The sequence below is a fragment of the Urocitellus parryii genome, chromosome 7 (assembly GCF_045843805.1).
Source record: "Urocitellus parryii isolate mUroPar1 chromosome 7, mUroPar1.hap1, whole genome shotgun sequence".
NCBI lineage: Eukaryota > Metazoa > Chordata > Mammalia > Rodentia > Sciuridae > Urocitellus > Urocitellus parryii.
Genome location: NC_135537.1, coordinates 59,249,114 through 59,393,292, shown reverse-complemented (window position 1 = coordinate 59,393,292; position 144,179 = coordinate 59,249,114). Strand labels below are relative to the sequence as shown.

Genomic DNA, 144,179 nt, shown 5'->3' with positions numbered 1-144,179 from the left:
TGTATTAATGTTACAAATATAAGAAACTGCAATAGTATGTACCTAATTAGCCACTTTAAACCCCAGAATGATCCCTGTTTTACTCTTTTGGTCATAAACACTCTTCAGACTCAAACTATCTTAAGTTTCTTTGTCTGGCGAAGTGATTCCCCAAATGGAAGCCAACATTTTCTCTAGCTAATGGTACACATTTATGGTAGCTAGAGACAAAAAAAATGTTTTCGCTGGGAGAAGAAACAAAGGTTATGTTTTAATGTAATGGAAAATTAGGAATTCTAAACAATTTGCTCATCAATCAAAACACTGGAAATTTTGAAAAAAAAGAGGCCTTCTAGTTAACAGCATTTTCACCTGGGGCTCATTAGTGGTCCTAAAACTGGTTCTTTCTCCAGTTTCTCACTAATGCGCTGCTGGGAGTCACACCAGGTGTTCCTTACAGATTTCCACTCAGAGCAACTTTATCTGACACCCGGTTCAATGGTGTCATTAAATTAGCTCAGTGTCTACTACTGTGCATGGACCAAGAAGAGTGGCTCACTTTGGTTTCAAGGACTAAGTGCAAAGAACCCCGAATTCTTTCTCCTGTTTGACTTTTTTGTTAATGGGAATTCAGGCTGCTAAAGTTCAGAAGTATTTTTTTTTTTAAGTTGTCTTGCCATCTTGAAGAAATTAAGTAAGAGTTCTCATAGTCATGTTCATATTGCTGAGCAATGAAAGCTGTAGGACAGTCTTTTTAGGTAAAAAGTTTATATCAATTTCAGGTCCACAGACAATACCCATTTGTCTTCGGCAATGTCTTCATGAGAGAAACTGCCACTGTGCATGGGGGAGGAATTTGCTCCAAATGCATCTGGCATTTCCTATCAGACTTTCCCCATCGTTTTCCACAGCTAAAGCAAACTTCCATTCCTCTTGTACGACACCTTGGTGAGAAATCCCTAGACACATTCTTTCCTTTAATTTTAATGTAAGACCTGGCCTTGCAATCTTTCTGTGTTATAGACTTCCGTTTCAGATCTTGGGCAGCTCTGGCAACTGAGAGTATTAAACTATACCAGACTATACCATTACCTGTTCCAAGGGCAATTCAGTGGAATTTTATTGCTTGCCAAATATATATATAAATACTCCAGGCTGAAGAGCTTCGGTGAGCCATTAAGAAAGTAGTATGATTTTAATGGTTTGGAGAAATGGGCCACAAGTAATAAACTATCATCAGGGGACGACAACCTATGACTCCACTGTAAAGAGAAGTCAGAGAAAGGTAGAATGAACAGGTCTGGGAGAAGTAATAGCAGAATGATACAATTCCAAAAATGTACCAAACATGTAGGGGGTGATAGATTCCACTGGTGTTTTCTAAATTTGATCTCAATTAATTACTTTGAAATTAATTAATAGGACAAAATTGTGTCCTATGTACTTAGCAGAGGACCTGGGCTTCCCTCTTCTCTGAGAAAGTATATAAGTCATTTTTAGGGTCACTGATTACATAAGGGTCCTGATGCACGTGCGGAGGAAATGCACTTGGCATGTGCAATAATCTTAAGTATCCTCCAGCTAGGAAGGATTTGTATGTTTTCCTGATTCTCTTTCAGAGGGAAATAAATTTTTTTTTTTCAGTTGGAAGTTGCACGCAACACATTCTGGGAATAGCCCCTGGTCATTGAACATTGAATAACTCATTGATGGTAGCAAGAAAAATCGATTCTCCAATTTTTTCATTTCTATCCACTGTAGTGTCCAGAGAGAAATGTAGATGGAGGTTTTCCCCCGCCTGGCCCTTTTTTTTTTTTTGGAGCACTGATTTATGTGGCTGCTTTGGTGGGGAAGACAGGAAGATTGAGAAAGCCTCCCTCCCTGGCTGAGCCAAGCTCTACCATCAGAGCAAATAATTTGTCTAAATCCCATCCCAGTTCTCCCATGTCCAGGGAGTCTATGTTTCAGAGAGCCTCAAGTGCTTGCTATTCTGTGATGCAGTTGGGGGTAGACCTCTTGCCAACTCCTTAAGCTGCCGAAACCCTGGATCTGTCTGCCCCTCTCAGCCTGCTTCAAGAAAGGGGGGCAATGGGAAAAATCTCCCTCCTAACTTCCAAAGAGAAAGAAGGTAGTTGTTTGTATCTAGAATTTTAGGTCACTCCAGGGGCAATGTTTGAAGTCATTTACTAGGACCACCCAGGATGTGGTCTATACAGTCACAAATAACCATCATCAAAAGAAGATCCTGTTTAATTGGGATGGCCTTTTTTTTGCCACATATTTTTAAAGGATTCAAATAGTCCTTTAAGGGTAAACAGCTACCACCTAAGTGCTTTTTGAGAAGAGTTGTATGAGGGAGGTAGAAATCACTTATATAAATGTATTTTAAAATATTATAAAATTGCTTTTACTCCATATTTCTGGTCTGGAAAAAAATCCTATTCACTGAACACTACAAACAAACATTAACCCTTTCTAGCCATCAGGAAGGTATAATAATTATGGTAGATGTAGGGGCCATACAATTTGGAGATAGAAATCAATCAAGTATAGCTCATAAATTCTGCTGATATTTTGATCTGAGGTGCAATCTACAATACAGTAAGGACATAAACTCTGGATTTAATTGTTTGTTTCAGAATCTCCTTGATCTCAGTGTTTTTTTTAATTTTTTTTTTTTTTTTTTTTTTTTTTTTTTACCAAACACATGCTCTATCAAACTAAAATACGGGTTATTTATGGTTCCCAGCAGGTATTTGCTTGAAAAGTGAATCACAGCAGGTCCCAGTTCAAACTTGCATGTGACCCTCAAAAAATTAGCCTATAGATTGGCTTTGAAGAAATTATACCTAGGTAGTTCCAGTCCTTGATTTTGCTTTTAACAATACCAATATCACTAGGACCTTCCGTTTACCTGGTTTAGTAACCACAACTAGTACCATAGGTTCAGGTTCAGGAAGCCAAAATCTCGAATGAAAACTGGAACAATGAACTCCTTATTTGTGAATTTGCAGCAGGTAGAGGCTAGTACTCGTTTGGGGACTAGACTTTGAAGCTGAACCCCTACCTTAGAACACTAACGTAAGTAAAGGAGAAGTAGTCTTTGCTATGTAGGAGGTTGTGCATGTCCCTGACAAACCAATGTCCAAATTAAAAAAGAAAAGAAGGAAAAGGGAATGACAAATGAGCCCAGGTCCTATCAGGGACTTATGCTGCTTAGAGTTTCTTATTATTATTTCTTATGGTTCAGATGTGAGGTGTTTCCCAAAAGCTCATGTATGAGACAAGGCAAGATGGTTAAGAGCTGAAATTATTGGGTTTGATAGCCTTAACCCAGTTAGTGAATTAATTCTCCTCATAGGGATTGACTTCATGGTGTCCCTGTAAGCAGGTAGGGTGTGACAGGAGGGGGTAGGTCCCTGGGAGTGTGATTTGGAGTTTATATTTTGTCCTTGTTGAGCAGAGTTCTCACTCTGCTTCTTGGTGGCCATGTTCTGACCTGCTTTCCTCCACCACATCCTTCTGCCATGTGTTCAGCCTCACCTGGAGCCCCAAGGAATGAAGATGATTATCTATGGACTAAGACCTCTGAAACTGTGAGCCCCCAAATAAACTTTTCCTCCTCTGATTATTCTTGTCAGGTCTTTTTGTCACAGCAGTGAAAAAGTTCACTTTGAACAATATCACTTAGGTATTAAATAACATTCTCTACCAACTCAGCTTCATGTGTTACTATTTTCGTACTTCCTGTCTTGGGGCTTCTTCCATCTCCAAGACATTAATTATTCCACTTCATCCCTCACTTACTCTTGTTATTCTGCTCTTACAACTTTTTCAATGTTTCTTTTCTTCTTCATTCTCTAAACAATGTCCAGATGAGTTTCAAATGTATCCAAATTCTTGAGTCTTGAATGCATTTTTATTGTTGATTTTGATAAACTAGTTTTATACCAGTTTTGTATGTTAGTTTGCAGAAGCAGTATGGCCAGCATCTCAAGGGGCAACATACAGGAAAGAAGATTTCTATGGACTTGTTCTAGTCTGCTGTGTGCATAGGAGAAAGTCAGTGTTCTATGTATTTGGACTATCCAACCCAGACTTGCTCTTGTTCCCTTAACTTGGCTAGGTTTGGGGGAACAGAGAGGGGGCATTCAGGGACATGATATTTTACTGTCCCCCTTTTCATTAAAGATAATATGACTTATAATTTTATTAATTTTCTGTGTGATCACATATTTATAATAGCCCTTAGTGACTATTACTTAATGAGAAAAGACATATCTGATCAAGTTAATGAAACATACAGAGAGCCTTTGCTTTAGACAGAACATAAACATGACTGAGCTGAAATCAAACCAATCCGTCATAGGTGGGAGGGGAATAGAGGGGGCAGGGGGTTAGCAATGGTGGTGGAATGTGATGGATATCATTATCCAAAGTACATGTATGAAGACATGAATTGGTGTGAACATACTTTATATACAGAGATATGAAAAATTGTGCTCTATATGTGTAATAAGAATTGTGATGCATTCTGCTGTCATGTATTTAAAAAATAAAATCAATTAAAAAATAAAATAAAGGTGTCGTACACACAAAAAAGAAAAAACAAAAGAATCAATGGGGGAAATTATGCTTTTTCTGTGACCTTTATACTTTTTCTCAAAACATGGAAAATGCTCTTGCTATGAGTTATAAATATTTAAGAAACTTGAAAAGTGTGGAAAAATAATATTTCTTCGGGATGCTGTAATTTAGAGCATTACAAACATTGAGAATTAGAAACATTGAGAAATAGTGAGAGTTTTTACAATTGTCAAAAACTTATCAAGGGTAAGTAGTTTGAGCAATGATTGCCTTCTTCTCATTGCACAGCTCACAATACTGAGCAAGCACTTTTTCCCCCTCATTTTGGTGAATCATCATGACCCTTTTTAAGTTTGGATCAGCTTCCAATGTTTTGTCCTTTCTGCTTTCAATGTTGTGAAATATTTCTGAGAGTCTATTTACGATAAAGACTTTTTTTTTAAATTAAAAAATCATTTAAATAATTAAACCATTATGGTGCTTTTTCTTCTTTTTAATTGGTGCATGATAATTATACACAACGGTGGGATTTTTGTTAACAATAGAACAATTATGTTGCTAACAATATTGTTAATAATATTGGCCAATATTATTTCCCAGAATTCCCCCTCTCTCTGTGCCTCCCTTCTCCAGTCCCTTTTCTTTACTGATCTCCCCTTGATTCTCATGAAATAAAGATTGTTAACATTTTTGGTGGGACTGTAAATTGGTGCAACCACTTTGGAAAGCAGTATGGAAATTCCTCGGAAAACTTGGAATGGAACCACCACTTGACCCAGTTATCTTACTTCTCAGTATATATGTTTTATACTAAAGACAGTCATTTGACAGCTGAATGAGTGCAGTAGATATAAAAATGAGCCTTTCACATCTCTGCCAGGGAAGTATTTGATGGATGGCATCAGGTGCTAAGCTCTAAACCCACTACTGTTTCCTACCAGGACTATACTTCCCATGGGCTGTTCCTAATCAATGATTGAGTATGGTACACATTGAAAAGTGGCCCATTTCTGTCACATTGGTGATTATCTATCACAAGGAGTCCTCATGGTCCAATATGAAATCTCTGTAAGAATTCAGTGGTTTTTCCTACCAAATCATTCTTCCTTCTCTCCTTTATAAGCTTCATACTTGCATCATGGTCCAAAGACTCTCCTCAACTCCTCCAGCTCTTTCCTTCAGAGGTATTTCCTTCAATCTTTGGCATATATTTTATTATTTTGGCATTTGCTTCTCAAAGTTCCTAAACGAATACAGGTAATTCTGAAAGTGATCAAAGAAAACAGGGTAAGTGAAACATCATGAGTGGTATAGAAGGGTACAGATAGTCTTTTGCTTCATATTTCACACATGGAGACTGGGAAGATGTTCGGATGAAATAAGTATTATAGATGTGATGATTTACACATTTAGATGAAGTCTCCAAAGAGAGTCGGCTAGTTATTGCTAAGTTGTATTGTGCCTGGCCGAAGGATGGGAAATTGAGGACGATGAATAAGCAGTTGTAGGCTGATAGAGAGGTCTTTCTCTCTAGCACTGAAGGAGCAGAGATCATTTAGCAGCAGACAGATGATTCAGTGGAGTCATGCAGCTCCAGAAACAGTCAGGTGTTTGGTCATGGCAGGCTGCTAGGTAAGGTCAGAGCCCTGGTTAAGAAAGCCTGGGGTCCTGAAACAGGGGCTGAGTTCAGGACATCCAGAAGTTGACTCTGAGGATCTTGGCTCTGCAGAACCCCTGAACCCACACAGCTTGTGTCAGAGGCCCACCTTCTTCCAACACCCTCTTCTAACACAAGTTGGCATTCCCCATTCTGGCAGACATTGCAGAGGCCAAGGTCCCCAGGTAGTGGTGCCCTTAAGAGCTGCCCTACCTGCTCTGCTGGCTGCCAGGTGATAACCAGCCAGTACTTTATCTCATTGTTGTTGTTGTTGTTGTTGTTTTCCTAACTGGTTGGAAAGACAAAAAATAATATCACAAGAAAACGTGGGAAGAGAGAACCATAAATCTCAACCAGAGGAAGGGCAAAGAGAGAGACTTCAGGGGGCTGGGAATGTGGTTCAAGTGGTAGCGTGCTCGCCTGGCATGCGTGCGGCCCGGGTTCGATCCTCAGCACCACATACAAACAAAGATGTTGTGTCTGCCGAAAACTAAAAAAAAAAAAAAAAAAAAAAATTAAAAAAAAAAAAAAGAGAGAGACTTCAGAAAAGTTCAGGCATAAGGTGGGCCCATGAAGCCTGGTGGAAGAGAAGGATTCTCAAGGGAGAGAAGAGGAGGAAAAAGGGAAATTCTGCATAGAATACCAATGCATACAGAGGCATGGAAGCCTGAGAAAACACCACACTTTAAGAGCTGAAAACGGTTCAGTGTACCTAAAGCAAAAGAAATGTCCAGGAATATTCAAAGGGATACCAGTTTCTTTCATGTTATGATAAAAGCTTTAGCTTCGTGAGAAGGTCATGAGTAACCCCAGGAAGATTCTTAGCTGTGGAGTATTGGAGAGAAAATTATGTGGCTATGTTTGCATTTATCAATGACTTCTCAATGTCATAAAATTTTATATGTATCAAAGTAGTTATCCTTGCTTTATTTTAGTTGGCAGAGGAAATGAATTTTCAATCAATATGTTCACACCATGAACTTTCTTTCTGTGATTAGGTGGAGTTAGAGTTGAAAATAGACATAGGATTTGCCCCCTAAAAATGTTCCTGGAGGTTGTAAGGGTCACTTAGAAAATTCAGTCAAATTGAATTCATTCCTGTTCTAAATTCTTATTTTTAGGAAGGCATTTTTTTTTAAATTAGGAACTAAATTTGTAGTTCCTGTTGTTTGCAGATCTTTTTCATTTGATATTTATTGTAATAATTGGAAAACAATGAAGATAGGACACTATTTGTGGAGGCTCAAAAGTCAAAGGGAAATATAAAGTGGCCAAAAGATGTGTTATTGGTCATAAAAATTTAGCGCTGAGAAGGAAGGACTTCTTTGCAATACTAGCTTTATAAATAACCAACTGGCTTATAAGTTTCCTGTGATACATATATCTCTTCTTGGAAATTTGACTTTAAGGGAACCTGGGATGACTGAAGATAATGCCACTGATGTCACCTTGGTATGATGTCTTTTCCTTATATATTATTGAATACCTGTTTGGTTTTGCTTTGCTTAGAGAGAAAGCAAATAGTTGGAAAGTTGGTCCCATTATATTAAGTAGCTACATAAAAGATTGAGATTTAGTTTAAATAACATTATAACCATTATTTGATGTTTTGAATTTGGAGGGCCAAAGCAACACAACAAAAGAAAAAAAAATGTTTTTGCTTTTGTTTTTCTGGAAAACATGGATTTTGGTTTATCTGGAGTATAAAGAAATAGGTCCAGTTCCTTCCTGGATTTTTCTCCTAGGTTTCTCTTAAATGCAGAATTAAATATTAATTTTATTCCTTTCTTTTTATTTGTTATTGGGACATTGATAATGGATTTGATGAGAACTACAAATGCCAATTCATGCCTGGGTAAGATTTGATGGATAATGGAAAACAGTTTTGTCATGGTTCCAAATGCATTCCCCACGAATCCAGTGCCCAATTCCAGATGCTTCATAAAAGCCATAAGTATAATGAATTAATAGAAATATGAATCCTTCAGATGGTGTATTTTGACCTCAACTGGTAATATGATTGTGACCTGAGGCAAGAATTTCCAGAAGTACTAAGAGCAATTGGAATAGCAGCAACAGATATTAGTCTCAGCTCTCATGATATCAGATTTTCACCTCCTCCAGCCTGGTGCAACAGGGAGAACATAAGCAGTCCTGCGAGAGATACTTCTCAAGTCTGAAGCTTTCATGTCTGCATCCCCAGAATCCAAATCCCTACTTGCATAACAAAAGGAGAACCTAGAAAATATGTTGGGAAATGAGAATCAGAATGACAAACTTCAAGTTTGTTAGGAAATTTATCCAACGTGACAATAAAGCCAGGCCAGCCCCTTGGGTCTCAAGGAAGGGTTAAAAGACAACCAGCAGCTGTTCTCCTTTCTCCTGAGGCTGCGGAGGAAATGGGGCTACCCTGGAGCAGGAGGGATTTAGAGGGGTACATAAGAGGATTTCTGCTCCAAGGTAATGCTTTCTCACGAATAACAAAATGGCATCACCTGCTTCTTTTATTTAAAATCATAGAATCTAGTGTCTTCCCTTTGTGGGTTTGAGACCAGCAATCCCCAGAGTCCAAGAAACCCACAGAATGGCTCATTGAACCATTCTTATCCTGTTAGATCAAGAAACTAATAAGAAGATCTTTTTGAAAACTGTTTAAGTGAAATTATACTGGCTTGGTATTCTCTCACATTGATCCCATGCTCTTATTTTAATAAAGGAGTTTTGTGAATAAAAATGGGGAAATTCAATGTGACTTCATTTTCATCATTTGTTTGCTGGTCAAAATTCCATCAAAACTTGGATCCAAAGGTAGAAAGATGAAAAATTTTAAAAATCTCTTGGTGAAAGGCACGATTTCCTCACAAGAGGAAAACAACATATTACACTAGACATGGGGTTCAGATACCTCCAGTTTCAAGTCTTATCTTCATATATTGCCCTCCGCACTTTTCCTAGCCTCTTTAAGCCTTTACTTTGCTCATTTAAAAATAACGAGAATATTCAACTTGTAGACTGTGAAAATTACATGAGAAATTATATGCAAAACTATAATTATTTTTTAGTTTCTGGTTCTAAGGGAGATGGAAGGAAAGAAAGTTCCAGGAAAGAAATTAACAAATACCTGGCGTCATGCAACTACAAAGGGGAAACTTTGTCAAGTAGATTTGAAAACGAAAGTGATGTCACCATTGCCTCTTAAACAGACGTGCTTCCCTGTTTGTCTTTATTATATAAATATAAAGACCCATTTGCAAAAGCTTAAGCAATAAGAATGAAGAGATTTACTAAGTGACAGCGATTTTATTTTTTGCTTTTGCTTTCTCTGCCTTCTTGTTTATTGCTCATTTTACTAAATCAGTTTTAACATACTTATGTCTCCAGCTTATTTAATATTTATAAGATCTATATGTTATTATTTACTCATGAATGTCTCCAGGCATAGAAATTTTTTAACCCCATTGGAAAATAAATGCAATGTAGTTCTTAAGGGCTGCACTCCACATTTCCTGTTTTCTTTTTTGTCATTTTACTAACAGCTCACTCTTATAAAGGAGATAGCATGAAATCCAAGTATGCATTAGACCAAATCCTTTGATCACCCCAGGGTTGAATGTGCTTGTCCCGTTTCCCTTATTCAGGAAGAGGTGATATTTTGCTGTCCTCTCTGAAAGTTATGCAGGTGTTTTGGGAGCAGAGCTCAATAAGAGCAGAGGCCCTGGTTCCTACTGAAAAGGCCTAATGGAACTGCCTTCTAAATGGTGGCAATACGGGAGATAGAAAATAATTCAGGATAGACACCAAAGTGGCTTTTCTATAGATGGTGTCAGCCTGGTTTCCTAAGAGCGTCTTACTAGCAACTTCACTTTCTACTTTCCTGGAGGCAATCCACCACCAAAGCCACCAGCCATATATTTAACTTCTGAATATAGATAATTACAAACTAGATCCAGAAGGCTTAGGTAAGAGATACATTGCTATGATGATATCAGGCCATGGCAAGATTGGTTTATATACTTTTTTCTTTATTTAACAAGAAAGTATCTCTAAATTTTTGAAGTTACAAGAAGGAAATCTCTCACCTGATCAGTTAAATGCTTTTGTTTTTTTTTTTATTTCGTTCAAAGTAAATCAGAAAGTAATAATGCAGCTGCATATAGGACAATCTTTGGTGGCATAATTAAATCAAAGGTTAGAGCATTTCTTTTCAAGGAAAGAGTTGTGTAGAAACTTCTGAACTATATCACACCCTTGTTTTAGAAAAGAATTCCTGAAAGTCTAAAAGGTTCATCTTCAGAAGTTTGCACTTGAAAGATAAACTCAAGCTGTGTGTGTCCCCTAGGGGCTCTCCCAGCCATTAGAAGGCCAAGACTATCAGCTTGTCCAGAGCTCATCTTCCTGGTGGGACTTGCCTCAGAATGCAATTAGTAGGATGCTTGCAGAATTCTTTTCAATGTATAATTACAGAGAGCCTAGGGTTGCCTCAGCTTGGCAAATGACAGCTAGAAGACTCTTTGCAATTCCTTTCTGAAAAGAGCAAAGATAGTTTGTTTGGATCACTTCACATTTAGCATTTAAATGCACTTAACCAAAGAACACCTAAATTCCCACAATCATTCATGGAGATGCCACCACCAGTGGCATGAACTGCATCCCAGTCCCCTCTAACATGATTTGGAGAGCCTCCGTCATATTTTTGCTCTTTTTTTTTGTCACTTCTGATGTGGATTAAAGTCTGTACTCAGAGCTCTCTCCAATAGTTTAGGGATATTTGATCCTGCAGTATTTATCCATTATTGGCTCTGTTTACCCAAGGGAAAATTAAGTGCAGGGCCTTAGAACAGTGAGCGCTTTAATATGCGGATGCATATGCTGATCTCTGACAGATGTTGGTCTTTGGGAACAACAGAAAGGGGAGCTACGTCATTCTCTTGGGAAGCTGCTTTTGCAAACTGACTGATCCTGCAGGTGCCCGGGCAGCGTGGCCACCAGCAGCAAGCAATGCTGAGAAAAATGTCTGGTACAGGAACAATGTCCAAAATATTCTGATTTTTCACACACACACCCAGCCAGCTGGCAAGGCATTCTGAGCAGTGCCTTGTTGAGAAAAGTAGTGGTTCTAAGAGGTTTTAATACAAGCAAATAATTATTTGATTGAATGTCAGGTTCTGGTGCCCACAAATTTTCTAAGGGGCTGTAATGTAGCCACTACAAGGATTTATATCTAAGGAATGTTTAGCCTTGTGGAGAGAAGCTGTTAACTGTCCTCCATTTCTGCCCATACCAGCTATGTGGAGCCTCCTATCCTAGAAGAATCTGGAACTGGCACAGCTATTTCAGAGCTCCTTCAAGCAAGCAAAAGTCATTGCAGTGGGGTGTGGTCTTCTTTCCAGGGACATGTCTGCTGAGTTCCAAGGTTGAGTTGGGGTGTAGAAGGCCAATCCCCTACTCCTAGGAGGAGAGCTGCTTCTTAGACTCAGCTTCATAACATTCTGGAAATCACTGGACCATAGGAAAGGTAGACTCAGGTTTGGAGTCAGACAGGACTGCTTCAACTTTCAGGTTCACCAACACTTATCAACAGAACAATCATGGATAAGTTACTTAATCTCCCTTAGTGTGTTGCTGGTGTAACAAAATACCTTAGACTGGGTGACTTAAAACAACAGACATTTATTTCTTGATGTTCTGAAGGCTAAGAAGACTGAGATGAGGGTGCCAGCATGGTTGGTTCTAGTGAGGGCTGTCTTTCTGGTGTAGACAACTGTGCTCTAGTTGTGTATTTACATGAGGGAGAAAAGGAATCCCACCATGAGTTGCCCACCCTCACAATCTCATCAGACCCTGCAAAGCTCCCCACCTCCAGATCGCATCACATTGGAAGTTAAGACTTCCACATTTAAAGTTGGTGGGGGACACAAAAATGTAATCGATAATACTCTCTGAGCTTCAATTTTTCTCATCTTATAATGGGACATGCACATATTTAGGACATACAGTTTTGTGAAGATTAAATGAGATTATTCACACAAAATTTGACACATTACCAAAAAAAAAACCAAAAAAACCTATAGCTAATATTTAAAGCCAGAGAGCCAGTGAGCTAGCTGACTCGGAGTTGGAGAAAATTGCCATGTGACAAAAATCAGGAAGAAGACTTTTAGAGACCTCAAAAGGAATTTGACAGTAAATATATATATATATATATATATATATATATATATATATATATATATTATAAAATTGAACTCTTGTGGAAGGATTGCATGATGAGAAAACTGTGTCAACTCTTGGGCTCTTCTCACACATAGTGGTAGTGATATCTACCATAGCATCATAGTGATTAGCATTCTAGAAACATTGCCTATAAACACAGAGATGGCATAGTAGGTGGACCTCTGTTGCTGCACCAGTAGTGTTCACCAATGCAGCACAGCTAGGTGGTGGTCTTTGCAGGAATGTTACAAACTGCCATACCTTTAGCATTTTTCCTTGTGCTTCTTGTGAGCACAGACTTTCCTGTCCAGCCCATGCCTCCACACAAGTTCTACCACAATAGTTATACTCCTCCCCTATTTCATGCATGCAAGCATCCCAAAGTATAGGTGAAAATCATCTTACTGTAAGAATAAACTGGAAGGTTCTCAGATTAATTACAAATTTTTTTCTAATCTCCAGATCGATATTATTACCAACATATCACATCAACACAATTCATACATGATTATGACTTATCGGTGGTTATACTCTTCTATGCCTGTCAACTTCACTGGAATCATACACTTGGATAGAGCAAAAACATTCATCTGTAGTAAGAAAAATTAGGATTTGAAATTTTGGATACCCAATTACAAGTTGGCACCTTTCTCCATAAACTTTAATTTAAATGAATTTGAATTAAACTACAGTCTTTAATTAGTATTTACCTTTCGGGCTGGGGATGTGGCTCAAGCGGTAGCGCGCTCGCCTGGCATGCGTGCGGCCCGGGTTCGATCCTCAGCACCACATACCAACAAAGATGTTGTGTCCGCCGAGAACTAAAAAATAAATATTAAAAATTCTCTCTCTCTCTCTCTCTCTCTCTCTCTCTCACTCTCTCTTTAAAAAAAAAAAAGTATTTACCTTTCAATTGAGCTGTCCAAGCTAGGGTTTCCTTGAGAAAAATAACCAATCATATATGTAGATGTATGAGAAGGGATTATTATAGGAATTGGCTCATGTGGTAAGGGATACCAAAAACTCCTACAATATACTGACTACCGACTGAAGAGCAAGGAACACTGATGGTAATTCAGTCTGAGGCCCAAAACCTGAAGACAGGAGGGGCAGAACTGCTGACTGGTGTAAGGCCCAGAGTCTGCAGGCCTGAGAACCAGAATCACCAATGTCTGAGGACAGGAGAAGACAGATGTGAGACAGATGTGAGCTCCAACAGAGAGGAAACTTGCCTTCCTTTGCCTTTTTGTTCTACTGGGACCTCAATAGACAGACTGGACAAAGCCCACTCACACTGTTGAGGGCAATCTTCTTTACTCAGTCCACTGATACAAATTCTAATCTCTTCCAGAAACACCCTCCAACACACACCCTTAGCCTAGTCAAGTTGACATATAAAATTGACCTTGACAGTTATCCCAACTGTCATGGCAGGCCCAATAGTACACTTAGCAGGAATAGGTTGGGAAGAGATGGTCCTGTGGTTAACCCAAAGTTTATTTGGGCTCTGGAAAGTCAGTAAACCTATTTAGAGTATTCAGGGGGGCACAACTAATTTTAGTCTTATCCAGGCTGTCACTGGCTGGGGTGGGGACTTTCCAGGAAGCAGAAGTATTTTGCATCCTCTTGGCTGTCTGGGAAAACTAAATATCTTAGCTATCATCTGTGAGTATGGGGAGCCAGGTCCGTCCTCAGGGGAAGACACCCTTAGCAATAGGTAGCGAGCTCAGCTGGGTGGTTCAAAGCAGTTTTTTAGTGTTGATGAGGAGCAAGCATGAAAAGGAATTCTGGTTGACCCCAAAGCTGGGAGACCCAGGAAAATGCTGAATGTTATGGACAGACAGATGGCCAAGTAGTTCACCCAGGGAATACAGGGCCACAGGATTGTGTTAGTAGATAAACACCAGGGATGAGCACCAGGGCTGGTAAAGTACTTCAGGGCTTGGATTCATTGGCTCAGAGGCCATGTTCTTAGGTGCACAGGATTGCAGATTTACCCACCTCATGCTCTCCTGTACAATGAAATGATACTTTTCTCAGTTGATCTGATCTTCCTGGGCCATATCCACTAAAATGTGGAGTGATGAGGGATTTTAAATTAAAATTTAATTTAAACTTCCACTGTAAGTTTCTTTGGAATAACTCAGTCAGTAGCAGGTAAATACTTAGCAAGAGAACTGTGTTTGTCCTCTGAATGTGAGAAAGGGCCTTGGTGAAGGGTTTGTATTCCCTTGCATATGTGGTAATGAACAGAACATTTAATTAGAATACCTATAAAAGCAGATCTCTCATGATTTCATTGTTTCCTTTCTGCCTTCTACTTCCCTCCCAGAGCTCACGTTCTACTCTCCCCTTATCAAGCTCCAGCATTTGCATTTTCTATAAAAGAACATTGTCTGGGGTACAAATTCTCTATACATAGTAGAGAATGTTCCAAGGAAGACATGCAAAAGAGGGCAATCTAAACAAATGTATATTTTTTAGGGTAGAATTTTAGGTTTCAAAGATCAAAACTAAGGAAGATATTTCCTCTTCATTCTTCAAATGTCACTACGGACTAGTTTCATAGACCCAAACAAAGTTTTGGTACCAGCTATACTTCTCCTTGTATAGATAAACCATAGTTAAGTACTGAGAATGTTGTTTAAAATATATATTCTTATATAATGACCCCATTCTTTCTGTCAGTCAACATTGTTTACTATAGCTTCTCTATAGCTACCTATGCTAAGATAAAGGTGGTTTGAAATATTGATCCCCTGAAAATGTTTCAGATGGAAATACTTTGGTTTTCACAAAGTTCAAAAATATAGACAATTATGTCACAAACTTTAACTGTAAAGACAGCAACATGTCAACCATTGTACAGGAAAAAGAAGTATAGAGGCTAAATGAATGGCTTAAGGTATTGTGTTGTCCAAGTCAAAATTAAATTACTGTTTAATTTTATAAAAGGACTGTTATTTTGAGAGCAAGTGAGTTAAATATGGAAGGAAAACTGCTTGTTTAAAAAAATAGAAAACATTGCCCAACATTAGTAACAGAGTTCATATAAATTAAGGGCTCTGGTTTAAAGTAATTAAGGAAAATTAATTGGTTACTTGGTTAATGAGTCCAGAGCTTTTTAAATTAATTTATTTTTTAATTTAGCATAAGTTGTCTGATTAGAGTATATGTACATTGTTTACCTGCCCCAGAGGGCTAAGGAGAATTAACCTTGAAGGATTTCTGTTGCAGAGGTCAGATCATCCCATCTGAGCCCCACCAGGTTATACCCATGCCTTCAAACCTCCATTTGAGTATTTCTCCATAGAGCATAGCATTGCCTTTCAATGAAGAGCCAACTTGATCTAACTCCTTCCTGGATTAATTCATGTAAGTGTCTCAGAGTCCTTCCTTTCTTACTCTACTACTTTGCTACTCTTAGTCTGTTTGTGCTGCTATAACATAATACCATAAACTGGTGAATTCACAAAGAATATCATTTTATTTCTCACAGTTCTGGAGGCTGGGAAATTTACAGTGAAGGCACCAGCACGTTCAATTGTCCAGTGAAGGCTGTGTGCTCCAGAGAAGGGTAACAAGGTATCCTCACATGGTGCAAGGAGGAAGGACAGTGTGTGACACCTTGCTGATGGGGGCTTTCTTAATGTGGATCAGGGAAAAGCCCTCATGCCCTATTCACATCTAAAAGGCTTCTCCTCTTAACATTACCATATTGTTTTAACACCTGAATTTTGGAGGGGATATCTTCAAACCATAGCATTGCCTAGTACAAACAAACATCAAAGAAACTCCCTCTTTAGAACTCTTTATCCATAAAACAAACAAACAAAAAAAAGAACTCTTTATCCATTACCAGAATCCTAGAAATTGAGACTTCCATGCATGCCAGGGGCCCATCTGTGCTTGATCCAAAAACCTGAGCCCTCTATGATTTAACTTAATGTTGGAACAAAATATAAGGGTGTCTATTATTTCAATCTAACTTCGGAATTACTATGCCTCAGAAGTAATTGATAGTAGAAATACATAGAATGTTCTAGGATATACTAGTAATAAAGATACACAAGAAATCATACCTAACATTTCTCTTAGACCTATACATATGGTCACACACCAATTCTACAAAGGGGAGTGGGGTCTTTCTTTTTGGTGAGATGACTTGGTCCTGCAAAGCACATTCCACCCATAGTGGTCCCACCAACTCCCTTCCTGCTGAGACGACTGCAATGGGATGACTTCAGATAACACTTGAAGCATTCATCAACCTTCAGATAGTAGGTTTTCAAAGAACATATTAAATGTCACATATCTTAAAGCCTTTCAATGGAATAGTATTACCCACATTATAAAGTTCAGGAGATATATATATATATATATATATATATATATATATATATATATATAGTTGTAGTTGGACACAATACCTTTGTTTAACTTACTTATTTATTAATTTTTATATGGTGCTGAGGATTGTACCCAGGGCCTCCCATGTACTAGGTGAGCACTCTACGGCTGAGCCACAACCCCAGCCCAAGTTCAGGCTTTTGAAAGCATCAAGACCCTTCACTCTCTTTCACTTACTTCTCCAAAATTACTTCCTGTTGGACTGGGAATATAGTTCAGTGGCTGAGCACTTGTCTAGCATGTGTGAGACTCTGGGTTCAATACCCAGTACAGAGAAAAAGAATTTCCTGCCATCTCCCATGAATCTATTTCCAATTCTGAGAATTCCTATCCTTGTATTGTGCTGTGCTTCACCCCCTCCACGCCTCATGCCTACACAGTCCTGGAGTCCTTCCTTCAATTAATGGACAGTTTCTCTTGGCCTTCTTCCAATCTACCTGGGTTTTATCTTCACATCTAGACGGATATGAGTTATATTCTTCCCTCTCTCTGTTCCCATATCAGCCTGTGGGTTATTGAAGCATTAATCATTCCCTTCTGAATCTATTGATAATGTGCCCATTTCCTCATCAGCCTTGGCAACCTAAGAAGTACTTTTACTCTCTCCCTCTCATTTTCATATGCTCCCGGAAGCAGAATAGAAGGAGTGTTAAATATGTGCTGAATTAATCATTGAAAAGTCTCATAGCCCTCAGTTTTTTAACCCTTACTCAGTCCAACTCTGTGAAATGATAAAAAGTTTATGAAATATAAACGATCTTAAGTGGACTTGGATATCTGTCATTCAACAGAGTTATTTTCTGAAATACTCAAAGGCACAAGATTTTTAATCAGGGAAAGCAGAGTCATAGATCTATTTGATGGTCAGTTCAGAAGAACACTAGACAGAATATTGGCAAGAAAGGGGAAAAAAAGAAAAGTCCCTAATAACTATCCTATTATACAACCTATATATGATGGTATATATACGTATATACAAATATAATGTATTCATTAGCATCCTTGAAGTCTTTTTATGTTTTTTGTTTGTTTGTTTTGGTTGTCCTGGGATCTTTAGATAGTAAATTTAACTTCTGAAATGATTTTTGAGGAAAGAATTGGAATCAGTTGAGTGGATGGAGGGAAAATTCCCTTTAGGGAAATAATTTACCAGAAATGGAGGCTAAAGGCCCGGGGACTCTAGGGAAGTGTGAATGGGTCATGTCAGCAGGAGAGGCAGGAGGGTGAGTCAGTGTAGATCAGGAGGCGAAGTCCAAAGACAACCTAAAGTCTTAGAAAGCATTTCCAGGAGAGGGATGTTATCAGAGTTGCAAGAAAACAGACTTAAAAATAATTCTAGCAAGATACTGTAAGAGTCACGGGAAGCATTGACACTTAACAGAGTCCTTATTCGGTGTCGGGTACTATTGTAGGCAATTTTCACTTCCACAGCAACCTAAGGGGTAAAAGATAAAATTTTTCTTTCACTAACTTACATAAACTGAAAGTAGCAAAGCTGAGATTTGAACCAAAGCATGGAGGAGTTTCTGAACACATAACCCTGCTCTACTCTCTCCCCAAAGGCAGTAGGAATTGGAAACTAGAGGTAGAAATCTTAGTTACAACACAAAAGCAATAGCATAGGTAAGAAAAAATATAGGGCAGGGGTAAGGCAAATATTTAAAGGGTCCAATTATTTAGGTTTGGTAATCCCTTGGGAATCAGGTAGAAGGTAATACTTAATATTAGCTTTGAGCAGATGGAGGTACTATCTGAAAGAATAAGGATTAGGGAATATTAGGTTTTAGGGAGACATGGAACTTTCCACATGGAGGTGGGTTCAACATATAAAGGTATTGTGTTAGTCAACTTTTCATCACCGTGACCAAAATACCTGACAAGGACAACTTTGGCGGACACAGTATCACACACCTGTAATCCCAGTGACGTGGAAGGCTGAGGCAGCAGGATCACAAGTTGAAAGCCAGCCTCAGCAAAAGCAAGATGCTAAGCAACTCAGTGAGACCTTGTCTCTAAATAAAATACAAAATGGGGCTTGGAATATGGCTCAGTCCTTGGTAATCCCCTAAAAAAGAAACCAACTTAGACAAGGAAAAGTTTATTTTACCTCCCTTCCACTATTTCAGAGATCTCAGTCCATGATCAGCTGACTCCACTCCTCTGGGCCTGGGGGTGAGGCCTCACTGAAAGCATTTCCAAGAGAGGGATGCTATCAGAGTTGCAAGGAAACAGATTTGAACATAATTCTAGCAAAATACTAGAAGAGTCATGGTAAACATTGACAGTTAAGAGGGTCCTTATTCTGTGTACTATTGTAGGCAATTTACACTTCCACAGCAACCTAAAGGGTCAATGCTAACATTTTTTTCTTTCACAAATTTACATAAACTGAAAGGTATTGTGTTAGTCAATTTTGCTAGAACATCATGGTGGAAGGGAACATCAGGGAGGGAAGCTTCTCAGCTCATGGCAGCCAGGAAGCAGAAGAGAGTAGGAAAGGAGGCAGGGACAGACATAGTTCAAGACCACACCCCAGTGACCTATCTCCTCTACCCATTCCCCAACTGCCTACAGTTATCATTCAGTAGTCCATTCAAATGATCAATCCATTAAATGGATTAATCAATTAATACCATTACAGCTCATCATCATTGCCTAAAAGCCCCACCTCTGAACTTCACTGCACTGGGGATTGTGCTTTCAAAATGTAAACTTTTCAGGGGACATTTCTGGATCCGAACCACAACAGATAGACATGTAAAACAGTGGCAAAGTGATGCCTTCTGAGTTATGAGTACAGCTTTCACAGAGGAGGAAGTGATTCATTCTGCTTGAAGAAGGCTCAAATAAGTCTGCTGAAAGAGAAAGGAAAGAAAGGGTATTACTGGCATAGAGGACACACTATGAAAATTAAGGCATCATAAGTGAGCAGGGTGATTCCCAGGACACTGAGGTTTGGGCAGGGTGCATCGTATATAGCAGGGAGGGGGAGGAAATGAAGCTGGAGGTGAACCAGGAGGGATTGGGGAGGGCATTCACATGATTAGGAGCCACTCACTTTTGCACACATGCCAAAAAATACCTCATGAATTCCTAGATCCATTATAGGGACCTACGTATCATTGTACCTTTGGAAGTTCACAGCCAGGCGACTATGAAAATTGCTGGCCAGCTTTAAGGAATCATGAAGGAATGGAAAAATCTGAGCTCACAAGCCAGCCAGCTCCAGAAGAGCCTCTTTTCTCATCTGAAGATTCTGCTTTGCACTCTAGCTCTAGAAGGTACCATGGTTGCAGCTGTCAACAGGATATCATCTTGTCTTACAGTATGCTTCCCGGCCAGGGAGATATTACTTCAGAAGAGTAGTGGACAATGACAAACCCTATTTCTGAGCCCCTTTCAGGTTCCCGTGTCTGCCTCTAAGATCTGCCACTGAAGATAAGTCTAGTTTATTGAGCAGCTTATTATGCCCTGCTAATCACTTTGTGCATTAAAGGGCACATTCTCCTCTTTCCTGCCTTTGCCCTACTGCCTCTTGGTTCAGTTCAGAACCTTTCCTTTATGCTTTCAAATGTCACAGCCAAAGCCCTGCCCTGCTAGTATCCTGGCATGCAGCACACCTGCTCTAATTATCTACTTAATTCTTTGGCTCCTCTCCTGGGCTGTGATTTTTCTTGTCCCTGCACCTAGACTCCTATTTCTGTATCAGTTTCTAGAATAGCAGCCAGCACATAGCAGGTACTCACTAAAATTTCTTGTTGCAAGATATTGAGTAGGATATACAAAACAGGGAGGTTTATTTGCTAGATTTCTCTCAGTGTGATTATTAATCAAAACCTCCCACCCATAGTCCGAGCCCCTCCATGCAGGCTTTGGAAATGCAATCCTTATGGAGCTCTATGCTTGGCTACTTTCACAGTGGATCAAGACTACCCCTATTCCCAAATTTCAAATGATAATTTTTCTTAATCGTGTGTGAAATGTGCTTATCTGTGGAGGAATCCATCAGTTCTGATTGTTTACGCAGTTTGCATCCACAGGAGGAAACTTTTACCCAAATAAGATACAGCAAGTCAAGAATCTGTGAAATCCTTTTAGCCCAATGAGTCCTTGTGCCCTTTGTTCATGGAGATTGTATGAAACAAAGCACACAATATTTCACTAGCCCCACTAAGAAAAGGGGCTTTCAAGTTGTGTTTTTAAAAATCATTCTTGCATATGGGAGAAAACAGAGAGAAAAATGTAGGACATGGTGCAGACCCTTAGTGGAGAAGGTAGCAAAACTCAGTTCTCTTGAAACAGGGAGTGCATCCATTTGGCTTTTGGGTGCCTCAAATTTGACCATAAAAGGGGAGGAGATAGATGAACTGGTACCTAGAAGGGGTATAAATTTATGGTTGGTAATTGTTACTTTTAAGGGAAACAATGATATTCTCTAAAACAGGAAAAATGTGTAATAAAACGGAGAGCTTGAAGATATTGGTGAGAGAAGAGATTACTGATAGAGCTCTGGCCAGTAGAACAGGAACCACCTGTTAGATACAACCACTATGCAGAGATAAAACACCTGCAACATTTTCCTTTCTCCAACTAAGGCCATCGTATATAACTTATGGCTCATGGATGAGCATGCTAAGCACAGCGGTAAGTATCTATTTCTATTCATTCAGCCAATAATGACTGGGAACATGTTTAAATGAATAAGTAAATAGTTACAGAGGAAATAATTATCTATTCTGCTCACCAGGAGCTTCCAGCCAAATAAGGGAAACCAGACATTATAGGCTCAATGAAACTCACACCCCAGTACTCAAGGTATAACACAACTCATTAAAAAGTAAGAATCAAACTCATTAAACAGCAGCATTTGTAGTATGCATTGCTGTGGAACTGTATAGCTGGCAGAGATCATAGGTGTTAGAGAATAAGGAAGCCTTTTCTGAGGAAGTGTTATTTGAACCTTTAAGGATGGGTATGTTTGGACATGGAGAACTGATGGAAAATGGGCATCAGCTGCAGCTACCCTCTGAAGCACATGGAGAAGAGTGGCTGAAGATGTGGAGACTATGAAAGACCAGGGGACCTGCCCTTTAACCAGGAAACAGAAGTGAGATCTTTACCCTTTATTTTGCAGAATGATGCCCAGAGACTTTCTGTTTCATAAGTTTTATCTTTCCAAACAAAATGGAGTGTAAATTTCCCTTCCTTATTTCCCATTATTGGTTAGGAGACAAATAGGAAATATGCCAATGATTTTATGACACTCTGTTTGGGACAGAGGTCAGGTGAATCCTAGTGTGTAGTAAAGTGGTAAAGATTTGCTCATGGTGACCTGGTGTCTGCAGGTGAGAGCAGTGTTCACCCCATCCCCACCCTGTTCACATTCTGACCTCTCCATTATACTTAACACTTTGTAAATAACCAAGAATTCCTTCATTGAGCAGCTTAATTGCTGCAGATCTGACTAACCGTATCATCTTATTGGCTATTGCTTTTGATTTTCACTCACCAAGCCCTCCCATTTTCAAAGAGAGAATTTCTTCTTGTTGATATTTCATGGTTTTTCTCATTTCTTGGGCCTGAGTAAAGAGCCACCTTGAATTACAGATGTCATGACAACACATGATTGGAATCAGATCAAAAGATCTTAATGATTTGAGGATAAATTCAACAGTTACTGCAGAGTCACAGATTTTTTTTTTCTTTTATCTTTTTAGCACAAAGAAGAGGAACAGATTTTTTTTTTTTTTTAAACAGGACAGGACTCACAGAGCTGGCCTTGCTTCCTTGGACACCCTGTGGATTTTCATTAAATCATGTTACTATTTCAGTTTTTTCTTTCCTGTGGAAGAGAGGTCTTATGATTAATTAACAAGTGATGGGAAACTTTAAGGAGTTTCAAGGTGTTTGGAGTATTATGTTTGTCACTAAAATCATAAAATTTATATTCTTGGAAAGCTTTAAATTAGCTTCCAAGAGAGGAAAGGTACTTAAATGCTGATTATAGTGTGTTGAAGTTGAGTGTCTGTACTGCTAAGAAATAGATGGTTCATTCCATTTGATTGCCTACAGTTTTGAAGAGCCCCTGGGTAAAGTAAGCTTTGGGGTTCTTGAAAGAGAAGGACAATTACAACATGTGAGAGCTCCAAATACTAAGTGAATTTTGAAACCTAGCTCAAATTTTCTTAAAATAATCGAACCCCAAACTTTAGTGCACAAAAGAAAGAGTAAATCCAATTTTCAGTTCAGAAGTAAACTTGTGAGGTTGAAACTCAAGACTTTATTTACATCTAAGTACTAAACTTTTAAAATGTAATTAATTTCAGACAAGACCCGTTTGAAGCTGTGCTTTCATATAAGTTTCACTGTTTTAATAAGTGACCTGTTGGTTCACAGGAGCAGAATTTGATATCAAATTACTTTTTTCTTGAAGAGTTGACATACTATACTATTATAGGGTAGGTCTATGTTAGATATATCTTTGAACAAATTTCTGATTGTGTTAGCATAATTCACACAAATGTATGTTATAATTTTTTTCTAATAACAAAATGACTTTTAAAAAAGATATAATTAAAAAGATGGAGATACATCTTCAATTTCCAATAAAAAAAAAATGAGGCAGAAAATAGCTTGAAAAATGCCAGAGCTATTGTGCACAAAAGCACCATCTAGTGACCAGAATGAGCAATTGCATGCATACAAAAGGTAAAGCAGTGTGAGGAGCCCACAGGAAGCCTCAGACAGACTTAGGGATCTGTTTTCTCACTTTCCTACCAGTCTTGCTGTCACTATCAAATGTCAACAAAAAGTAATTGGTCAGCAAATATTCTCAATTTCACATTCTTATCTTCTTTCATAAATCCTTAAGGATTTATGCACTTTCCTCCTTTCCCCTTTCATTTTAAAATGACTTAATAATTGTATTAATTTATAAATGACAATTGTCTTAACAATGCTCCTCCCAGAATGTTTTTGAATTTTGAAAGACATGACTCTACTATTAAACAGAGAATTTAATGGGTTGGAAGAGCTTGAGTTATTTTTTTTTTATAAAAAAAGAGCTTCTCAATTATTCAAGATAATTGGCCAAATTTTCACAGCAGTTCCCTTGATTAGATGGCATGATCATTAAAAAACCACATGAAAACACAATCTATGAATTAAAATTGCAGATTATCAATACTTTTCTATTGCTTAGAAAGATATTATTGGGGGGTAGAGAGAGAAGTTGGGAGGGGAGGGGAAAGGAGGGGGGATAGTAGAGGTTAGGAAAGGCAGCAGAACACATCAGACACTAGTATGGCAATATGTAAAATAGTGGATGTGTAACCGATGTGATTCTGCAATCTGTATACGGGGTAAAAATGGGAGTTCATAACCCACTTGAATCAAATGTATGAAATTTGATATGTCAAGAAATATGTAATGTTTTGAACAACCAATAATAAAAATATAAAAAAAAAACAAAAGTAAAACAAAAAAAAAGAAAGATATTATTGGTAAGGAATAAAACACTACAGAGTTAGGTCAACAGAATGTGTTATGTGTTATTTTGTATGTAATACCACAATTTTTGTTGTTGCTTTATAATTCATGATGTAGCTTATCCAAAGCTCAGAGATGACTGATGCCTCTTATGAAAGAGAAAGAGATTTCTGAGAGTATAGTCAGACAAGTGCGTTAAAAAATTTTTTTTAGTCCTGTCTGGGTTTCTCTTCTATATTTGACGTACAACCTAGTTCTCAGCATGTTTCTATATTCTTCTATGGCTTGGAAAAATGTCATTTTTGTCATCGTGGGGAATCCTCACTATTTGTTAAGAAAATAGTGTCCACAAATGAAATGTAAACAATAGAGGCAGTTAAACAAACACTGCATTTATCTATCCTAGATCACTTTATAGACCGCATAACTAATTGTTTCATATTATTCAACAACATAGAAAGATGCTTCCAACATATTTTGATGAGTTTTTTAACCTCAATTGTATTTTTAATAAGATCTCAAGTTTTTAGGTGGGGGGAGGATTTTTATATTCCTGAAAAAGTCCTGGAATGATATTCTGTTTATTAATGATGTTTTTCTGTGGATGTTGAGATGGGGGAAACACATTTTAATTTCCTATTTCTTGTCACTTGTCTTTTCTAAAATTTTTGCTGCTGTTTTTTTTCCAGATGGTACTTATGTCTCCAGTTATTCACCCATTTTAATACTCACATACTTTGCCATGTAGTTTGTAGTTTTCCCAACAAAGTGGTAGAACATTTTCCCCACACCTTACAGTGGTGCCTTGCTTTGGTCATTGAAATGATTGTTGTAAACAAGGGCCAGGCAAATGCCTTTGTGCCTTCTTACACCTCTGCCATCTCCAGGAGACAGGCCAAACAACCTGCTAGTCCAGGGGCAGGAGGAAACACACACGGAGCAACTCCCCAGCCAAGCCCAGTCAACACCTGCCTTCCTACACCTCATTGTCTGCTGCTGCAATCTTAGAAGTTGATTGTTATACAGCGTCATACTATCGACAGCTACACAATTCTCTGTTGTTCAAGGAGAAAGGTATATGTGTGATACAAAGAAGCAATGTCCCGTGTAAGTGTGGGCAGAGAACAGAGACCCCAAGATGGATCAAATGTCTCCTCACAGCAAAACTGTTGTAAAGTTGCTCATTCCCAGGGTGTCCTTCCCATTCTATTTTACAGATAGCCTTTTACTTCTTAAGCATGGCATTTGCAGGTAAATGAACAACGGATGGAATTGGAGAATATCATGATAAGTGAAGTAAGCCAATCTCAAAAAATCAAAGGCCAAGTGGATAAGTGGATGCTGATCCATAATGGGGGTGGTGGGGGGGGGTTCGAGAACATGGGAGGAATGGAGGAACTTTGGATAGGGCGAAGGGGAGGAAGGAGAAAGGAGAGTGCATGGGGATAGGAAAGACAGTGGAATGAGATGGACATCATTACTCTAAGTACATGGTATGAAGACATGAATGGTGTGACTCTACTTTGTGTAAAACCAGAGAAATGAAAAATTGTGCTCCATTTGTGTACTATGAATTGAAATGCATTCTGCTGTCATGTATAACAAATTAGAGCAAATAAATAAATTAATTTTTTTTAAAAAATAATATATTTTGAAGTATGTTATCCATATATGGAAAGATTGCTAAGACTCTGGTTCAATTCAATTCATGCATGTGCTTTTTCCTAGGATTTTTCTCTTGCTTTCCTGGGTTTAGTTGTTCAAAAGGAAACATATCCATGATATATTCCTTGTTAAAGAAGCCACTGAACTATTTTTCAATTTTCTGTCCTGGGATGTCTACTGCTACCCTTCTTTCTATCTCGGGCCTGGTTCTTCCCTTCCATTATGGTTTTATTTATTACAACAACGAAAACAACACAAAGGGCAGCAATTCTGGAGGGTTCTTTTCAAAGATCCCTCCTCTGGAATGATTCAATTTAGTACAGGAAGATTTCAATCATTTTTTTTTTCTGAAGGGGTTAATCCTAGGTACTGTTCTGTGGTTTATGGAAATTCAGAGTTTTGATGGGAGATATTTGACTACCTTGACCAACCAACCCAAGGGAAACAAAGCTAATCGCTGTTCCACTTGCCTCATTCCAAAGGGAAGAGCATTTTAGTAGAAGCTGAAGACTCAACTAAACCCATCTATTCAGAGTGGACTTTGAGTCCACTTCTCTCAGAGCCTAAGATGTTCGAACTGGTCCTGGGTTGTTTGCTCTTTTACTGAGGAAACAATAGTGTACCTCTGTTCTGAGCCAGCTGACATTGGGACACTCGATAAACAGAGAGATCTATCTATGAGCCACTCAGGGCTGCGCAGAAAAGTCCTCACCAAAGACAGAAAGAGATGGCCACCTCCTTGTGGGACTGTGAGCTGGCTGGCATTATCTCGGTTCCTGTGCATTTCTTCGGCTCACCTCCAACCAGTAGATGTATGGAAGAAGGGACCCTATTCCACCTCCATTTAAGTCTCTTCAGCCTGTGCTGATTTGTGGATAAGACTCAAGAAAAAACAAAACATCTGAAGTTCTTTTGAAGGACTAAAATAAAATGGTCTTAATTAATTGAAGGAATGGACTGAGACCTGGAAGAGGGCGTTTGGCAATGAATAGTGGAGAATAGTTTTTCAATAACTACGCCACATTCTCTTTTCCTTAGAGATCTACTTTCCATATTCTGAATCTTCCTCTTGTATTCATATGGTAGAGGGAGGGGCCTGAGAGAGTATATGTCTCAACTGCCCAAAACAGTGCTTGAGAAATCTTCAAACTTATAATAGGATATAATAAGCCTCTGTGTCCTCATCAGTAGGCTGTAATAGGTAATTCCAGGAAAAAAAATGCTTTCCCAGCACCTCATCCTGGCCTAGCAGAAGTAGGCAGAGACCACTGTGGCCTGGTACTACATCCCAGGGCTCACCCACATGCCCTTCATTTGTCCACTCAGCCACTTGGCTTGGCCAACCAGCTTGGATTTGCCTTATTCCCACTGTGGCAGCCGCTGATGATAATGGTAGTGCATAAAATACTACAAGAGTGTCCGCTCTACACGAGGTGCTTTACCTGCCTGTTGTCAGGTAGTTCTCACTGCAACTCAAGCTTGAGTAGTTCACTTAACCCAGGAGGAGTCTCTGGCTGTGACTGCAAGTTTGTCCCATCTCATCTCGGAGTTCTCGGTATTTACTTCCTGAACTTCTGTCCCTCTTTGGCAAGGTAGAGGCCTTCATGGACATACCCTGCCCAGGGATGCAAGGCCACCCTGTCTTCATCTATCCTTCCTGCTAGAGAAGGGTCAGACTGGACGTAATTTTCCAGATTAGTTATAACATTTTACAACAGTGATGTCCAGATATTCTGTGGACAGCAGCATAATAGACTTTCTCTTCAAAATAAGGCAAGACAGATGCCCTACAATGTGGGCAAGAGGTCTCCTCCCATTCTGGTGGCTCTTTGCTCCCTGCCTCTTCTAACTGAGGATTCCCTTTGAGGTGGCCCCTGCTTGGCCATCTTCTCCATGTCTTGCTTCACTCCAGCAGCTCACTCTCCTTTTTTGTCCCCACTTTAGATGACACTCAGAAAGCTATAGATGAGACCATAGGAGCTAGCCATGATTGCAGGTCAAAAAGTCCAATATTGGGACCTTTCTGTGTTTTAACTTTAAAATCCCAATGTGCGCTTACCAAACCTAGGGAAAATGTAGTGGGTGCTTTATGTCATGTGAGGTCAACGACTGTATATTTTATCAGAACTGAGTTAGAAGAGCCACTATTTTAATAAAACTAACAAAAGTCTTTTATCTATTCAAGTTTTATTTTATGACATGAATAAGTGTCTTATTACAGCCTTTCTTTGTCACACTGTGATTTTTTTTAACGCCCCTTTCTGAAGTCAAGTTCAGCAGTGTCTGTTTAGCAGTTAGTCATGAATCGTCATCTATCCCATTAAATTGGATTTATGCCAAGTTGAAGAATCAATAAAAGAAATAGCAATCAGCCCTTTTAAGTAAATGCTAAATAAACCTGAAGAAATCAAGTCAGAAAGTCTTCACACCCTTGTTTGAGAAAACCTAAAACCATTGTTCATGGACAGTTACTTTGATTTATTTCAGGTGTCCTCAATTCTGAGCAATTACTGTCCTAACTGAGAAAGAATAGAGCTTAGCCCTTCAGGGAGTTCTCTTGGAGTAGGGTCGTTGTCCTGAAAGGCTTTTTAGCTTCAGGCTCCTAGGGAGTTCCGAGCTGCTGCTTGCTCCTCTGGAGTTCTAACCTGAAGCCTTTGGAAGTGCATTTTCCTTAGAGTTCAAGTCACACATCCTAAAACCCTGCAGCTGTTCACCTAAGATTGCCAGTAAGATAGCAGCTATAAAACTCAAACCAGAAGATGCGAATTTTTGCACATTTTTTCTCAGTTCTAGCCTCACCCCACCCCGATATACTGCATCCTTCTGTAGTTCCTAAAAGCCCTTGTGAGGGTTTAATGACTGTTCCCAGGGAAAGAAGATTTGCAAACCAGTTGGGCTCACCATGTGTCTCGGCTTCTTCACAGGCTCTAGTTTGCACAGGAGTGACTTGGCTTACAAATGCTGTGTTTGTTTTAAAGGAAGGTCAATGTTCGCTTGAAGGACCATTCTTGACCAGGTCCAGACCACTCTTTTGTCTTTGCCAGGGAACAAAAAGCATGGCCTTACTAGTTCTAACGGTTTGTACTAATACAGTGTGAAAAACTAAATATAGACTACTTTTGTTAAAATCAGATTAGACTAATTCTATATGAAGTGCTTTAATGAAAAATGTTTAATGGTTGAAATACTATAACTCTGGAGCTAAAGTGCAGGTGCAAGAATGATATTCTACACTCCCTAGAGAGCAAACTAGTACATACTGTGAAATACCAATTAGAGGGTACAGTTGCCTGGGTTGGCTAAATGTCTTTTTTTCATGGGAAATTTTCATTCTCTTATGAAATAATCATTTTGGGTTAAAATATGTGCCGAATTATGTGGGCATCCTGAGTTATTAAGGAATGGATTTATTTTACAAGTGAGCTGTAAGCATTCTTTGCTGTTTTTATGAGGTCATCCACATGACTTTTAAATGGGGCTCCAGGCCAACTCTGATTCTCACATCAGTTCATTAATTCACACAGCTGTCTCTGAAAACTACAAGAATAATATATACTGCAGACGGAGGGCCAGCGAAGGGGGTGGGTGAAATTTCAAGGCCGTATTTCAATCGGGGGATCCTGCTGACATCATAAACCATGAGAAGACAGCTTAAGCTGTTTGGGGAACAGCAGCAGCCCCCCTGATGGAAATATGGCTGGTTTAATTGATTCTTTTTAGTTTCAGAATATATAGAGTGGGGACACCCAGTCGTTTTTATTCCGAGCAAAATCAGGACATAAAAGGCAGGCACTGCAGGAACGCATTAGCAGGAAAACCCAAGCAGCGACTTAAGGTGTGGGGATGGATTTGATTGTGCTGATGATATATGAGCAACTGTACTGACACATGAAGGGCCCGGGCAGAGTGACCGCTCAGAGGTTTTGTTTTATAGGCGATTGTGAACTCATCACCTTTGGGAAGTGTTTTGCTAAATGAGATGTGACTAGGAAGACATGCTTGTGGCATGAGTGAGCCAATTGGAGGACCAAGCCTCTTTCTACTTCTTGATTGGTAGCAAAAACGGAATGTGGAGGACTAGATACACTCTGGGCTGGGACTTCTGACAGCTTTTGCCACTTAGAAACGAGAATTGCTAATATCTACACTAGTATGAGTCAATCTTTGGAGGTTTTGACATGGAACTGAATTTGGAGGCAACTTCTGCACAACTAGTGCTTATGAGAATGTCCTGGTTTCTGATGCTTTATTTGGCATTAATACATTTTCAAAAGAGGATATCTGCAGTTGCATATCCTTTACATTCCAAATTTGTTTCGGTTGCATGGGAAGGTGAACTAACCCTCTCTGAGAGTAATTTTAGTTTTGCAAATAAATCCAGCCAAGGTTTTATGTCTTTGGGTGGGGGAAGGTTTTATGAAATGTGACATTTTAAGTGTGCTCTTCAGTAACTCTCCATTAAAACACTGACACCCGTGTGCATGTGGGTAGTGGAGACCCAGTTGCCCTTATCTCATTTGTATATACAAATGTCTTTCTGTACATGTGAAACGAAGCTTTGCATGAAAAAACAGATGTGTTCTTCAAAAGTATGAGGCTGCTAACCTATAAGAGTGAAAAGATTCAAATTTAGTGAAGAGATCAAAGTTGAATCTTCTCTAGATACCATCACCTATGTGTTTTTACAGTACTCCTGTATTTAGTTATTTCAAGGACAAATGCTGGGATTTTTCTCTTGGAGCTTTGTAAACACGTAAAAGCCTAGAAACACATATTCTGAAATCACCAAACACAGATCGGCTCTGAGCTGGCACAGCTGGCTTTACACCCAGTCTCCATTCCCGAGCCTGTCACAGTCTCTCCCACCACAGAGGGGTGATGGCAAGGTGCTGAATCCACGAGGAGCCCTTTCTCATCATGGAGAGCATTAAAAACCTTAAAAAAGAAGGATCACTCTCTGACAGTCACATCTATTTAACTAAACTTGGATTTCATGGAAATCCAAGTTTAGTTAAATAGATGGTAGTTTGCTTTAAAAGATGATTTCTGTTACATTTGTGTCAAAAAAGTAAATAGAGCATATTAGCATGTTTTCATTTGCCAAAAGAGAATGTTTCTCAGTTTTGCATGCCACAGGTGGGTGGGATAAATGACAGCTTTCATGGATGAGGAGAACACCATTAGGCAAAATTGGGCAATTTCTATTAAGAGAGACTAACCTCATAAATTTGACCAGAGATCAGGAAAATTTATTCCTAGTAAGAACTTTAAATATTTGTTCAGCAGCCAATATTCAGAGAGTTGGTTAAAATCAGAAATTGACCAAGTTAGTTTTTTCAGGGATAAACCCCTGAAGTGCAGGTATCATGGAACTGAATACTTACATCCCTCAAAATTCTTATATTGAACTCCTATCCCACAATGTGATGGTATTTAGAGCTGGGGCCTCTGGGAGTTAAATAGGTCTGCATAAAGTCATAGATTGAGGCTCCCAAGATGATGTTCGTGTCCTTATGAGAAGAAGGAGAGACACCAGAGTACTCTCTTTCTCTCATAAAAATCTTCAGATTTTAGAGTCTTTTGAATTTTGGATTGTACTAGGGATGATCAACTGTATGTAGTTCACACCTTACAGCATTGGTATCCATAACACTGGAATGCAAAGACAACAACGAAGAAATCAAAATAACTCTCATAACATGGAGAATATTCTAGAACATGTGGATCTTTTTATATGTTCATCCAATTTAAAAAAATGACTATAATTTTCCTTGGTGAATAAAAGGTTAAATTAAAAATCTAAATGTCTCTTGCAAGAATATATGATATTGATTCAATATTGATGAATGCCCTGTTTTGCTCCTTGGGGAGGACTCCTTGCTCTTGAATAAAAAACTGCTCTGGGAGAGAAACAAAGCATTGCGTCAATTGAAACTGTGAATAGTCACTATTTCCTCTATTTTAAGAATAGCAAATTATTGAGAGCTTGATTTCCAATATTTTTTCATGTAAGCAATAGTCTAAAGCTCTCTTGAGACTCATATTTTCTAACAATTGACCATTCCTTCTGAGATTAGATTGCTTTTCTTTTTTTTAACGGACTGACATAATCCTCTGATTCTTTGTTGGAAAGACAGCAGACCACTTTTGATAGTCAAATTTCTTTTTTGAAAGGATTTTTCAATATCAATTCTATTTATCCCCCAGAAGCAACTAGAAATTATTCTTCAAACACACATGGTGGGCTCTATTAAGGTGTCTAGCATTGTGGTTTTGTGATGAACTAGGTGTGGAGACCAATTGGATTTAAATCTTCCCTACCTATTACGGGCCTCCCTATTCCCTATAGCCCTGTGTTCTCATTTGCCCCTGGTGTGTCTCCCACACTGTTCTGGAACCCTGAGGAGCAATGTTAAGTAATGGATATGATCTTTTACTCTGGTTTAAGACAGACACTGTTGAGCTACTTCAATATATGACATTGGGAACCACATATCTTCATCTATGAGATGGACCTACTGCCTCATGGAATAGTGAGGGGTGCAGGATAATTGAGACAATGTACGTGAAGTACCTTCAGCTGCACGTAGAGGGCACTCAGGAAATATCAGTTCTGTTCTGGACCCATTTCTTCTGTTTCCTTTCTCCTTGGTTTCAATTCAAAGCTAAAGGTAGTCATCCCATTGGAACAAATATGACAAGGATTTACATATAACTATCAATAACTAATGAAATGGAGTTCAAGGCAAGTGATGCAGCTTTCCTAAGATGATGGAGTAAATGGCAAAGTCAGACTCAGAGTCTTAGAGTTCCAGGCCCTAGATATAAAGGTTTGCAGGTGCTGCTGCTGGGATCTACTTCCTCAAAGCATTTTGAGATATAAGTGGTAAGATAAAGCAGAGTGGATGCCACAAATACACACATATGCTTTAGCAAAGGTTTTAGTGGGTTCTCTCTCACTAACAGTGGGGAAGCACGCCCATTTCTCAACACTAGCCATCAATGACTTTTGTTAGTTTTGACTTTCTAAAGGATGAAAAATGTCATTTTGCTAGCTATTGATATTCCTTGTTCAGTAGTAGATCTGATTTAAAGGTGTCTGACTTCTAATGTCCATCTACTCAAAGGCATCTTCTAAAGGAAAAGGCTTACTCTCTAATGGCATAAGAAAATAGCTTAGTGATAAAATGCTATTTACAGTTTAAAAATGGAATTCCATATACATACAAAATTTAGAAAAGAGTGGCAGCTATTTTTACTAATGAAGTGAAAATAATGGAATCAATGAGCTTATTGTATGTTTTTTTTTCGGAATAAGAAGAAAAGAGTTTGATAATCCTTAGAACCTGACAGTAGATTCCAACAGACCTACACAGACCAGCCTTAGGTCTCTGGTCAGTGTTTGGTATAGTTATGAAAGCCATTTTTCTCTTTTAGATAATTTTGTTTTAAGACGTGCCATTTTCTTAATCTATTATAATTTCAGCATAAAGAACTGAGACTCTAAATAGAAGTAGTATGCTTTAGAAATTTGTTTTTCACTAATTGGTATTATAGGACTTCGGGATAATAAATCCCCAAAACACAAAATCAAGTATATACATTTACATATACTTGTATAACTATGTAAATATCCAGGCAGATATTTATTAGTAGAATGTGGCACTGGGACAAATGTGACATTTACAAAAATATTTCCTGTGTTAAAGCAGCAATAAATCTCAACAAATATTGTACCAAAGAATTTTTTTTTGTATTTGAAGACAGTTGATATTCTCTGGATAGAGGACAATTAAATTAGATATTTTCCAAACATCTTTGGAATATTAAAATCACTTCTAAGTAATGCATGAATCTATTAAAAATCATAACAGAAATTCTTACTTTTGAATGCAGAATAAATTCCAAATAAAATATTTGTATGTTTTCTAGTATGTAAATACATCAGTATACTAGAAAAATATATCATAACCAATTATTATGTATCATAGGAATACAAGGGTAATTGACATTAGAAAATCAAATAAATTAACACATTAACAATTTGTTGTGATGTTGCATTATAAAGTAAGAGGAAATTAGGTTTGATCCCCAGTACTGCAAAAATAAATAAATAAACAAACAATTAAGTTAAAATTTTAGAAAACTGGCCATGACATGGAAAAAATAAAAGTAGCTCCTAAATTCACACACAATATCTTAAAATGAACTATAAGATTCAACTTAAAAAGTAAACTTTTAAATTTCTGAAAAATAATTAATTGATTTATGACATTAGGATAATTAAACACAACATAAAATGAATAAAACATAAAGGAATAGATTAATAAAATTTACTACATTACAACAACAACAAAAAACTCTGAGGAAATTAAAATGTCCCACTACAGTCCCATTATTGTGACAGTATAACAATCAAACAAACATATACAGACAAGTCACAAACTGGGAGAGGAAATACAAAATCATGAGCAAAAAAGCATTCACATGAGGAAAATAGAAGTTCAACATCCAACTGGGTAAAAAGGAAAGGATCTCAATAAACAAATTAAAATATGCCCCCCTTACTGGTAATAAGAAATATTTCAATTAAAATAACAATGTGATAAAATTTGACTCTCAAAACTTTGGCAGGGCTTCTGATTATGCTGATAATTGGTGAGAAGGGAGGAAATGGGGACTTGTCTGCTGCCAGTAGGAATATAAGTTGCTGCCACCATTTGGAAGGCAATTTAGAAATATCCACTGAAATTGAAAAGGCATGTATTGGGAAACCAGGGACTATTATATTTGTAACCAACTTTGTAGGACTGATTCTCTAAACCATGAAGAATACAACTTACATAAAATTTTAAATATTAACTAAAAATAAACAGATTAGAACAAGAAACTGTGCCTAGAAATGCAAACTGAAGCCAAACTTGGCAAGTCCCTGAATATAAAATTAAATTATTTGTAATCAATTGAAGTAACATTGATAAGCCACTGGATGGTTTTGGAAAATGAAGTAAAAGCCAAAGCTATTCTTTAAGACCATCTTGCTGAGATGTGGATATCATTTGGAGGAATCAGTGTCATCAGGAAACATTGCATTTATCTGGGAATAGACTAGAGAAAGCTGAATGGGGTATGATGTGAGGAATTGAGAAGATAGACTCAGAAACATCTCATCTGCAGAGTCCATCTCTGTCTGCTGCCAGTTCACTGCCATCACTTTCTTACCAATGTAATGCCTCTGGCCAGTAAGAACACTCTGGCTCTCACTAGTCCCTACTGACCTCTTAGCTCCCTGAACCTCCTGGATGGCTTGTACATTGTAGCCTTTAAGATCATCCCTGACTCACAACTTCATTTTCCTGGCCTTTTCTGAGATCTGCCTTTATGCTCAATTCATAGCATCTAACTCTGTTGGAATACAGTTTTGCTGAATTCCCTCACAGGTTAAAACCAAAGAAGCAAAGAAACTGACCTCTTGTCTTTATTTTACGAATATTATTATGATCTATCTTCAGAATTCCAATACTTTCATAAGTTAAACACAATGTCAATGATTAAAGGCATCATATTTGCAAGAAAGTTACTGTCTCTTGCACTAGCAAATACCTTCAAAATATATGTCCTAGAGAATCTTTCCCACATGTGAACACAAACACATGCGTGAGAATGTTCATTCCAGTATTGTTACTTAGCAAAATATGGACTTCAATTTAAATGTCAATCAAAACAGGATGTATACAATGAAAACATACAATGAAACACATAGAAGCTAAATGGAAGATAATGAATCTCTGTAAAGTTAAGTAGGAAAAGTGATAACTATGATTTTAAAAATTGAACATATAAGTAATAAAAGCATAACAACATACAAGGGAAGAATTGACATCAACTTCAGGCTAGCAGCAACTCTGGGGAGTGAGATGAGAAAGAGACGAATTGGGTAGAGGTTTGGCTATCTCCTTGATATTTTAGTTTTCAAAAGAACATGAAACCACTTTAAATTTTATTTTAATTAATATTCTTGTTCTCTTTTTAAGTTATATTAGTGCATATATATTTATATAGGCATATGTTTATGTGTATCCATGTGTATGAATATGTACATCATTTACATATATATATATATATATATATAAAATATTTATCTATTTTAGCCAAACTTTTAAATAAAAAAAACAACAACAAAGAGACACCTAAAAAAAGTACATGAAATCAATGTTACCAAATGCTGCTATTTGCTTAAGATAGGTATTAGCAAAACAGAGCTCATTATATTATTTTCTGTACTTTTCTGTGTGATCAAAACAATTTTAGTAAAGGAAACTCACAAGCAAAAGCATATGCTTTGGAGTCAAGATGACTTTGGTTTTAAAGATAGTATCTCAATTTAAGAGCCATGTGATTTAGAAAGTAATAACAGATCACTCTAGTTCTTGAGTTAAAGGAGAAAAAAGTCTTCTGACAAATAGAGGCTCAATTAACGTTACTTTTTTCTTCTTCTCCACCTCACTAGACATAAAGTGTCATAAACTACCCGCCCACACAAATAATTTGCATGTTATTAAAAAATTTTATTTTCCATTGGTACCTAACAGTTAATAGCACCTGAATGTTCTAAATTTTTATAAAATACGTTACATAATTCTTAGTACATAAAATGACTCCAAAAATATTTGAATGTCTGTTATATTATATATAAAAATAAATTATTAGGATTTTTATTATGTATTTATTATGCATTTTTAAGGTTAACCTTAAAATCTTAGAAAACAACATTTTCTGTGAAAGTGCATTAGAGGAAACTGTTCAATAAATCTCATAAACATACATTTCAGGAGTAGAGGCTAAACTACTACCAAAAAGTCATGAAAACTCTTCTGAAAGACTTCAAAACAAAATTACTCAGATCCCTTCCAAGTCTATTTTCTGGAATCATTTATTCAGTTTAATTTTAGGTAACCATAAATTCTATGAGTAAAACTCTCAAACTTCTGATGTGTATGTAAAAATTTCCATTTTACTTGCAAGCTGCACTGGACCCTCAATTCTTCCTTTTCATTTATAAAAAGGGGAAAGCAAAGCCTAAAGCAATGCAGTTTAATCTTTTATTTAGACATACCCTAAATATAAAAGTAGAGTTTCCATCCTTCTTCCTTATGTTGGGTTGGAATATTATTAGTGTATAATATGCATATATTATAATATGGATTCTAATTTATTATGCATATAAAGACAATACATTATAGAAAATTGGGAACAAAATTTCAAGCCCATTTTCAAATGTCCAAATGTTTTAATTTCAAATTGGCAGGTTAAAATTACATACTGGTCTTACTTTTGATAATTAAGAACCACATTAACAATATTAGCTTTATTAATGACTACATAAAATACTCATTTTATGTTTTTAATACTTTCTGCAATTTCTTTTATAATAGAAGAGATTTCTTCATCCTGTTAGTATAAGAAATTCATTAATTTTTATAATACACAGGTTGATTTTTAAAATGTTGACTTATACAAATGTTTTCATATGGTTATTTTCCTAATGAGGGTTTCTTTTCTAAATTTTATATTGCCCTTATCTGGTATGATTTGTAGCACAACTCATGCAAATAAATATATTTAACTTAAATCAGTTCATCTCAACACTCACAGAGGTTAGTGTTGTGTTATTTATGGCTCTCTGTAGTACTGCTAATTTTTTCTCCACTTTTGAAATGGGTTGCTTATAATAGAAATGTTGTTATAACCACAACAAAGCCAAATGATAGTCATTGAGATGCAATGTACCTCTTCCCTGATGTTGTCTGTGACCATGAGGTAGATGACCTTGACCTATCCATCAGGTGCTGATTGTGAAACCCATTGCTTCTTGCAGGTAGGAACATGTATACCTACGAGTGGGGTGTAACTTGTCCTGGATGGAATTTTACATTGAAAGAAGTAATTTATTGCATATTTGACTATTAGATAAAGTATTTCAGAACAAAAAAATTATAATACTTTCTGTAAAAATTTCTTAGAAAGATATTCTGTGCTATTTTAATTTTGAACAGGGTTTATGTTCCCCATCCCCACCCCCTCACACACACTCTCTGGTCCTTATCGAATAAAAAATATTCCCCATCAGACTAAAAATGAAGTTGCATATTTTGACATTTAATCAAATATGCACTTTCTCTGATTCAAAGAATTGAAGTTTGTTTTGGAATTTAAATGCAAATTATGTAATTTTGTAAAATGATTTGTAACTACTGTCAAAATCCCCTTTCAAAACTAACTACACACGATTGGCAGTGTGAGTTGTTAGGGTCCTGGTAGCAAGGGATTTGGGGGTCCTTAAGTTCTCATGATTTCACTTATATGTGAAAACCATTTTTAAGTCAAATATACAGAGGTAGAAAATAAAACAGGGTGGGGTGAGAAAACAGGTGATGTAGGTCAGAGGATATAAAGTAGCAAACATGTAGGATGAAAAGTTGAAAGCTCTGATGTAGGACACGAGGACTATAGTTAATAATGGTGTCTTGCATTCATGATTTTTGCTAAATGTATAGATTATAGCTGCTCTTGCCACAGGAGGGGGAAAATAATTATGAGAGATGATTAATATGTTAATTTGCTCCACTACAGTAACTATTTTACTATTTAGCTGTATAAATTATCTTATATCATCCTGTTGTACACCTTAAATATACACATTAAAATTTATTAAAATACAATAAAATACACCACTGATTGTGGTGTTTGACGCTAATTCTTTTTTTTTTTTCCTGCACTGCTAAAGTTGTTTCTAAAGTAGGCACAGTCGTCAGTAATTTGAAAGAAGGTATTCAGTGGCCTCAGAGAAAACTTTCCTACCCTGAATCCCTGTCCCATACAATTGCCATATAGCATTTGGTATCTGCTATTCTAGATTTTTCCCATCACTTTCAACGAGAACTTAGTCCATCAGGGTGACCACCTACCTAGTTGTTCTTGCTAAAATCTGTGTCTTCAGGCCCTCTCTCCCCCACTTACCAGCGCCCACACCCAGTTGATCCTCGATTTCTTCCACCCACAGCCACTTGCTGCTTCCTCTGAGGATTACACCTCAACACTGGCTGTTGGAAGCCTGCTGCCACCCTCTTTCTCCCTCAATTCTCACATCTCTTTTGTTCCAGTCACATTAATTCTTCCCTTTCCTGAAACATTTCTGACTGCTTTAGAACTTCATGACTTTCTCTTCCTGGCTGTAATTTTCTTCTGCTCACACTGTAAAAAAACCTACTCATCAGTCAATAGTCATTTTAAATGCCACCGACTCTGTGAGGACTTCCCTGACTGCTCCGGCAGCACATCTCTTACAGCACGTACCACATTTCATTATGATTGCTTTTTAACCACAGCCCTCTCTCGCATGAGACCAAGCTGCCCTGAGCCCGTGGGGAACCTCTTACTCAGCTGGGTCACCTGCCAGGTTTCATTGTGCATTGCTGCACCTGGCATACAGTGTGCCTGGCAACAGCAGGTGCTCCATACATGCTTGGTGAGCAAATGGCTGACCAAATTCCAATTTAGGAATAAAATAGCCATACACTACATCCAAATGTGTTTATTAGGTGCATTTCCCTGGGATTGGAGGTATCAAGTAGGGGACATTGGGGACTTGGGTACTCTTGAAGGAGTGAAGAGGAAGATCAAAGGGACTGAGGAGACCCCCTGGCCAGCTACCTCACAGTGGTTCTGGGGCCAGGCCAGGTCAATGGGATCACAGTAGGAAGTTTAAAAAGTACCAAAAGGAAGAGAAAGGAGAAAGGAAGAAAGGAAGGAGGAATTATTTTAGAATGTTTAGATCACTTAAAAAGACTGCCTGTGGATATATACATTTTTTAAATTGAGGTGAAATTCACATAGCATAAAAGTAACTATTTTAAAGCGGAAAATTATTTGTCAGGATTGAACCCAACTATGATATATAACCATTAAGCTCTAATAGAAAGGTAAATTTAAAAAAATTTAGAAGTGGAAAATTCATTGGCATTGAGTATATTCACAATCTGTACACTAACCAGGAGTGATGGTGTTTGGGAACTAAATAATGCTTTTTTTTTTTTTTCTATCAGGGATTGAATTTAGGAGCACTTAACCACTGAGTCACATCCTCAGTCCCCCCTTTTTTTGTATTTTATTCAGAGACAGGGTCTCACAGAGTTGCCTAGGGCCTTACTAAATTGATAAATGCATATTTTTAATCCTACCCCCGGTACGTCTATTCCACACAGTATCTCTTCAGCAATTGAATTTATGCCAGAGCCACCTGCAGCCTTCACCTTGAGGCCAAGTGGGTGTGAGAAGTCTGAATGCCTGACAGCTCTGACTTCAGTCTAATTCTGGTACAATTGTGTGATGCTGAGAGAGAAGTGCGACATACCAATTGCGTGGGTGATAGTAGATCTAGACTGAAACCTACATGTCTACTCTGGAGTATAGGATAAAGAATGCATTTATTGTGGCTCACCTATGTTTGATTTCAGAAGGAAATGACACATAGGAAGAGAACCCCCTATTTCAGGGAGGAACAATAAGCACAACCCACATGAACAGGTAGAATTGGGCCAGCTTAACTTCTACCTGGTCTTCCAAAGAAATCTGTGCTTGTCTGCATGTGAGTCCATGGGTGTGTGCAGTATGTGATTATAAACTGGGAATTAGATATAGATTAATGTGTTCTCTCCAGAAGGTGGTAGATATTGGTAAGACTTGTAAATGTGTGAATTAGTTCTTTCTCCACAGTAATTGCTAAAACACCCCACACAGAGGCATGCAGAGAACAACAACGCTGACTAGGAAAAGGAGAAGCATACAATAATACAGTCTGCATCTGTTTAAGTATCTGAAATGTGATTAGCACAACCAAAGAACATGTTTCTCTAAAAACAAATATTGAGACCACATAACTATGGGTTGTGATGCATTATAATGAATGCAACAAAGAATACAAGAGGAAATACCACTGAATATAAAAATCACAACTGGTCACCTGTGTGGATATATCACATCAATTTTCTCTTTATTTTTAGATTATATTTATTTCATAAGAAATTCATTTTTGTTTATTACTATTATTATTGTTAATCACAGATACACATTTTTAACTAATTTATTTATTTTAATTAGATATATATGACAGCAGAATGCATTTTGATTCATTGTACACAATCGCAGCACAACTTTACATTTCTCTGGTTGGACACAACGTACACCATATGTGCAGTCATACATGTACCTAGGGTAATGATGTCCATCTCATTCCACCATGTTTCTGCCCCATGTTTGAGCAAGGAAATACCTCTCAAACTACCCTAGCTATCCTAACACCACGGTAAGGTTGTTCTCATGTAGTCCATAAATGCTTGGTTCCATGTAATTTCAAATGTCAAAAAGGAATATGCTTCCACTGTCCCCAAAGACAGCATGCCATTGCAGTGGGAATAATAGGCTGTTAGGAGATTTATCTTGATACCCAGTATGGAGTTTCCTTCTAATAACATTTTTGTTGCTTGCTCATTTTAAGGCATAACCTAATGGATGCCGTGAAACTAAATCGCGTTTTCTAGCTCCAGTAAGAATTCTGTGTGTCTAAATATTAGCTTTGGTTGTCTTAGTGACAATAGTTTGTATTAACATCTCCATGAGGAATTCTATTGTGAGAGGAGAGTTAAACTGGAATTTATATTTATTCTGAGTTTCTCCTGGGCAGAATTTTGATGAAAGAATTTGAAAAGATAATTCAAAAAATCAAAACTTGGACACTGTCATAGTATAACCAGTTTCTCTCTCACTGTACCTTGAGAGGGGTTAAAAGAATATTTTAGGTAAAGCAAAATACAAGGGAAAGAAGGGGTCTTTGGGGTGAAACTGGGAACAAATGAGAATTCAGAGTGCTTAGGTGAAATGTATATTCAGGGTGTACCAATTCTCCATCTTCTGGCTTCCTCCACTTCCCCACCATTTTGACTCCCCCACCTGCAAGATCAGCTGCTCCAAGGAGCAATTTATAAAGTTGCAGCTCATATTGTGGTTGCAGTTCCAAAACTGACATGAAATTAAATCAGTCCTGAGTGCTGTAGGATACAAAAGCTACCTTCCTAGTTTACTGAGCCCTTCAAGACTCCTAATAAATCTTAGAAAGGTAGCATTCCACCACCGACTGCCAGTCTCTCGCCTCACAAAAGGACCTTGAATGGAAACAACCAAGTTTTCTTTGAGTCCATATTTCATACTATGGAGAGAAAGACGTACATGGAAGCCACATTCTTAAGCTCCCTTTTCCAACCCTGGGGCAAGCACTTCTCATGAGACAATGTAAAATGAGCCCTTAACTTACTCCTCCACCTTCCAAATTGCTGAGGCCACGTGGTAGGAAAACATCCATGAAAAGTGGACTGTACCCACAAAGGTTCTTTATTGCTTTCCAAGAGCAGAAGTCAAGACTTTTAAAAAAATAAAATAAAATAAAATAAAATAAAATCTGTGAACTGATAGATATGTCTTGGCTACAAATAGGGAGCCCCTAAATTTCCAGGGATACACGAAGCTCATTGTTGAGGGCTGAACACAATGTGGCTGAGAAGGAATCGAAAGCAGATGCTCTCAGGTGGCCATGCTGAATTTACCCAGTGGTCAGTCATGTTTTCCAATATTTTAAAATTTAATCTTAACCTTTAGTCTAATCCATCTAAAATCTCAAGGAACTGGTCAGTCGTTAAGTCTTCACTTGATGTCCTGAGAAGCTGTGCAGACCATATTATAGGAGGGCTGGGGATGTAGTTCACTTGGAAGAGCACTTGCCTAGCATGTGCAAGACCCTAGGTTTAATTGCCAGTATCTCCAAAAACAAAACAACAACAGCAATCAGAAAAAAACAACAAAAACATATTACAGGTATTGGTACTTAATTTTCCATGAACTTCTCTGAGTCAAGTATTATTATGTTCCCCTGTGATGGTTAGTTGATGTGTCCATGATGGTACCCAGGGAACCCAGGGTTTGGGCAAACATCAGAACAGAAATAGCTTATGCAGGTATACTTAAATGTGATTAATATTTAAATCATTACAGCCTGGAGGTGTGGCTCCATGGTACAGCATGCACTTAGTATGCATGAGGCCCTGAGCTCACTCACTATAAAAAAAAAAAAAAAATCAGTACAGTTTGAATATAGCAGGATACCCTCAAGCTCCACAAGATGGGTGAGTCTCATCCAATCAGTGAAAGGCCTTAAGAGAAAAAAAAAGTGAGCAAGGAAGAGGGAATTCTGTCTCCATGCTTCCTTTGGACTTTGTGCAATCTCATCTCTTCCCTGGTCTCCAGCCCACCAACCTCCACAATTGCACCCACCAATTATTTAACAATCTTTCACCAAATAGTCATGTATTTATACATCAGTATATCATCGTTTTACCTATATCTATATCTCCTATTGGTTCTATTTCTCCTGAGAACCCTAACACAACCCCATTTTATAAACGGTGACACAGAGGCACAGAGAGGTGGTACAATGTCCCAAAGGCCATGCAGCTTGTTAGTGGCACAGCAGAGCGTGAGTTGCCCTTTCTTTCTGGCCATTCCCCTCTGGTCAGGCTGCAGCCCATGTTCCTCCCTTCCTGTGACCATGCAAGGGCATGCGAAGAGTGGGTTGCATTTAATCCTTTCATCAGTTTCATTGGAAAGCTTTTTCCCTGCAGCCCACATGAGGGAAACCGATTTGCTCAGGATGAATGTGGCCACCAATGCGTTATTTCCCTCAATCTAAACAGAGCCTCAGGCACACTTCATTGATCATGCCTCCAAGCTGAAAGGTCCCCTTAATGCCGGCCCACAAATATTATGTTTCTCGGGCAGCCCTTGCTGTCAGCCACATTTCCTGATCTACTCTGATTAGATATATAAACAGCTTCAGTAAAACAGAGTCTGAGCTTTGCTGTTAAAAATGGAAGATAAGGCTTCCATAAAGATTCATCAACAGCCGAGGTGCTGTCTAAGTTAGGCCTGAGCTCTCAGAGCTCACAGTTCCTTTTTTTGATGTTGTAAGAGGGGTCAGTGGGCAGACCACCATGATTTATAATCGTGTTTTCCTAGAGGCTGGTGAACTGGCCAAGGGAGACCCTGGGGAGAAGAAAGGGTTAAAACAATGTGGCAAGCAATTCACAAAGTGGCCTTGCATTAGTGGCTCAGTACAGGTTTGTCATCACTCAAGGTAACCCAGCCAGGAAGTGGCCATTTGTGCTTGCATGTGCCAGGGAGTGGCATTTTGTCCCAGCTAAGAGCAGAAGAGGCCTGAAGCCTGCAAAGTGCAAAATCTAATAGAGGAAGATGAAAAACTGTCCCGAAGCTCAAATGAACTGGTCAGTGAGGGCAAAGAAGCCATCAGAGCCAGGTGCCTCCACCTCCAAGCCTTCTCGCCCACTTCTGATACATCCTTGCCCAGAACACGTGCAAGGCAGGAAGAGTTACCGACTTTAAATTTCATTGGCGTGTGTTTCCAAACCCTCCCCTGGCATTCCTACCAGAGATGAAGTAAGTGAGCTAAAGGATGTCTTCCCACTCCAACTTATTGGAGAACATATCCCTTTTCCAGGTATTTTTGGTATAATCCATTTTCTAGAAGGAAAAATAGGATGATCAATATCAGTCTTAAGGTTAGGTGAGTAAAAAAGAGGCCTACCCAAAAGGACCTGATAGGAAAATGTAAGAAGCTAATATAGTGGAGTTTTAATATTAGTATGTATTAATATTTTAATATGTCAACATAATTTCTAAAAGATGTCTTGCTCAGTTAAAGAGATGAGTACTCCTCACTTCAAAATTCACTGAAGAGTTTTCCTAATGAATACACTGTCTACTCAATATTAAGTTAATCTCTCATAGAAATGTAAAGTGTAAATATCCACCAAACAAACCACCACCAAAATAATAATAATCATAGCCCAGACATAGCATTGCCAACTTTCTTTTTCCAACTATTCTGTGTTTAAATTGCCTCTGGTTATCATTTCCACTAAGAACATTTTATGATTTTAATTTTGACACTGAAATTGGGACAGACATTCTCTTAGGATAAAGAGCAGTCTTTAAAATGGAGTGAATTAATAATTTTTGTAGAAATGAACTTTAGAAGTGGCTTCACATATTTTTAAGAAGATTGAAACCCACAACTCTTTATTCCTAATTCCAAATCTGCTAGTTCCTTGATCTGGGACTTCTTAGTTTCTAGAACTGTGAGAAATAGATTTCTGTTACTTATTATTAAAAAAAAACAATTAATTAATTTCTCACATTTATTGAGCACTTACTATTTAGCAGGTACTCTTCTAAGTACTTGACTCAAGTTGGCTGAGAAAATTCTGCCAGCATCTGGAACTTGCTGCTTTTCTCCCTCTACCACTCAGCCTATAAAATTAAACATGAAAAATTTTAAATTTATTTGAATTCATAGAGTGTTTTACCATGTTGATGCCTGGTTTGGGATAACTAGCATCAAATATAAGCACATTTTTAAAAAAAAATTCCAAGATAATATTTTATTTTTATTTTCTTGAAAATATCCTAACAGGTAGTTTCTGTGCCTGGCTGTACCTCAGAATCACATGAGAAGTTTTCCAAAGTGACAGGTTGCTGGGCCACATCCCAGACTGCTGAATCTCTGGGGCAGGACCAGAAACCTCATGCCCCAAAACAAAAGGCTGATTTGATCTCCCACTGAAGAGGTAACTGAATCTCATAAAAAAGAACAGCCTGAAGTTACACTGAAGAGTAAGGAAGAGCTATAGGGCATTTTTAAGTTGTATTTTAGTTGGTTTTATGCTATTTGTGCTCCTGTGACAATGTATTTCCTTGCTACAAGGTACTCAAATACTAAAAGCTAAAGTGAAACAAGGCTGCATTGAGGAGTAAGTACTCTTGGGAAACTCCAGCCACCTCTCTGAAGTGTTCAGAAAACTGTGTTCTTTCATTTAGGTTCCATATTCTTAGTCTTATTTTCCACACAGAAATGAGTTCAATTATTAGATTAACTAGACACTTCAAGACTGATGTGGTTCTATGAGTGCAGCTATATGAACATGTGGGACTATTAGTATTTCTGGTGGGCAATGCGAATATACCCCTGAATCTGGAATCAGAAGCCCAGGGTACACTCATTTCCTGTGCACCTCAAATCTGCTCAGCCCTAAGCAAATCCCAGCACCTCTTTAGAATCCCTTCTAGCTTTTGCCTCCTTAAGGATTCTCTAATGTGTAGAGCAACAGCTCCCCGAAACAAAGACTCAGAATCGAAGCTCAGGGCCAGTATTTGACGATGTCTTTAATAAAGACAAATATTTCATTTGGAACAAAAAGTAAATCTCTGAAAGGATCCAGAGATGGATCCTTTGGTAGTCAGTCAACAATGTCAGGGCCCCTACCTATGCTAGTGATGGTAAGGTTACAAAGGAACTATAAGACTCAGCTCCTTTAATTAATTAATTAATTAGCTAATTAATTTTTGATAATAAATAACAGAAATTTATTTCTCACAGTTCTAGAAACTAAGAAGTCAAAGATCAAGGAACTGGCAGATTTGGCATTAGGAATAAAGAGTTGTGGGTTTCAATCTTCTTAAAAATATATGAAGCCACTTCTAAAGTTCATTTCTATAAAGATTATTAATTTACTCAATTTTAAAGACTGCTCTTTATCCTAAAAGAATGTCTGTCCCAATTTCAATGTCAAAGGTTGGACCTTAGAAAAGGTTCTCAACTTTCATTCAACCCAGCTTGTAATTGGTAGAATGCACTTTGCTTTTATCTGCAGAACCAATGTCTTCAAGCTATTTTAAATGTCCCCACAAAATAGTTATCCACATCTCTTAAGCAAAAAAGTTTTATATTACAAATATTACACTCAGGAGCTTTACTATAGCAGTAAGTTAGTCATTTTGTCTTAATTCCCAAGTAAGCACTGCTGAGATAAACAGACCTAGCAGTTTACTGTTTAAAGCTCTGAAGTATTAATCTGTAAATTCAGGGAGCATTGCAATCCGCAGTGTGCATTCAGATACAGAGCAGGGCAATCTGTCCTACAGTGCATTTCGTGATCGTAATTTCCTGTTTATTGAAGGTAAAAGAGTTTTGCTACTACAGACGGGAATCAGATATAAGCTGTTTGCACCCACGAGAGCTGAAGTTTCGCTGTTTTTTAAACAAGCTGTGTTTACTCTTAACTCTGGCGTTTACCTTGCCCATTTCCTTCATCATGTTTATGCTCCATTGCTCTATTTACATATTTCTTTCCAAAATGATCCTATGATTGCAGCTGAATGCACTGTGATTTCTTCCCACTACAACGTAACACCCTTTGGCACTGATATCCTCTGGCATTGCTGAGCCATCCTGTTTGCTCTCTGTTGATTCCCCAGTAATATCTGAAAAAAGTAATATCTGAAATAATATCTGAATAAGCCATTTGCTGTTTGCTGTCTGTTGATTCCCCAGTAATATCTGAAATACGCATGAAGTTGATGAGATCTGAATTTGTAAAATAAAGAAATAAGACAATTCTCTGCATCCCCAAATTTATGATAAATGATTCTTGTCACTGAATCTAAGTTTAGTTAAATTGAAAGGAATGTCAATCTCCCCAGCTTATAAACCATTTGACTAATGAGACTGAGTCTTGCAGCTCCTTTGTTACCTTACCATCACCATCATAGGTAGGGACCCTGACATTGTTGACTGACTACCAAACAGTGGCTTTAGGTCCTACTTCTGACTCTAATGTCTTCAGAATGCAATAATGATTGGCAATTAAGCCTTTTGTCTTCAAAGCATATACCCCTAAAATGTTCATTTTTCATTTCTGACTAATCTTCCTATTTTCAGATGTGATGCTGACTAATCTTTCTATTTTCAGATGCGATGCTCAGTGGACTTTCAGAAATGCAAAGTAAATAGGTAGTTTAAGAATTAGCAAAGGAGAAATTAACTTGGTATGGAGGGATATCAATATGGGTAGCTGGAACGCATTTTGAGAGTGTCTTCTAATCCTCTAACTAGATGTATGAATAAGAAGTGCACAGTCATAGGAGATCAATAGGCCAGATTATCAGGAAATTCTATAACAGTTAAGTGATGACCCTTCACAGTTTCTTTTTCTGTTCTGATTCAGTTTTAACCCTTTCGGGTGTGCAGACTTTAACAGAGTCCTGGATACTGTCCCTCTAATACAGTGTTTGTCAACCTCAGGGCTGTTGACAATCATTCTTCATTGTGAGATGCTGATGTATACATTGTAGGACATTCAGCATTAAATTCATTAGATGCAAGTAGAATTTACCTTGACCCAATTCTAACAATCAAAATCTCCTGCCCTCCATCTGGGTCTCCCATTGAGTACCACCGCTCCAAATGATACTTCTGAATCCATAGATGCACAGTAGGAAGCAACTGCCATCTGCATCAATGGGTATCAAGGGCACATACTTCCATAGATCCCAAGGGAGTCAGCCATGCCCCATCTTGTAAACTACCCTCCCAAGGGGACTCCCAGTCAGGGATAACAAATCCAAACCTCAAAGACTGGTCTGTGTTGGGGAATCAAAAACAACCAGCAGAAGAGACATGGTTCACACCAAAGAACTGAGTGTAGAGGTCCTCAGCGGAATACACTCAGGAGCCCACAGAAGTACCTCCCAAGAGAGACAGCTTTGGATGTCTGCCAAACCCAAGGAGCAGCAATGTCACCTGCTCAGGTAAGACTTATTCCTCTCCTGTAGGAACCAGAAGTCGCAGACTGAGTAAGAAAGATGGATGGGGGAAAAAGAAGAGAAGCAAATCGTGACTCATCCTCTGTGCACTGTGGCTTTTACACCAGAGGCAAGCCAGGTTAGGAAGGGGGAAACATGTTAAATGAGGCCAGAATTTTAGTATTCAATACCGAACATTGCATTACTTAAAAGTGAAGAAAAGAAAAAAATCTTTAGGGTTAAGCTTAAGAAAGAATAAAATTTCCTTCAACCTTTAATTTACCAAAAAAATTGATGCTATAGCAAGCATATTACCAACTACTATTGTTTGGATCTTGCATAACCCCCAATGGCCTCTAAGTTGAGACTTGGTCCCCAAGGTGGTACTATTGGGAAGTGGTAGAACCTGTAGGAAGTAGCACCTTGTGGAAAGAAGTTAGAACATGTGGTACAAGCCCTTTGAAGGGATATTGGTACCCTGGCTCCTCCTCTTCCTCTTCCTTTGTTTCCATGAACTGCATAAACCTCCTCCATTATGTGACTCCACCATGATATACCACACAAATAGTCCCAAAACAACAGGGTCAGGTGACTCTGGACTGAAACCTCTGAAAGTGTGAACCAAAATAAACCCTTTTTCATTTTAAGTTGATTATCTCAGGTATTTTGTCACAGAAAACAGATGAACTCACCAATTCGAGGCCTTCAAGCTAAAAGTGACAACATGTTCAATTCAAATGAATTGCCATCATGAAATTGAACAGAAGTTCAGTAGAAAAACAGCATGCCTGTAGTAGAAAAATATTGGCTTCTATTTAGAGATGGCCCAGAAATTGTCCCAACTCCTTCCTGTCTTGACTTCCTCTCTAAAAAATGTTTGATTTCCTAGGTATTATATTCTTATATATTATGTTTCTTTTAATAATGGTGAGACACATAACTGCCCACTCTTCTCTCTATATATATTTTGAGAAAATCTACAAAGCTCCAGCATTGCTGCTTCTGAGACTTTTATTTTCCTATTTTATTTTATTTTTTCCTTGTGATACTAGGCATTGAACCCAAGGACACAGTTACCACTGAGCTATATATCCTCAACTCTTTTTATTATTTATTTTGAGACAGGGTCTCACTAAATTGCTGAGGTTGGACTTGAACTTACAATCATCCTGTGTCAGTCTCCCAAGTTGCTGGAATAGATAGAATATTCCATTTAACAAAGGAGGGAAATGAGCATGTGTATGGAGAGCAGGAAAAAAATATGATATCATAAGAAACACATTAATGAAGTTTTAATGTATAAAAATAAAAAGGGAAATTTTTGCACTAACCAAGAAGGCCAGCTAGGACAGGGTTTATAGGAAACCAGTATAAAGTTAAAATATGGAGCATCTTTCTAAGATCTTGCATATGAATGTGACTGGACAACTATGTTAGCTTTCTGTCGCTACGACCATATACTTGAAAAACTGAACTTCAAAGGAGGGAAGGTTTATTTGGGCTCATGATTTCAGAGGTTTTAGTCCATGGTCAGTTGCTTCTTTGGTATGGGGTCCATGGTGAGACAGCACTTCACGAGTGCTTGGCAGAGAGGCTGCTCAACTCTTGGCACCCAGGAAGTGAAAGAGAAAGAAGGAAACAGGAAGGGTCTGTCCCAACATCCCCTTAAAGAGCACACACACCTCCAAGGATTACTTCTTTCCACTAGACCCCACCTCTTAATGGTCCCACCACCTTCGGATAGCATGGTAGGCTGGGACCCCATCCTTCAACACATGGCATTTGGGGAACATTTAAAATCCAAATTATAGCAATGGCTGTCTGTCAGATTAAGGCTAAAAAAGATCTTGAATTGGGTAAAAGAAAAGTGGATAAAATTGTCATTATTGTAGTTAATTTATTGATTGATAATACTTGGGGTCCCAGTGGACACTGAGTCTGGTTTGCTACTACCTTGGGGACGTTGGACTTACCCATCTCTAGGCCATAGTTAAAAGAGGCAAATAAAATAATAAAATAGCAAAAAGAAGCAAAAGTAGATTAGGTGATTTTTTTTTTCATTATTAATGACACCCAAGGCTTATTTTGAAATAATTATTATCATTCACTGCCATCTAGTGTTAACAAGATGTATGAATTTGTTTCCATATTATTTTGTTTTCCAGAATTCCTTTCCCAACTGGACGTTCAGCACCAATTAAAAATGATCTTTAACCTGCAAGCCACGGGCGGGCGGGTCAGGCCCAGCAACCAGCCAAGGGACTGCAGCTTCACGCGCCGGCGGGGAACGCGGACCGGACCCACTAGGACAGGTCCGGCGGCGGACAGCTGAGGGCTAGGCCCGTCCCCTCCCCCAGTGTCTGCAGGTAGGAGGGACTGAGAACAGCAGCAGAGCCAGCCCAAAGCCTGCTGAGGGGCGGAACCGGCCCCTCCCCCAGTGCCTGCAAGCGAGGCGCACCTGCAAGCCACGGGCGGGCGGGTCAGGCCCAGCAACCAGCCAAGGGACTGCAGCTTCACGCGCCGGCGGGGAACGCGGACCGGACCCACTAGGACAGGTCCGGCGGCGGACAGCTGAGGGCTAGGCCCGTCCCCTCCCCCAGTGTCTGCAGGTAGGAGGGACTGAGAACAGCAGCAGAGCCAGCCCAAAGCCTGCTGAGGGGCGGAACCGGCCCCTCCCCCAGTGCCTGCAAGCGAGGCGCACCTGCAAGCCACGGGCGGGCGGGTCAGGCCCAGCAACCAGCCAAGGGACTGCAGCTTCACGCGCCGGCGGGGAACGCGGACCGGACCCACTAGGACAGGTCCGGCGGCGGACGGCTGAGGGCTAGGCCCGTCCCCTCCCCCAGTGTCTGCAGGTAGGAGGGACTGAGAACAGCAGCAGAGCCGGCCCAAAGCCTGCTGAGGGGCGGAACCGGCCCCTCCCCCAGTGCCTGCAAGCGAGGCGCACCTGCAAGCCACGGGCGGGCGGGTCAGGCCCAGCAACCAGCCAAGGGACTGCAGCTACACGTGCCGGCGGGGAACGCGGACCGGACCCACTAGGACAGGTCCGGCGGCGGACGGCTGAGGGCTAGGCCCGTCCCCTCCCCCAGTGTCTGCAGGTAGGCGGGACTGTGAACAGGAGCAGAGCGGGCCCAAAGCCTGCTGAGGGGCGGAACCGGCCTCTCCCCCAGTGCCTGCAAGCGAGGCGAACCTGCAACCCATCGGGAGGTTAGGCCCAGCAACCTATGGAGTGACACAGGTGCCCCTGGCGCCTGCTGGGTAGGTAGACCTTTGACCGACCAGCAAAGCAGACCTAGGGCCTGCCAGCATGGTAGACGGATCACACTAATTGGAGGAGGATCACAGCCACTACCTGCCCTGCAAGGGTGATTTTTCAACTATACAAGAGCAATATAAATAAATAGAGGGGGAAAATATCAAAGACACAACAATTTCACCAAGCAGGAAGAAACGCCAGCAGTATGAAACGACAAGGAAAGAAAGGACCACAGGCAATGCAGGTCAACTCAACTTTAGAAGAGGTAATAGCTGCAACAGATGGAATGTCAGATAGAGAGCTCAGGACATACATGCTTCAGATGATCTGGAGTCTCAAGGAAGACATGAGACAGCAAAATCAGACAATGAAAGATCACATTGACAAACAAATCCAGGAAGTTAAAGATCAATTTCACAGGGAGATAGAGGTAATAAAAAACAAACAAATAGAAATACTAGGAATGCAGGAAACAATAAACCAACTTAAAAACTCAATTGAGAATACTACCAGCAGAGTGGATCACTTAGAAGATAGAACATCAGATAATGAAGACAGAGTATTTCAACTTGAAAAGAACATAGATAGCTCAGCAAGTCTACTAAGAAACCATGAGCAGAACATTCAAGAGCTATGGGATAATATCAAAAGACCTAACTTAAGAGTCATTGGGATACAGGAAGGCACAGAGCTCCAAACCAAAGGATTAAGCAATCTATTCAGTGAAATAATACAAGAAAACTTCCCAGACTTGAAGAATGAGACAGAATCCCAAATCCTAGAAGCCTACAGGACGCCGAATGTGCAAAATCATAAGAGATCCACACCAAGACACATTATAATGAAGATGTCCAACATACAGAACAAGGAGAGAATTTTAAAAGCTACAAGGGAAAGGAAGCAGATTACATTTAGGGGTAAACCAATCAGAATAACAGCTGATCTCTTAACACAGACTCTAAAAGCTAGAAGATCCTGGAATAACATATTTCAAACGCTTAAAGAAAATGGATTCCAACCAAGAATCTTGTATCCGGCGAAATTAAGCTTCAGGTTAGAAGATGAAATTAAAACCTTCCACGATAAACAAAAGTTAAAAGAATTCGCAGCTAGAAAACCATCTCTTCAAAAAATCCTTGGCAAAACATTACAGGAAGAGGAAATGGAAAATAACATTGATAACCAACAATGGGAGGTAGGACAGTAAAGGGGGGAAAGTAGTCAAAGAGGATAACAAATCAGGTTTAGTAACATCAATAAACAAATATGGATAGAAGAACAAACCATATCTCAATAATAACCCTAAATGTTAATGGCTTAAACTCACCAATTAAGAGACACAGGCTAGTAGAATGGATCACAAAACAAGACCCAACAATATGCTGTCTACAGGAGACGCATTTGATAGGAAAAGATGTACATAGACTGAAGGTGAAAGGTTGGGAAAAATCATATCACTCATATGGACCACGGAAACAAGCAGGAGTGTCCATACTCATATCTAATAAAATAGATTTCAAGCCAAAGCTAATCAAAAGGGATAAAGAAGGACACTTCATACTGCTCAAGGGAACCATACACCAACAAGACATAACAATCATAAATATATATGCCCCAAATAATGGAGCAGCCATGTTCATCAAGCAAACTCTTCTCAAGTTCAAGAGTCTAATAGACCACCATACAGTAATCATGGGAGACTTCAACACACCTCTCTCACCACTGGACAGATCTTCCAAACAAAAGTTAAATAAGGAAACTATAGAACTCAATAACACAATTAACAACCTAGACTTAATTGACATATATAGACTATACCACCCAACATCAAGTAGCTACACTTTTTTCTCAGCAGCACATGGAACCTTCTCAAAAATAGACCATATACTATGTCACAGGGCAACTCTTAGACAATACAAAGAGGTAGAGATAATACCATGCATCTTGTCTGATCATAATGGAATGAAACTGAAAATCAATGATAAAAGAAGAAAGGAAAAATCAAACATCACCTGGAGAATGAACAATATGTTGCTGAGTGATCAATGGGTTTTAGAAGACATCAAGGAGGAAATTAAAAAATTCCTAGAGTTAAATGAAAACACAGACACAACATATCGGAATCTATGGGACACATTGAAAGCAGTTCTAAGAGGAAAATTCATTGCTTGGAGTTCATTCCTCAAAAAAAGAAAAAACCAACAAATAAATGATCTCATACTTCATCTCAAAATCCTAGAAAAAGAAGAGCAAAACAACAGCAAAAGAAGTAGAAGGCAAGAAATAATTAAAATCAGAGCTGAAATTAATGAAATTGAAACAAAAGAAACAATTGAAAAAATTGACAAAACTAAAAGCTGGTTCTTTGAAAAAATAAATAAAATTGACAGACCCTTAGCCATGCTAACGAAGAGAAGAAGAGAGAGAACCCAAATTACTAGCATACGGGATGAAAAAGGCAATATCACAACAGACACTTCAGAAATACAGAAGATAATCAGAAACTACTTTGAATCCTTATACTCCAATAAAATAGAAGATAGTGAAGGCATAGATAAATTCCTTGAGTCTTATGATCTGCCTAGATTGAGCCAGGAGGATATAGACAACCTAAACAGACCAATAACAATAGAGGAAATAGAAGAAACCATCAAAAGACTACCAACTAAGAAAAGCCCAGGACCGGATGGATATACAGCAGAGTTTTACAAAACCTTTAAAGAGGAACTAACACCAATACTTTTCAAGCTATTTCAGGAAATAGAAAAGGAGGGAGAACTTCCAAATTCGTTCTACGAGGCCAACATCACCCTGATTCCGAAACCAGACAAAGACACTTCAAAGAAAGAAAACTACAGACCAATATCTCTAATGAACCTTGATGCAAAAATCCTCAATAAAATTCTGGCGAATCGGATTCAAATACATATCAAAAAAATTATACACCATGATCAAGTAGGATTCATCCCTGGTATGCAAGGTTGGTTCAATATACGGAAAACAATAAATGTTATCCACCACATCAATAGACTTAAAAATAAGAACCATATGATCATATCGATAGATGCAGAAAAAGCTTTCGACAAAGTACAGCATCCCTTTATGTTCAAAACTCTAGAAAAATTAGGGATAACTGGATCATACCTCAACATTGTAAAAGCAATCTATGATAAGCCACAGGCCAGCATCATTCTGAATGGAGAAAAATTGAAGGCATTCCCTCTAAGATCTGGTACAAGACAGGGATGCCCTCTCTCACCACTTCTGTTCAACATAGTCCTCGAAATACTGGCCAGAGCAATTAGGCAGACGAAAGAAATTAAAGGCATAAAAATAGGAAAAGAAGAACTTAAATTATCACTATTTGCAGATGATATGATTCTATACCTAGCAGACCCAAAAGGGTCTACAAAGAAGCTATTAGAGCTAATAAATGAATTCAGCAAAGTGGCAGGATATAAGATCAACACGCATAAATCAAAGGCATTCCTGTATATCAGCGACAGAGCCTCTGAAACGGAAATGAGGACAACTACTCCATTCACAATATCCCCCCAAAAAATAAAATACTTGGGAATCAACCTAACAAAAGAGGTGAAAGATTTATACAATGAAAATTACAGAACCCTAAAGAAAGACATAGAAGAAGACCTTAGAAGATGGAAAAATATACCCTGCTCATGGATAGGCAGAACTAACATCATCAAAATGGCGATATTACCAAAAGTCCTATATAAGTTCAATGCAATGCCAATCAAAATCCCAACGGCATATCTTGTAGAAATCGATAAAAGAATCATGAAATTCATATGGAACAATAAGAGACCCAGAATAGCAAAAACAATACTAAGCAGGAAGTGTGAATCAGGCGGTATAGCGATACCAGACTTCAAACTATACTACAGAGCAATAGTAACAAAAACAGCATGGTACTGGTACCAAAACAGGCGGGTGGACCAATGGTACAGAATAGAGGACACAGTAACCAATCCACAAAACTACAACTATCTTATTTTTGATAAAGGGGCTAAAAGCATGCAATGGAGGAAGGATAGCATCTTCAACAAATGGTGCTGGGAAAACTGGAAATCCATTTGTACCAAAATGAATCTGAATCCCTATCTCTCGCCGTGCACAAAAGTTAACTCAAAATGGATCAAGGAGCTTGATATTAAATCAGAGGCATGGCATCTGATAGAAGAAAAAGTTGGTTATGATCTACACGCGGTGGGATCGGGCTCCAAATTCCTCAATAGGACACCCATAGCGCTAGAGTTAACAAATAGAATCAACAAATGGGACTTACTCAAACTAAAAAGTTTTTTCTCAGCAAAAGAAACAATAAGAGAGATAAACAGGGAGCCTACATCCTGGGAACAAATCTTTACTCCACACACTTCAGATAGAGCCCTAATAACCAGAATATACAAAGAACTCAAAAAATTAGACAATAAGATAACAAATAACCCAATCAATAAATGGGCCAAGGACCTGAACAGACACTTCTCAGAGGAGGACATACAATCAATCAACAAGTACATGAAAAAATGCTCACCATCGCTAGCAGTCAGAGAAATGCAAATCAAAACTACCCTAAGATACCATCTCACTCCAGTAAGACTGGCAGCCATTAGGAAGTCAAACAACAATAAGTGCTGGAGAGGATGCGGGGAAAAGGGCACTCTTGTTCATTGCTGGTGGGACTGCAAATTGGTGCAGCCAATTTGGAAAGCAGTATGGAGATTTCTCGGAAAGCTGGGAATGGAACCACCATTTGACCCAGCTATTCCCCTTCTCGGTCTATTCCCTAAAGCCCTAACAAGAGCATGCTACAGGGACACTGCTACATCGATGTTCATAGCAGCTCAATTCACGATAGCAAGACTGTGGAACCAGCCTAGATGCCCTTCAATAGATGAATGGATAAAAAAATGTGGCATTTATATACTATGGAGTATTACTCTGCATTAAAAAATGACAAAATCATAGAATTTGGAGGGAAATGGATGGCATTAGAGCAGATTATGCTAAGTGAAGCTAGTCAATCTTTAAAAAACAAATTCCAAATGACTCCTTTGATATAAGGAGAGTGAACAAGGACAGGGTAGGGACGAAGAGCTTGAGAAGAAGATTTACATTAAACAGGGATGAGAGGTGGGAGGGAAAGGGAGTGAGAAGGGAAAGTGCATGGAAATGGAAGGCGATCCTCAGGGTTATAAAAAATGTCATATAAGAGGAAAGGAGGGGTAAGACAAGATAATACAAATGGAAGAAATGATTTACAGTAGAAGGGGTAGAGAGAGAAAAGGGGAGGGGAGGGGAGGCGAGGGGAGGGGAGGGGGGTTAGTAGAGAATAGGACAGACAGCAGAATACATCAGACACTAGAAAGGCAGTATGTCAATCAATGGAAGGGAAACTGATGTGATACAGCAATTTGTATACGGGGTAAAAGCGGGAGTTCATAATCCATGTGAATCAACCATGTAATATGATGTATTAAGAACTATGTAATGTTATGAACGACCAATAAAAAAAAAAAAAAAAAACACTAAAAAAAAAAAATAAAAAAAAATAAAAATGATCTTTAAAAAAAAAAAAAAAAAGAAAAGAAAACACAGATCATCTATCCTGAACCTCTAGTCTTGTGCAAAAATGTCTGTGTTCTGAAAAACCATGTGTTTCCTGCACATTCAAACACAACCTGAAGCTCAGGGTCTGCACTCATTCTCTGTTCATGTTCCTGTCCTGCCATTATTGGTACCAGCCCTCTGTCATGGCCCTGGCCTTCAGGCACCTCAGGCTCACAGAACTAAATGCAACTGTTGAGGAGCAGGAAGTTTATCACTCAGAAATAAATTGGAGATATGACTAAGAAAAGTACTTGCCATCTTTACAAGTGAGTTTAAACATGCATTTTAATGAAATTCCAACGTAAGAGCAGACTCTTAACTTTGCACTGAAAAATACTTGAATTCCAAAGGCTCTGAGATATACTTTTAAAAACCAACTAAAAGTTGTTTATGTAAACATGGACTGCTTTCAAGTTTGTCTCATAGCTATAGTAAATACACTTCTGAGCATAAAGGAATGTACTTTGTTTCAAATATCTCCATTTAGTGAGTTATTGATATAATACTTCTATTATAGTTGTTTTAGTAAACTTCCTAACAAAATCAACAAGATATACATTACCTGAAAATGGGTTATAAAGAAAATAATTTGCTCAGAAGATGCAAATTTAAGTAATCTGAATTTTTAATTATATATATTTTAGTTGTAGGTGAACAAAATACCTTTATTTTATTTTATTTGGTGTGGTGCATGCCTCAATGCATGCTAGGCGAGCACTCTACCACAGAACCACAACCCCAGCCCAAGGAATCTGCATTTATAAACACCATTCTATTAAGCTTCATTGTGAGCAATTACATGGTCCTTTCACAGCAGTGAAACTAAAACACAGAATATTATAAAATATAAAATATAGAAATCACATTGCATAAGACATAAAAATAATTATTGCTGTGTTTGTGGACCTGTAGAAGTTAAGATTCTCTGAAGATCAAATCAAGTACTTTTTCAGGGTGTAGGGCTAGGGAAACACACCTAGCATTTGATTGAAAGACATTTCATATTGCTAATGGAAGATGTATTAGAACAGGAAAATCTTTTGTTTTGCTCAGTTTATTCACACTCCTTCCACATTTCAGTGCTTAAGAAAGCAGTTTTTTGCTTTGCTATAAATTTTTCATCTGCTATGATTTGAATGTTTGTCCCCTCTAAAACTCATATTGACAATGAATTGACATTGTAACAGCTTTAAGAGATGGAACCACAGGGCATGGTGGTGGTGGACGCCTATAATCACAGTGACTCAGGAGGTTGAGGCAGGAGGATCTTGAGTTCAAAGCCAGCCTCAGCAAAAGCAAGGCTACTAAGCAACTCAATGAGACCCTGTCTCTAAATAAAATACAAAATAGGGCTGGGGATGTGGCTCAGTGTTTGAGTGCCCCTGAGTTCAATCCCCAGTACCCCCCACCTAAAAAAAGAGGTAAAACATCCACCATCATGAGTGAAATTTGTGCTGTTATAAAAGGATGCACATGGCACCCCTTACCTCCTCTCTCACCTTCTCTTCTCTCACCATGTGATGGTGCAGCAGGAAGGCCCTCGCCAGATGCTGACATCTTGACATTGGACTTGCCAGCCTCCAGAACTGTGAGAAATCTCTGCTCATCCTAAATTATCCAGTTGGTGGTGTTGTACAACATGCATAAAGATATCATGAAAACACTCTTTTATGGTTCTTGGATTGGGATTCTCCAGAAAAACAAAACCGATAGGACCTACCTGTCTGTGGATGTAGAAAGATTTTTTATGAAGTATTGTTTCATTTGATTATGAAGGTTGAGAAATCTGCAAGCTGGAAGCCCAGGAAAGCTACTGAAATAGTTCTAATCCAAACCCAAAGGCCTGAGAACCAAGGAGCTGATGGCATAAGTCCTAGTCTGAGTTTGAAAGCCCAAGGACTGGGGATGCAGGGCAGCAATGCTTGAGGACAGGGGAAGATAAATGTCCCAGCTCAAGCAGAGAGCAAGCTCACACTTTCTCCACCTTTTTATTCAACTGAAGCCTTCTATGGATTGGATGGTGCCCACTCACCTCAGCAAGGGTGATTTTCTTTACTCACTCTATAGGTTCAGGTGCTAATCTCTTGAAAAGTCCTCACAGACATAGCCAGAAGTCATGCTTCATCATTCATCTGGCATCTCTTAGCCCAATCAAGTTGACACACAGAATAACCATTAAAGCTCTCTCAAGCTATCCTTCTGACATTTGGAAAGTTGTGTTTTTGCTCCAGTCACTTAAGACTGGGTTTTAATGCAACTTCTTGAATCTGAATCAGAAGTCAACCCTCTTTGTAATGGTGTTCTGGGCCCTCCCATACCAGCTTGAGAGATGATTGTTAAATGTTCAGATTGTTAAATATTTGCAGATATCCACATCATATTTTCTCTCTCTCTCTCTCTCTCTCTCTCTCTCTATTGATTTTTGAGGTTATCACATTATGAAGAAAGTTACTAGTACTTTTTTGGTTAAACATGGTGGTGGCCCTGGACCAGCAGCTATTGTATTCAAGGAGTGAGCAGAAGGTTAGGGGAGAAAGGGAGAGAGGACTCTGGGAGTGCTTACAGTATGTGCAGCAGACTGTGGAAGCTATTAACTCACAGCAAGGAGAGGCACCATAGACCTTTCCAAAGTTTGCTCTAGACGAAGTTATACTAGTAGAGAAGGGGGTGGTGATGAGCCTTCCAGCATCAAATCTGCAATTAGAGTAATTATCACTACTTCTACCATGATGGCATCAGAAGGGCTCTGCTTCATCATTTAAGATTTCTAACTTAAGTTGAACAACTGTAGCTTAATAACTGCCTCACAGCTAACACAGGATGTTTTCACCAGTTTTTTCACTTCTGTGACTAAAAGAACTTACAAGAACAATTTGAGAAGATAAATGATACTCATGATTTCAGAGGTCTTAGTCCATACACAGTTAACTCCTTTATTCTGGAACCAAGGTGAGGCAGAGTATCATGGTGGAAGTGTGGTAGGGGGCAAAAGGACAGTCAGTTTAAATAGTGAATGATTGGGTCAGATAGATGGGGGCTAATTCAAGAGGAAATAAAATGCTAATACCTCCAGAGCACTTCACCTCCTCCAACCTGGTGCCAAGGTTACCTGCCTCCAGGGAATTGTTCCTCCTAACAAGGAATTGTTAATGAATGCTTCCTGGGATGCTCCTTTCCCGCCTGTACCCCTGGAAGTCTCCTTTCCCACCTCTTGGCCCACTTTTTGGCCACACAGGCAAGATGAGAGGAGGAGTGGGGAATGAGAATACAGGAAACCTAAAATGTTTAAAAGGGGCAGGACGCCCTTACTTCTTCGAGCACCAACTTTGATCCTCTCCTCTGCAGAGGAATCTATGTCCCTCTCTTTATGTTCTACCTTCAAATAAAATGTTTTGCTCTAGCCTCAGCATTTCTTGGATGTTCAGTCTTCAACACCAGGGGAACTGGACTTGAACCTCAACACTGTTATCAGAGAGTATGGCACAGGAAAACAGCTCAGGACATGAAAATCTGGAAGCAGGGACGCTGCTCAATTCACTGGGGACAATGTATATGCCTCCAAAGCACAGCCCCAGTGAACCACCTCCTTTAGCCACTTCTGCCTATAGTCATCACCCAGTTAATCCATCCAAGTGGACTAATGCACTGATTGTTTAAGGCTCTTATAACCCAAACATTTCACCTCTAAATTTTCTTACATATTCTTTCATATAAGCTTTTGGAGAACAGCTCATATCTAAACCATAATACAGGAATTCAAAGTCCAAAAGGAAACTAGTAAATTCTTGAGGAAAAAGAGAACTAAATACACAAAGTACCATACAACTAAATAATTTGGTTTGCAATAAATAAATAAATAAATGCATTTGCTCTCTAGGAACTTACAATTGTGAAACTATTTCCCCCATGGATTTCCAGAAAGAAAAAATATTTTGGCTGGAATAAATATGTCAAAATAAGTCATTAACTAGTTTCTGTCATATTCCTTAAGACTGGCCTTTCTATATAGTATTTCATCTCTTGCAAACTCTTGTGGGTAGCTATACTTTTCTCAGATTAACTGATCCAAGTCCTCTCTGCCATTAGCTGAGTCCCATTCTCCCGGAGAACGCTTATTTTGTAGGACTCGAACCTGATCCCATAAGATCAGGTACCTGACATCAGAAATACTCTCCCTTTTAGACCCTGCCCTCTACTCACAGTGTAATTTTACCTTAGAATATGTGGTAAGTATGACTGTCACCATTTCAAATAGCAAGTTTAGCAGAACACACAGCTGCATGAAATAAGAACTGTATTTCCCACCCTCTTTAAAAAGCCACTTTACTAAGTAAGCTCAAGCAATGACATATAATCAAAGTATAATATGCAGATTCCGGGAGTCTTCTTTAAGAGATACCTGGCGCAGTACCTTTCCCTATCCCTTCCCTTTATCACAGCCTGGAACATGGATGCCAGCAATATGAATATGGAGGAGAGGACCCCATGCTTGCATGTTGGGGAGGTGAGTAAAAGATGCCCTTGGGCAGTCACCATCTTAGCCCTAAGCCACTCACCTCTAAATTTTGCTTATGCCAGAGTGAGGCCTATACTTCTGTTTGTATCATTTTAAAGGCACGATTCTTTTGATTCTTTTGAGTTTTGCTTTTACAGACAGTCTGTGAGTGGATTAAATTGTACCCCTTTCCCCAAAAATTTATATGTTGAATTACTCACTCAGAGTATCTCAGAAAGTAACCTTATTGGAAATAGGGTCATTGCAGATGCAATTAGTTAAGGTGAGGTCATTAAAATGAGCCTTTATCTAATGACTTATGTCCGTTAAAAAAGGAGAAATGGGGGCTCAGAGATTCACACACATCATGTGTACATGGAGGCACAGATGAGGATGATTCTTCACAAGCTCAAGACTGAGAGGGCCAACACCACCAGGAGCTGGGTGAGCAGAGTGGAGCAAATTTTTCTCTCAGAGTTCTAAGAAGGCATCCATCCTGGTGACAACAGGATCTTGGAATTCTAACCTCCAAACTGTGAGATAATAAATTTCTGTTATTTAAGCTGCCTAGTTTGTGCCACTTCATCATGGCAGCCCTAGAAAACTAGTTCACTGTTCTACTCAACTAAAGGCTGTCCAAAATAACTTTAGCCTAATCTAAAACAATATTCTCACCATTTAGAGGCCAGTAAGTTACAGGCACACCAGGAGCCCGCCTGAACTTCTTTCAAAATCTCTCAGCACAGTCACTGATTTGCAGTTTAGTTAATTCCCAATTTATCTGCAATGCCACAGCATTTTGTTGTGGCTGTCCTACGAAATACAGCTCTATCACATAGGCATGTGTTAGCCAAACCCAAATGTTTAGGTTATGTTACTTTCCACATAGAATATTTTTACTCCAACGGATCAATTACATGCATCTCATCCAATGCACATTTATCATCATTGACTGTTCTTGGTCAGTTATTGAATGAATAAATGCGGGAGGTGGATTTGGCTAACACTAAGCTTAGGAATTATATCAGATCTTCCAACTAAGTACTGAGCCATGTTGTTTGCTATGATTCGGATATGGTCTGTTCCCCCAAAGTTTCATGTGCCTGAAGAATGGTCCCTAGCATTGCAGTGGGAAGAAGTACGGACTTTAAGAGGCAGAGCATAGTGGTTAGTTTTTAATCATCAGGGGTATGCCTATAGAAGGGATCATGGAGCCCATATGGAAGTCCTTCTTTGGCTGATTGGTAATGTGATCTCTTCCTCTCACATGTGCTCTTGCTATGTCATTATGATGTGGTACAGCCCAGGAGGCCCTCACCAGAGCTGAGCACATGTCAGCACCATACCCTGAAACCTCTAAAACTGTTAGCTAAATAAACTTATTTTCCTTATAACATTAGCACATCTCAGGCATTTCATGCTAGTAGTAAAAAACAGACTAAATACATTGTTTAGAGATGGGATCTGGAGTTATGCATCTCTGGGTTCAAATCCCAGCTTCATCATTAACTAGTGACATGATCTTGGAAGAGTTATGCACTTTTTGTGCTTCAGTTTCCTCATCTGTGAAAAGGGGAATATAATAGTTACTTTCTTATTATGTAGTTATGATTTATGTGAGATACTTTAAATATGCTACAAGGAACTTCAGCTGATTTGTACTAGCTCATAAGGACTGAGTCTACTTTGTTTTGATTCTGCAGATATTCCCATCTATACATCCAGTGACATTATATTGGTAGCTTGTATTAACTGGCTGTGATTCAAATATTTATACCATAGAAGTTGGCAAACATTACACACCAGGGGCTGGCTTGCCAGCACACAAATGTTTAGATGACACCAGCAAGTTCCGTATAAATGTTAACATCATTATTAATACTCAGTAGGTACTTCTGCTCCTTGTGGCTTTTGAGAAGGGATTAGCCTCTTTAAATAACTAATTTTGAGTTAAAATAAGAGTGATGAGATTTCATTAGCAACTTATTCTCTCGGGGGAATCAGGGCATACATTTGTGGTCTATAGTCTTAATTCCTGGTTCCACGACCTTGGGGCTGTTTCTCATTGCTCTAGCCCCCATTGCTAGCAGAAGCCTAGAAGTACTTTAAAATAGGTACTTATAAATATTTGCTAAGTGAATAAAAATTTCCCAAACTTTCAGAAGGCTTTCACATGTATTTCATCTTTTTCTCAATCCTACCTTTTGATATTGATAGGTCTCATTTCCAAAGAGATGTCTGGGTTCTGCTTTTTTAACAAGATCCCAGGGGTTCCTATACTGCTGGTCCTCATAGCATACAACCCAAGCCCTTGGGCATGCTAATTTATTTAAAACAAAAAGGTTAATAACTCACTATGCAACTGAGCTACATGCCCAGCCCATAAATTTAAGTAATGTAAGTAAGGTAGGCCTCCCTCAACTATATCTAGGTGATGAAATAGTGAAAAGACTCAGGGATGGTTTAACAGCCTTTCAATTGGCACATGTACCAAGATCCGTTTCTGTCATTAAAACTCAGGTATGAGGAAGAAAGCCAGGTCTAGTATTGAGTTAGATTTGATTATTTTTTTTCTTTCTACCCCAAAACTCAAATACCATGGGTTATAGATTTTTTAAAACCTCTTTAATAATTCAAAATGCAATACAAATGATAAAAATTGAAAGGGCAAAATGTGGACAGAGATTAAAAAAAAAAAGGTTAACCTGAGTCAGGCAAGGAAATAACACTACAAAATGTAATCAATCTCTGGAAGTTACTATAAATCCCTTTATCTCTTACAGACTAATCTTCATCTTTGTGGCCAGACTCTCTATTCTAGTCTGGGAAACTAATTTTGGCACCTATGTGACGACCAGCTGGTATCCTCTGCTAGCTGTGGTAGCTTAGCAGACTCTTCTTTCCTGGTTCCTTGGCAACTGTGTTTTAATGACCTTTGAAGGTCACACAGTTCGTAAGCATAGAGCTGGGATTAGGCTAATGGCGGTGTGATAAGACTCCCACCATATTTCCACGGATGATTCATTTCTACCAGTTTTAGCTTGACATATTTTGATAATTTATTTAAAACAAAAAAAGGTTAATAACTCATGACTTCCTTGTACAATAATAACTCATGACAAAACCTTTATCAGTGAAAGGAATGATTTTGCTCAATTTTCTATTTTCCCCCTCACATTCATTTTGTCATGCCTGTTGTTTACATTTTCCAATTTATTTGCTTATCTTAGTGCAGTAGTTTAGATTATCTTCTCATACCTAATCCTAATTAGAGAATATTTTGTCTTCTCTTAAATTCTACTGAAATTTAGATTTTCTGTCAGGACTGATAGGTTGTATTTTATTTATGTAGTCTTATTTACGTTTTTGAATTTCTGTGGGTCTTGACACTTTCTTTTTCTTTCTTTCTTTTTTTTTTTTTGGCATTGGGGATTGAACCCAGGAATGCTTAATCACTGAGCCACATCCTCAGCCCTTTTTATATTTTAGTTAGAGACAGGGTCTCACTGAGTTGCTTAGGGCCTCTTTAGGATGCTTATGCTGGCTTTGAACTTAGCATCCTCCTGTCTCAGCCTCCCAAGCCACTGGGATTATAGGCATGTGCCACCATGCCCAGCTCTTGATATTTTAAAAAAATTGTTTAGCTTTTCTTATATTGCTTGTTTTGTTCATTCTCATCTTTTGTAAGTCGGTGTGCATGTGTGTTATTTATTCTGTGTCAATTTAATTATTGTTAGTTCCTAATCATTTTTAAAAGAAAGCATCTATCCTATATTTCTTTAAATTTCAAATGTCAGGTATGAAAGTATCCTTAACTTTGATTAACTTTGATTAGAATAAAATTGACTTATTTTTAAAGAAAACTAAGTGATTTAGTATGCTTACCATCCTAGGTTCACAATTTGTAATTGTGAAACATGACCAGTTTGGCTTTCAATCGTTGTCAGTGATCAGTACTAAGGATATAATCCGCAGGTAGGAAGTGCTTAGCTTGGTCTTTGAAACAGAAGCTAAGGAGTGGTAATTTGTGAATGAGTTGCTGCTCATTTTCCCTTAAAGATCTGCAGGTGGATCCTGTGTATAACACCTTAGAATATGCAGCCATATTTCTGATCTGTTAACCTTCGTTGATTAGTATTTACAGATGCTTCTTGTTCCAATGTTTGATTTCAGATATGTTCAGTTAAAAAAAAAAAGTTTTAAAATACTACAAAGCATCATCCAGAGTCCAAAAGAACTGTGGGGAGCATTCTTTCCTCCACATTCCAGCCCTGTGTTTTACTGCTCTTGTCTTATCTAGTGGATTGTGGCATATGTCAGGTGTTTCTCCTCATTATGGTGAAAAATGAAACAAAAGGTGCTTTATCCTCACTACTTTATATCCTTAAATAGTCAAAATATATACACAGGCCACAAGAAGAACAGGTTTAAAAGTGCAATGCAGACAGGTTAAATCCAGCTGGGAATTCTGTGGATCTTGGCATTATTAGCCAGACAGGTCTGAAGTTCCTGTCCAGAGCAGAATATTTACAAGTAAGGTTAAGCTAAAGCATATTTTTGATGGTGTTGCCTTAAATCTTCTCCTTTGAAGGTAATGATAACAGCTTAGTTACTAAGTGGTTATGTTTTTTAATCAGCGATACGTTCATTGTTTAACTTAAAAGCATCCGATCTTTCTTGTCTTAATCAAATTGTAAATTACTCACAAAACTATGCATATTAACAACAGCTCCAATGTGTAGTCCCAGTTTGCTATTTGCTCATCTGCATCAGTGTAATTCATATATTCTGTTATTTAAAATATACTGTTTACACCAGATTTTCATATTTAAGAACTTATTTTGGGAGTAACTCAGTGTAGTGTATTTACTTGTAATTACTAGATTTCTATTTTTCAGGGTGTGAATTTACATGTATAAATCCTTGCAAGATTAAATTCCGCAGCAAATTGCTATTTTATGATACTTTATGTATATATATATATACATGCAATATTTTTCTATGATAATGATTTATCCAAAGATTAGTTCAGAAAATATTAACAATAAATGAAAACATTAGTAAATTGTACTTAGTTTTACAATTGCCATTTTAAATATTTAAATGTAAATACCTCATTCTGATTTTTTTCTCACATGACTATTCTAAGCCGGTAAAGACTTGAATCATAGGAAATATTTTACCCAAGAATCAAAGCTATGCCCAACCTCAAAGACCTACCCGTTCTCTGACTCTAGTAGCACATTTTAAAACTAAACAAACAAAAAATAAAAATAAAACAGGAGGACTACACAACTCAGCAATTTTGGCTCTGTTTGATTCTGTTTTCAAAGTGGGATATGGTCCCTGTGTAACCATTTTGGGGAAAATGGATGAAAGAAACCCATCTTTTCACAGATACTACCTGATTCTCCACAGGCAAAGAACATCACTGAAATCCTTATGGTGTCCTTAATAACAAAGAAATTGCCACATGTTGACAATGCTTTTTATAAATGCTAATACTTAAACAAACTTTATCAAACATATATGAAAATGTTTTAACAGAATTTAACATTCTCCTTCATTGGCTTTTCTCCCTAGTTAAAAAATGAAAGTAAAACCACTTAAATTTTTTTTTAAAAAATCAGATGTCAGATAGGTGATATGCTTCATATTATGAAATTAACATATTGAACATTTCAAAGGTTTGATACAGTTCTGTGGACTGTCCATTTGTTGATGGAAATATTCAAAATCTACAATCTTCCTTTTAGTCATTTATTGGTAATGTCATTTACCCACTTGGTAAATTTAAATTCTTCAAATCCATTTTAAGGCGTGAAGTGGCAGTGTCTCAAACATGGATGCTACGCGTAAAGTCAGATCTTGCACACCCAAGTGTTAAGTCTATAGTAATCTAGATGAGAGAAAAGCCGTTCCACTCACCCACAAACCAAGAAGGCATGGCAGAGCTGCGCACGAGACTGTGTGTGGTTCTGCAACTGTTGGCTTCAGAGGCAGAATTGGGATTCTGTGACTATAGAGATGCATGGGTTGGACACATTTTCCATCTTCAGTGTTGATGAACGAATAAACGTTTTTTTAGCAAATTTATAATCTGGAAAATTTCCCAAGTGATCCAGGATGGTGTTACGAGCACACATTTTTACAGTTCAGCATTAAAACCTTCTGGGAATTTTCGGGTTTCTGTTCCACACCCAGCATTTGAAAAGCAACCATTGGAATCATCAAGCTGAACACCTGCCTCTGCAAGAGTAAAAGAGACTTTGGGTCCCTTACTGAAGACTGCACTTTGGCTTATGGTAGTTTCATTCCCTCATAAGGCCTATCCTGCATCTTAAGGGCCGAGGGCACCATCCAGAATCATAGAAAACTTTGTACTTACAGATTTATCTCACTGTGAATGATTTGGTGTCTGGCTCTGGCATTCTGAAAGCAAACTTATCTGCAGTCTTCAACCCCATCTTCTGCCTTCTTTCCACTTTGATTTCTTTAAAGAGCATTGACTCCCTCAGAATCAATGATTCGTGTCTGCAAGGCCTACGGATCTTGACTGATGTGCGGTGCTTTTGCCATTACCAAGTTGACTTGTAGGCAGGAAAACAAGTTCTCTGTGGAGACCTTTGATTTTCCTCCCCTATGAATATCCTTAAGTAAGAACTTGAGCTGAGGATTCTGCTTTGCCCATGAACCACACATGTAGGAGTTCTTGATGAGAAATTGAAATTTGGGGAGAAGGTGTTTCTATGGGCTGCAGAAACTTTGGTTGCCATTCTAACAGATTCCAGAGTTTCAGTATTGCTTTGAAATTAGCCTATTAAGGAGGTGCAAGTGAGGCCTTCTAGTACTGACATCATGCTGAGATTCATTATTTCCATGAGATATAATCACCATCCTCTTCTTCTTCTCCTCCATCTATTTTTAAAACAACTGAAGTTACTACTCATAATGATTTATCTTGAGAGTTTTATGCCTCAGTGTTCAATTTTCTTTCTTTTTTTTTTTTCTTTTCTTCTTTTTTTTCCCCAAGGTTTGGCTCTGGAGAGGAGACTATGTCTCCTCAAACTGCTATGTAATTCTGATTCACATAAAAGTATCATTTTTATATAGCTTATTCTGTGTATCTATTTATTGGCAACCTAAATATTGTTCTGCTGCCATTGAAATTGAAGCCTCTTTAAATTAGTATCACCATCTGCCTTTGAACTTGCAGGTACCAGAAACATCTCAAGAGAAGGAGGATCAGAACCATATGGAACTGCCACTTAGGTTTTCCTCATGTAAGGGATCCTACTGCACAAATGGAGGTCTCCATCAATGGGGTCTTCTGGTTCCAGCTCCGCATAGATCCCCAGAGGATGCTGGCTCTTCAGAGGTTTTAGTTTTGGAGTTAGACCATTTGTAGTTCAGGATCAAAGTCACCTTTTGCTTCCTAGGAAACTACATAAATGCTGGATTCTTTTATTGGAAGTCCTGGAGCTAGGAATTGCAAGAGGTGCCTCAGTTTTCTGTCTTCTTTTATCCCCCCAGTGGAAATACTCTGGCCTGAAGGAACATCACTATTAAAGATACGGTATTAGATTACTTCTCAGCCTTTTGGCTAAGATTAAAGATACTGGTGTTAGATGACTTCAGATTAGAGGATCAGCTGTGACTGAGTGAAGTTTAATCCATTATGAAGCCACATAGTGAGTAGAACTGGAGTGATCCTAGAATCTGAGAGGTATCCTCATTTGGCTCTGCCTTTGCTCATTAGATGCCATATCCATAATGCCATCAGGAAATGTTTCAGTTCCTAATTCTTGCAGTTTCTCTTTAGTGACACTCAGGATCTCAGATCTGTGTTTGGTAGCAGGCTGGGTGACTAAGTCACTTGGGTTCTGGGGTTATAGGCCCCGGTTCTCAGATTCTGTACCAGAGGGCCCTGTGTATGATAGCTAAGTGATTTTAAAGTTGAATGCTTCTCAGCTGTACTTTGATAGATGTTATGGTTTGGATATGAGGCATCCCCTAATGTTCATGTGTGAGACAATGAAGGAATGTTCAGAGGTGAAATGATTACATTATAAGAGCTTAAACCTAATCAATGGATTAATCCATTTCATGGATTAATAATTTGAATAGATGAATGGGTGGTGGAAATAGGTCACTGGACATGGCTGGAGAGAGTATTTCACTGGGGTGTGCCATTGGGGATTATGTTATCCCTGGATCCTTGCACTCAAACTCTCTCTACTTCCTGGCTGCCATGTTCTCAGAACCTCAGTGACCTAATTCCTCTGGGTCTGCTTCCTGGCCATCATGAGGTGAGCTGCTTTCCTCAACCTTGCCCTTCTGTCATGATGTTCTGTCTCTCTTCAGTCCCAGAGCCATGGAGTGGGCTGACTATGGACTGAACCTCTGGAAAGGTAAGCCAAAATACTTTCCTCCTCTAAGTTGTTCTTGTTGGGTATTTTGGTCACAGAGACACAAAGATAACTGTGTGTGGTATTATCCTAACTGTCCTCAATGTTATTGTCCTCAGTTAACAGGGTCACACAGCTAGAAATTAGACATTCTATAGCTCGGGCAGCCATCACACTTGCTTTTGCAGCAACAGTCAAATGTCCAAATCTATGAATGTTACACCGCAACTGCTCACACTTCAATCTGTTGAGGATGAAGTCACTAAAGAGAAATGCTCTTTTCTCTGGTTTTTACTTGAGACAGAGTATGACTTCATGACAAGAACACAAAATCCAGGGGCAGACTGCCAGAGTTCATAACTCAGCAATGTGACATTGAACATGCTGCTCAACTGGAGGTGTCATGATTTCTTTTATAAAGCAAAAATGACAGTCAAAGCACCTACCATACTGATTTTGAGAATCAAATGAGATAATACGTAGTACTTTGAGAAACACCTGATGCATAGTGCATTTTATGAGCCTTCCTCTGGTTATCATGATTTAAGCTGCTCACATCAAAATGTTGAAAATGGCTAAAAAAATATTAAATGATGATGATTTGCTCTGACTAGCAGAGAGTTAGTGCTCCATTGATGTATGCTGATTTAAGTCTAAGGCAAAAATAAAGATTAAAAAATTGATGAAATATTTATTTAAATCAAAGTTCTCTCTGAATGTGAGGTTTGTATATGATTGCTTGGCTAAAGGGATCCCAAAGAGCCTGGGAGCTTCAATTTATATCAAATTAGCAACTAGTTAACTTCTAAGGAAGTATAATGAGTAATTGGTAGAATATGAACATCCCAGTGTTTTATAAGCCTCTTTATCTGTTATAGTAGTTTTCAAAAACAAATTGCAATAGGATTTATTGAGCTCAGGTACTCTGTTTGCATTATATTGTCCCTTCTTAACAACACTGCAATATGCTATTATTACCATTTTGGATGTGAGAAAATACATCTGGAGTCACTCAACCAATTGGAATTAGTCATTATGAAGGCAAAAAGTGTCATATTGCAAAGCACAAACTCTATTACCATGCTAACCATAGTTAAAATTTATAAAAATATCAATTCAGGTTGAAGCAGCAGGGGGAAAGGCAGAAAAATGGTGTTTTAGTAACTCTTTCACCACTTGGAAGCAAATCCTTCAAATTGTTTACAACACAGAGCAGTAGAATAAAGATAGTAACATATTCTTCTGGGGAAGTTTCCTTGCAGTCTCTTTCAGATCTATAATAATTATCTTCACTCACTGATTTTTATTTGATTTATATATATGTATTTGTTGAGCATCTATTATGTACAGGGTACTGTGCCAGGAACGACAAAAGATGAAAAACATGAATTAAGATGTAATGTGATTCTTTTTCTCACTTGAGATTGGCAGTGACAGTGAATTATGAGCTTCAGGGAGCCTACCTCCTGTTGGGGGATAGAGGTGTAGCAAATCAGAGTTACCAAATAGGTCAAAGGGTGGAAGAGAAATGCAACATATGACAGTTCAGAGGAGGCAGGGAGCATAATTAGTGGGGACCATTAGGGATAATTTTGAAGTATAGATGCTATATAAATTGAGCTTTAAAAGTGCTGGAGAAAGGACAGGCTGGGAGGAATAGAATACAGTTAGAGATCAGTGATGAGGTGTGTGTTTAATTCATACTTTGTACTAAACAAACGGCGTATATGATGGAAGCATTCTTGCAACTGCAACTGCAACTCCAAATCCTAAATACAATAAAAAGTTTGTACCATAATTGCTGAGGAATGACTACACAGGTTTTATATTTATTGTGATCACAGGAAAACAAAATATACAGAAATAACACATTCTCTATAACATAATTCATGCATAGCATAAGGTCTACTAATTTGGACTTCAAATACATGGCTCAAAGTAACTTTAGCAAGAAGGGTTGGGCTGTTTACCACAGTTGGAACAGACAGTACACGTTGTGCAACCAAAAGTTCTTGTAACACAGAAAAGCTTTCCACATGGTAGAACTCAATCTAGTTCTTGGGACTATTAACTAAGTTATCTCATGTTATATAATTATCAAGCAGGAATCCAGTATTGCCATTTGCATTTTAGCTTAATAGTTAATACATTTATTACTCCTTTATCCTTAAATGTGTGTTCTAGCAAATAAGTTTTCTATTCATTCAAAGGATGATATTACCTTTCATTAAAGGTCAGCTTGAACATATCTGCAAAGATATTCTCAATACCTAGTGATTGGCAGAAAATATGAATAGAGAGAAATAATTGACTTTGACAAAGAATGCAGGAACCACTGTTTCCCATGGAGTGGTATCAATCAGATTTCTGCTCCTTCCACACTTTTTCTAGGTGAACTTAGATGCAGTGAGTCATGCACCCTCATAAGAAGCCCCACTCAGGGTCTGGGCTCCAGGCACTGTGTCTTTGTCTTGACTGCTCTCAACACGGAATTCCATCTGCTACTCATGAGTTCCAACCGCTCTTTTTTGAACTTGTCTTGAAAAGAGCAGTGGTTATCCTCATCTTCGGTCTCCGAGATGATCTCCATCTTCTGAATGATGAGTTTGATGAGCTCATGCTGCTTCTCCAAGAGAGAAGTGAGGTCCTTCAGCCTAAAAGAACACACGTTTCATGAGTTCATTGTCAGCTCTTCTTTGAGCCCTTCTGAGTATAGGAGGCATTGTAGAACATGCCAGCAATGTTCTAAATTCACTGGGTACAGATTATAGCTTTCTGATAGTCAAGGTCCTCCCAAAGAATACATTGCATTGAAGTATAAGTGATTTTCCCAAAGTACAACACTCGTCCATGGCTAGTTGTTGTGACTGTTGTTCCTAGCTTACAGACAAGCAACTAATTGCACAGAAAGGTTAAGCAATTTTTCCAGGATCACAGAGCTAGTAAATAGTTAATTAGAGGTTTAAAAAGGTAAACTAATGCTAAAGCCCTTGTGCTTGACTACTGTCTACGTACGACACAGCTACTCCACAGATCCTCAAAGGTTTTCAGAGCTTTGCTTAATGTATTCAGACAGCTCATGACAAATGCAGTTTATAATATTGCCCCTGAGAATCAGGAAATCACCATTGTAACTTTTACTCACTTATCCTTAGATAATGGCAAACCAGTGATCAGCAGCCAAATGAGTTTTTGAGTCTTAAAAAAAGTCTCATGATCCTCAATACCCTAGCTGTATCAGTCAAAAAACATGGCTTCATATAGGAAATAAAGACCAATACACAATATAAACATATACTATATTATTTAAGAGTTTTAAATTCTCAAATATAGATAGAAGGAAAAAGATACATACCGGTATTTCTGTTTCAACATTTCTATTTCTAAACATGTATCAGTATTTGATATTTCTTGTCTTATTTCGTGGCTACCAAAAAGGTAATGAAATAAACGCTGTGGGATAAAATAAAATAGTTACTCAGGTTGAATTCACTTCAGGAACTATTTCCTAAGAATGTACCAATATTCAGCCACTGAGGGGCTGGAGATGTGGCTCAGCAGTAGCGCGCTTGCCTGGCATGTGTGCGGCCCGGGTTCGATCCTGGGCACCACATACCAACAAAGATGTTGTGTCCGCCGAGAACTAAGAAATAAATATTAAAAATTCTCTCTCTCTCTCTCTCTCCCCCCCTCCCCCCTCTCTCACTCTCTCTTTAAAAAAAAAAAAATATTCAGCCACTGAGCCAGATTCACTAAGCACATCTGTTCATAAGCCACAGCTATGGCCCTCAGAGAGCTCACAGTCTACTGTGAGAAACAGCCCTGTACAAAGTTATAAGTTGAAGTCATATATAAAAGAAAAGTAAAAACTTGTGCAAATAATATAGACAGCATAAAATGGGATGGGTAATTGTTTAGGAAAGAGCTAAACTGGATCATTCTATAAATTCTCATGAAAAATGCCCTTTATGGGTGCTGGTATTTCACACAAGATTCACTGATTCTTTAAAACTGCTCCACACCATTATCTGACATGATTGAACTAATGAACAAATTTCACATAGGAAAGTCTCCGAAACATGATTTTTCATGAATTTTGTTTTGATTTAGTGTTCTTTTTTTATTGGGGGGGGGAGATTAAACTCAGGCCTGGTACAGAAGGCACATGCCCTACCAATGAGTTGTACACTCAGCTTAGTGTCCATTAAACCATGAGTGGACTGGAGAAGGTCAAAGGCAGATGTAAAAGGCCAAGAACAAGATCATGTTAGGAGCCCAGGCAGGAGAACATGGCTACTTGCATAGGTCTCCCAGAAAATTAAATGTACCAAATGTAAGAGAGAGGGGGAAGGAGAGAAGATCTCAAGGATGACATAAGTAAATGAATAGTGTTGACATGAATTGCAATGAAGACCTTAGAGGAAGACAGAACTTTCTCGCTATGTTTCTATAGGGGATGTGAAGAGGGGGTGAGACACGGAAGAGTGAAGGTTGGTTTTGTAATGCCAAGTTTGAAGTAGCTTCAAGACAGGTAGTGGAAATGTCAAGTAGGCAGCTGGATATAGGGGTCTGGAGCTCAAAGGCAGCTCTCAGCTGGAGAAATGAAGATATTTAGTGTGCAGCTAGCAATTGCAATTCACTTGTGTGAAATAGGATGGGAGTTAGTGTGAAGTGAGAATAAAGCCTAGAAAATTTATAGATCACACTTGACCATTTTAGGACTCCACAAGGAAAAAAGAACTGCAAAGAACTCAGGAAGAACAGTCAGAGAGATGGGAGAGCCCAGCATGGTCAGGATTAGCATCCAGAACATCTGGCTGTTGATATGTTCCCTTGTCCTTGAGAAGGCAATGGTCTTGCTTGGTCCTTGATCACTTTGTGTATTTTATACAATGGACATTCTCCTTGTGTGTGTGTGTGTGTGTGTGTGTGTGTTTGTGTGTGTTCTTTATTGTGTGCTCTATGTACAGACATATACACACACATATATATGAACATATATGTACACAGAATTATTCTAAGTGGCAAGTGACTAGGAAAAAGAAACAAAGTATACCTATAATACAAAAAATAAGATACTAAAAGGCTATGACTGGTCTGTCACCTGTCTGCTCTCCCAGGACATGGGCATATTTAATTCTGAGGCTGTGGATAAGCGACCTGGAAAAAAAACAAGTCTCCTTGCCTGCTGAATGTCATTTTCACATTGTGTGTTAATCATATATTTTAATCATCATTATCATCATCATCATTATCACTATCATCATCAACCCTACAACTGCTTCTTTCCCATAAGCAGAGCAGAATCAGAGGCTATAACAAGGCACCAATGGATATCACAAGGATGAAGCATCATGTTGCTTATGCTGCTATTGGTTCAGTGTACTTACCAATATCTTCCCACCTCTGGGCCTGTTGGGATACACAATGGTGGACTTCTGATCTACTTTGCGTAAGAACCAGAGTGGTAGCTTTTTCTCTAAGCTGGTGTGAAGTTCCACCTAAAATGTATTTTGGATTTATTGATAGACTCATTAATTAATATCTGGAAATCTTACACTGCATAGAAATAATCATGAGTGCAGAAAAATGAAGATTGATTTCTGTGTCCTAATGTATGCATAGGAGCTGGGCTGGCTAGGATTCCTCAGCCCTTACTCAGTCACCTTCCTCCACCTCTTCCCCTCCCTCATCCACCCACAGGACAAGGGATGCAATCTTTTGGGGTGGGGACAAGCTGTTAAGGGAATAATCCAATGTAGGTCAGCAGGTGTTTAGTTTTCAGGGACTGTGATCAACATTGGAGGTATAAAGAAGAAACAGACAGTCTGTGCTCTTGGAGCATTACAATACTACCAAATGTCACAGCTGGGGAGAGCAATGGTATGAATGTAGAAGGGAGAGGACAGGGTGCTTAACCAGGGGAACATAACATAAAAGAGTAAAAAAAAAAAAAGTAGAACTAGTATGTCTAAGAGTATTTGGTGAATTTTTATGCTATGCTATCAGGTGCAAAATGGTGTACTGAAGACATTTCTATTTGGGAAGGTATAATATTTTATCTCACCCAGTGCTTCTGTTTTGAGCTTTCATTTAGTTTAATTTTTTTTTATTTTTAAATCTTCCTTTTGTGTTGGCCAAATTCATCTTTCACACATTTTTATAACCTTTGTGTCAGTTGATAAAAATGTTCATCATAACTTCCACAGAGCGGAAGATTCGAAAGATTTGCTTTCTCATCTATGACCATATGTTTTTCAATACCTGGGTGTTTAGGTGATTGATAGTCATAAATGGTGAGATGGTAGGAACTTCCCGGATCGTACTGCTTAGAATTGCAGTCCCCACTGACCCCTATAAGACTCTGTCTGACTTCCCTGCTATTTTTTTGGTGCTTACCCCACCCCCCAACTTCCTACATGTTAACTTCAGCTTCAAAAAAAATTATGTTTTCTTGTGCTAACAATACCAGTGAGATATTTTCTTTGATTTTTCTATAATACTTTTTCTGAGTTCCTTGTGTCCCCTTGGGTCTTTAGGGTAATATTCCTTTCCCCTTGCCATATTTATTTTTTAGAGGCTACATGTTATTATTTATTTACTCAAAGTCAATTTATTCAAGTCTTGAGTTTGCCAACAGAGAGGATATGGTGTGCAAAACCCCTGTTTATTAACTTTATAGGAATTACCAAACTGACTCTCTCAAGTATGGTCCTGGAGAGGTTGCAAGCAGAGGTTTCACAATGGATGCCAAGAATTGCTTTAAAATAACTCAGGGGAAAGAAGAGAAGGGCCTCTTAGCTTTCTGGTCAATGCTGTTGTTGATCCAAAGCAAGGAACAAAAAAGGTCCTAAGCTTTGCACTGTTTGCTTTCAGGGACCAGAATAAACACAATGTCAGATCACACTTTTTGGCTCAGCCCTCCTGACCCTGTACTTCAGTGGGTTTTCCTAGAACATTTTATCTAGCGCTGTTGTCTATATTATTTTTTAAAATTTATTTCTGCTGGTGTTTTAAAGCACTACTAGGGCAGTTAAGAGCCATGCTGGGGTTTATCTATCCCCTCTCCTATCCACCTACCTGGAGCCCTGCACCCCATCTTTCTTCGAGTCCTAACACACCATTAGCTCTTCCTTTTTTTCAGTTTTTTCCCACTAAGCCTAGATAACAGCAGATCATCTCAAATACCATTTTTATTTTGTGATAATAGCTCTACTCATTAACAAAATAACTCAAAGTACTTTGTCATTTACTGCCTTTTATTTCAAAGTGAAGGTTTTTTTTTTTTTTGTTTTTTTGTTTTTTTTCTGTTTGTGAACAAAGCCCTTTTCAGCTGCAACAACCTCATGACCTTTCACATGAACCATACTTCAGGCAAGAAGCCCTCGTGTAACAGTACCTCACCTGCTTCCCCTAGCTTTGCCTTGGGTCTTTGTTCCCACTTCCTCCCTCCTTTCTGGAACAGTCTCACTGCCTTTTTTTTTTTTTTTTTTTTAGGGGAGAGCGTACTGAGGATTGAACTCAGAGGCACTCGACCACAGAGCCACACTCCCAGCCCTATTTTGTATTTTATTTAGACACAGGGTCTCACTGAGTTGCTTAACAGCCTCACTTTTGCTGAGGCTGGCTTTGAAGTTGCGATCCTCCTGCCTCAGCCTCCTGAGCTGCTGGGATTACTGGGCCCAGCACTCACTGCCTTTTTAAAGCTTTCAATGCTCACTCATCCCATCTTCTCTATGCAGTTTCCCTTAATTGTTTTTGCATTTATTTTCTATACGTGGTAATTCATATATTTTTGGTCTCTAGATGTCCCACACTCTTTATACAATACACAGCTAAGTCATACAGTGTAAAGTTTAAGGATAGTTCTCAGTTGAGTTTTGATCTTTCATTCTCTGAATGTGTAGTTGCTATGATAAGTAAGCACAGCCTAATATAAGTCAGACCACATCCCTTTATTTCCTCTGGGTTCTCATGCTAAGTTGTACTACACAGTATAAATACCATGTGCTGAAACATTGTTTCGAATAAAGTTACATTTAGCACGGGTTTTTCTTTCACTTAAACTGGCCTAAATTCTAAATGCATACATACTACTGATATTCTGATATTTTTGAAGCATCAAATATTCTCACTCCAAATTGAAATTTAAAGATAAAACAATAAAGAGCATAGAAATAATTGTGTTGTGTGACAGGAAATTACCTCTTAAGACTCAATAGCAAAGGACCTATGCAAAAACCTTTGACTATAGCAAAATTTACATCAAATTATCTAGAAAAATGACAGGGATATCACACAAGAACAAAAGCCTCATGGATACAGTCAAAACTTACATATAAAACCTGCTGTGGTCACCCGATGATTCCATGCCAAAATATCAGGAGCTCTTTTGAACAGTTGGGCTGTGACAATACACAACACCACAGACTAGTGATGTTCTTGGTCTAGCTACTAGCTATCTGTTTGGCCCCATGTTGTCATAAAGAGGCTCAGGTCATGTCTCCATTTCTCTGCTTAGATTGGTCTGGGACATTTTTCATCATTCTCGATAGCTCTGACTACAGCAGGTATGCCAGTGAGCACGCAAGCAGACACAGGATATAACTCCTCAGTATTGAGAAAATATTCACAATAAATAGGGATATAAATATGTGTTCTCAGAAAATCTGCTGTTCTTATATGTAAATAATTATGACACTGTTCATTTCAGTAAGGTTTAAATATAATACTTACCTGCATAGCGATCCTCTTCAATGATGCGTGTTTCTGTACCTCAGCAATGTCCCCCACTGCCAAACCGATCTGAAGTACAACATAAAATTTAATTATGACCCATCTAAAAATGCACTGTTTTAGTCCATTCAGGCTTCTACACCCGAATCTCTGACTGAGTACATTAGAAGTAACATAAAGGTACTGTTAACAGTTCTGGGGGCTGAAAAGTCTCCTGAATGAAGGCACTAGCTGATTCAGTGATCCCTCCTAGAATGGCTTCTATGTGTTCTCACGTAGTAGAGGACATAAGAGTCCAACAAGCTTCCTATTTAAACAGACACAAATCCTTTTCATAAGGACTCTGCCATTATGCACTAATCACCTCCCAAAGGCCCCTTCTAGGACTATCACCTTGTTGATGAGGCATCAACATGTAACTTTTGCAGGGGTTCTAACCATTCAGACTTCAGCAAGGTCTCTCTGGCCAAAGTGGAGGAGTGGGCTTGTGATCTACTAGCAATGGCTGGGTAATGCTTTGCTAATATACCTTACACAAAACTGCAAACCCCACATACCTTTGCAAGAGTATTCAGTATTCACTGAGTGTTTATCATGTGCCAGGTACTGTCTTCAGTACAATGATCTTAACTGTTATCATAAAAGCTTAAGACATTACAGATTAATCTGCAATCCATTTTAAGATAAAACATGTTCTTTTTGGAGAGAACAGGGATGATATGATGTCAAATGCAACTGGGGGTAGCCATGCAACATGGTTGGTAACTCCAGGTGTTTAGTTTAACTAAGGCATATAAAAGTGACTTGCCAACATGAGAAAGTTAAAACATTAATCTTAGGGAATAAGGATTTATATCTCACATGTTTGGCAGAAGAAGGTAGGTGAAACTCTGGTGAGAAATCCCTCTAGAAATCCGTGACTAGATAGAATCAGGTAAGCGGAAGCTGTTGATTTAGATCTACTCAATCTAATTAAATTGACTCATTCTTTTATTTATTTTTTTTAGGTGCTTAGTCCCTGTCTATACTGAGCTGGCATCCTGGATGCTGCATCAGAGAATGGAAAGCCAGTGAGTGCTCTCAGGGAGTTGAAAGCCCAAGATCGCCACAAGAGAAGAACTTTGTCTGGTCATTGCTATATGTCCAGTGTTTTGTAAAATATATTATAAAATATTTGCTGAACGAATGAACAGTGTGAGAATATATTCTAGAAATTGCAAACTGCAATTGAGAGCAATACATGCTCAGCAAATAGGTTTTATTTATCAGGATTTTTGTTTTAAATGAGTAAGTCTTTAGATGGGGGTTCTGTCCAAGTTATAGCAGCCTAGATCAAAACTGATCATCTCATATTTTCTTCTTCACACATTTCAGATGCTTGCCTGGGCTCTGAAATGTGAGACACAAAACAGATCAATTATCAACTATTAATAGTTATTATTCGTTGGATGCTTATCATGTGCCAAGCACCATTTAAAGTGTTTTGTGTTAGCTAATGTAATCTTCATAAACCCCAAGAAAGAAGATTTTATTATCTCTAATTTGTGTCCTCAAAACCATGATAACTTGAAGAGGCAGTGCCCAATTCAGATTAAAGTAATGAGGGGGCAGTGAGAGCATTGGTAAGGGAATTCTCCCCAGAAGAGATGACAGTTAAGCTGAGTTTTGAAAGCTTTGAGTTAACTCATGGAGGGACAGTTTTCCAGGCAAAAGGAAGAGCTTATGAGAGTCCAGGAGGCATGAAGGAAGCTGGCACACTCCTAGGAAGGGTCGACTTTGGGTAAGATCAGATGAAGATCACAGGGATGCTTGGGAGCATGCTATATTGAAACTTTTAAAGAGTCATAGAACAAAAATAAGAGAGACATTGGCAGGTCCAGATTTTCATTGGCCATCTCTGTAGTGAAAATATGTAGGGTTAGACAGAGGAGCGACAGTAGCAGCAACTTAAAGAATGTCGAGGGTGAAAGCCAAGCAGAGTAGACATAGAAGGCAAATAATTATGGAAAGGAATGAGGGAAAGTGCTGGGGGTGGTCAAGAAAATCTTCCCATGTTCTAAGACCATTAGGAGATGTTACTTCAAGGTAGTAACAAATTTGGAAGGAAAGATGGCTTTAGTCTTGACTCTGTGGGGTTTGATTTTCCCTTGGGATATGCAGGTAGAGATGCTCAGTGGGAGCTGGGTGCATGCATCTTCATGGTGGTGAGAAGTTGTACTACAGGTAATCCAAATTATCTTGTGAACAGTCATCTTCCCAAACATAAGCCATTATAAGAGAAGAATGTGGGCTTATATCATCCTCTATGATTCCTAGCACTATCCTTTATTTTTCAAGGATAAAAAAAAAATCAGATAAGTTTTTGTATCAGATAAGTGAATCAAAACACTAAGGAGTCTGCATTATTTATTTCTTTCCAGAAACAATGCCTAACACAGTCTGTGTTACTGAATCAGATGCAGAAGAAGCAAGTAGAATGCATACACATATGTTATGGTTTAAATGTGAGGAGTCCCCCCAAACTCATGTGTGAGACAATGCAAGATGATTCAGAGAGAAATGATTGGGTTGTAAGAGTCTTAACCTAATCAGTGAATAAATACCTTGATAGGGATTAATTGAGCCATAACTAAAGGGGTAGGGTATAGCTGGAGGAAGTGGAAATTAGGGTGTAGCTTTGGTGTATATATTTGTATCTGGAGAATGGAGTCTCTTTCTCTGTTTCCTTATCACTGTGATGTGAGCTGCTTCTCTTCACCACCCTGACCCACCTTGATGTTCAACCTCACCTCAAGCCCTGAGGAATGGAACTAAACTTCTATGGACTAAGACCTCTGAAACCATGAACCCTCAAATAAACTTTTCCTCCTCTAAAATTGTTCTGGTCAGATCCTTTAGTCACAGCAACAACAACAACAACAAACTGACTGAAACAATATATGTACAAATCGATAAGGGTTAAACAATCTCCATCATGTCAATTAGAATTTTCACAGGACTGAAATCCATCAGCCAAGATGCTCATGATTTGAGAAAATTCTCTAGAAAATTCCATGTGAAGAGCACTCCCCTGTCTGCTGAAGGTATCTAGACTTTGACTTGGTTAAGGTGGCATTTGAATGCAGCTAACAGCCTCTGCAGGAGAGCTTTTTCCCCACTTGAATCTCTGGTCTGAGAAATTCAAGGGTAAAGACAATACACTCTACAAAGGTCTTTGCCTATTCTCTGAGACCCTCTCCAACTCCAAGAAACCCACACCATCATCTTTATTGTCTTACTCAAGTTTCTACTTCTTTACCTTCATGTATTACCTCCATTACATTATCCTACATATTTATTCATTATTACCTACTTTATGACTGATTTCTAATCATATAAGAACCAGGTATTGATCTGTTTTATTCACTACTTTTTCCAAGAACCAGCAACAGTATTTGGCATATAGTAAATTCTTGGCAATTATTTGTCAAATGAATGCATGCACTCCCTGAGCCTGCTGATGTCCCTGGTATACCCCAGGCACCATGTAAGTACTGAATGATAAATCTTGTAGTATCCCTTTTTCCATTGCTTTGTAATGGACCCCAGATGTCCATATGTAAAGGCCTGGTCCCCAGGGTGATGGTATTCAGAGAAGCTGTGAACTTTTAAGAAGTGGGGCCTTGTGCGGAAGTCCTGAAGTCATTGAGGTCATGCCCTTGAAAGGGACTGTGAGATCCCCCCCATACTATTTCTCTGTCTCTGCTCTAGTTTGAGATGTTATTGTTTTGTTCCTGTGTGTGTTCCCACCATTATGTGTCACCAATTGCTGCCCACACCAGAACTGGGCCAGTGCCAACATCATGCCTTTGAACTTCCAGAACTGTGAGCTAAACAAAACTATTCTCTTTGTAAATTAGTTGCCTCAGACATTTGTTATAGCAACATGAAATTAACACATCTATCTCCCTCCAGCAGAGGGACTTCCAAGAAGCCAAGAATAATTATTTTGGTCAACACAGAGAAAATACAAAGAGAAGCTACTTACAAGTAAATTCATGAGGACAATTGGGACAAACATTGTGAAGACAATAAGTTGGGCAAAGGACAGAAATGGATATGCCAATTCATTCCTCAAAAATGGTTCTAGGAAGGCATCTCGGTAATTGATATCTCCTAGCATCATGCTGAAGGTCTGGATTATGGAAAGTAACGGAGAGCTGAAGGCATCCTGAGAGAAGACAGAAAGGTCAAAATGAAATGCAAAATGTGAATAATGTACATGTATTTCCTGGAGAGTAAAATGACAGAAAATATAATCAGAATACTTTTTAAAAAGTCATAGGCAAGGAACATGTATGAAGACATGAATGGTGTGACTCTACGTTGGGTACAACCAGAGATATGAAAAATTGTGCTCTGTATGTGTAACATGAATCGAAATGCATTCTGCTGTCATATATAACAAATCCGAATGAATTAAAAAAGAAAGTCATAGGCAAGTAGCTACTAAAATGTATTAATAAGAAATATTAATAAACTGTAGCAAAATTATCCAAAAGATCTTTTACATACATATGGCAAATCATTATACATTTTAAGCAAACTTTTTGATAATAGAAAACTTCTCCTTTTCCACTTTTTTCTTCAGTAAATATCATTAAAAAGATATACCAAGATGAAAAAGGTAAATATTGTTTATTTCCTAGGCAATTGAGGTTTAAGTATAATTCTGTTTTTAATATTCACAGTGATGAAGTCAATTATTGATGCAACTGTCTCACCTGTATATTCAGAAGGACATAAAAGCTGAGTCCAAATGCCAAAAGCAAGAAGACAAATACGACTGTAGACCTCAGCAATGTTTTCAAAATTACTTCCAACATAACAATGAAAATTCCACAATTTTCAAATCTAGAAAAATGAAAAATTTATATTTCCTCACTTTTGTGGTCAGAGTGTATTTCACTGAGTGACAATATTTATCATGTATTAAATTAGGCATAGTTTCATAGATGAGACCAGTGAGTCCATTTTGGGAAAAAAAAGACATAAAAATTTATGAATAATAAGCCTAACCTCCCACCTTTTGTTAATGTTTACCTTCTATCATTTTTCCACTTGAGCACTAGGTGTTACTTCAACCAAAGTAGGAGAGAAAACCCTGAAGCTCCCCAATATCAAAGAGAATCATGGTAAATGCTTGCTAAAGGAACTGTAGAGATAAATCATGTGACGCACCAAGCAGAGACTGATTAAATGCACCTGTGTTCTTGAAGGCCCCTGTTACAGGGCACACCATACATGATTTGCATTCAAATCCAAAAAATAATTCCTTTTCTGGGATTGACCCCTTTTGTTTTCCCATCCCAGCACCCTGCATGGTAGAATATTTGGACAGATAATGGGTGTCATCTGGTTACTAGCTTGTTCTCCTCCTTTGACAAAGATTACTTACCAAAAGTGAGAATCACAGGATGTCAAAACTGTCACTATCCAATACGGACAAAAATCAAAACATCACAGTGTAGCTCACAAATATATATGCGTATTATGCATAACTCAACAAATAAGACAGATTTTTAAAAATTTGAAAAGGACTTCAGTTAAGCTCCCAGAGATGTTGAAAAACTTCAACATCTGAATGTCACTGAATATGACAGAACAAAAGGAATGACAGTTGTGCAACCTGACTTGAACCCTTCCGACTCCTGGGCCACTGGGTCTCATCAAGGTGCAAGATCATTGTGCTCCTGACAGTAATGTGGATGGGACAGTGGAAAATGCATGAACCCTGGAGTCAGAAGACTGGTTAAATACTTAAGTCTTGACTTACTAGCAGAGATCTTCAGCAAGTTGCTCATTAAAAAGCTTAAACTTCTTTTATATAGAAAATGAATAACGTAACATTTATTCATTGTAAAAGCAATGTGAAATAACATTGAATTAAACAACAATAAGTGTGAGAAGTTGGATTTATTTTTTCTTTTATTTTTAATACCACATTTATTTCCCATACTGCATATAATTTCATTTTGAACATTTTACCCCAAAGTAAATGCTTGTCAAATAATATCAAGTAAAGAAAGAAATGCCAGAACTTGCACACTCATTTACTCCCTACGTTTAATCTAGATTTCCCTAGCTCAGTGGTTCTTGACCAGGAAGATTTGGCACTAAGGGGACATTTGGTAATGTCTGGATAGATTTGGGCTGTCACAATAGAGATGGGGGTAGGTGCTATCAGTACCTAGTGGGTAGAATCCAGAAATGTTACCAAACATTTTATAATACACAAGACAAGTCCCTAAACACATACACACTGAAAGAGAATTAACTGAGCCAAAAGTTCAATAGTGCTGAGGTTGAAAGACCCTCGTCTACAAACAGTTTTGCATTTGATATTAAAAATGTTTAAAGGACATAGAAATAATTCAAACTGGCTTTACCTTTGAAGATACAATAAGAAGTTCATCCAATAGAGGTATATCGCAACTGCTCCACATTGCCACTGCACATTCGCCGGCACATTAACAAATAAGGGCAGCACGAAAATGATGCTCGTTGTGTAGATAAGCCATTCCAAGGCATTGTTATAATCCAAAAAGTAATTCCTTTTCTGGGATTGACAATAATGCACAATTACCACATATAGAGACCCGGTATCTATGGATACATACATACATATATACACATACATATGTCTACATATGACCAAGGAGTCACCTTCTGCCATCTGGGTTGCTTCAGAGTCCCTGGGCCCCTGAAGTGTGTATGCATAAATGCTGGAGATGGCCCAGAGTCATCAATTGACCTGGTGCTATGAGAGTCTGATGCCTAAGAAAATCCTACAAGTTTGCGGGCTTACCCTGCAGAGCCCATTCCATCATAAGGTAATCTCTAGGGGTCAAGTTGGTTTAGTAATTTCTGAGATCTTTGTGTCCATATAGGAACACATGGCCCTCTCTGGATACATATAAACTGTCTGCCTCTAAATATGTTTGAGACCTTCAGAGATTTCACCAGGAAATGAGAACAAATCATAATGGTATTGTTAAAATATTTCATATTTGGGGCATTAAATTTCATGTAGGATAGACCATTTTAATATCAGTAAGAAAATGTGGAGATCAAATCTGTCAGAATATATAACTTCATAGTTCAATTTAAACTATAATCTGCAATTCTCATTTTAAGAAAATGGAAAAAAATGATGAGAGATTAAGTTATATACCTTAAATCACTTAAGGTAAAGTAAAATAAGATAGTCTCAAAATTTTGATAATTTACTTAAAATATATAAATGAAAGTCTTTGTAATATATAACAGTAAATAAATGCAAAGCATCATTATTATGAGCACTCTTTAATGCAAACATCTGTGCATGCAGGGACACAATGCAAAAAAGAAAATTTTCTCAGAAACAGAGGTGCTGTATCAGAGCTATATGAATTAGAAAATAATATTCACAAAATGACCCACAAAAAAGACAAATAATAAAATATTACACCTCTACACAGAAATAAAGGATCCAGGACATTTATCAAAGCAAGGACCTGCAGATCATTTACATGATACTTGGGTCTGATCTGAACTTGGTTACCATTTGAAAATATAAAGTACAAAGTAAAATAATATGTCATAAAAATGTTCCAAATTTTATTATAACTTGAAATTTTATCCAATAAAGAAAAGAATTTCTATTAGGAAAAGAATTCAAATAGAGAACCATTTGAGCCTTCACCCAGATAAATTCTTTGTAAAAATTATATTTTAAATGATCAAATTCAAGCCTAACTATTATTTTAACAAAACATTAAAAATGATATCAGAGAAAACATATGAAAGTTATTCATAATGGTCATTTGTAGTCAGTCAGATTCATTTAGATCAGTAAAAATGTAATATCTCTTTCTCAAATACATTAAAGCTATAGTGACCTTACCTGAAATCATGTACTCCTGAAAGTTTATGCTTATTTTAAAGGTCTACATTAGCCAAGCTATGTGATTTTATTATGACATTACACTAGTTCAAATAATTGTTTATCAAGTAGTTTATTTATATTAAAAAATTTTGCAATTTTAGAGATATGAAACATGTTATTTACCTGTTGGAAAATCTGAACCACTTCTTTGCAATATCCAAATATACTTGATAAAAAAACTAAAATCATACAAACTTGTATAGCATATGAGTTCTGAAATGAAAAATATATAAGATGAGTAGTTATAAAGGATACAAAATAAAACAACATGTTAGTGGCTTCATCATGTCCCACTACTAAGTATTTATTTTGTTTTCCTTTTATTTCATTTGTAGGTACTGCCTACATTTGAATTAAACAGAAAACCACTGTGATACAAATACGCATCTCATTTAGTTAAGATGATACATACTCATTTCATATTGTTCTTATTAAGAGATGTTCAAAAATTGCCAAATGAATTCTAAAGGATACAAATCTGCATACCTCTACATTTTGTAAATTGTGGTAAAATGCACATAACATAAATTTGCTAATTTAAAAGCCTTACATTTGATATGTACATTTATGTTTTAAAATGTACAATTTGGTGGCATGAAGCAAACTCATAATCTTATATCACCATCACCACTATCTAGTTCTTTACTTTTTCAGTCCCAAATGGAAATCTTATGCCCATTAAGCATCTCTGCCCAATTCCTTCTCTCTGTAGTCCCTGGCAACCACAAATCTGCTATTATATAGACATATGTTAAAGTATACATTTTGGTATTCACGATAGATCATACATCTCAATTTTTTTAAATTAGTTATGAATTCATTTACTGACCTATCATATTCCTTCTAACTCCACAAAGGATTTTTGAAGAAATTTGTACCATATGCAAAGTCTATAGATTATTTACCATATCAAAATCCTGATATTTCAGATTTATTATGGGGGTGGTATCACTAAGGAAAAATACATTTTTATCCTTTATTTGAAAGAGTCGGAGTTAGAAAATACCGTAGAGTCTAATATTTCCAAATGGTCACTGGTTTCATTGATGATTCCAGTTGAGTTGAAAGCCATTCCTGGCTTTACATTTACAACAAGAAAGGTCATAGGTATGAGTCCAAGACAGTAAGATCCGAGGTTCATCATATGGGCTCTAAATCCATAGGCACACCTATAAATAAGCAAAAATAATTGAGTCATTTTAAACAAAGATACTTACTCAGGATACCTGTAGGAAAAGATTTATAATATCTCTCAGAAATATATTTGGTAAATTCATTGAATTTTAAAACCAAAAACATCTTCTAATTTACTTTATCAACCAAAGAAGGAATCTCAACTTCTGAGTAAATTGTGATTCACTTAAAGTTTCTCCAATTAATGGAAGAGCAGAGACTTCAGCCCATATGATCTGACTGGCAGTTGAATGCTTTCTTCTAGAACACACTTCATTATCAACTAAGTGCAGGATCCAACACACTTCTTCAAGTCTTAGGCAAAATTTCTCTCTCACCCCTCAAATATTTATTTAGTGTCAAAGATGTAAAATGCCAGCATTTTAATGCTAACATTTGCCATTGATAATAATTTCTTTTCCAAATTATAAAATATTAAAATATTATTTAAAATAATTGCTTAGAGCTTTTAATAGATATAATAGGTACCTCATTTTAAAAAGAAATACTACCCAATACCTACCATTTCATGAGTAAATATTCTTTACACACAGGATGATTGAGAAGCTCTATGCGGTTATGTTGAACCATGACCTAAGAAATAAGGAAGCAGCATAAAAATACAATCATATTAAATAACTAAACATAAGCTTGAGCTTTTTTCTAGTTTTATAACTTTATTTTAATATTATAAAATTAACATTTGCTTATGCTAGAAAATTTGAAAAGTCAAAAAATAAGTAAAAAATGTTTAAATACAAGTGAGAAAGAATTATTTATACAGGTATGATCATTTGATTAAATTTGTCTCTTTTGATTTCTGACTGAGATTCCATGAGCTTTATAATCTTATACAGGGTAACAAAAAGAAAGGACTTTAAGGATAAATTAGCAAGGGAAACACCTTCATTCTATTCTTAAAGAAATTTAGCCCTTTATTCAGAAGGAGTATAGATAGTAGAATACACATAAATAGTAGTTAAAAATAATCTGTAAATCATAAGTTTTCATAAGCATCATTAGAAACTATGACTATGTTTTTAAAAATTATTTTTTTCATTATTCAAGAAATACACAGACAAAATGGTGTCATCAAGAAGGCAGAATAGGAAGACTTAAACCATCCTTCCTCCATGGACCACTGCCTTAGAGAATCCAGAACCCAGTTAAGGGTTCCTGTACTTCAGATGGGCATTAAGCCAAGAAGAACCACATCAATGATAGGAGGAGAATTGGTGGCATTTGCTTGCTATAGTCCCTTCTTCTGGCACAGTGCAGTGCCAGGTGGAGTAAAGTTTCAACTCCTGGCTTCTCCTCAGGGAGAGAGAAAGAAGGTGAAATGTACATCCAACATTCTGGTTTTGGGGGGGCTTCCCCAGGTAATGATTTTTACTTAGTTTGAATCTAAGCATCAATAGGAATAGGCAACAGGAGGGGGACCTGACTGCAAAGCAGATCACTGGGGCTTGCACTAGCACCAAAGAACCTGCAGTATCAAAAATAGACACTAGGCAGTGCTTTGACATCATGGCTTGCTGCAGCAACAGAGAGGCTGCAGTCAGACACGTATCAGGCGAAGTCTTTAACAGAAACAAGCAAACCTCATCACAGAAGATTACATATTCAAGCCTAGATAAAATGAATTCCTAGAAAAGGCTCATGAGGTCTTCAGAATCTCTAGTTGGGTTGACCTTATGCAAAGTCAGACAGTAAAGAATGAGTAAGGTGACTATATATACACATTTTTCCAAGTTAAAATGAAAACATGAAAAAAATACTTGTAACAGTAGTTTGCCTAGTTAAACTATTCCTAATATTTAAAAACACTATATATTTTTTAAAGAGAGAGAGAGAGAATTTTAATATTTATTTTTTAGTTTTTCGGCAGACACAACATCTTTGTTTGTATGTGGTGCTGAGGATCGAACCCAAGCCGCACACGTGCCAGGCGAGCGCACTACCGCTTGAGCCATATCCCCAGCCCATATATTTTTTAATATTATAAAATTGTATACATAGTGTTTTTAAATATTAAAAACATTATATTTGTTTTCTATGTGTTTTAGTTAAAACAATCTTATTAAAAAAATGCTTCCTAAGTGTTGAAAATGTTTTAAATCAATGACAAATGGGATAGATCTACCACTGTAAGCAAATAAGTACATTGTAGGCTTAAATATCACCCAAATTAAATATAAATAAGACATGAAATATCAACATATTTATAGCTATGATAATGGAGTGTTTTAAGAGGTCCTACTCTGCATGCACCATTAATGAAACAGTCTCCCACCAGCTCATTTGCCTTAATCTCAGTACCCAATTTTATGTGCCTCCCAATTACTACATCTAGACTTTCAGTCTTCTGAGCACAATAATTTCCCATACCAAACTGGCTGCTCCTCTTGAAGAACCCCCATCAGCTCACTTATAACTATGAAGTTATAGTTATAAGGCACTACAATCATGTGCTGATGAGACATTCAATGAATAGGGAGTATATTTATTCAAATGAGTCTATCTCATATAATTATACTATGCCCATTATTAAATAGAGTATATTTCTTTTTAGATCCTATATAGATTTTACTTTTCCCATCTCATTCTGATGGAAGAGACAATGAAGAAATTTTTTTTCTCATAGAAGAATAGCAGAAATATTCACAAAATGTTTTCTAAGTATCACAATAGTGGAGTACTACTGAATTACTTGGTTATTCATTCTGACCCATAATATCAACTTCAAAACATAAAATACCCTAGCAGAGCTAAAATCCCTTTGCTATCACCAGCACTGAGGGCATAGAGTGCATTACATAAAGTCCCCATTCATGTGCAGCCTTCACATTCCAAGTGCTTAATGATTCTTCTAGATTTCATATTATGATCTATACCAAAGGGTTTCATGTAGGACAATGGATTTATTTAAAGTGAATGAAAATTTTTCATTGATTCAGACCTGTGTTGACCAATAGAAATTTTGTGGTGATGGCAACATTTTATATCTGAACTGTAGGTAATCAAATTGAAAAAAAATTAATTCAAACTAATTTCCATTTAAGTAACCACATGTGATTAGCTACCATATCAGACAGCATGTATTTAGACCCATGTTTGAAAATCAATCCTCAAATATGTTGCTTTTTTGTTTTTGTTTTGCATGCACAAAATTTTAAGTTGTTGCCAATATTTGTATATAGTTGTTGCCTGACTGGTCCCACTGTCGATTCAACCAGGGGCTCACATTACTCTACTGTTGCCTGTTTTCTTTGTATCTAGTCTGACTCTTGATTAAGACAGTAATGGGTCATGGGCATGGCCATAATTGATTCACTGATTAAATTCTGGAATAAGAGCTTGTTTGGAGCAAGCCTTGGGAAGTCCTGGATCATGTTGTGTGTGCAGAGTGATCCAGATTGGATTTATTTCTCTGAAAGAATCTGAGTCTCTGAAAGGTCCCAGTTTATCTTAGAGCCCAGCTAATGGCTGATCATGGGAACTATGGCCATAAAATGTCACATTCTGTATTTTCCTCTAGTTTAAACTGGAGGAAATTCTTGAATATTTAAGTGGACAGTGGTGGGGAGCAAATACTAAGTGTGTTGTCAAGTCTTAAATGACCATTCTCACTAAAGTGTGGAACTTTAAGTCAATGAAATTTCAGCAATGGTTGAAATGTCTGTTTGCTTTATTAAAAAAATTAAGGGTTAGATCACATGGCAGACACGGACATTGAAATGTAAACATAGTCAGAATAATGAAAATAACAGACTTACATTGAGGACTGAAAGAGGCTCATATATAACACCCTGTATTGGTGTTGTGTGTTTGGTTAATTCCAATGGACACTGAAGATATCTGAAATTGTACTCAATCTGTAGAAGGTTTTAGAAAAATTACCGTTACTCTGGCATAGACCCCCAAAGTAGTTCTTTACAAATCAAATATGTCTACAATTCTGCTGAAAATTAATGCAAAGAAGAGTGAGCCATTTCAAGTAGAGAAAAGAAAATTAAATTATTATAAAAATATTATGGAAAACTATTACTTGATTGCTTTACAACTCATAGCCATGGAAAAAAAATTATTATAAAAAATCATTTAAATTTAAACCTTCGTTCTTCACACAAAACCACGTAAGAAACAACATTAATGGTGCTATTAGAAACCATTAAAATATTTGGGGAAAAGTATAAGGGGAAAATTCTTTCAAGCAGAAAATACAATCATATGACAAATGAAACTAATCCATACTATTCACAATTGAATATAGAACTATAATAGCACTGTGTTTTTCATATCCTCCCAAGAATTTTAATAAAATAAATTTAAATTATCAAGATGAAATAAACTTACATGGTAGTCTCGGCAAGACTTATCTTCTGTGGAAGGTATCATACAGAAATCTAAAAGAAACTTCAAGAGAAAAAAACAGCCAAAATATGGGGCATTGGGCATCATATAAAAAATTTATATAAGCATTTTATCTGTTTCTTAAACAGCACACAAAGATATTCTCCCTCCCTTTTCTGTGCTTCTTTCACCTCAAGGATAAGTCATAATCCATGTCATTCAAGAACAAGATTTAAAATACAAAATGTCACAACTATGCCTGCATGATTTAGAAATATCAGATGATTCATAAAAAAATAGCTTGATAATGAAATTGCATTTACTAAAATTTGGGTAAGAGCTACTTAGTTTTGTCTAAGATTTTGTATCTTTATAGGCTTCTAGAGAATATATAGATTGTTAAGGATTTCTTTGCTCATTATTTTACAGTGACAATTATTGTCCTTAATTGATATCTTTCACCTCAGCACTGAGATCTTCCTATGATATAGGTCACATCATCCATATTTCTATAGTCTGGAATACTGCATTTGCTTTTGTATTTCAGTTACTGAGCAACACTGAGCAAGTATAATAGTATAAGTATAATAGCAAAATTGAACAATTTTACTATTATAAATGTATTTATAATGTATTATTATAAATTATATAAACAATAAAATTTTACAAATGTCAATGTCTGTGTCTGCCATGTGATCTAACCCAGAAGGCAGTGGACAGGATAGTGGGAGATAGAGGTTGAAATGAGAAATAGTTGAATACATTCCAGATGTTACACTATGGGAAAGGACACTCATGGGGTTATTAGAGATAATCTTAGAGTGTGTGGAGACAGATATTTTGGGGACCTCTGTCTATATAAAAGATTTGAATCATCCCAAATCTGGTGGCCCAAAGTCATGATCCTGAAAAAATATCATTGTATGGCCAGTCTACCCTCTTGGAACTAGGACTAGATATTAGATCTCAGATGGCCCCATATTTATTCTGAACCTCTAAGGCAACTGGTCAACCCCACTTTGGTGACTTGAGAGTCGAGAGTTAGACTGTGCCCTGAGGGAAGAAACAGGGTCTCAGGTGCCAGAGGGCCTTAGAAAATTCCAAGGAAGGCTCATTGGTGATTAGAAAGAAGTAGTGAGTCGGAACAGGCATTAGGGAAAACTAGTTGGTAGTAGTGTCATACAGGCAGAATGAGAGAGGCAGGTCTAGCTGCTACAGTTTGAAAACTTTGTAATAATTAGCAAAATAATAGGCAAAATGAAGGATGAATGGGGTGTGGGGTGGAGATTTGTAAGAGCTACTTTTCAGAAATGTATATGTGATTCAAATGTGTGATATGAGGTTAATCTAAAAATATCAAGTTTCTCAATTTTATTGAAAATATTCATAATACAAAAATAATACAAGTCACTATGAAAAACTAACTAGGAAATACATAGAAAAAGAAAGAAAAAGATCATTATCCCATAACAAACAATTCTTATTAATATTTTGGCATTAATGTTTTCTGTTTTCCATAAGTCAATATACATAATGTGTATTTTTACTATTATAAATAATGCCACAGGAAGCAAAATATATAAATCTGTCTGTATCTCTGATTATTTGATAGAACAGATACTAACAGCTGTAATTATTGAGTATGAAAGTCTGAGATAGTTTTTAACCCTAAATATTGATGTGCCCTTTAATGAAATTTATATAAAAAATTATAAGTTTTTATGTATATAAAAAGTTAATCTGCAGGCTATTGGTGTACTGGACTGGCTCTAACTTACATTATGCATCAAAAAGAAAAATGTGCACACAATACAAGCTTATTGAAAAATAAAAGACAGTGTTAGTAGTAGTATGAGTAACATTCATACAAACGTTAAAAAACAATAGTAAGCATACTATTATCAACCTGATCCTTAACACTTTATATATTTTATCTACTTTTTGTTTTCTTGCCATCCCTTTGAATGATCAGTGTCAGCATCACCATTTTATTAAAGAAAATAAAAACAAAGTTCAGGGGGGTGTAGTGACTTGCCTAAAGCAGCACAGAACTAGGGTTAAATCCCAGGGTTTCCAGACATTAACTCTGGCCCTCTCCCTGCTGTGTACTATATCTTACTGCCTCTACCAGTACTCAAATATATTTTTCCTTATAAAAATCAGATGTTCATATTTTTATGGGAAGCCAGATAACCAAATCCTTAAGAAAAGCATCTTTGTTGTGAATGTTAGCAACTAATGCAATTTTGAAACAATAATAACCTGCATGAAAAATAAAACGTATCTAGAGCTTTTATTTGTCCAACACATACCACTTTATAGTCTCTGCTCCAGACTTAGATTATTTGAAGAAAAAAAATATGTTTACTCTATTTTCCCACATTACACCTAATAACTAATAGGATTCCTTAATGCACATAGGTCTTCATTAAAAGCTGGTGGCTTACTTCCCTTAGAGCTTATGGAAAATCAGAAACTTTTATTTAAAGATGGAAAATGTTATGGTTTGGGTGTGACGTGTCCCTCAAAAGCTCACGTGTGAGAAAATGCAAGCAGATTCAGAGGAGAAATGATTGGGTTGAAAGAGTTTTAACTCAAACAATGATTTAATCTCCTGATAGTCATTAACTGAGTGATAGCTGAGGTGGTGGGGTGTGCTTGGAGGAGGTGGGAATCGGGGTGTGGCATTGGGTGTATATTTGTATCTGGCGAGTGGTGTCTCTCTCTCTCTCTCTCTCTCTCTCTCTCTCTCTCTCTCTCTCTCTCTCTCTCTCCTTTTTGACCACCATGATGTGGGCTGCTTCCCTCTGCCACACACTCCACCATGATGTTCAGCCTGATCTCGAGCCCCAAGAAATGGATCCGGCCTTCTATGGCCTAAAACCTCTGAAACTGTGAGCCCTCAAATAAATTTTTCCTTCTCTAAAATTGTTCTGGTCAGATCCTGTAGTCACAGCAGTGAAAAAGCTGACTAAATTAGGTTGTAATTACAATAAAACCATATCACATGGCATGTGTATATCCATAAGGTTGTTGTTTTGGGGAGCTTACTTTCATGCATTCAGGGAGGTATTCTACCATTTCCATGGTTGGACATCTATTGCTTGGAGAATGATGAGTAAAAACCTGAAGACATTCATCCCACCTGTAGAGACAAACACAGGTCTTTATCCTCCTTCTCTGCACAATTAAAACTCAAGATTAGATCTTTAGGTTAAATCTAACTTTAAGTTTATTATTGATATGCACTGCTTGCCCATTGGAGCCAATGTGTGAACCAAGATCAATCCATTAGGAGGATCTTTATTAATAGAAATTAGGAATGTGGGAAAATTCCAGAATGGCTATATAATTATTGTATTTTCTTTAAATTTCTTCTAAAGAAGGCAGGTCTTTATCTTCTTTTTCTCCTGAAGTCATGATATGGTATTTTCAGACCTGATCATGTTGGCTAGAGATATTCACATTCAAATACATATCAGCAATTTGGTATGTGGTCCACATTTAATAGTTAATACACACACACACACACACACACACACACACACACCCTAATATACTGAATTAAACTACAAAATAATATGTTAGGTATATTAACAAGCATAGGCTCTGTTGGAACCTTACAGAGTTCATCCCTTTTCTTCTTGGATGGGGTAAGAAGGAGCTTATGCTATCAAGGAGAAACTAAATCTATAACATGAAGCAAAGAAAGCCCATTGATCTCCAAGATCCTATAAAGTGATAAGAATCTGATCCTAAAAACAACTCAAATTTTCTCTTTTTCCTATAGGTAAAGTCCATTTGGGATATCTGTATTATCAACATAAAACTTCTGTTTCTACACTTTTATTGGCTGATATTTCAAAGGAAATGGGTTTTTAAGACATCCCATGCTCAAAACATAGGCTACATCTGCCTTGAATATGAATTTTCTCACTTCTTTGTCCACTACTGGGTGACATGGAGCCTGACACTTGTCTTGTTGACAGAGAAAAGTTATTTTGAGAAGTGGAAAAACTACCCTCTAAGGTCATCATTAAACTCCTTAGAGTATGCTTTAAAAACTTATAAACACAAAAAATGCTCCATGATGGTGGTATTAGTATTTATAGTCCATAATCACCAGATAGCACTGGTACCCTTAGGGAATTTTTTTTACTGACATCCAGTTTTAGAGTTTAGTTGGCAAGAGTGTTGTCAGGCAAGTTCAGATAGGGAAAGGCAGAGTCACCTGACAATGACCATGGTGCCCCATCCTTGGTATCCTTGGATCCCGCCAGTTTCACAGCAGGACTACCAAGGAGGTATTATGTTCACATAGGTAAAGTTTATAGAAATGAAAACGGAAAACCAGAGAATGAACCAATGTGCCTGTTGTTACCCAAAAGGTTCATTAAAATTTGCACACAACTGACATTTTAATATGTCAACTAAAGTCTGAGAGCCATTTTTCTTTTGTGTTTCTTCTAAGTCTGTAAATCATCCCTAACACCACAGAATGCTGGGTAACTGTGGAGGAAGTCATTGTACCTTTTGCTCCTGATGGTCGTGAGCACCACCTCCTTCCTCTTATTGTGAAGCGCAATGTGCAGAAAGGAGGCCTGCTGCTTGTTCAGGATGATTTCCGCATCGTGGCTCAGAAGCAGTGCCACCGCCTTGGCATGCCCCTCGCGGGCGGCAAAGTGCAGCGCAGTGTTCTTTTAGAGAAAACAGAATACAGAAAAGCTGACGGTCATTGGGCCATTTTATTGCCGAATTGTTTAAAGAAAATTGATCAACAAAGCTTACGACTTAATACCAAAATACACAGATGTAAAACTGGTGATCAGAATCAAGCTTCCAAATAATGTTTGTCATTCAATCATGGTATGGTGTGTGAATTTCAAGGATTTGGGGTGTGTATACTGCTTTTGTGGTGGGATAACTCCACAAGGACAGAGGAGAAGCTTTCCTGGTAAGGATGTTATGGGAACATAGAAGAAAATAACCCTGGCAGATTTAACATCTAGTAGAGCTGTAGTTTCCAGGTGTTATCACAAGCTTGTCAAATAAAAAAAAAATCAGAGATTCCTACAAGGTTGACAATTCTTATTCTTGCCATTTAAAGATTTTTTTTTAAATAAGAGGGATCTTCTATCTCCATCAGTTCATGAACAAATGCATATTTCAATGCTTACTCTTCACAAAAGGAGAGAGAACAGAATAGCACAATAAAGGACAGTAAGTCAGATGATTATACTTCAAAATAATACACTCACTCCTGATCTCTTCTTTTCTCCAGGTTGACTAGAGAGTGGTGAAAAATTTATCATCAGACCACAGTGGCCCTGGATAGGTTTCTGTGACACTGGAGGAGTGGCCTTAACATGCACCCACCGTTTAGTGCCCTTCTATTTCTGTTCCCCTTGTCCTCACTCCTCACTCCAAGAGCTTATTTGTTAAAAACTCATTAAAAGGCTAGAGATAGAGCATAGCTAAGAATATGGCTTTCCTGCAATTTCAGAGTGTTGTTCTATATCAAGATTTTAAGCTGGCAAGAGGAAAACAAGACATACCCCTTCTTCATCTAGCCGGTCTGTACACTTCAAATTGGTATCGAGAATGACCTTCATGGTCTGAGTGTACCCACCCATGGAAGCATGATGCAAAGCCGTCCAGCCATTGTGGTCACTGTTGGAGAGTCAAGAAAAAACATGTACACATGCTCTGTATCAATGACATGTGGGAAGGATGCCACTGGGTTCATCATCAGTGGATGTGATGACAAAAGCATAATTGAGATCTAGTGACTCAATATTTAGAATATCACATATGAGATAAATTTGAAGCCCAGTGGTCTTAAACACTCTATCTGTAATGTGATTCACATGATATTTTAGTTAGTGGAATAAAATATAAATGATAAAACATATCACCAAATACTTGTGGAGGACACCATTAGCATTTCTCCATCCCACATAATTTTTCAAAAATATAATATGCTCATACATAGTATTTTCAATCTTGTTTCCTTGAACACTGATCCAAAAAATGCTCCATGATGGTGGTATTAGTATTTATAGTCCATAACTATTGCACATGATCCTAACATTCTTAGCTTAGTTTCACTTATGCTTCTGAGCATTTAGGTCTGTATCCTCTGTGCTATCAAAGATGCTCACTCAATCCCTTTGAAAATGTTTGTCCTTTTTCACAGAAACTCAAGACATAAATATGATGAATGCTTGTCATATTAGTAGTACTTTCCCACATTAGATACAGGGAAAAAAACCTGACACAATTTAATTGTAGTGCTGAAAAGCAGCTATCTTAAGGTGCAAGAGTCACCTTGCTATGTCAGTTATGATATAATTAAGAAACAAATCTTGGCTTGGGTCCACTTGGGTCCCCTTTCCATACCTGCCACTCAATGTCCCTTGAAAATAGGAAGAAACTGAGCAAACTATTCAGTTTAGAACTATGACACTAATTTGCCAGCATCCGTCTTCTAATGAAGAGATGTGCTTTGAAACATTGGGCTAATGAGCTGCTTGCTACCTACAACTTTGGTGAAAATAGAAGATAGCTCACCAAACCTCTGTAAATGTTTCCAGGTTTTCTTTTTTTTTACAAAGATGTCATGGCACATATCTTATGATACTTACATATTTTGACTTGGTTTTGTTCCTTGTGTTATATTTCCTTTAAGTATAATGAGGTTCATTCAGTTCACTCTTAATGTTTGCTATTCTCAATTTTTATGCCCATCATTTATTAGGTTGAATGAAAAGTAAGTCCTTTGAATGTGTATGGCTTTGTGTTTGTGTGTGCATAAATTTACATGCACACACACCTACACAAATGTAGTTTTGTATCTGCATGAGTAGACAGCAACATGATAAAGTAAAATATGAGGAAATGTATTTCAGAGGTTCTCAGAAATGGCAACAACTCTATAAACTTCAAAGTCTTCATGTGTCAACTGAGAATAATACTGAACTCCCTTTTAATATTTGAGAAGTTTTATACATTTTGAGGATTTAGTCAGATGAGTAAAACTAGTTAGTGAGATATAAAGTTAGATACCATAACTAATATATACCAGAAAAGCAGTTTGAAAACGACTAATTACAAAGAACATATGAACGTTCCAGTCATATGGCCTCACCTGAGAAATAATGCACCTTTTTTCAGAAGAAGTTGAACCACTTTATCATGTCCATTTTTTGCTGCCAGGTGGAGAGGGGTCATTCCGTGAAGGTCACCTTCATTCAAGAGCCTCGTGTCGCTTATGTCCTGTAGGAGCCTCTGACAGGTGTTGATACGCCCATAACTTGAAAAAGATAGGTTTCATATTTTCAAAGTGGATGTTAAACAGAAAGAAGATATACTTACATGTTGTGTAGACTGACCCTCACCTGGCTGCAAAATGCAGGGGTGACTTTTTATCTTTGCTTTTGGAATAAATGGATACGTTGAAACCAAGCAAGTTATTCACAGAGACAGGGACCCCCTGTCTACATGCATAATGTAGAGGAGTACACCCATCATTGTCTTCATCCATGACCAGCTCCTTGATATGTTGCATCTATGGAAAAAAAACACATTTAACATATAATTCTACTATTATGCTAATGCAGAATTTTGCCAACTATTCCATAGCATAGTATTTTCTAAAAAGGATCAATGTATATTCCTCAAGGAAAAAATTATAAACAGCATTAAGGGTACGAGAGCAAATTAAAGATGGATGAATTCTCATGCTCTATGACTTTATAATGTACCAATGTTGCCAAATTAAAGGCTCTAAGAAGTCCTAAAAGTAGGAAAATGCAAATAAGAGTTTTATCAACGTTTTCCTGACATATTTGACCACACTTCCCTCTCTGCCTCTTTTTATTGTTTCCCCAAAGAACACATAAGAGTTTAATGTGTTATGTTGGGCAAAAAGGGATAGGATGTTAAAAATAGAACTTCATATGTTCTTTTATAGTAAAAAACAATGGCAATTAAGACATTTCATCCAATCATTAAGCATATTTGTTATTTTTTGCTTAAAATATTCAAATTATATATATATATTCTTAATTCTTTATTAAAGTCAATGACAATCTGAAAATCTGTCTATTGTAAAAATATGGCACACTTCACATAAATCTAATAGTCACTCAGTAAATATTAGTTGGCTAATATAAATATGGGGATCATGCTTTTGGCTTGTCATCAGTGAGTCAAGTATGTTTCATAGTTTTCTTCATTGCTGATGACTATGGTTAGTTCACTCACATACTTGGCCTCTCCACTGATATGCAATTCATACTGGTGGAAGATTGAAGAAAACATGACCAATTATTCTCACCCGCATCCCCCACAGGCAGTGGAAATGGGGCTCCCCTCAGTGGAATGGGCTGGCTTGGATACAAGCTAAGAAAAATAGAATGACGAAAAAAACAGAGGACATAGAAAATAATTTCAAAAGTGGAGGCAGGACAGGCAAGCCGATCATACAGATCGAGCCTCTATACTGTAGGAAAATGGAGCCTGTGCCTGCTTTATTTATATTGGGGGACATCAAAGGCATTCCATAGAATGTTCTTCTCTTAGAAAGGTTAAAGGTGGGCTGTTCAGTTCCCAATGATGCCCATCTCCGGAGCTAGTATGAGGTATCTTCCTAATAGAACAGAGATAAAGGTAACGTGCATTGGGCAATCTATTGCCTTGGGATAACCACGGATAGTTTGCAATGCCAAACCTAAATCTCCCTGGCTACCACACTGAGAGAAGATGCTCATGTAATTCACAGATGGATTCCTGCAAATCACATATGTCTATGTATTATAGGTAATTATCATCATCACACATCTCCTTACCTTTACCATGATAAAAATAGATATTCAAACATAACATCTTTATTTAAAGACATTTTTCTAATCCTAGAATCAGTCTTTATAACAATAAAAATAATAATAAACACCATTAGTTTACTCTCTATTGAACATAATTCAGTTTTGACGATCCATAGTCATATATTACCTGCATAAACTCAGGTTGCAAATTTTTTAATCCATAAGGTTGCTGAACAGTCAAATGTAAAAAATTACGTCCAAGATGATCCTTTATGTCTACTCTAGCACCTAAAAGACATGGTATAAATATAAATTCTATTCATTTATTTAATGCATGTCCTATGGTGAATTCTTTACTTAATAAGAGATTTTTAATGCCTTAATTTTAATTTATTTTATTTTATTTTTATGTTTAATTTTAATATGTTTATTTTATTTTATTTTTTCCATTTTTTGGTGCACTATAGCTATCCATATAGTGAAATTCACTGTAAATATCTGTACATACACACAATATAACATATAATTTGGCCAATATCGTTCCTCCGTATTTCCCCTTCCTTCCCTTCTCCCTTCCCACCGTCACTTTCCTGTGCTCTACTGATCTCCCTTTCACTTTCTGGAGACAACCCCCTTACATCTTTGTTTTCCTTTTTCCTCCCTGGCTTCCACATGGGAGAAAACATACACTCCTTGACCTTTTAAGTTTGACTTATTTTGCTTAACATAATGTTTTCAAGTTCTACCCATTTTCCTACAAATGATATAATTTCATTTTTATATGTCTGAGTAAAACTTTGTTTTGTGTTTATAGCACATTTTCTAGGTGATAGACACCTAGGCTGATTCACAGTTGTCTACTGTGAATTGTGAAGCTACAGAGATGTGTGTGCTTGTATCTCTGTGGTATCATGAAGTCAGTTCTTCAAGATAAATAGCCTGGAGTGGTACAGCTCGGTTACATGGTGGTTCCTTTCCTAGTCTTTTGAGGCGCCTCCATACTGGTCTCCAGTGGTTATACTAATAACAATCCCACCAACAATGTAAGTTTTTCATTTTTCTCCACGTCCTCTCCAGAATTTTATTATTGTTTGTATTGTTGATAGCTACCATTCCTTAAACTTATAGACAATGTTTTCTAGAAATAAGGTTAACTACAGTACCACAACCATACGGGACTGACTCACTGAGAGAAAGCTGATAAAATATTTGACAAAAACCTGGTGTGAAACAGTTGCCTTCTAAATGTTTGTTCCGAATTTACCTTTCCAAATATTGCTCCTTCACCAGACTGAAAATGATTCTAGCCATAACAGTGTACTTATCTTTGTATTCCCAGCTCCCTGTCAAGTGCCTGTCAAGTACTCTAACCAAATCAAGTACTGGTTCCAAAGGCTTGGCTTGCTCCCTCTTGGTACCTTTAGAGAGCAGCAAATTCACAATATTCCAAGATGCAGAAGCAGTTGCTAGTATAAGTGGAGAGCGTCCTTCAGAATCAGTGCTATTGATATCTGCTCCCTAAAACGAAACAAGTCTTTCAACAAAGGGTTTGTAACAGACAAATCAGCTTACATTGCCATTTGTAAATAATATTAATCCATTGGGATAGAGTGTCTATATTACAGCCAGCATGTGACTGATCACAAGATTATTTTACATTTCCCTATAATCCACATCAGAACATCAAGGCATTCTTTCATAAACTCAACAATGAAATAATTCTCACATGTTAGGCTTTGGCTGACATCTGGCAATAGATCTATTACTGTCTAAGCCCTAAAGATAAAATTCTATGACAACAGTAGCAGTTTATTTCCCACAGTAAGACATTATTGTTAAATCTCCATGATTTTAAACATCTTCCAAAATTTATCACATATATGATTTAAGACCATTCACAAGAAAACATTTTTAAAAAGCATCTACTCCATTTGAAATAAAACAAAATAACTGAATCAAAATTTCTAAAGTAAAATTTTAGACAAACATTTATTTGAAAACCCTTATAATTTAAAATCACTGTTTGTACCATATGCAGTGGTGTACAACTGCAATCCCAGCAGCTTAGGAAGTTGAGGCAGAAGGATTGTGAGTTCAAAGTCAGCAACTTAGCAAAGCCTAGGCAACTCAGTGAGACCCTGTCTCTAAATAAAATATAAAAAGGGTTGGGGATGTGCCTCAGTGGTTAAGCACCCCTGGGTTCAATCCTTTGTACTCCCCTCCAACAACAACAAAAAAATCACTGTTTGTTACAATATTTGATAGGGCAAGAGACAAAGGATCTTTGACTATTTCATGGAGAGAATTCTATACTTTAGATAGGGTAATAAAAATAGCTTAAAATCCAACTGTGGACATGTCCCTGTTCTTTCAGGACCTGCTGAGTGTAGCTGCAGTGGCAGTACATTCCCTTTGAAAGCTTCATAGTGCTGGGTGAGTGTCCACCACAGTTCTCTTGCCAGGCAAAGATGCCAGCCTTCATTTTTGAAAAAACCACAGGTGACATAAAACAATGGTATCTAAGGAGGCTTTTCAGGATTCTTCATATGAATATCACAACTGTAGTAGTTACTATTCATGACACACCAAATTCTACAAGTAGAAGTACGTTCATGGCTGACATGATGGGACTTCAATAAACCCACTACACATTCATCCAGAACCTCATGGACTCCACTGCTGGGAATGAAAAAGACCTCCTGCTTTCTTTGCAATAAATCTTCAACAGGATTTTTCAATTCCTGCATCTTCAGGGATCGAAAGGTGGTACCAAGGCAGTGGGGGCAGAAGTTTAGAATGAAAGGTGACAGTGACAGAGGATGCCTGTCCTGCTTCACCTTCAAGCCCCCAGTGCTGAAGAAAGGCCAGCTACGTTTCCTAAGGCCTCAGGAGGACTGATTCACAGACCAACAAAGAGCTCACATGACAAACTCCACACATGAAAAACATTGGTACAGGCATCAAAAACCACACTTCAGTCTTTCTAACTTCATGGTAATGAAATTTGGCTGTTTTGTATTCATATATAATATACCCTAGTTGCAAAAGTTCATAATCCTTCTAAAAACTTTTCTTTGCTGCTAAACAAGAAATTAGAATGTGGCTTATTTTTGGAAATCCTTACTATGTAATTATATGATTTTCATATGTAAACAGTAATTTAAAAAATAAACTTGTTTGTTAAATAGTTACCGCTGAAATTAAGTACTCTGCTAGTTCATGGTGATCAAATAATGAGGCTCTGCAAAAAGAGAAGTAAGGTAATATTAATATAAATACATAAAATAAAGTTAGCACATTTAGAAAGTGGATTTAAGTGGCCATTAAATAAGAATATATAGTGTTAAAAAACTGGTAACCTTTGAAATGTATAATTGGTTATCAGAAATTTGCAAGATGTACCTAAAACTCACTTTCAGAGTTCAAAAGATCCCCCATACACACACCTTGAAGGGCTCATCTTTGACAAAAACTAACAAAGAAGCATTAGTTTTCCTTATTTTTCATGAAACTTAAAATATTTGTAGAGAGAACTGAAGTTATTCTCATAAGATATCACAAGTAGTCACATTAATATTTTTAATTAATAGAAGTTTTTAATCCATATTAAAGCACTGCCATAACAAATGTTGATACTAGTGTTGTAAAACTTTGTTTCCCATCACTCATCTCATTTTTATGTTCCTATTGAAGACTATCTCAGCTGTTCTTGCCCTTTATATATAAATTTCAGAATCAGGTTGCTGATTTTCACCAAAAATTCACAAGTGATTTCATGACATTTAAAATGTACTAATTATATTTAATAACTTAATAGGGGTTCATTTTCCTAAAATAATTTCTTCTTAGGCATATTGGCATATTGAAGTTGTGTTCCAAAGATACTTTTAACTATACTCAAGTCATTGTGTTTCCAAATTAACTAAACATTAGAGTAAAAAAAAAAATTTAAATAGTCCTGAGGTTCATCCCAGAGTCTCTGATAGAATCTGGATAGACTCTCTGATAGAATTAGTTGGCATCTATACATAGGATAATAGGAAACTTGCCTGTGAAGCAGGGTCTCACGATTTCCATCAAGAGCATTAACAATATTGCTGTCACCAGAATAAGATGATATCATCAATTTAACAATTTCAGTGGCTCCTTGGGTTGCAGCAAAATGAAGGGCCATGCACTTCCCATTCTATAAAGAGTTTTGATACCAGAATCAGTGTTTAAACCTTAATTCAAGAATATATAGTCAGCTGTGAGTTTCTTCTCCCCAAATCAAGGAATGTCAAATTAATGAAGATAAACCATTCTCAGATGCATCTACTGAAAAGTATCAGTATAAAAATTATAGCTAGCAATCTTACTTCCTTGCAGTCTGACAGTTCTTGGCATATACTACCGTCATCATTGTCTGAATGCCATTCTTTCTCCCAGGAGCATGAGGACCTCATCGTATCCATTGTTGTAAGCACCCAGTATACAGAGTGACTTCCAACCCCATACCAACAGTGGCAACTCCTCATTTCTATATTGAAGAGATTTAGGGGCAGTGTCCAGAAGTTGTATAAGATTACTCACTAATCTCCTCTTCCACCAGAGAGGACAAGTCTTTGAGGTAGTTGGGAGTGGAGGGTGTTGTCACCCAAAACCCAAGAGATAGAAGAAAAAAAGGCCTAAGTATCTTTTAATCAAACATGCCTGGCATAAAGTCAGAACCCAGATGCAGTCAACACTTCTTCACATACTTATCCTTAGAAATTAGGTGGTCCCTGGTTAAAAGAGAGTACTCTTCAGAATAGCACTCTAACCAAAAACACTCATGGCAGGACTTTAACGTTCCAACATGACAATAGGAACATAGTATTATCTTTGAGGGTAGGCCTTAACATGTTTAATGGCAGTTAGACTGGATATCCTCTTTACTGTATCTGTATTTGCAAATGTTAATGACATATTGCAATTTACCAATAAAAATTTGGGGACATACTCTTCTGGATTCTCTGCAATGGATATAAGGAAATAATATTTATTTTCTGCTATATATGTATTCAATCTAAATTGACTTTAACAGAACTATAAAGCATTTTGGAAAATATTTATAACAATCCTAAAATAAAAGTATAATTTAGACTGTGAACAAGTACCTCCACCAGTTCTATGTGTGCACCATTGTCCAGGCACATTTTAATCATTTCCAAGTCTCCACTTTGAACCGCCAAGTGGAGCGGGCTGACTTTCTTATTATTCACAAAGTTAATGTGACTCTGTCGACTGTATCCATGTTCTTCACCTGTAGAAGAAAATGCCATTCGAGAGGAATATTTGAAATAATACAATTTTTTAAAAGAAAGGACTTTTGGACTTACATAAAAGGCTATGCGTAAATTCTATTAAATGTTTTTCAAATTAATAGTGTTTAACAGAACAGGTTTCTTTATCATACAGAAGGTAGAAAAGCCTCCACTCACCATGCTTTAATATTATTTCCATGCATTTTTTGGCACCAGAAAATGCAGCTTGGTGAACAGGGAAATCTCCCCATTTATTGGATTTACATATCTTAGCTCCTTTATTTAACTGAAAAAAGAAAAGGGGTAGTGGGGGAGTCAATTACACAAGTTAACCAACAAATCACAGGGGTAGACAAGAATTTCTGTTCTTCAGGCTGTTTCACTCTTCAGGGTATATTCAAAAATATACAAAAGCCTTCATGTGATATAAAGTCTAGGCAAAAAGGCAATTTGGGAACTAAGCTAAGATTCTGAAATAGAGATACTTCATGTCTTCCAAAGATGAAGTAACACCAAGATACAGAAATATTGGTCTTGATTCCCCAGCAAACCAAAGTCTGCAGGAAGCCATCCGTGAAACACATGAGGACCTTCTCTCTGGAAGCCAGGGAGGGACAGGCCTGGCATTGGGAACTTCCTGCAGCTCTTCCGTGGTGACAGATCACCCAATGCACATGACCTTTCCCTTGGCTCTGCTAGAAAGGTTCCTCATAGTAGCACTGGAGTTGGGCATGACCCTAGGAATTGAACAGCCCACCTTTAACCTTTTATGGAAAAGAACATTCTACAGTCTCTTTGATGTCTCCTGATACAAACAAAGCAGGTGTGAGCTTTATTTTGTCAGAGACTGGATCCCTCTGGTCAGCTTGTCCATCCTGCCCCCACTTTTAAAACTACATTCTGTGTTCTGTGGTTTTCTCACAGTTCCATTTTTCCTAGCTTTTATTTCTCAATCAGCCCATTCCACCAAGGAGAACCCCAATCCCACCACCCAGGCAGGACATGGGTGGGAAAGGTCAGCACATTTTTAAAACATTTTCACAACTTCTATTCTCATTATCAATTTCTTATACAAAGTGATAATATTGTCCAGATTCTTTTCCCTTCCTTTATGCAAAATTAATTAAAAAAAAACTAAAGAAACAAGAAAAGGTAGATAAAGATTCATAAATAATACACCAATATTCTTATCAAGTCATAAAAATCAGGTAGTTTTCACTAAGGAAGATGCTTTCTAAAAAGATGTTAGAAGAATTTAATATTGTATTATATCTTTTTTAAAAAAACTTTCTGTTTAATAATTTTATTTTATTTATTTATTTTTATGTGGTGCTGAGGACCAACATGCTAGCAAGCACTCTACCACTGAGCCACACCCCAGCCCTAATATTATATCTTTTAGTCTGAGCCAATCATTTTCAAGTACCATTTTCTATAAGTCATTGAACTTCAATTTTGTTTTAAGCATCTCTTATCATTACATTATAAAATAGCTTTTAAAATGTGGGAGAAGCAAATACCTGTGATCTTGCCTTCTAAAGATAATTTAAATAAAGTTATGTATTTATACATAAAATTTTGTAAACCACAAAATGAAAGACATAGTTCATCAAATCATATTATTAAGCAATATGTTAAGTAAAAATTTTTTGAACAATATGACCACATAGTATACACTTAAAAATTACATTTGCAAAAAAATAAGATTTTAAACACATTATTTTCTAAAGTGTTTTCAACTTTACTATTTTGTTATTACTATTTGCTTTTGGTTTATTTAAAGATTTTTTTCCTAAATTCTTGGTTTGAGTGTGATTTTATTTAATTTGATTCTCTTTTTTATTTATTCTCTTTTTGTTTTAATCATCTTACCTTCTATGCTCTAAGTACATGTAGTAAATACGTTAACTCATACTTGTGCATCTCAATATCAGAAAAATATTTCAAAATTATTTTAAATTTTATTATATTATTCTCTATAATGGTGACAAGGCAAAATCAATTGATAAAATATAGAACCTGGCCTGGATATCAGGCAGGTAATTAAGGAATATTTGAAAGACAGACATCTTTAGCATTTCACTGGACCACCCCAGGAACCCTTGACAGAGAGAAAGCTGGCTCTGTACACAGGACTGTGGCTCCCACCAAGGACCTTTAGTCATTAAAACACTCAGGGATCCCCCTTTGAGAACCCATGGCAACAATTTTTCTTCTGGTCTTGGGAACAAGGATGCTGTATTTCTCATAGCTTTTATCTTATGGACCAAATCAATCTGGAATTGACCTTATACATTTTCCCTTTTTCCCATTGGAAGTCAAAGTCAAATGTCTGACTGTCTTTATCAATATATAGGCTGCTATACTTTGTATTCTATATTCTAGTAGGACCATCAACTTCATCTTAAATTTTCCTGCCTGTATTTCTTTTCACTTCAATTTTCTCACCTTTTCTTTCATGCTCTAATGTTAGTCTCCTGTAAGTAATCAGGTCCATTTAGAATCTAAGGAGTGTACACACATATAAAAACACATATAGAACTAGGGTTTTTTTCCCAACCTCTTTTCTATATTTTATATTTTGCTAAGATGGATAGACAATAAAGAGCTGCTATAACTAACAATAATTCATGTCATATTCATGAAAAGATAAAGCAAAATATGATTAATACACAAACCAAAATTTGCAGTGCTTCACTATTATCCTTGGCGCATGTGGTTAATAATGCTGTGTTTCCATTTTCTCCTTCTAAATTAATATTAGTACTTCTGTGCTCAGTCAAGACCTACACAAAAGAGGAGAAAAACTGTCAAAAAGCAAAATTATATATTTCCAAATAAGGACTTGTCTTCCCCTTGATTCTAAGGTCTCTCGTTACAGGGACCATGTCTTATCTTTTTTTCATCTCTCTTCCACATGATCTGGCATGAAATCTTGCACATAGTGGATATTCTTTTATCAAAGGAAAAAATAATTATTTTAATATCACATCCATTAAGACAATATTGAATTGTGGAATTGGAAACAGAATTTTAAATAACAATTTTAAATAATTAACACAGTCTTACTACTTCTCAATTGAAGTGAGTCCCATTAACTAATATTTTCAATAAATAAATGTATGGAGCTATTTGGAATACGTGCATAGGAGAAAAGGAAGGGGGGAGAGAAGAAGAGAGGGAGGCAGGAATAGTTTCTTTCTCCCCTCATCATTATTCTTTTACCTCAATTGCAAGAATTCTGGGAAATGTCAAAGAAAATTCCATTCTTGTCAGTAGAGAAAAGCAAGCACCATGTAACACATGAGTACAACAACTCAATCAATTCATCTTTGGTCTGGAATAGAGACTTTTTCTATGATATAAAAAGTTAGGAGCCCAATAAAATGGTCCAGTAATTTTTCTGATAGAATTTAATTGAAGACTTGTCCCTTACTCACCTGGTGACTGCAACTGTAACACTGTAATACTGGCCATATCTATAGATCTTTAACCAGCCTTTATTTTCATATTAAAACTAACAAAAGTTGTCTCATATAAGGGTTTCTCTCAAGACAGAAATTTATTAACTGACCTAGTAGAGGCCTTTCCTCTTCCAGTAACACCAAAATAAAACTATGACACAGATTCATAATTACATTGTTTTTTTAAACTTATTCAATAAGTTATTTCTTAAAAACATTGACTTGCTTAAAATAATACCCAACCTCTTACTAGAGTCCCTTCTTTAATAGAATCTGCCCAATGTGAGTGTCAGCAAATGAATTACTAATAAGCTCAGCTCATATGAGAAAATTAAAGGTTTTGGTCCACAAGAACACAGAGGGGAATTATTGATGGATGAAGGGAAATGAGATTTTAAAAAGTTTACTTTATGGACAATAGGCACCTTTACATTCTATTCTTAAGAAGTGCTATATTCACATATAAAAAAACACTCTAAACTCTACCGGAAGAGATTGTTTTTCTCTTTGCCCTCTTAGAATCACAAGTTTGCAGCATTTATTAGGACATTACTATCGTACTATCATAAGCGTTATTTCAAAAATCTGTTAATTATATGTTGTAACAGCTCCAGAGAGAGAAACTCAACTGTGCACCCACTTCAATGCAGTCATGACCAGGCAAGCCTGGGAGGTTGGCAAGTGAGCTCTCTGAGGTTCCTATAATAAGAATCCAGGAAGCCTTGTGGGAGCTTCAAACAACTGGCTGTTTTTTGAGTTCAGGCTCCAAGGATGAAGACCATTGAGAAATATGGCTACCTCCTAATCCCTGGGCCAGGAGACCCCAGAAAATATTATACTGTCTATGGAAGAATTTGAGGTAATATATTGATGACAACTTTTTACTTTACAACCATATAAGCAGTGGTAAAAAGTGTGGGGAAGGCTGGTGGAAGAGTGAAGGAGATTTCTAAACTGGCCATGGCTGGCTGGGTGGGTGCAGGCCAGACCCATGGGCATGACCGGGAGAGGCAGGCTGGGAGGACTGCAGTTCATAAGAATTCAAGGAAACACTCCAAACTCTTCCTCCTCTTGTCTCTGATAAACTAGAGGGGTTTGAAAATATTTTTAGGCCATAATTGTGGCTGGTAAGACTAAGTATGGGAGAGAGCATTTCAACTTTCCTATGATCCTATTTTTCTTCTATTATGGTGCCACCCAGGAAAATTTGGTTTATTTCTACATCTAGTTTATAAATCAATGACGGGGTGGACTGACTTCTGAACTTTCTTTTCTATTTCCATGCTATACGTACCTTTCTGTATGTGTTGGTCTGAAACTTTCTTTTTCTAATTAACAATAGCTTTCAACTACTACCTGCCTTTGAATTCCCAAGTCATTCTTTTAGAGTCAAGATTAATTAAGTTAATGGGCATCTGTTTCTGAAAAGAGCCTTCAGAGAAAGCATAAGAGTTCCAGGAGGAAACGTGTGACACCACTGGGGGATCTCTGGAGTCACAAGTGGCCCAATGTGGAAGACATGGAGGCAGCACCAGGCTCATGAATAATGTAGATATTAAGAAGACTGGACAGGCTGTTGCCAGAGACCTTTCTAATAACCTCCTCAGGGGGCTGCCTCAACCCCCTTCAGGGGTACCAGTACTTTAGTTCTCTCCTCTACTTCTTCATTCAATTGTTTATTCAACTCCCACCATGGACCAGCACAGTTCTGAGGGCTGGAGACATTTAGATGGTTAAGACACATTCCCTCCTTCAAGAATAACTAGCCAGTGAGGAAGAAAAGCATACAAACATTTCATGACAACATCATGTGCAGCGTTCCAAATCAGGAATAGCGGGAAGTAGGAAGGGAGAATCCCTTACTCCCTGTATGCCAGGCTCTCAGAGGACTGAGAGAAGAAATTTTGTGCTAAAAAGAGATCTCTTTGGTGATTTGTAGACAATTAGGCTTTGGTGTAGATTAGTGCAATAGCCAGATTAGCATCTTCAATATCATCTCCCTGGGAAAATGTATTTCAAGTTCCAAATAACCTACCTTCGAAATTAACTTGTAGGACATGATCCTTTTAAGGCATTCTCTTTTAGGAAGCACGCTTGCTTTCCGGTGTGTCTGTGAGATTCTGAACTGTAGTTGAAAAGCCAAGGCCTGGGGCTTGGGGGTGTAGCTCAGTGGTAGACTGTTTGCCCAGCATACACCAAGGACCCAGGTTCAATATCCCGCAGAGAGGGGGAAAAAAAATGCTTGGCCTAAATCTCACCCTTAGGCACTTACTGGGATTTCTTCTTTTTCAGCAAACTCACTGTCAAGACTTGAAAAACAAGAATAATTCCCCAAGAGGAGCCTGTGTCTTCTGCTAGCTAATCCTGAGGCAGGCCACTCACCCTCACAAAACAGCACCTCATAATTAAGGTTTCTGTTTTCACACTTACAGGCTTCTTTCTTGTAGTCATTTAGTTAATGAGGTGCGAATGGTAAAGCCTGAGCTTGGGTACTTCAAGATGAGAACCAAAGTCCTAATTCTTGCTTTCAGCAGTTATGTGACATTAGGCAAGTTAGTTAATTCTGTCTGTGACTCATCTTCCTCAGCTATGAAATGGAGATACTAATAATGTATAATTTTTTGTAATAAGGACTTAAGAAATTAAAACACAAATCTGTTAAAAAAAATGCTTGGTAAATTAAGAGAAGACTATCACTCTCACCTCCACCACCACCATCAGCACCAGGTGGTGAGAGGTAACCACAGTGGTCATTACCTTTCATTGGCCCTGAAGTTTAGGTTGGCCACTTGGCCCAGGCAGAGAGAGCTGGATCTGGTGCCAGTCCCTGCTCTGACACCCCTATGAGAGGGAGAGCAGGCTCACCTTTATGATCTCGTTGTACATGCCCTGAGCAGCTATGTGAAGGGGCGCCATCATGTTGCCATTTCGGAGGTTTGGGTTTGCTCCGTGGCTGAGAAGAAACTTAACACTTTCAACCTGGTTTTTTTCTGTAGCCCAGTGCAAAGGGGTGTTTCCATAATCGTCCATTACATTCAACACTAGGGGAAAAAAAATACCAAAACATGCATTAAATTTTGCTTGGACTGTGCCAAAGTGCTACTATAATTGGCTGTTAGCTTCTTTATCAGAAACGAAAATGTAGCTTCAGTTCTCAAGAAACCTCTAAGGGCCACCTTTAGGGAACATATGAAAGCATGGCACTGACTCTATCAATTGACTAATTAATTAATTTAATTTAATTTCTGTCTATAGGGCCCATAAGAAATGGATCTTATTGCTACATGTTTTTATGTTTACAAATTTTAGGATTGTGGTAAACATTGAGATTACATAAGAGCAGGGACCATAGAACAGGATCAACTGGATTCCATACGACTAAGATTTCACTGTAGCCTCCAATAGCCCGTGAGGTACCACGAAGACCAATTGTCAGAAAAAATGAAGTCACTGAAACCTAGAGAGGTTGAAAGTCTTGCTAACACCACAGCTAATGAGGAGTTCATATTATCTCTTTGAACCTCAGCTTTCTCATAGTCAAAGTTGGTAAAAATAAAATACGCAGACACAGAGACATCTTGCAATGTTGTTGGGACAATAATATTAAATCATGCCTTTAAAGGTCTTAGCAGAATGCCTGACCTATGGTGATGTTTCCAAACATGTTAATAAGAAAACATATTCTCCACAAGTTAACAAGATGAGAATTTGAGCTTAAGCTCCTGATGCTGCAGTTTTCACATATTTGTACAATAAAATAAATAGTACTATTTACCCTGTGAGTTTAAGAATAATATTCCCTTTCATTCCTGCAGTGCCTTGTAGCTATTGTAAAATAAACATGGCTATCTGCTTTATCAACTATTTTAATCATTGGCAGAATATCTTTATGTCTGGGGAGGGAAAAAAGGATTCACTCATAAATATGAGTTAGGGACTGTCGATAATACCTGGAACCACAGTGCAGCTGTATTTCCTGTCTCTCTCCAATATCTCCTTTCATTCATCAAAGTGCTTCACTCTCAAAAACACACACTCAGGCACACACACACACTCTTCCATACCCTGAGAGTTACACACTCATGCACATCTCTTGAACATTCTGTCGGAGTGAGATGGAGCACTCCATTCAGCAAATTTAATTAACAAGGGGCTCTGCTTACAAAGTGCTACTCACTAACTAAATATCTTGAATTTGGCTTTTATCTTCACCACTTTTCAGAACATTGGCACCACTTTCCAGGTCACTGGGGCCTTCTAATACAAGGGCTTTCTTGTAATCACCTTCCTACTTGAACTCTTTGGAGCTATTGATCCTTGTATCATCCATCTTAATAACTTCTCCCTTGGCCTGTGTATCATCAATCTTACATCCATCACCCTCTTCATCCTTTTTCTGGCAGTTCCTTTGCCATCTGTCACTTACAGTTGGTCCTCTACCCTTAGCTACCTTCACTAGCAATCTATGGTCTCTTGAAGTGTATTCATTCACTTCCACAGTCTCATCTACTTCCTATAATAACGGCTGCACAGGGGTGACTTCTTTCCTTCTATTAACTATTGGATCTTTCCAAGGGGCAGTCCCCTGGGCTGTTCAATATCTCCGCACACTCTCACACTCACGTTTCTTCTGTTTAGTCATAACCCCCTTTTTGAGTTGGTTATACTGTTAGATTCATCTTCTAAGTTAGGAGTGTCAAAGTCTCTCCCGCTTAGTCCTCAAGCTCCACCTGTTGTCAAGCACTGTGGACCTACACATATCTCCCGAATTTCTCTCTTTTTCCTTACTCTAACCTCTCTTTCTCCTTTAGGCAAAAATAGATTTTTAACAAGACTTCTACTAATCCATTTTCCACAACAGCGAAGGTCTTATGATACCATCTCACTGCTTAAGCATCCACCTCAGTCATTGCCTACAGATGCACTTCTCACACAAAGCCAGGTGTCAGGCGGAGAGAAGGAGATGGCCCCTCTTTTTGAAGGGTCAGTTTCATTCAATGATTAATTTAAGTGTAGAATACATAACATCTTCTGAAGTAGCATAGAAAGGTTCATAAAATGTACATGAATTTTTATGATCTGCCCCCAAAATCAAAGAAAGTTTGAATTTGTGGTGTGTGTCCCAGATGTGTTTACTCTCCTTTTACGGTGTTTTAGTGGAAAGTTTTGAACAGCACACATCTGCAAGGAAACCAACACTCCAGAAGGTGACAGTTCTTCAGCATCGTTCATTCTGGTACGAATCTACCCTGTAGAACTGCTTCATACCACTCTTCCCAGGCAATCTAGTGGGAGGATGGTTTACGGAGCACTCACTGTAGCACTTTGTTACCTGCACAAGAAGAGCCACTGATGATCGTCTTCATCAGTTCCACTTGACCTTCTGCTGCTGCATGATGCAAAGGTGAAGCATTGGTATCATCATATTTGCTTAATTTCCTTCGGTTCTTGATAAAGTTTTGTAATCTATGTGCACTTCCTTCAAAAACCACCTACAGGGATATAAGAAAACCCATTACCTTAAACAAGAATATGCAGAACTTTTGACTATAGAGCTAATAGCTTTAACAGGTTTACAATTATCCAAACTATCATACTTATAATTATTTTTTACTGAAGTATATAAAATGCTCTCAGACATAAAAAGGGAAAAGCAAATGCCTAAGCACTGATAAGTACATTAAATAAATGTTTTGATTTTCCTTATTGTAAACTTAAATTTGCTCTAGCTATAAAGGCCTTAGAGAAAGTTTAGAAGTGAACTTAAGAGATGTGCTCTGACAAATAATAAATACTGTGAAAATACAGAAGAATTTGCTTTGCCAGGTGAAAATGTACTTAAACTACAGCATGAAGAATTCAGATTAGATTTAAAGGTTTTTATAAATACAAGATTATTAAGTCCAGGAATCTAAATTACTGTCTTCTTGGGCTTTCCTGCCTACAGGCAAACTCCATCCAATGTTTCCTTATAGAACAAAGCTAAAACCATCCTCCAGCACTATCTTGTGATTCTCTTAAGCAGTAATTCAGAATGATGCCCACTTCCCCAGGGAATATGTAATGCCTCTTCTTTACTGCACCAGGACAATTGTCAGTATCCTGACAAGTGGTATGCGTAATATATTTTTGGCTGCATGACAAATGTTAAAAATCAATATATAATAGAAGCTGAGTGTGAGATTAAAAAAACCACCAACATAGAATGAATCAATGCAGTGGAACAAGATATCATAAAGCTTAAGAACAGACTTGGAAGGGCAGGCTCAATAGGTTTTTAGACCTGCTGTCACTAGTCTGTAAATGTATAATTCCAAACAAATGCCACTTCCACTCACGTCAGGGGAAGAGCCAGAGCTTTCTTGAACATCCTACTTCTGTTTTTTTTTTTTTTATGTTAACCATGTGTAGACTGGAGATGATTTATCATGGATGACACTGTGTTTCTCTCTTGTGAAATTTTTAGGTGATAGTGTTTACATTCTGCTTTTGATTCATTCTCACAAGATATGAAAAATTTCCCAATAGGATTTCTCTTAGAAAGCTCATAGCCTAAACATAATTAAATGACTAATAGTTAAATGAAACTTTAAAGGCCATTTTATTTAATGCTATTAAGGTCACTATTGCAAACCAATTTTTTATAAAAGTTTTCATGTTATAAACTTGACTCTATCATCTACCTTACATTACTATTTAAATATTTATAAATATGCGGGGTAATAAAGTGTATGAAGTTCTTCCTAAAATTAACTATTGGATCCTCTCGTAAATACACTGACAATATATTTCCTTATTCAATCATTTGAAAGATTTTAATGTCTGCCTTACACAGAAAATGAAGAATTTTCAAAATCATTAATTACAAAAGTAATTATATTTCAATTGACTGATAAGATTTTTATTCAAATTTGCTTCTAGAATTCTTACCTATATTTGAAAGTGAGTTGTTAGGTATTATCAATAAATCTGGCTGGGTGAGGTGACACATATACCTATAATCCCAGAGACTTGGAAGGCTGAGACAGGAGGACCATGAGTTCAAAGCCAGCCTCAGCAAAAGTGAGGTGCTAAGCAATTCAGTGAGACCCTGTCTCTAAATAAAATACAAAAAAAATAGGGCTGAGGATGTGGCTCAGTGGTTGCGTGCCCCTGAGTTCAATCCCGGGTACCCTAAATAAATAAATAAATAAATTTGATTGGCATATCTAATCCTACTGATAACAATTTCACATTGTTTCCATTATGATGAGATCATAGATCACATAGGGTTCAGAGAGGCTAGAAATGCCATTGAGTTATTCTGATATTTGCTTACCAAAGACAAAGTCAAATTCAAAAGTGAATTGCAGATTTTAGCCCAAAACTGTGGCTGAAGCCAAAGACAAATGTGTCTTTTAATGGCCTGTGGTGACCTCTAGGAGCTGAGCCTTTGCAGTTCCATGCTGTGCTGCTGTGTTCATGCCATGAGCTCTGCAAGTTCTTCACCTGAATGATAGGCACCTTCTTCCTCTCCTGTTCCCAATCCACCCAGCTTCCTGTAGCCCTCCTAAATCCTGCCTGCAAGGAGGTCTTCCTGATGGTGTTAGCAACCACTGCCATCCAACCTCTCTGGCTCTCACTCCAGTCCACAGTGGAGTCCCCCAGGTGTGTGGGAACTCCCAGCACTGGTTTGTTTTACTGGAGTGTGCTGTTCCTTCTCATTTTTTAAGGCTTTTCTCTACTTCAATTTCTAATATGATAAATATTGGCAGCTATAAATCAGACAAACATTCTTTGGGATCCTCCATGTTGTTTAAGTTTAAAGAGGCCTAGCATAAATCAGAGCAAAATAAGGAAAAATTAATAGAACCTCATTCCAGTTCTATGACTACATAATAATTAAAATTATTTCTTAATGTGACTTCCAGATTACAAAGAAGTGACCGAGTAAACATTTGTCTAAAATTTTTCCAAAGCTATTTCTTAATGAATACTTCATTACATAGACTCAAAGCAAATGTTCTATGAGACAATAGCTTTCAATGGAACCCATTATACAATGACTATCTTCTGAAAATGCAGGAAACGCCCCCAGATGAAAGATCCAGATACTTACTCTACTTTACCTTTGACTATGACTGGTCACATTTGCCACATGATAATATATGTCTCCATACTCCAATTTTTATTTTAAAGATAACTAGAAAATATCTCATGACTGAAAAAAAAAGCTATCAAACAGTCCTAAAATACTTAAATTAAAGTATCTTAATATAATTAGTAAAAACACAATTTGTATATTAGTATTAATTCAGTAAATGTCAGGTTGAAATAAAAATTTAATCTCATATTTTTTAACTTTGGAATTAACCTCTGTTAGCATAGTGAGCATTCAAGAAATTACTCTTCTGTTATAGATTCTTAAATAAGATGGGTCACTCTTTAACTTAAAAAAACCCTGAATTCGACATAAACTATATATATCTTTAGTGACTGCAGGATATAAAATAAGCACCTGCTTTCAAATTTACATATATTCAGTAATAAATCAAATATTCTTCCTTAATTTCATGACTTGTTAAATAAAAGTATATACCTAAATCCATATGGAAGTGTTTTACACTTGAATTTGATATGCTCTTTGAATGATGATACTGTACTACCCACCCTAGTGCCTGAAAGAATAGTTTATAGGTTCTGTTCAGCAATGTGCTGTCAACACAAACCCAACTTCACAATCCTTACAGGAACTACCAGCACATCTCATGTACTCATGGAAGTTCATTAGGTACAGTTTTGCGGTTGTGAATTCAATATTACCTTGTGAGCTCACAAGGGATTATTGATGTACTGGATAGTCTCAATTCAGAATCTGGTATGTTGTCAGGCTTTGAAGACATTTCTTAAAGAAATCTCTGAAGGTAAGCCTAGGATGCCATTTAGACAAATTATCACATATTCGTTTGATGCTGCTTCCTATTGTTGCAGGGTCTCTTCAGGCTCTTTTGGATTCTGAACTATATGACTGGATTCAGTACATTATAGACTAGATCACTTTAGAGAAGCTAATTATAACTAGACCTTTTAAATCAGATATTTCAAATTCATTTGTTTTATTTTGCTTTAATTAAATACATATAAGCAGTAATGGGGCAAAAAAGGAGGAAAACTAAGGTGAGAGATTAGTTTTAACAAATGAAAGGTTAAATACTAATGATTTATTAGTATTTATTGTCTTTTTTATTGAAAAAGACAAAGGCATCAGTCTGATCAGTGTTTTTCTACATTTCTCATCTTAGAAATTTTCTTCCATCCTTCCATTTTTTCCCCCAGTACTAGGAATTGAACCCAGGGGCACTCTGCCACTAAACTACATCCCCAACCATTTTTAGTTTTGAGACAGGGTCTCACTAAGTTGCTAAGGTTGGCCTTGAACTTGTGATCCCCTTGCCTCAGCCTCCTGAGTAGACAGGATTACAGGTGTTCCCCAGTGTGCCTGGTTGATTCTCTAGTTAGCATTCATGAGACACTGTGTATATGTATTGGAGAATTAAGTTATATGCCCTATCTTTCAAATCAGAAAGCCACCAAGAAAGCCCCTAAGTTCAAAACTCTCCACAGTGTTATACATGTTGCAATGAAATGAGTCCATCCAATGAGATTTTTATGGAATGTCCTATAATTATTGTAGTTAGCAAAATAAAATGTCTAAATCCCTTGATCTGCAGGCCCTTATGTAACCTTAAATAACATAAATGACCCCACTTTATTTAGTCAATAAAACGAAATAAAGACAATTTTAAAAAATGTGAAGAAAAGATTGAGACTGGGCTGTGGAAATCCTTCAGCACATATCTCTAGAAAATGAACTACATAAATAATTTTTGAAATTTTAAAATTTCTTCTGGTCCCAGGTTAACTTCAAAGATATAATCCAAGAGATCATCTACATTTACAGACATAACCAATCACAAGTGTAATAGCAAAATACAAAACAAAACAAAGACAACCTACGTGTCTATCAGTGCAGGACTGGCTAAATATATCATGATACATTCATACAATGAGTGTCATGAAGCTGCTAAAAAGAATGAGGTAAATCTCAACTGCTGATTTTGTATTTTGTATACTAAAATGTATTTCATGAGTAAATCAAAATATAAATCTCTGTGACTTCATACTTTTGCAAATAAAAAAGATATATGAACATGTGTGTATTTGTATAACATCAGTATTTTTTTTCCGAAAAATATGTAAGGAACTGTTAAGATAGTTTCACTGTGGAAAGGGAGTTTAAATGGTAATTTGAAAAGCCATCTTAAATGATATCCTCTCATTACAAAAGAGACCCTCCCTCCTGCTGTCAATCTGAGGAAATATAATGATGGGTTTTCTGGAACCCAACAGCTTCTACTCCTCTGACTAGAAGGGTACCATCAAGTGATAGCTTGTGCTGCATTAGATCAAAAAGCCCAGAGAACTGCTTAATAAACAGTAGCTGCTATCCTAGCCACCCACCCACCTTCAAAAGGTCTCCCCCTTCATAGACTTTCTGGTGCTTCCCGCCCCCAATCCTGCCCTTCCATTTCATGGATGTCCTTCAGGCATTTCCAGGTGTTCTCTACTTGACACTATGAGACAAAAATGCTTCCCAATCCCAAAGAATCTCTTAGACAGCTATCCAACTTCCAATTTGGTGTCCATGCGAAAGGCACAAACTTTAAAACTGTCCCCGATTCTGGCAAATGACAAAGGTACATTTTGGCTCGCGCTCCCAGATTGCAGTTGCCCACCAACAAAAACAAGTTGAACAAGTAAGCGCACAGAAAAAGGAATGGTTACTGCGGGGGCGCATTCTGAGCACTGCCCGCAAGCTCCCCAGTTGTGAGGGGCACTTACATTGTGCTCACACCCTGAAGCAAGCATCTCCCGTCCACTCTAGCAGCTTCCAGTCCCAGTATCCAAACGCTGCCCACAAGAAAAACTCCAGTCAATCCCCTCCCAGACTTCGGAACCGGTCCCCACTGCGGATCGCCCTGGGTACCTTAAAGGAGTCCTTGGATTCGTCCATGTCGTCCTCCACGCCCTGATAGACTACGTCCTGGGGCTCCTTCTCCCCAGGGCGTAGCATCTTCCTCAGGCTGCGCTTCATTGGCCCCACCTGGATGCCACCTGGCGTAACTGCTCCCCAAGTCCGTAAGCTCCTGGGAACAGAGAGCGCAGTCAGAGGGCGCAGCGGACCGCGATCTGTGCGCTGCGCCACGGGGTCCGCGCCTAGTCCCACCCAGCTCAGCCCTCACCGAGCAGATTTTGGCTGCGGAAAAAAACTCTCCTCCTCTCCTCCGGGTGTGCCTGGGAGAACTTCTGGAAAGAGTTCTCAGGCCAGGGCTACTAGCAGTCAGGAAGCTGACGGGGCGCAGGAAGGAGGAACAAATACAGTGTCTGTATCTGCTCAGGACAGAACGACTGGACAAGTCCGGGTGGATCCAGCAAATCTGTTATGATAGAAACACTATGTCCTCCTAAGGAAGAAGTACTTGAGGGAAGGAGGGAAGAGGAGGGAGTAGGAAGTAGAAGAGGGAGGGGGAGGAGACGGAGGGGAGGGAAAGAGGCGGGGAGGGTGTGGTAAGTGGTAGATAGAATGAATGAATGAATGAATCAATGAATGAATGAATATATAACTGGGACATCATTGGGAATTTTTTTTTTAACTTTAGAATTTCTTTTTCCCCAACTAAAACTCCTAGTCAGAGCTTGCCTATGTCCTTTGGGGGGGGGCCTTCCTGATTTAGAAATTAGGTTTTTTAGCAAAACTTTTCAGACATTTGGGAGAGTGGTTACATCCTACACTGGTTGGAGGGACTAGATTAAGTCCCTTTGAATCTCAGGTCCCATTTCCTGTGGATGACAATATTAATCCCCCTCATGCTTTGGAGTTAAGAATGGTTAACAAAAAAAGGTTAAACATAATCCACTATTGACTGGCATAATCTTGTTTGCACTCAACTTTGTTTGAGAGACTTATCTTCTTGGGTCTGTGCTGTACTTATCGATCTACAGCATAGGTGTAAATTGTATGCAGTGGAAGGTGTTCTTGATCAATTGAGTGCTAATTTTACACTTGGGTACTGACAAAGGGGACTCTGAAACTACTGCTCCTATTCTTAGACCATGAGATTAAAATGTAAAAGGACAGAATTTAGCTTTGACAATTTTGCTTTGACAAACTGTACTCCTTTAAGGCCCCCTGGTTTGTCCAATTAACCTGGTTTCCTCCAGCACCTAACACTAGACCCACACCAATCCAGAAACTAGCTAGAACCAGTACTCATTAGAAGTTGGTGGAATGCCTGGCTCCAGTAGGCTGAATTTAATGATAGCTGAGTGGTCCTGATGTTATTGAGGAACAATGGGCAGGCCCCCCAAAGCCAGCCAAGTCAATGACAGGTTGCCATCAATTCCACCCATGGAGTGGAATTCCTTGCAAGCATGTCATTGAACCTATCATCTGTCCATAATGTGGCTATTGAAAGATTGAAGATGAAGGTTGAAGATGTTCAACCTTGCCACTTGTTCAGGGAGTACAGAACAGGGATCAACTACACACTTTGCTATGATTTAGTTGAAAGAGATCATACATCAAGAAGGACCAACAAAGGAAAGAATCAGAGGAATAGGTAAAGAAAATAACTTTCACTGAGCCTCTATTTTCTCTGGCATCTTATCTACACCAGTTACCAGTTTTTTACCAATCTCACTAAGTTTGCTTAGGGTCTTGCTAAGTTGCCAAAGCTGGTTTTGAACCTGAGATCCTCCTACCTCAGCCTCCCAAATCACAGGGATTACAGGCATGCACCAATGCAACCAGACCTGTTGCACTTTTTAAAATGGAAATGTCTCTTAGGAATATTAGGACTTTTTATTTGTTTTTATGAATTGTAATGATCAATTGATTTTCTACCAATACTTAGCTGAAAAGGGTCACTAAGGCCAAAGGAAAGAAAAAGGAGTCTCAAAAGGATCATTTCAGAAACTAGGGCAGAGCACATGTCATGGTAGCAAGCATCAGGTAGGATGAGGGGTTCAGGAAATTCCTACTGTGTGTGTGGGGGGTGCTGAGAGAAGGGTCACTTAAGGCCAATACCCCTCCTTTATAATGTCCCTTCTGCCACCAACACAAAATCTCTACAGAATGATGACTTCTGATTCTAGCTTCTGAACCCCATTTGCATGTATACATCCCAACTACATATATGTATATGTACCTACCCCAAAGCATGTATTCTTTCCAACTGGTCCTCTTGCTTTAATGCTGAAAAATATAGATGATTGGTGTTACAGAGCTGCATATTTTCCACCACATTTCTGCTTGCAGAAAGAGACATTGAAATGTTAATTCACATTTCCTTTTATCTTTGACTGGACTTGCTTATTTCAGGCATTTTTCAACAATGTCTCCCTAAGACCTCTCAGGAATTCCTATACCTTTTTCTTATTGATAGTTAAATTATTTCCTACCAACCAAAAGTATCTGTTTTGTAGGCAGGGCTTCCTTGACTGCAAATTACTGGACTTTTAAGATGCATAATGTAGACAGGAACAAGATGATATCTGGCCATTTACAATTAGGATCTTATTCCCTTTGAAGCTTAATTATTGATGAGTAGTAATAAAACACAATATTTTACAATAATTGTAATTTCTAAATAAGGATAATTATTAGAGAAAAATCTTCTTAGAAATTTCCAGAAAATTTTTCTTTTTAATTGCACATCTGCGTTGTCTGAAACTACCAATTTTTTTTCCAAAGTGACTGTACTCTCACACCCACTAGCACAGCATGAGGAGCCTAGTTATCCTCACAAAATTTAGTATTGTCAACTTTCTTTATAGTTATTCTAGTGGCACATAATTGTATGCCATTGCAAGCTTTGTTGTTATTTTCTTAATGGCTAATGATATTGTCCAAACGCTCATCCTTATTAGCTATTCTTATGTTTTCTTGAAAAAAAATGTTTTTCAAGTTCTTTTACCTCTTTTGAAATTGGACTGATTTCTTACTATTGTTGTAAAAGTTCATCACTCTAGATATGCCTTTTTTAAAGATAATCTTCGAATCTTTTTCTGAGTTCATGGCTATTTTCTTAACAATGTGTTTTGAAAATCAGAACTTCTAAATTTTGATAAAAGTCTAATATGTCAATTGTTTTATGGATTGTGCTGTAGATTTCATATAGGGAAAGTTTTACCTATGTTAGAATTAAAAAGATTCTCTTTAATATTTTCTCCTGCAGGTTTATAGTTTTAGTTCTTACATAGATCCAACTTGGGTTAATTTTTATGTATGGCTTGAGGTAGAGGACTAAGTTCATTTTCTTGCATATGAATATAAAACTGGTATTGTTTTTAAAAAAACTATGCATAACTGGTATATTTGATGCTCAATTTAAGTTCTTATAGGTGTCCCACATCTGGGAGAATGGAACAAAATGGGTTTAATGAAAGAAAAAAATGCTGAGGTTGCTAAGAGCTATAGTAAGAATGAATCTTCTCCCGTGAAACTTGGAAGACGGAAAAAAAAAATCGTGCTAGTTTAGTTATCATCCATCACATTGCAAAAGTTATGGCTGGAGTACACGATGAGTGCTTAGTTAAAATGAGAAAAACATTGACTTAAAGGGTTCAGTACTCTTCCTGGTTTCAAACATCCATTGGATGGTCTTAGAATATATCCCTTACAGATAAGGTGGATTACTTTATCTCTTTCAATGTATTTAGTAAAAATTCACCAATTCTTTCAACCTAAGTTTTTTGTTTTCTTTCTTAAAAAGATATTAAATTACTAATTCAATCCATCCTTCCTTCCTTCCTTCCTTCCTTCCTTCCTTCCTTCCTTCCTTCCTTCCTTCCTTCCTTCTTTCTTTCTTTCTTTCTTTCTTTCTTTCTTTCTTTCTTTCTTTCTTTCTTTCTTTCTTTCTTTTTATATGGGATTGAACCTAGGAGCCCTTAACCACTGAACCGCATTCCCAATGTTCTTTTTTAAAAATACATTTTATTTAGACACAGGGTCTTACTGAGTTGCATAAGACCTCACTAAGATACTGAGGCTGGCTTTGAACTCCCAATCCTCCTGCCTCAGCTTCCCTAGCCACTGTGATTACAGGCATGTGCCACTGCACTCAACTAATTTTTAAAAAATCTTTTATGGAATTGTTTTGATTTTATATTCTTGCTTGAGTACATTTTGGTAACATGGCCTCTTTTGAGAATTGTATCTATTTCATTGAAGTTGTTGATTTCTAGGTGTAAGATTATTCATAAAATTCCCTGGCAACCTTGGTAAATGGATGGAGTTGGAGAATATCATGCTAAGCAAAATAAGCCAATTCCAAAAAACCAAAGGCCAAATGTTTTCTCGAATATGTGGCTGCTGATCCATCATGGGGGTGGTGGGAATGGCAAAGGAAGAGAAGAACAGAGGAACTTTGGATTGGGCAGAGGGGAGTGAGGAAGGGGAGGGGGCATGGGAGTGGGAAAGATGGTGAAATGAGACAGACGTCATTACCCTAAGTACATATATGATTGCACAAATGGTGCAACTCTACGTTGTGTACAGAGAGATGAAAAGTTGTGCTCCATCTGTATACAATGCATTCTGCTGTCATGTATAACTAATTAGAAGAGGAAAAAGGGTAGTGAAAATACACACACAAAAAAAATTCCTTTGCAACTACTGAGTCCTTATAATGTCTGTAATAATGTCTCCTCTTTTCTGTTTTGTTTTGTTTTTTGTAGTTTGAATCATGTCTCTTTTCTAGCTAATAGTTTACCAGTTTTAATCATCTTTTTCAACAATGAAATGTTGAATTTATTAATTTTCATTGTTATTTTTCTACTTTGGTTTTGGTGTTTTAAATGTATTTTCTGATTTTCTTTTTGATTATTTTGGATTTGATTTGTGCTGCTTTACTTTTTTGAAATAGAACATTTGTTTATCAGTTTCAAATCTTTCTTCCTTCTAACATAACCATTGAAAACTGTAGAACACTTGCTAAACATTGCTTTACCTGTGTTCCATAAATTTGGACTTGTTGTGTTTTCATTTGTGGTTTCTTCTTTGACTCACAGATTACTTTTGGAAGTGTGTTGTTTAATTTCCAAGTATGTGGGATTTCCCCAAACTTCTTTCTGTTGTTGATTTCTAATTTCAATATGATTACAGACAGAAAACATATGTTGTATAATTTCAATCTACATAAATTTAAATGTAGACATCAAAATTTGTTTTTATGGCTAGCAGATGATCTCTCCTAGAGATTATTCGATATATATTTTAGAAGAATGTATATTCTTCTGTAGTTTAGTAAAGTTCCTGAAGAGATTAGGTCCAGATGGTTAATAATGCTGTTCAAGTTTCCTAAATTCTTAAGTGATTGTCTGTTTATTCTGCTGTTACTAAGAGGAATAATAAATTCTTCAATTGTAATTGTTCAATTATAATGTTTTTCACTCAGCTCTGTCTTCCTTCATTCACAGAGAAGTCTGTTTTTAGGTGCATGCATATTTATAAGTGTTTTATTTCCCTTTCACCACTATGAAATTTTCTTTTTTGCCTTTAATATTTGGGTCTATTTTGTCTGATACAGCCTCTCCAGATCTCTTATATTTACAATTTGTATGGTAAGTCATTTCCATCCTTTTAGTTTTGATCTATTAGTGCCTTTGAAGTGTTTCTCATAAATGCTATATAGCTGGATTCTGCTCTGTTATCCAGATTGACAACCTCCAGTTTTTATTACAATGTTCACTCATTGAGGTGTCATCGACATTAAAGGTAATTTTATATATGGTGCTACTATTTGCATATTTGTTTTCTGTCTCATGTCTTTCTCTATTACTCTGTTCCTCTGTTCCTTCTTTACCAGCTTATTTTATATCCAACATTTTTAACATATCATTTTAATTCATTTATAGATGTTCTTAGTTATTTTCAGAGTATAATCATTATTATGCTCATCTATAACTTATCACAATCAATACCAGCTAAGTATTTATTTAATTCCAGGAAACTATGGTAGCATTGCTCCAACACTCCTTCATTTCCTCTCCGTCTTTATGAAATTATTATCACATGTAACACATTTATACATATCTGTTATACCTATGCATGCGATATAATATCTCCAAAATACTGTTATAGCTATTACTTCAGACAATTTTATGTGTTTTAAGAAATTAAAAGAGAAAAGGGAATATACACAGAGAGAGCCTTTTGTATTTGCCTACATATTTGTCATCTGGTGCTCTTCATTCCTTCTTAAAGATCTGAGTTACTGTCTGATTTACTTTTATGATTTACTTTCAATTTGAAGGACTTTTTCAGAATTTCTTGAAAAGTAGTAAGAGATTCTTTTTGCTACATGTAGAAGTTTTATTTGACAGGTATTTTTTTCCAGCACTCAGAATGTTATTATGCTGGCTTCAGACCTGCATTGTTTCTGAAGAAAAGTTAATAAACTATTCTATTGCTTTTTTCTATAATAAGTAATTTTTTTCTTCCTGATTTTAAGATTTATTCTTTGTGTTTTAGCAATGTGACTTTAATGTGTTTAGGTGTTGATCTCTTTGTGTTTCTCCTGGTGTTTATTGAACTTCTGGAATTTGTAAATTAATACTTTATATCCAATTTGGAAAAATTTCAACCATTGTTTCAAGTAATTTTTCCATCCCCTACTCTCTCTCCTCTCCTTTTGGGACTTCTGTCACATGTGATAGTGAACTTAATGTTGTCCCATTAAGTTTGTGAGCCTCTGTTCAATTTTTTCCTAAACCTGTTTTCTCTCTCTGTTTTAAGTTAGATAAATTTTATTGATTGATATTCAAGTTCACACCTTCTTTCTTCTCAAATCTTCCGCTGAGCCTGTGAATGAATATTTATTGTCTTTTCAGCCATACCTGCCAATGTGATTTTTTGTTTTCCTTGCTATTTCTATTTTATCATTGTCATCATATTTTCCTTTAGTTCTTTGACTGGATTTTCTTTAACTTTTTAATATACGTATATTAGCTGATTTGAAATATTTAATTGACAAATGTAATGTCTGTGGCTAAGCAGAATTAGTTTCTATTTGTTACTGTTTTCTCTGAATAAGTATTATAATTTATTATTTCTTTACTTGCCTTAAAATTTGTGTTTGAAACTAGGTATTTTAGATAATTAATTTTCGAAACTCTAAATTCTGATTAATTGTTCTGAAGGGTTGGGTTTTCTTTTTGTTTTGGTTTCATTTGTTTTGTTTTGAAATATCACTTTGATTAAACTGTAGAATCTGTCTCTCATGTGGTTTGCAGCTATTAATATTATTTCTTATCAGATTTTTTAAATTTTAATTTTTATCCTGGATTTTTTGCATCACTACCCACTTGAAAGTGTATTATTTAGGTTAAAACATTGCTTTTTAAGTGTCCCAAACTTGCTGTTTGCTATTTGCTAAATATATAATTACAGTAACAGAGATGAAAGTTGACAGATTTCTATACATGAATTCAGCTCTATTTTTTCTTATACTAATTTGTGAATTGTATTTAAATCTGGAGTTCTACCAGCTGTAAAATTGTACAAGTAATACTTTTTCAAAGTTTTAGGAGAACTAATCTATGAAAACATTAAAATGTTTTGATCTATTGGTGTCTTTGATCTATTAGTGTCTTAATATTTGACTACATTTTGTGGAAGTTTATTGTCTATTTAGGTAGATCTCCTATGTTTTCTTAAGTCAAATTTAGAAAATAGTAATTGCCTTAGAAATAATTCATTTCATATACACTTCTTAAAAAATGAATTTGGATTCATAGTAATCATACATAAACTTCTAAATAATACATATATACACATATATATGTGTGTATAAAATGTATATATATACAAATATATGTATATATATTACATATTTATATATGAACACACAAATAGAAACTGATTCTGCTTAATCATGTATGTATGTGTGTGTGTATGCTTCCCCTTTCTTGCTTTTAATGTTTATTTGAGATATTTGAGATGATTAAATTTTATAATTTTATTTTTCAGACAGGGGCCTATTTTACTGATTTTTATTAAATGATCAATTTAAGGTATTAGTAATCATATTGGTAACCCTGTTCTCTATTTTTTGTTGTTTTTATTAAATGCTTTTCTGCTTTTGTCCTTGTCATTTAATTTCTATTTTATATGAATTTATTTGTAACTTTTTGAAGATTTAAAAAAATACTGGCATTAGTATATTCAGTTTTTATGGTATTATCTATGCACTTAAAGTAATAACAAGTTGCTTGATATTTATTTTAGTTGTATGCAAGGGTGTTTAAAAATTATTGCTTTTCAAATTTATTTCTTAGTCAGGGCTGGGGATATGGATCAGTTGGTAGCGTGCTTACCTGGCATACACAAGGCCCTGAGTTCAATCCCCAGCATCACCAAAAAAAAAGTATTTCTTAGTAATTCTTATATTTGTTTTTGTTTAAAGTTCCTTTTCAATAAAAACATTATTGAAAAGATTTTTAACTTTTAAATGGCTGGGATTTTTAAAGTATTTCTTGTTAGTTTGCAATTTTGTTAACGATGTTCAATTAATACATCTTATTTATGTTATTTTGAAAATTATTGGGATTTTTTGGGGGGTCCAATAATCGATAAGTTGTATTTAGCACAGTATTTTAATGCACAGTTTTATATAAATCCATTATATAAACCTATTTCTTGTTCCTCACATCTTATACATCCATATTTTTGTTTACTTGATTCAAAAACTTCTGTTAAGGAATTCCACTGGGATTGTGGATTTGACAGTTTAATCATATTTATCATCAGTTTTCCATTTAGATATTTCTTAATCTATATTTTCAGATACGTAGATGTTCATAACAATAATAGAATATTTATGTCTTTTTGGATTACACTTTTACCAATGTGAAATATCTGTTCTTTTTAATGCTTTTTTTACTTGAATTTCATTTTATTCAATTAATTGGGTATTAATACTGCTATACCATCTTTCTTTGTTATTATTTTCCTTAATATTTTCTCCATCTCCTTATTTTCAAGATTTATCTGTGCACATTTTTTTTCATTTTAATGTGTCTCATGCAAGCTTACAGTTGGTTTTATTTTGTTCTTAACCCAGTCTAAAATTTTCTTTCAATAAATGGGGCATTTTAACTCCTTCATATTTCTGATCACTAATACATTTACATTTGTTCTTTTTATAAAGCTTTTGAAATTTTACCTATTTTTTAATTGCTTTATTTCTTTCTGATGATTAGGCTGACCTTTCGAGTTTTTAGCCTCTACTGTTTGGAAAATTTCACATTCTAATTTTTTTATTGTGATTTTCCCCTTAATTTTAATAATCACACTTAAGATTTTGGTCAATTTCAAATGTTGATCCCCTACACTTTTTCTATTTACAACTTAATAAGCTTATGCTAATAACATTTGCATCTCTTTTCTCTGACTATCTCTCCCATCCACATTAAATATATCCTGCATGTTAGTTTCAAATTTGAAGAATTAAGCTTTATAAAAATACATAGATAATTCTAAATGTTATCATTGTTATATTTTTATTTTTCTGGTTCTTGTAATATTTACCATTTTTGTCTTGAATTCATATCACCTTTTTCTGAATTTCATACACAATTAATTCTTTAGGAGAAGGCACATTGAAGATTTTCCTATTACTTTTCATAGTATATTTTTATAGATAAAATGTCTTCTATTGATTTACTTCATATTCATTCTTTGTAAGTTATTTTTTTTCTTTCTCATTTTTTTTTAGGATTGTTGTATTTACTTCTGGGATGAAGAATTTTCTTTTGTTCTTGTGATTCCTTCTAATTTAGTGATTTTCTTTGGATCTGGGAAATTTATACGATGTACTCATGTCATCATTTATTTTTCTATACATTGCACACCTCTTCATGGCAAATGATTAAAAAATTCAACCCAATTCTACTTTTGATAATCAAATTTATTCTTGTTACTCAAAAGTAGAATTTATTGGCCACAAAACTAAAAAGGCCTATGTTAGTACTAACTTCAGATACAACTTTATCTGGGGACCCAATGTCATTAAAGCTGGTTTTCTCTTTCCTTTTACCACTTTTTTTTTAATAGAAAGAGAGAATTTTTCTTCCTTTTCCGAGGTGTACCTAGATAGCTATAACAGCACCAGGCTCAAATCTTCCAAGTTTATGTTCATTGGTATGATCACTGAATTTTTCACCAGTTCTACAAAAGTTCATGATGTATCATTTGCTCTAATTAGATTATGACCAGGAAAACAATTTGATTATGCAGACCTAAGATATGTGTCCTCTGGTGAAGCCAGACATGGATTCAAATGTACCTGAATTACATGGGTTGGGAATGGGGGAAGTATGATTCCATCACCTGGAGAGAAATTTGAGTACAATATTGGGAAAAAAAAGTGGGGAGGGCAAGAAATTGATACTATTTCTGCCTGACTGAACCAATAAATTATACATATGTATTTTATACACACACTTTCTCTTATTTTTATATTTGATTTTTCTGTGTACATACTAAAATTTCTTAATCTCTTTTCCTTATATTTCAAGCTTACTAGCATAATTTTTACTTCTTAGTCTTTTTATGCTGTATTATAGGAAAATTCTTTGACTTGACCTTCCGGTTCACTGTGTTGTCTTTCACTTATGTTTCTCTATCAAGTATCCATATTTATAAGTTTCATGAAGAAATTTTTATTTCAAAGTCTCAGATTGTAATATATTCTCACATTTTCATTTCATTCTTGAGTCCTGATCTGCTTGTCATCCTATTAACCTCACTTTCTCAGTATAATAAGTAGCATTAGTGTCCTTCAAATGCTGAATGATCCATCTGCTCATTTAGTATCACTTGCCTCTTTTATTCACTAAGATCAGCCTCTGGGATTGTTGGGGAGGTCTGATAAGATGCTAGTGTGCTTCACCCTCTCATCTAGGTATAACAGCACTTGTCCTCCCTGGAGAATTACTGTGCCTCAGGTTCCAGTTGCCCATACTCTGCCTTAGCTCATGGACAAACACCATTGCTCCTGTTGCTTAGTACAACTCAGAGAAAGGTGTAGTGGGGATGAGCTCCCCTCTCGCTGTTGTTTCTCAGCTTGTAACTTCTCAGGTAAATAATTGCAGACACCCACTTTGTGTTCAGGGCCTCCCCACCTTTCTTCCCATTGCAGTATTATTTTGCCTGGGTTTGTGTTTTCCTTTGTGTTTAATAACTATGTAAGTCTTATCCTAACATCTTTCTCGAATCCTTTGCATTTCTAGTCTATTGGTAGCATCCAACCTTGTTTTGAATTTATTCTTTCACACACACACACACACACACACACACACACACACACACACATAGAATTTTGTTTGGGCCACTTTATAGGATTTCAGATGGGATTTCATTCAATTTCATTCAATTGCTTTCTCTTAATTTCCATATAATTAAAAAATTCAGTCCTATTCTTGCCAAAATGTATACAAAGGAGAATTTTTTTATATAGCCTATCTTCAAATATTTGAGTGATATTAGAAGAGCATTGGGTTAGAAAGAAAAGGGAAAGCTAATGTTTACTGGGATTCTACCACTCATCAAGCCCTGCCCATCTCTCTCTCTCTTCTCTCTCTCTCTCTCTCTCTCTCTCTCTCTCTCTCTCGATCGCATGCACACAAACACTCCACCATGATACCCATAAAATAAGGTTTATTTCTACCATGTAATGAGAGATACTTGGTATACTTTGCTACAAAGAAACCTGAAGCAAATCTTGCCCTTTCTACTTCCCAGAGACCAAGAGATATACACAGGTTAACCAACCCAGCCTCATTCCCTGGGTCCTTAGCAACCATGGTCTAGAGTGATTGTTGGAATAGTTAATAAAAATGTTAAGTCTGATAAGATTATTTAAAATGTAAGATATTAATAAAGTTAATTTAGTTGGCCCCCAGACAAGGAAAGCCTTCTTAAGAGTCAATTCTATCAAATAAAATAATGTAACAAATTTTAGAATAAAATAAGACATACAAATGTATTTTGATGGTATTCAATTTTTTAAAAAAATATACATATTTTATTACTTAATCTGATCAGATGATGGAATTCATCTGTATGTTGGGAATATTTATTTCTATTTATCCTGAAGCAACAACCAAAATTTAGAATTTGTTTCTATAATATCTGCCAGTGAATGAGAGATATGGCAGATTATTCACACTTTCAGTAGTTACAGGATTTGGAAATACAATTAATGTCTGTTGATTAACAAGAGTCCTCCATGGTGCAAGTTTCCCTTCTATGCACATAATTAATACCCAGATAATTTAGCCTGGAGCAGTAAGACTACAAAAGAAAGCTCTTTTCTCTTAAGCACCTCTACTATTTAATACTTTTATTAAATATGGAGCTTTCAGAAAGCAAAACTACTTCATTATATGAAAATATTTTATTGGGTTTATCTTAAGCAGTAACATAATAATATCTGTAGTTCAAAGTCCATCATCAGTTTAGAGAGACATTATTGTTCGACTGTTTCAAAAATATATTAATTTATCCAAGTCTTGAAAAAGACTTTTTTAGGATTCCAAATCATGACTTTTAGTAAATTCTGGAAACCACAGTTCACCAATTCATAATAGGAGCTAAGTCGGATTGAAATTAATAATAAAAAATATAAAATGAGAACCTCCTTTTGGTTATATAGTTGAAACCCAAATTGGCATTCAGATATATATGAGAATGTAACAATTATATTTATTTCAGATGTCAGAAAATTTGACTCATCTCACTTCTGAAATACATGCATTATACTTTAAACATAGGAAAATCACAAGAAATTGAATTAAAACGTGCTTATCTTTATTCATGGAAATTGACTCCTTTTACACAGGATTAAATGACCAAATAGTAGAGCACTGTTCCTTTCCTCAGTCAATAGGTTGCACCACTTTTATAGTACAATATAATTATACAAGGGGTGGTTCATTCTAAGAGTCAATATTATGCCTTTTATTAAATTGCCTTATATAAATTATGAGTGAACACTGTATATTCATAATTTGGGCTTTGAAATTTGATAGTTGCCTACTCAAAACCAATCACCTAATTATTACTTGTACATTTGTCTTATCAACCAAGCTTCTCTATTATTCAGTAGTATAAATCCCAAATAGTTTATAAGAGTAGCCATAGGAGAATTATCTAACTTTTGCACAGAACTAATAACCTTTTTACTACTACAACAGATTACCAAGAGAAACAGAACTACAATAGATTATCAAGAGAAACAGATCATCAAGAGACTAAATAAAGGATAGCAGCATTGTCATTTACTTGTTAAAATCTGTTATGCAATAATAAATTGTGGACAAAACTGAACTACGCAAGGAAAAAGTATAAAAAATTAAATATGACAAATATTTTACACCATGAGTATATGTGTATCTAACAGAAATATGATTTCAGGAAAAAATGAACTTCTAAATTGAGTACTTACAAATTACCTTATAAAACCTTTTTTTTTTAAATCAAACCAACTTTGGATGTCAGCTATGAAAACTTGAATGAAAATGCTCCATCTGATGTGTTCTCCATTTTCTTTTCCTAAGACATTTTTATTTATTCATTCTTTTAATTCAAAAACATTTACTTTGTAGTAACTTCATATGAGGAGGTATATAAGGAGCTTCCAACTTAACATGAAAGAGAAGTAGAAATTTGAAGCAGAGTATATTACTGTACTAGTAAAGGCTGGGGTCTAATTATACAAAGCCCTAAACAAATATTCTAAATATGTTTGTATGTATTTGTGTCTATGTGTGTGTGTGTGCAATAATTGGAACAGTAATTTTGCATATTTATGGGGAACAATTGTTGCATTTCAACACATAAGTATAACGATCAGATCAGGGTAACTGGCACATCTGTTCTCTTAGACATTTACCATTTCTTTGTCTTGGAAACATTCAAAATCTTCTCCACTAGCCACTGTGACACACTGAGTTGTCAACCAAAGTTCTATCCTACTGTGTCTGCTAATCATCCTTTCTTTATTCCCCTTCCCTATCCCAGCCTCTGATAACCATAATTCTGTTCTCCACTTCTAGAACAACTTTTTTATAAACATGCAGTGTTTTTTTTCTGTCCCCAACTTATTTCACTTAACAAAATGTCCTCCAGTCCCATCCACGCAAAACAGGTATTCTTAGCTTAATCAATTTTTCAAATGGTGGTTTAACATTGAAGAGTGGCTCTGACACCTTCAATCCATAGCTCCCTGTGTTTCCATGTTCTTTTGGATTGAGCCAAAGAGGGGAAAGAGCATGGAACAGTGAGTTTCAACATACTCACTTCAATCATCCCAAACATTTAGCATAAATAATGAAATGGCTTCCCCTGGTGACTAAGTTATTTAGTGATAAACACTTTTGGTGTTTATCACAGTGATGCTGATCAAAGTTTAAAGTGAATCTGATTATACTCTGAATATAAAAAATAGATCTCTAGGGTCATTGTTTTGGACCTGATATGTTGTAGCCACATAGCTATAACTGCATGGGAGTCAGAGAAATATAGTACCTAAAAGAAAATGGAGCAATGTTTGTCAGTAGTCTCTTCCACAGTTGCTGTGGGAAGGCTCTCTGAAGGAAGCAAAGACCATGATGGATGAGTAGTAAATAGTCAGGAGGAAATTGGGATGGTGAAGGAAGAGCCATGCTAGCAAGATGATTGTAGCAGAAGGAAGATCACATGCAAATCACAAGTGAGAAAAGATGGTGTAATGAAGGAATTTCATCAGGCTCATGAAGGAGTAGAAGGAAAGAGCATGAAGGACCATGGAAGCTTTGATAATGGGGTTGTTGATTTCATTTGAAATTCCTGTATTTTCCCCATAGGACATAAAGCAAGCAGATCAAGGGTGGGGTCAGTAAAGTCAACAATGATGGCATAATGGTCATAAGGTTAGAAAGGCTAACGTCTTCCACTGTGGCAGTGGAGATGAAGGGGGAGGAGAATTTAGCAGACCTCTGAGACAGACACTCCTGCAGTTGGAGGGCAATCTGAGGGTGGGATGAGCGAAGCAGAGTCTAGAATGACTTGGAGGTTTCTGACTTCCTGGGAGAAGAGAGGTAAGTGTATTCCTAAAAGGGAGGGGAAAAAAAGAGTCTGTCATCCAGAAATCCAAGGGATGAAAGAGTTTTAAGTGGTAGAAAATTTTGACTTTGCAAAATCTGAAGAAAGATAAAGAAAAGGAAGACCAAACTGTCCACTTTCAAAGTGAAAACTAGAATGTTACCAGGGACTTTGCTAAGAGAAGTTTCAGAATTCGATTTTGCTATTTTTTAAATAGTAAACTTGGCAATGACAGTGAAAATAATGCATTACAAAAATCTCAAACATTTAGCATAAATAATGAAAGGGCTTCCCCTAGTGGTTAAAGTTATTCAGGTATAGATTGGAAACACGATTTGGTGTTTATCACAATGTTGCTAATCAAAGTTTAAAGAGAATCTGATTGTGCTCTGAATGTAAAAACAAGTAGATCTTCAATTCAGAACCATTGGAGCTCCAACTCTGATATTTTTCCACATGGAAGACTTTCACCTCCACCCTAATTTACTGAGAAATTTGATGATGATAATGCACATGATTGCTATTACTAACACTTGATGCCGAGTGCTGCTATTAGCAGCAATGTCTCCAAAATTTCAATATCAAAATGATAGAAGAGCATGTTATAAACAAGACTATTAATTCGTAGAATGTATGATAACAAAAGTTTAAAGTATGCAAATCAATAAAGAGTTTTTTAAACCTCCATGCTGAACAATAATGTATTTCAGTTGTTATTTAGTGATCAAAATTAGAAAGTTTTCAATAGTAGACACTTCATGTGCATTATATAAATCCCAAAGGATAAAGAACAGCTTATAGAAAATTATCAAAACTGAAATTGGTGGAGTAGGAAATTGTGTTTATATTAAGTAACATCTCAAACATTAAAATGCTATACTGCATTATCTGGAATGATAATATCTCAGAGAACTAAAAGTAATAATACACCTAGTTTATATTTGTTTATACAATTATTTTTCCCTTCGAAAACTAAATGAAGATATATCCTTTGCACTGCATATACTACAAGAAGCTCAAAAGCCTAAATTGAGAATGGCCAGAGTCTATATTAAGGTTATAATAATGGATTATTACAAATAAAGGAAGTAATCTGCCTTTTATGTTTGGTGGTTTTGAGTTTTCTGTTTCTGTTGACTCACCAAAATAAAATAAATAATTCCACATTAAAAATAAGACAAAACCCACTACCTGTTTCCCTGGTAGGAAATCAGCAAACACTTCCCATTTACCTAGCTATCCATAAAATGCTCTGCCAAACCTGAATTTTCCAGGCCTAGAGAACAAAAGGCTTGGCAATTACATAGAATTGGAGATAAGAAGACCAAAGTTTGAGTCTCAACCTGCCACCTGGCAGTTTTATAACCTTAGATTGGTCATTTCATTTCTCTGAACTTCTGATCCCTTTTGCTCAGAATGGAAATAATAAAGCTGGCCTCAGAAGGGTTTTGTTAGAAATAAACTAGACACTGTATGAGAAAATGCTTCTTCTGTTCTATTACATAATTGTCTTGGTTTTACAAGCATTGTTACAAAAAAAAACCCTTATTTATGATGCTGATTCTTTTCAGAAATCTGAGAAAGCATTAGGAGCACAATACAAGGTGGACCATATATGAACCTCTGAGTTGGACAAATATTAAACCTTGGATTTTTCAAAAGTGAAATGTTCTTTCTTGTGGTTCTTGGGGATAAGAACAGGACTATTTTTTTAAATTGAGTTGCTATAATAAAAGGGAAATTAATGCCTTATGTTTTCTCAAAATTCTATTGCAGAGTCACCAAGATACCATCAAGAGTGGACATTGGTCACACTAATTGAATGATCACAATGAGTCTTTTTTTATATTTATATTTCATTAAATGTTTCACATTTATTATCTTATTCAATTCTCACAACTTATGAAGGAACTCCTTAATTTTTCCCATTTTACAGATGAGAAATTAAGGTATACAGTGGCCGAATGACTTGCGTTAGACCAGGATATGACTCTGAAGGGTTGTTAGAGATAAAGATTCCATGGCAACTTTGGTCACCAATTTTAACATTTAATAATCTCCATGCATCAACAAATTGCCCCATCTACACCCTCCATTGCTCTACTAAAATAATTAATTACTTTCATTTGTAAACATTAATCCTTGAGAGTATGATTCATTCTGACTGTGCTCGATAAATACTTCCAGACAAATTGCCTGCTCAAGAGGAAAGCCTTCCAGATATAAATTTCCTGTGTTATGGCTAAAGAAAACAAAACAAATTATAATTACTCACTTGCTCATCAAGGTCTAAAATTTATCCAAATCAGGGTTAATTTTGAATGAATTGCTTATTTCCCTCATTGGGAAATTCTAAGCGGAAGGCCCAGGGAAATAAGCAGTTAATTTGCAGTAAAGGCCAAATTGAGAGACAGAGTGAACACAATTATCTTCTATTCTTAAATTGTCTCTTCAATATTATTGAGAACATCAAGGGTAGTATCTCAGTTAATGTGATTGCCCAGAGACACCACACTGAAGCAGGCAGCCACTGTGAAAAACCCACTGTGAATTCTCTCTCCTATCATCCTTCCATTTTATTCTGATGTCTTCTGTTGACAGCACCTCTCTAGCAGATAGTTGCAAGAGGTCCTATAGGAGTCACCTCCCAGAACAACTAAGCATGGCAAAAACAGGTAAAAATATGAAATAAAAATAAAAGAGAGAGAGAAAACAAGAAATTCTGTGTGATGCTGGGCTGCTCCCATTGCTCCCTCCCACTCCAGGCACCCACATTCTCACCCCCATAGGAGTAAATGGGTTCCTTTGAGAGTGTCACTTACTGAAGCACTCAGACTTCCTTTTTTTATGGTTTGCCCAAAGCAGGCTTTTAGGTGGGACCTCCAGGCACAAAGTCAACTTTCAGGCAGAAACTTCCCATCTGACACTATTTGGGCTGCCTTTTCTTCCTGGCCCCAGGACATATACACAACCATGGCTGTTTCCTTCTCAAGCAGTATGTTGGGGTAGATATAAATTTTGTGTAGCTATTTTAATTTTTTAAATTCTTTTAAAAATGTTTGGGTTTTAGTTGTCAATAGACCTCTTTTATTTTATTTATTTATATGTGGTGCTGAGGATCAAACCCAGTGCCTCACACATGCTAGGCAAGTGCTCTACCACTGAGCTACAACCCCAGCCCTCATTTTAAAAATTCTGTAATCATTTTATTTTATTAAAAGAATTACAGTTAATTGGAAAAAAAAATTGTTGTAAGCCAAGCAAAGGTTACTCTGCAAGCCAAACCAAAATCCCTTTGTGTTGTACTGAGAATAAGGAGAGTAAATTCCAAACTTGTTTAAACAGAGAGTAGAATGGTGCTAACCAGGAATAGGAAGGTCGGGGCAATGGGAAGATATTGGTCAAAGGATACAAAATTTCGGTTGTGCGAGAGAAATAATTCTGGGGATCAAAGTACAACGTCATTATAGTTAATTAATAATGTAGTCTATACTAAAAATTTGCTAAGAGAGTAAATCTTAAATATTCTCACCACCTAAACATGTGCCCACAAACACACAAACCCATGTGCGGGCACACACAAGGTGAGTATGAGGTGATGGATATATTAATTATCTTGATTTTGAGAAATCTATCATACATAATCAAATTGTACACCATAAATATAATTTTTGTGGTGCTGGGTATTTAACTCAGGGCCTTGTGCATACTAAGCAAGCTTTCCATTTTTGTCAATGACACTTCAGTAAAGTTAGAGGGAGAAAAAAGAATATCCAAGGGCCACAGGACATGGATTTGATGGCTTGCATTTTTAAGTGGTATCATTTTGAGTTAGGAGTAGTGGTATAAATAAGTAGCTCAGGCTAAGCTAGGACCCAGAAAACCATGCAAGGATCTCTACCAGTAGGAGCTGTGGTCCTCTATCTTTTCTTAACATTGCTTTTTAAAGAGATGAAATTCTTTCTGCACAGATGTTAAACTTCCATTTTGACAAGAGATCAAGTGCTCATATATATTGCCAAATGTTGCTTGATCTTCTGTGAAGTTGCCTCATCGCTATTTTGGTGGTGTGTAGTTAAGGGTGTCTAACCACATGAAAAACTTACAACATCAGGAAAGCTATCTTAACCATGGGATAAATATTTGGGGAAAAGATAAACTCAGATGTGTTTGTTCAAGAATAGTAACTATGATATAATCTCCATTTCAATTTGTTGATTTTTCCTTCCTTCAATGACTTTGTGCTATCTTTTGGTGTTTTCTGATACATTTTAAAGCATTATTTTATTTTGATCTTTCAAGAATAATTTGGTGAACCTGCATGGAAAGATGGAAAATATCTGCTTAACTATTATCCTCATCTCAACTAATTCATTTAACTAGATCAAGTTTACATTCCAATATATGACCTGATTTATGAATATTCCATTAAAGATATGTGTTTTAGATGATGGATATGCCAATTACTCTGATTTCAACATTACATAACGTTTACATGAGTCAAAACATCATAACATATCATGTAAATCTGTACAATTATTGTGTATCAAAAATAATTTTTTAAAAAACAGAGTGAATAATTATGTCTGTGCACTCAAACTATTCAGAAATAATATTTTTGTATTTGTGTGTTATGTTCTTGCTTTTCACATTGACTTCTGTTTACCTACATGTGATAGATAAGACATGCTAGACAATGTGGGAAAATCTATATGAGAACTCCTATTCAAAATGGCGCACTGCAGACAGCCACAGCAACCCACACCAGGTGTGGCTCCTTGTGTAGCTGGTGTCTTTAGCTCTCTTTCTTTGAAAGTATTAATTTCATTTGATGAGCCTGAGGGAATAAGCTATGAATGGTCTAGATGAATCATGGTAACCTCATTCCACTTTATCAGTGATTGATCAGGGTGTGAACATGTGGAATTTGAGGATTGAGGATATTGACTCGAGAACTGGGGGTTTCTGGAATAATTTTTCTCCTTTCACTTTATAAAAGGTCCTGTTTTTCCTGCTCACTTCCTTTTCTCACCTTTGAACACCACCCTGAGAAGGTTTAATGCTTGGGTCTCTAGTAACTATTCCAGAACACAAAGTAAATATCAAGAGGATAAAAGCTAGTATGGCCACGCAGGTGAACATACTCTGCATCTTCAACACTATTCCTGAGCTACTGAAGCAATCCTGGAACTGATTTTTCTCTGTACTCTTTGATAATAAATAAAATTATTAATAAAAAAACAGTACTTTCTTTGTCTTACAGTAAAAACCATTTATTATAATACACAGCCTCACCCAATTTCTCACTAAAATGTCAACAATGGTATAGTAAAAACACTAGTAACTCAAAATAGTAGCAAAATCTTTGTAATTGTTCATTACCCTTTATTCCTAAATTAATAAGATGTCTCTTGAGTGTTGGAAGAAAAGGAAGCCAGTCAAAATTCAACAGGGATTGTTGACCTCAAAGTTGGATTCATTTTTCATATTCTCAGGCAGAAGTTCCTCCATGCTGTGCTTATCTGCTACTGAGACCAATAACAATGATGGAAGAAAGATTTATCAATGTACTACTCTGCTTTTGTTGCCATAAAAGTTTTTTATTTGAAAAATTATCCAGGAAAGCACCACCGTATTGCAAAGCCTTAGGACCACTTCCTCCATGATGACTCAAGGCATCTAACTAACATGGAGACCTGCTGAGTAAATATAGGTCATGTTAATATAAATTCCTTTGCCATTATATCATTGGTTTAAACATCCTGTGTAGAGTAAGCACAGTAGTTACTTTATATAAATATCCAGACAACAGTAACAGACATGAATAGTGAATTATTATATGTCACTTGAATCCACAAAGCTATGATTTACTGTTACAGAAAGCTACATTTCCATTTTTATGCTTCTTGAATTATGATCCTCTTGTAATTACAAAAATTCAAATATTGATTTTAAAAAGAAATGTCATCAAGTATCTTTCCTTATGCACATAATTCAAAAATACAATATGCAGTAAAAAAAATTAACAAACTAGAAACCTCTACTGTAGAAGTCCATAAAAAGTGGAGTGGATTGTAAACAAAGAATTTAAATGTATTCTCTGCATGTACAACATGCAGAGAATCTTGTCATTCATTCATTAACTAAATCAATATTAACTAACCAAACTTACTTATACATATACATAGAATTTGTAGGGTTAAACTAACAGATTAAAAAATCAGTATGAAAATTGTGTCACTTTCAAGTAGAGAGCACTTCTGGATTCACAGAAGGTGTCCCCACTTACTTTACCCTCAAAACACACCTGCATTTACATAATGCTGTGCAATCTCCCCAGTACGAAGGCCAGCCACACTCCTACTTTTGGTTTTGTTCAACAGATTTGATTCTGAGACCTAAAATATTTACAAAAGTGTCTACACTCATTTGCTTTCCTACACTTTCCTTCCTTAATTTTGCAAAATAAGGAAGGCCTATGAACCTGTAGACACTTACTTACAAGTATTTGTTAACTGATGTAACCCTGCAGGATGCTAGGTAGTCATGATCCAATGGACTCTGAAAACCTTGGACCATTCCAAGCCTAGTTAGGATGATGAAATGAGGAAGATGAGAGAAAGAAAAAATAGTTCTCTAATATTAAAAAAGTGTGTACATGCTCAGCTTGGAAACTCATTGACTATTTTTAGAATAAGGAATGATTTGTAGTATAATAATTTTTAGTATAATAATGTTACTGTGGCTACATTTTATAAAGAGTACATATGATTTAGAGATACAGACTGAAATATTTTTGAATGGTGTCTGGAATTTGCTTGGAAACAGAACAGGAAGCCAAAAGTGAGAGTATAGTTGACATAAAGTTACTTATAAACACATCATGGTAGCTGAGTGTGTTATACAATTACATGGTGGTTCACTATGCTATTCTGTATACAGTTTGAGCAACTTGGTTAAAATATTAAAAACACACAAATATTATGTTTAAAATGTAAGAGAAATCTCGACTGGTTTTTACAAATTGCCTACTCTTACATAACTGGCACTCAGATGAAGAAATAAAACATCATCAGGACTTCAGAAGACTCATTGTATCCCTTTTAAGAACAGCCCTGCTTTCCCAAGAGTGTTCACCATTATGACTTCTATCATTGCATGTTTTCTTATTTATATATTTTATACAAAAGGAATCATATAATATATACTTTTGTGGTTTGATTTTTCATCCATCTAGGATAAGGTATTTTGAAATTATTTCAACTTTTGAATGTTATAAATCATTCATTCTCACTGTAACATATATTCCAATGTGTGAATATGCCACCACTTATTTGTCCATTCTATATTATTCATTGATATTTGGACATTTCAGGATTTTGCTGTTAACAAATAATTCCACCACAAAAATTCTGTTATGTCCTTTGGTGAGCTTATATTTGTGTTTTAATTTGTTGTTTTATAGAGACCCAGGAATGAATTATTGGGTCATAGTGCATGCATATGTTCAGTTACAGTAGATATTACTATTTTCCAAAGAAGTTATATCAACATATATTCATACCTATGATGTATAAGTGTTCTACTTTCCATTTGCCAACATTTGGTATTTTCCAGATTTTTCACTTTTAATTTCCAGCAA

At 37.0% G+C, this 144,179-nt stretch overlaps 1 protein-coding gene across 1 annotated transcript; it reads right to left on the bottom strand.

Annotated features, from left to right (window-relative positions):
- Positions 1-72,987: 72,987 nt before the first annotated feature.
- Trpa1 (transient receptor potential cation channel subfamily A member 1) lies at positions 72,988-121,486 on the bottom strand. Its single transcript, XM_026397265.2, has 27 exons — positions 121,379-121,486; positions 115,685-115,844; positions 113,218-113,393; positions 109,567-109,674; positions 107,066-107,174; positions 106,742-106,887; positions 105,653-105,789; positions 104,796-104,844; positions 103,022-103,121; positions 101,791-101,891; positions 100,176-100,345; positions 99,926-100,090; positions 98,334-98,448; positions 97,309-97,475; positions 95,830-95,923; positions 92,782-92,841; positions 92,202-92,300; positions 88,949-89,019; positions 88,259-88,421; positions 87,376-87,465; positions 85,715-85,884; positions 84,050-84,179; positions 83,314-83,496; positions 79,287-79,355; positions 75,941-76,051; positions 73,906-74,003; positions 72,988-73,204 (listed from the first exon to the last, which is right to left on the bottom strand). The coding sequence occupies exons 1-27, from the start codon at positions 121,484-121,486 to the stop codon at positions 72,988-72,990; spliced, it is 3,366 nt and encodes a 1,121-aa protein (XP_026253050.2).
- Between the last annotated feature and the right edge of the window lie 22,693 nt (positions 121,487-144,179).

Bases quoted from the DNA above. Each gene is read 5' to 3' on its own strand.
- Trpa1 (XM_026397265.2), bottom strand. From the start codon at position 121,486: ATGAAGCGCAGCCTGAGGAAGATGCTACGCCCTGGGGAGAAGGAGCCC. The intron at 105,790-106,741 runs GTACTTGTTCAC...AACTCTTTATAG, and splicing joins CACACATAGAACTGGTGGAG to AATGGGAAGTGCATGGCCCT. The intron at 104,845-105,652 runs GCAAGTTTCCTA...CTCTTTTTGCAG, and splicing joins CGTGAGACCCTGCTTCACAG to AGCCTCATTATTTGATCACC.